Source organism: Globicephala melas, chromosome 1 (assembly GCF_963455315.2).
Source record: "Globicephala melas chromosome 1, mGloMel1.2, whole genome shotgun sequence".
Classification (NCBI taxonomy): Eukaryota; Metazoa; Chordata; class Mammalia; order Artiodactyla; family Delphinidae; genus Globicephala; species Globicephala melas.
The window spans coordinates 91179906-91293647 of record NC_083314.1 but is presented as its reverse complement, the minus strand read 5'-3'; the positions used below and the strand labels follow the sequence as shown (position 1 = coordinate 91293647).

At 50.1% G+C, this 113742-nt stretch overlaps 3 protein-coding genes across 3 annotated transcripts; 2 read left to right on the top strand and 1 right to left on the bottom strand.

Moving 5' to 3' along the window:
* Positions 1–20241: 20241 nt before the first annotated feature.
* PROK1 (prokineticin 1) lies at positions 20242–24656 on the top strand. The gene is made up of 3 exons (XM_030869339.2): positions 20242–20313; positions 22876–23001; positions 24537–24656. The coding sequence occupies exons 1-3, from the start codon at positions 20242–20244 to the stop codon at positions 24654–24656; spliced, it is 318 nt and encodes a 105-aa protein (XP_030725199.1).
* A 27248-nt stretch (positions 24657–51904) lies between these two features.
* Positions 51905–63783, top strand: LOC115859901 (chymosin). Its single transcript, XM_030869310.2, has 9 exons — positions 51905–51966; positions 54367–54517; positions 55344–55461; positions 56463–56581; positions 58902–59101; positions 61199–61312; positions 62077–62221; positions 62807–62905; positions 63646–63783. The coding sequence occupies exons 1-9, from the start codon at positions 51905–51907 to the stop codon at positions 63781–63783; spliced, it is 1146 nt and encodes a 381-aa protein (XP_030725170.2).
* Positions 63784–85877: 22094 nt separating this feature from the next.
* KCNA10 (potassium voltage-gated channel subfamily A member 10) lies at positions 85878–87413 on the bottom strand. The gene has a single exon (XM_030869340.2). The coding sequence runs from the start codon at positions 87411–87413 to the stop codon at positions 85878–85880; it is 1536 nt and encodes a 511-aa protein (XP_030725200.2).
* Between the last annotated feature and the right edge of the window lie 26329 nt (positions 87414–113742).

The following is a 113742-nucleotide window of genomic DNA, read 5'->3' as shown; positions in this document are numbered from 1 at the left end:
AACCTGCCTGATACCACACCCCACCCCACCCCGGCCCCGGCCCACATCCCACTAACAACGGTCTGCGCTCAGTGAGGCCATGTGGATGGCTCTGTTGTGGGGAACTGTCACACTTACCCTGGTGGCCATCTCTCTGAGCACAGGTCAGAGCCTCTAGTCTCGAGCACAGTGCCGGTCACGTGGTAATCCTATTGCACAATAACCAATATCAAGGCTGCAAAGAACAAAGAACTTTATTTGGGGTCTTAAGAATTGCAGTTTGGGAGAAAGATTTGGGTAAAACTGAAAAAGTGTTCTGGGGAAATAAAAACAATCAGGGGCTTATAAAGGCAAAAGCCATGAGGCTGCCTTCTGACACAAGAAAGGAAATATTTGTCCTTCAGGGATAGACCATCACAGGTTGTTTTAGGGTAAGGGTCTGATAAGCATCTTGAGTTTCTGGCAGAAGTTCTGGATGACTTTGTCAGGACACTAAGTGGTCCAAAGGTCAGCTTCCACCCAGGCTGGGACGTGCATAAGTCACACTTCCTCCAAGGCCTCCTGGCTCTGTTTTAGAGAGCTCACTTACCAAAACCGACTGCATTTTGATTTCCTTTTCACAATCCCTAGTAGATGTCCGTCGAGTGGACGCAAGGTCTTGGGGTCATTCCTCAGCCTGAGATCCTGACTCCAACGCCAGGTTGTCTTCTACCTTCTGCTGGAGCCCACTGACCAGTCCCCCAGTTCTCAGAAGCAGATTCTTCAGTGTTTTGACTTAGTCACTCAACCCACGAGGACTGAGTAGGTGTCAGCCTAGTTGGGCTGGGGGGTGGGGACAAAGGTGCTCACACTTTGACTGGAGCCACATGGAAACAGTGACAACAAAATCCAGTGAGAGAGGTTGAGGGATAAGTGCTGAGGAGGCCAGAGGAGGACGCTGCCCACTCTCTGGTTGCTCCTTCCCAGTGTCCTTCCCTGGGCTCCTTCCTCAACCTCCCCCAGGCCCCCAGTCTCTCTGCCCCTACTACACATTCTCTAGGAAATGGCGGCCATGCCAAGGTGTCTAGCTTTCCACCGATGACTCCTAAGTATTCAGGCCCAACCTCTCTGTGAGGATCAGAGAGGTTCAGTGACTTGGCCGAGGCCACACAGTGACGAGCAGCAGAGACGGGGCTTGCTCTCAGGCAGAGTGCTGCCCCCCTCGAATCTGCTCTTTGCTCCTCAGGTCCACTCCCCCACTTCTTTGCCTTGCTTTGCCTCCTGGAGGCTGACCTGGGGAATGGCATCCATGGGCTCCTGTGCTGGCTGGTCTCCAGTTGGCTTTGGCTAGTAGGTCCCTCACACCACTGGAGGAAAGGAAGAAAATGGAACTAGGCATTTATCCCTCTGGCATGCTCCCGGTGAGGTCACCTGGGTTGGCAGTCCCTTGGCCAGAAGGTCGCAGAACCTCTCAAGAGAACTCCTCTACGTGGCTCTCTCCTTCTGGTCTATGCAACGGTCTTCTCCCTTGTCTTCTGGCCTGGAACTCCTCCCCTCTGCCGTTACCAGCCCCAAGTTGCTGCACTAGCCCTTGTCTTTCCCCTACACCAAGCCCACACACACTTTTACGAGAAAATTCTCCCTGCACTGTCCTAATTTGAGTCCCCCCCCATTTCTTGTGGGGACCCTGACCGATGCGTGTTCCTTCTCCTGCACATCCTGAACTGGTGAATCACATCGACTCCTACACATTTCTCCAAACGTCCATCATCTGCTTCTCCTCCTCCCCCTTCACCCTACTCTCACACCCACAAGTTTCTCAAGTCTGTCCCATGGTCCCACCCCACCTCTGCCACCTAAGGCTGGGCTTTCTCCACTCTCACCCCATCTATTGACATAGCCTCCTGGTTGACAGAGCATCTCCACACTTGACTCCGCTCATCCATCTCGTCCTTGCTGAAGATTCCTTCAAATATAATAGTTCTTCATCATCCACAAGAAGAGATCTACCTGTATCAGCATGCCTGACCAGGCTCCAGTCCCATCCCTGCTGCTCGTCACTTCCAATCCGTACCCCTGTGCACTGCCCCCAAATGCACTGGGCTCTGTCTGTCTTTCTGCCTTCATAAACATGACTTGTGCTGGCTGGAGCCTCTTCTCTCCACGTCTGTTGAGTGAACTCCACTCAGCCTCTGGCTCCAGCACCCTCTCCTCCAAGGGGCCTGTTCATTTGGCTGACACTGAACCTAGTGCTTTGATGATAGCCTGTCCATTTCCTGGAATGGATCGTCTGTTTGCTCACCAGCTTCTCCACCTGATGTATGGCAGAGCAGGAGTTGAATCCAAGAGCTGATTCCCAAGCTTACGCCCCTTCCGCCACCCTGTACCCTGCTCCCCACCAGAATAGCTACTTCATGGGGTTATTGGGGATAATGCCTGAAACACAGCAGGAGCTCAATACATACTGTTATGAATGAGAGACCAGGCTGGGAGTCCCCCTATCTCATCTCTTATTTTCTGTGCATCTCCTGGTCCTTCTGGTCTCCTGCCTCCCACACTTAAAGTACGTTTCTGGACAAACTGCTGAGGCTCTAGTCGGAGATGAAGCTCCGTCAGGAAGATTGGATACTGGGCCAGCTGTCAGGAAGCCTGGCTTGTCAGGTCTGAAATTGAAAATGTTAGTGATGGGCAGCACTTCAGATGAGTCTGTGTGTGTGTGTGTGTGTGTGTGTGTGTGTGTGTGTGTGTGTTTGTGTCAACGTGCTGAGGAGGTGCTATCCATCAGGGGCAGGAAGATGGATCTTGCCCCCCAGCAGTCTTGCCTAGCTGCTGGCCTCACTCGACTCTATCTCTAAATTCCTACTTTCTTTGGAAATCCCACATGGGTCCTTCCCAGAACCAGAAAAATTATTTTTCTTTCTTTCTGAAATAGGGCACCTTAATTCCATGACTCTACTTGCCTAGCATTGAGAGACCTCGACCACCTCCCATGTTTTGTTATATGTGGTGGAATTTCATTTTTAGGGGAAACCGCTACAGTTCAGCCTGTAGAAGCTGAGGGAAAGAGCAGATAGCCGGTCATTATGGGGACATAGGGAATTACAGCGCTCCTTCTCCTGCTTAGTGGGGATGTAGTTGATGAAAGGGATAACTGCTATTAACCTCATCTCCTCTCTCCTCCCAAATACCAAGAACAGAGAGGAGCTGCTTCCTGAGCTCAGCCCCGCTGCTCGCACACCAGAGCCCATCCCCTTAGAGACCTGCATTTGCCAGGTGGGCTGTTGGGTGGAGTGAGGGGAGATCGTGCCTTTTTTCTGATGTCCCTCACAAGCATCAGTATCTGAGTGAAACCAGAGAGCCCCTGCCTCAGATGGCTGGGACCTGAGCATCCTTTTCCTCCTTTCCCTCCTCCTGGCCCTAGTAGGAACCTGCAAGTTAGAGGTGGAAACAAGTCAAGGGCTTTGGCGAGCCTGGAATTTTTCTTAGTCCTCTCCATCTTCCCTGCCCTTCCTGTCATGGCACCTGCCGGCAGGAATTTCCCAATAGATTGTTTCTCCTGGATAAAGAAGATGTGGTATACATATACAATGGAATACTACTCAGTCATAAAAAAGAATGAAATAATACCATTTGCAGCAACATGGCTGGACCTAGAGATTATCATACTAGGTAAAGTAAGTCAGAAAGAGAAAGACAAATAGCATATGATACCACTTATAGGTGGAATCTAAAAGATGGTAAGCTGTGACAAAGCGAGAGAGAGGCATGGACATATATACACTACCAAACGTAAAATAGATAGCTAGTGGGAAGTAGCCGCATAGCACGGGGATATCGGCTTGGTGCTTTGTGACCGCCTGGAGGGGTGGGATAGGGAGGGTGGGAGGGAGGGAGATGCAAGAGGGAAGAGATATGGGAACATATGTATATGTATAACTGATTCACTTTGTTATAAAGCAGAAACTAACACACCATTGTAAAGCAATTATACTCCAATAAAGATGTAAAAAACAAAACAAAACAAAACAAATGAACTTATTCACAAAACAGAAATAGAGGCACTGACATAGAAAGCAAATTTATAGTTACTGAAGGGGAAAGAGGGAGAAGGGATAAATTAAGAGTTTGGGATTAGTAACAGACACACACTACTGTATATAAAACAGATACTCACCAAGGACCTACTGCATAGCACAGGGAACTATATTCAATAGCATGCAGTAAACTATAATGGAAAAGAATATGAAAAAAGAGTATGTATGTATGTATCTATCTATCTGTCTGAATCACTTTGTTGTATACCTGAATCTAACACAACATAGTAAATCAACTATACTTCAATAAAAATACATACATACATACATACATACATACATACATACATGAGTAAATAAAAGGATGCTCCTCCTGGCCTCCCAGTTCATGGCACTGTTGGTAGGGGTAGGGGTGTGACGTGGAAGCCTGAGGCGTGGGAGAAAGAGGCCTACTGGAAGAGTCTGGCTTTGTTTGCTGCTACTGACTCAGTCCCAGGCCTTTCCCCGTATTTCCAGTTCATCAGCCTAATGTCCCCAGAGCCAGTCCCCACCCAGGCCTTCCTGGAAATGAAGTCATGTCCACAGACTCACAGGAGTATTTCATGGCTGCCTTTCTCAGGAGGTTATGTACGATGTCAACATGCTCTCTCCCTGCCCTGCTGGCCCCCTGCCCTGCTGCCCTCACAGCCCCTCACTTATCTCTTTTCCCTGCTTCTCCTTTTCCTTTTTGGTGGTAAAATATACATAACATAAAATTTATCATTTTAATTATCTTTTGAATGCACAGTTCAGTGTTAAATACTCTGTTTTATCCTTGCTCTTAGCAGCCTGAACGAGAAACTGTTTCCCGGGTCAAAGGGGAGAGTCAGCTTGGATGTCCGATATCTCCCATGTAAATTAAGAGTTTCCGTTCCGTGTTACAAAGAAACTGAGGCACATTAAAAATTTTCGAGCGTATTTGAACATATATCCATCCGAATCAGGCAGCACAAAACCAAAGGTGGTTAAGAGCACACCACTGACAGGAGCTAGGGGCAAACTTTTTATAGAGAAGATGCTGAAGCAAAATGAAGGAATTACTTGCTTGGCTGTAGCTGTAGCAGTTGCCTGACTTGGGAAAGCTCAGTTGCTGTTTGTGATTGGTTGTCCCTAAGTGTCATTTTCTCAGTTTCGAGTACATTGATTCTGACTTAGGTTTGGGGGTGCTTATGTAGCTACCAAGGCATCAGAACCACCCCAATCTAATGGCCTCCTTGTTTAATTACCCAATAATAGCCCATTTGATAGATGTAAATTTCCTGCTGAGCCTGTCTTTCATCAGCTGAAGGCTAATGGGAGGCCTTTTTATTTTTTCAAATAAAAAATTGAAGTGAGTTGGTCCTGATTTCAGAGTGTGCCAACCTACTCTTCCCAGCATGTATAAGGGAAGACTCAGAGCCTACAACGTCCTGAAGGCCACTGGTTTCTGTAGCGCGGGTACCGCTGGGGGAGAGGGGCACTGGTCCGTGGATGTGGAGGCTTGAGGCCTCAGCTGCTTAGAGTGAGGATGGGTCTTTCGCCAGAAGCTTGAACCTGTTTGGAATGGAGCAAGGTTCCATTTGTGGATGGAGGCCCAAGCCCCCTGACAGGCAGCCCTGGTGTCAGGGTACTTTTGGCCACCAGAAATAGAAAGCACTGACTTAAAGCAACTTAACATGTGGTCAAATCAGGGATCCAGATTCTTTTCATCTTTCCGCTCTGTCATCCTCGGCACTGGATTTTTCCGAAGACTGGTTACCTTGATAGGCCGAATCCTCCAATCCCAATGACGGGAGAAACAGGCACCATGCTCCTGGGTATCATCCGGGAGAAACAAAACACTCTCCAAGCACAGACTTTACGCCCTTCTCTTTAGGCTGATGGGGCCAACTTAAGTCCTGCATCCACCCTGGAGCCACAGTGGTTACTGGGTGAGTGACGTGATGGGCTGATTTGACCTATGTATACCCAGCGCTGGTACGAGGAGTAACCGTCCCTTTCCTGAGTCACAGTTTGTAAGCTCCCTGGGGGTTGTGCTATGTGGAGAAGAGGTACACACTGAACAAAATTTGGTTTCTGTTGGGGGAAAGATGTGGGAAATGGTCTTCTAGAGCAGTGTTTTTCAAACTATGGTTTAACCCATTGGTGGTCATGAAATCAGGTTACATTATGGCCCACAGGCCAAATTCAGCCCACCACCCATTTTTGTAAATAAAGTTTTATTGGAGCACAGCAGGGCCCATTTCTTTCCTGTCATCTATGGCAGCTTTCCCACCACAATGGAAACCTTGAGTAGTTACAGCAGAGATTATATGGTCCTCAAAGCCTTAAACAGTTACTAAGTAGACCTTTACAGAAAAAGTTTACTGATCCCTGACTAAAGAGTTGCAACAAGCATTAAAGGATGAAACAGACTAGAGTATCAGAAAATATCAGAGTGCATTGCATGTGACAAGAATGAGTATTACTGAATGAAAGCTTTCAATTTTATATAAACATACATCCATACTTGTGGGTGCTGGGCTATAATTTATTTCTTAAGGTAGATCATAGTAAAACAGTTTGAAAAACTGCTCTAGAGCACTGATTATTTTCCTTTTTTCTTTCTTTCTTTCTTTCTTCCTTTCTTTCTTGTTTCTGTCTTTGTTTTTTTCTTTCTTTCTTCTTTTTCTCAAGGTATAATTGACATATAACATTATATTAGTTTCAAGTGTACCATGTAATGATTTGATGTTTGTATACATTGTGAAATAAAAGCACCATTCATTTTTCACATAGAAATAGCTTCTTTTTTTTTTTTTTTTTTTTTTTTTGCGGTACGCAGGCCTCTCACTGTTGTGGCCTCTCCCGTTGCAGAGCACAGGCTCCAGATGCGCAGGCTCAGCGGCCATGGCTCACAGGCCCAGCTGCTCCGTGGCATGTGGGATCCTCCCGGACTGGGGCACAAACCCGTGTCCCCTGCATCGGCAGGCGGACTCTCAACCACTGCGCCACCATGGAAGCCCGAAATAGCTTTTTAAGGAGGTCGGTTTGTAATAGTGCTGTCCCTTGGTTTGGGTGTCACCTACCTACCTGAGAGGCTAGGTGATGAGAGGCTAGGGCAGATGCCTTGAGTTAACAAGAGGGGCCATGAAACCAGTTTTTGGTAGTGACCTGGGAGTGCCGGCTGAGCAGGAGTCTGGCAAGAAGAAAGCTGGCCGGCAGAGTCAGACTCAGGAGGGTCCATGCTGGGAGGCGGAGGCCCTCACTGTAGGTTCCACCACAACCCAGCCCAGCAAGTCCCCTGCCTCTTGTCAAAGTGAAGGAAGACCTCTGAGCTGCTGCTATGCTAACAGTCTGTGACTTTCAGAGGGACGTCCACCTCATTCCATGGATGGAAAACCAAGGACCAGAGGAGACCCCCCTCCGAGAACTCAGGGGCAGGATTAGGGGCTCTAGCCGCTCAGGGGCTTTCTACCCACCTTCCTCCTGACCCTGAGTTTCCTTTGGCTCAAGCTCCATCTCTACCTAGGAATTTGCTTGTGTGGACTGGACCAGATGGGAACTGTCTGGGAGTACTGATCGCCGGGCTTTCCTCTCCAGAGGACCCTGCTCTGACCTGCACAAAGGGGAGGAAATCTCTCCAGCTGCCCGGGAAAGGGGGTCTGGCCCACCACAGGTTTCCCTGTTTCTGGGCCTCTGACTGTTAGCAATTGTCTTCCTTGTCCTCCATCTCTGGGCCATCCTCTTGCTGAGCTGGGAGTAATTAGAGTGCAAGCAGGCTGAAGTCGCCCAACTGTCTCCCAGACCTCCCTGCCCTGCTGTTAGCAAGGCAGCACGAGCCTGTTTATGGCTGCTGCCACTTCAAAGACATTGCTAGGCTCCCATAGGCGGGTGGCTTTGACATTTATAGGGGAACCAACCAGTTCATGAAACAGAGAGATTTCTGGTGCCTGGGAGATACTCTTATGGGAAGAAGAAATCCATCCCAGATAGGAATGTTCAGAAATTTGTTGGAAATATCCAGCCAAGGGCACATACTAACCCCATGCTTCTTTTTTTTTTTTTTAACATCTTTATTGGAGTATAATTGCTTTACAATGGTGTGTTAGTTTCTGCTGTATAACAAAGTCAATCAGCTATATGTATACATATACCCCCATATCGCCTCCCTCTTGCATCTCCCTCCCACCCTCCCTATCCCACCCCTCTAGGTGGACACAAAGCACCGAGCTGATCTCCCTGTGCTATGCAGCTGCTTCCCACTAGCTAGCTATTTTACATTTGGTAGTGTATATATGTCCATGTCACTCTCTCACTTCGTCCCAGCTTACCCTTCCCCCTCAAGTTCATTCTCTACGTCTGCATCTTTATTCCTATCCTGCCCCTAGTTCTTCAGAACCTTTTTTTTTTTTTTTAGATTCCATATATATGTGTTAGCATACAGTATTTCTGATGTAACCTCATGGCTAGACAGGCAGAGGGCTCTGAGCATGTCCATGGAGAGGAGGCCTCAGTAATGCCACCCAGATGAGGGGACTCCACCTCAGCAGGTGTCCTGGGGGACTGGGCTCTCCTTTCTAGAACTGCCTCTAGGGCTTTAAGGGAATATTCAAGACCAGTTGCCCAGTGGTCTTTTAACAAGTCAAAGCACAAGTCCTTTGAAAAAGTGAACTGACATGGAACCCCAGGATGTGACAGCTGAGGGTAGCTGCTCTGCGGGACAGAGTAGGGGCCCTTGGCTGGACCTCACTAGCCATGGGAGCTCCCCCTCCCCCAGGAGAGTCCCTGAGGCACAGCGTCTGCAAACGCCTATTTTGTGGAGGATGCAGATGAAGTCTGAAGATGGTGAGTAGCAAGCTGACTTGGGTTTCCCCAGAAGCAGAGGCTGAGACAAACATGTGGTTGCTGGTGGTTTACTTGGGAGGTGATTCTAACAAATAGGAGTGAGGAGTAGGGGAAAGGAGGCAGGGAAGGAGGGAATGCTAATGAAAAATGTGTTCTCTCTGATACAGCCTGGATTCTTCCAGGGTCTTCTAGGTTGGTTGGAGCATTTATCGGCTGGCTCCCATCCTCCTGGTTGAAGGCTTCCTGGGACTGGGTAGAAATTAACTCCCTGTACTTGCAGGCTGAGCTCCTGCAGGCAGAGAAGATGTTGGGGTCTCAGATGGGAAGAAGTGGTCTTCTGGAGACCGACCCTGTCAGCACAGGTAAATCTGAGCTCGTGTGGAACTTTCCATCTCAGCTGACCCTGAAATCAGAGACAAGCCCAGGGGATGTGACATCCGTCATGAGGCCCCAACAGAGCCTGCTATGAGGGACTTGTCCAAGGTCCAGAAAATCAGTGAGCTGGGCCTAGGAGCAGGGCTCACCAAGCAAGAATAACAGGAGGTTTCTGTGTATGTAACTGACTGTGCACCATCGGACACAGACATAAAATCACAGACACATCTCTCTCCCTGTCTCATACACACACTCAGACATTTGACCCTTAGCATTCGCAAGGACTATGGAAATGAACAAAGACCAAAGGAGGAAAGCAGAGACTATTTATTCTGAGCTTACTATTGCAAGGGAGTCAGCCACCAGCCTTGGTTTTCGGCAGGGACACAAAGGCAGGCAGAAGAGTGGGAAAGCTCTATAGTGGAAAAAGAAGGCTTCAGGTGTGCCCTGTTTGGAGACCGCTGGCTGAGGGAAGCTGTAGGTGAGCCGACAGGGGGCATCCTGTGTGATTGGCTAGGGGAGTATATTTGACTTTCTCTGGTTGGTCAAAAATTAGGGAAGCTGTTCGTTATTAATCCAGTCCTGGGCATCTGGAGCTGATTGTTTATGCAGGTTATCGTTGGGCTTCTTGGACTATTGCTAGAGACAGCAAGCACGCTTCCTACAAGCCTGACTTCTAACCGGCTTCCTGGGCCAGTTACTCTAGCTAAGGGGTGAGTTCCTGGGCTGGTGGCTTCAGATATTGGGGGTCAGAGTTCTGTTTTTATATATGGTCTGGCCACTGCCCATTTGTATATTCAGTCTCTTAGGATCTTAAAAGCTACCAAAGGCAAGAATTGTCTCTGCCTCTCTCCCAGACAGTAAGCCGTGTTCCTGTTTTGAACACATCTGGAAACAAGAGGCTCCCTGCCTCTGTGCATCTCATATCTCTACCTGCTGGAATCGTCTTCCTTGTCCTGGGCTCAAACCTTCTCCCAGTAACTTCCACACTGTCATCCTGCTTTTCGCCCTCTGAAGCAACGCAGAGCGAGCTTCAGCCACCTTCCTTCTAGCAGCCTTTCTCCTACGTAAGAGGCCGTGTAGCATGGTGGTCGGGAGTAGGCGTTTAAAGTCAGACTTGGGGTCAGATTCCAGCCCTGTGACTTGCCATCTGTTTGACTTAGATAATTACCAAGCTTCCATTTTCTCAGCTATGAAGTGGGTAATGATACCTCCTCAGGACTGTGGTAAGCATTAAATCAGGTGATACTGTAGACGGCTCAGTAATGGAGTGCTACTGAGGTCGCCTTCCTGCCTGCTTTTCCAGGCTAAGCACCTAAAGCCCCCTCACCTCTCCCTCACTTGGTTGCTTGGTTGCCATTTCAAGACCTCCCCTAAAACAGCCCACATACCCCCTCTGGCTACAAATGGACCTGTGGTGAGATGGGGAGGCAGCGCAGGTTCTGGGACTCTGCCACCTAGGGCTAGAGGGTCTGGAAGCTGAGGGGTGAGGGTGGTGGGAGAAGGGACAACTCATGGGCTGTCTGGGGAGACAGGTGGTCAGGAGATTAGCAGGCAGCACTTCTGGGTGGGACCCAAGGACTGTAAGGCAGGTGGGGTAGGAAACTGTCCTGCCCATCATCTAACCTTCAAACTCAACTCGGATCCCCACAGTTTGGGAACACAGTCTAAGAGACAAGGGCCCCCAGGCATTCTCCCTAAGTCCAGACTGTGGAGCAAGCCTCTGGGCTCAAGGCCCCTTGCTGTCCTGTCCCTCTTGTGCCCCAGAGTCCCTCGAATATGAACCTCCATGGAGCAGGGAAAGGGCTGGACTGGACAGCAATAAACCTGGCTTTGTGGGTGGGTGGGAGAGCCCCAGAGTGGGACAGGGGAGGAGCCATGGGATGGAATAATGTGATGGGGCTGGGAGAAGACAGTGGAGTTTATTGATCTCCTCTGTGTCCCTTCTTCAGTCCTTACTGGCTGATCTGCCAGCCTGGCAGTTCCCAAGTGAGCCCGCATCCTGGGTCTGATGCTGGCCAGGCACTGAGGCGGAACAAGCATGGCTTATGATGGGCGGGCATGGCTGCCTCCTTTCCAGGCTTCTGCCAAACCAACACGGAAGAGTCCCAACCCCAAGACCTGAGAAGATGGTCATGTTACTGTCGTTTTCGACTTTAGACCTAAATGATGGGGGTTCCCTCTGGGCTGAGGACCGATGTCCCACTTCCGGGAAAGACATCACAGTTGGCAAGTGTGTTAGCACGCCCTCTCCCTTTGGGCGTCTGAAAAACACGGGTGGGGAGGCGTGAGGGAATCCTGGCTAACGTAAGTGGCAGAGCCAGGATCCAAAACCAGGCTTCTTCGTTCTATACCTCCTTCTCTTCTTCCTCTGCCATAGCTGGATGGAGAGCTTGGGCTCTGCTGTTGTCTTGTGATGTGGCTTCAGGAGATTCCATAACCTTTCTGAGCTGAGCTCCTTCTCTGTGGAGTGAGGAGGTAGGGAGACACTAGGTTGCCTTGGGACTCAGACTTGAGAGTGAAAATGCCAAGTGGTACCTACAGTGGATGCTGGCGAGAGTGGAATGAAAGGCCTCTCCTTCCCATAGCTGGCTTCTCCTGGACGCCGTCGGCCAGCCCGGGCCTATCGTAACTCTGGGCAGTGACACCAGTGTCCTTACAATGCCTGGGACTTTAAGCTCCTATGTAGACCCTGAGGAATTGTGATGGAGGAGTTTAGTCAAAATAATCAGATGCCACCAGGCCCTCAGATTTCCATGAGGAAAAAAGTGTTCCTTTTTCTTAGAAGAGGTTACGAAATAAACAAACAGGGGCTTCCCTGGTGGCACAGTGGTTAGGAATCCGCCTGCCAATGCAGGGGACACTGGTTTGAGCCCTGGTCTGGGAAGATCCCACATGCCGCGGAGCAGTGAAGCCTGTGCGCCACAACTACTGAGCCTGCGCTCTGGAGCCCGCGAGCCACAACTACTGAAGCCCACATGCAGCAACTACTGAAGCCTATGAGCCTGGAGCCCATGCTCCATAACAAGAGAAGCCACCGCAATGAGAGGGCCGCACACTGCAACAAAGAGTGGCCCCTGCTCACTGCAACTGGAGAAAGCCCGCTTGCAACAGTGAAGACCCAACCCAGCCAAAAATAAATAAATAAGATAAATAAATTTAAAAAAAAGAAAAAGAAATAAACAAACAAACATAAGCTGTAAATTCCTGGGGCGTCTTCAAGAAGCCAAGATAAATGAGAACTAGTCATTCTGCCTGACCCCTGAGCGGTGAAGCTGGTGGACTATCTGTTTATTTCTGGTCCCCTGGGTTCACTTGCTCTGGACCGTCTGAGAAGCCTGTTCACTTCCCGAGGTGAGGGCAGAGCAATGTCTCTATTCAAACGTGCTCTTCAGAGAGGCCATCTCTGTGGCGATTGCTTGTAGAGGATATGGGGTGTTTTGATGTGCTGTCGGGTGGCCAGAACCTGGCCGTGTGGGTCCCCATTCCAGGAGCATCCCTGATGGGACCCCCGCTGGAAGAGATGAGGAACAGAAAGAGATGGATAGCCTTTGCGTGAGTGTCTGTGCTAGTTTCCTACGGCTGCCTAACAAGTTGCCCCAAACCTGATGGCTTAAAACAACAGGAATGTATTCTCTCACAGTTCTGGAGGCCAGAAGTCTGAAATCAAGGTGTTGGCAGGGCCATTTGCCCTCCTAGGCTCTGGGGGAGAATCTTCCCTTGCCTATTCTAGCTGCTGGTAGCTCTTAGCATTCCTTGGCTTGTGATAGCATAACTCCATCTTCACATGGCCTTCTCCTCTTTTCTCCCTAATAAGGACACGTGCCATTGGACTTAGGACTAACTGGGTAACCCAGGATGATCTCATGTCAAGATCCTCTACTTAATTACATTTGCAAAAACCCTTTTTCCAAATAAGGTCACATTCACAGGTTGGAGTGGGATGGGGTCATGTCTTTTGGGGGCCACCTTTCAACCTGCAATAGTGTCTAAGCACTCTGCCAGGTTGTGTCATGTACTTTTCACAATGCACCTGGGAGGAGGGTATCATTCTCATTTTTCAGAAGAGAAAACTGAGGTTCAGAGAGGTGTGATAACTTGTGTAAGTTTATACCCATCAGTAAGTGGCCGGACTGGGATGGAAACCTAGGGCTTATGCACCCAGACAAGAAGGAAGGAGACCAGCATGTGGAAGGTATGGAGGAACCAAGCAGATTGGCTCAAGGAGGAGCTGTGAGGGGTTTTGTGTTGCTGGAAAGGGGAATGTGTGAGGGTGGGGGTGATGGAGATGAAGCTGGAGGGGGAGCAGGGCTGGGCCATTCATACCCTTGGCTGCCGGCCCGAGGAGTTTGGGCTTGATCCTGAGGTTGGTGAGGACTCCTTGGAGAACTTTGAATCTCCGAGAGTGAAGACCAGATCTCTGGGCTGTATGGAAGATGGGTAAGCCTGGAAGGAGGGGGTCAGTCAGGAAGATGTTAGGAGACGCTGGTGGTGAAGACGGAAATGGTGGTAGAGTCTGAGGTCCAGGGGAGGGCTGAGTGACAGGATGACATGACTGATGAAAGCAGGGAAATTCAGGAATCTAGGAAACTCCCAGGTTGGGCCACTGAGTGTGTTGCGGTGTCACTATTGGAGAAGGGAACACAGCAGGAAGGATGGGGTGGCAGGCACCCATGCTTTGTAGCTGTGCGAGAGCTTTGAACATCTTCCCTGTGTTCAGTTATGAGTTGATTACTTCCCAGGGTCCTTGCAGAAGGGCACGTGTGGGACCTGCGCCCTGTAACCAGCCCACGTGTGCCTTCCCTTCTGTAGGAACGAAGCAGCAGGAAGAAAGTGGCTCTGCGTGGGGCCTGGATGTCAGCCGATCTGCCCCGGGGGAGACACTTTCCTTGTTAGCCGATTCTGTGGTGTGGTTCTGGGCACTGTTCCTGGATGTGAAGCTCCATCCTGTTTCTCCAGACCCCAAGCCATTCAGTGAACTACTTACTAATCTTTATTAATTCCCTTTTGCTTAAGCCAGCGGACTGACTCTGTTATTTGCAACTAAGAACCCTGAGCAATATGAGTGGGGTTAGGCGTGAGAGTGATAAAGGATGCTGGAGGAAGGGGCATGTGAAAGTGAGGTGCCCGGCTAGCAGCGTGTGACATCCAATGGGCTGCTGGCTAGACAGGCAGGAGCTGGGGTGGTCGGGGTGGAGAAAAGTCGGGGGTCATCAGAACGCAGGTTGCTGTGAAGCTCCCTTGGGTGCGGGTGGAGGGACAGGGGGCTAGTGGGAGTGCAGCCCCAGGGCATCTCTGGAGGAGATTGAGAAGGGTGGGGGGACCTGGAGAAAACGATGTCATGAAAAGTAAGAGAAGGATTTAAAGAAAGAGTAGGTGCCTGTGTCAACACCTGCAAGTGTGCCAGATGTGGATTGAAAATAGCGCTTTGTATTTGGCATTTTTTTTTTGCTTTTTATTATTTTAATTTAAGTTTTTTTCTTTCTTTTCTTTTTTTTTGGCCGTGTGGTATGCAGGATCTTAGTTCCCTGACCAAGGATCAAACCCGCATCCCCTGGATTGGGAGTGCAGAGTCTTAACCGCTGGACCACTGGTGAAGTCCCTATTTATTTTTTAAAAACAATATTTTATTGAATTAATTAATTTATTTTGTTCGCACCTCATGGCTTGTGGGATCTTAGATCCCCAACCAGGGATTGAACCTGGGCCTTCGGCAGTGAACCTGGAGTCTTAACCACTGGACCACCAGGGAATTCCCTATTTTTTATCTTTTAATTAAAAAATTTTATTGAAGTATAGTTGACTTAACAATATGGTGTTAATTTCCGCTGTGTATTTGGCATTTAGAGGACAAGGGCAGCTTAGAGGAAGTGGTTTCACTGGTGGGGTAGGAAGAGAAGTGGGGCTGGAGAGGGCTGAGGAGGGGAAAGGAGGCGAGGAAGGTGGTCTATCTACCTAGAAGCTCACTGTGTGGGGAAGGAGAGGAACAAGGTGCAAGCTGAAGGAGAGAGCAGGGCCGCGTTCAAGGGTAAGTTCAAGGGCAGCGGCTGTGAGCGAGAGCTTGTGACGTGGAGTGTCAGGGTGACCGCGGGTGACGGGTCCAGGTTGTGGGATGTTTCTTCTTAGGTACTTGATAGTCTCTGATACATTGTAATCATGTCTTCCATTTAACTCCGTCTTCCAGTTGTAGAATAAAGCAGTCTCGTGATCAGTCATTGGAACCTCAGTTAGACAGTCGGGATGGAAGTAACTTGGTGGGGACTCAAGAATCAAGGGCTGATGGGAACCTGGTCCTTGGTTTTAAAAATCCAGCGAGTTCTGAAGATGAGGTAGATGGGGTACAAGTTGTCTGTGGGTTAGGGAGACTCAGGGGCCTAGGATGGAATCTACCTGGATCCGGATCAGGAGCCAGTTCACCTTGTGACCCCTTCTTGTGGGAACAGCCGCTAACAGCATTAGTCCTGTTGTTCTGTGTGACCCTGGGCACTGCACTCTGCCTGCTCTAATTGGCCGCTTCAGCTGCTTCTGCTTCTTTTTGACAACTTTTCCCCCAAATGTGTCCAGCCTAAGGTCCTAGCTAAGTTTGGCTAGCCTGAACTTATGACCCTGTACCTCACTGAACCTAGTCTCTTCTCTAAGTCTCCTCACTCTGCTTCAGGAGTTTTTAGGTATTTTTGTACTATGGGCACCTTGGAAGCCCATGACTCCCACTTAGAATAGTGTTTTAAAATGTATAAAATAAAATATGTAGGATTAGAAAGAATTATATTGAATATATAAATATATTTAAATATATATATATTATATATATTTATATATAAATATATTTATATATATTATATATATTATATATATTTATATATAAATATATTTATATTGAATATATAAATATTTATATTAAAAACAAATTTGTGATGTGGTCATATATGTGCTTCTTTATTAACGTATCAAATAACACAGTCTAGACTAACAGCTACCATGATTTCAATGTCGTGATGGGCAGAGGTATTTTGAGCTATGTGCAACAATAGCCACATGGCATTAAAATATCTGTGATTTCTCTTGGTGACAAGAACACAGGTACTATGAATACTTCTGTGTGTGTGGCCTACGGTTAGAAGAGAAGAAAGTGTTACAACTCAGTTAGCAGTCAGTGATAATAGGATGCAATTATTTTTTCTACCCAAGTTCATGGATCCTCTGAATTCTGTTCATCAACTGCTTGGGGAGCTGTGACCACAGGTTAAGAACTTCTGGCCTGGATGCTCCAGTTTCCATTGTTTGATCGCTTATTTCTTTTTTTGGCCACACTGCGTGGCTTGCGGGATCCTAGTTCCCCAGCCAGGGATGGAACCCGTGCCCCCTGCCGTGGAAGCGTGGAGTCCTAACCACTGGACCACCAGCGAAGTCCCTGATTGCTTCTTTCTTTCTTCAGTGAGTCAGAGTCAGCTCTTATTTAATCATTAACTACTAACGAACCACTGATAAAGTGATCACATGTGTCACTCTCAGGCAGGAGCAGTATGGCCCCTGGACATGTCCTCGCTTTCTAGTTTGCAGAGCCATGGCCTCATGGTAGAGCTGGAAAGGGCCTCGGACCCTCTAGGAGCCAAACTTATCCCATGTAGGAGGGTGAGCAACCTCAGGGACTGTGCCAGGTCAGGGCTACCTGGGCCTGCACCTCCATCCCAGGGCTTTCCTACGCCATAGGCGTTTCCTATGCCCGAGCGAGTGAGTGGCCTTGCTCACCACACACACACACACACACACACACACACGGTTGTATACACAGTCCCGCAAAATGGTGACACTGGCACCACAGCACTAATGCAGAGAAGCAGGGGCCCGGCCCAGACACGAGGCAGCTCTCTCCTACAAATGCCCACCCGCCTCCCTCCCTCTGGCCATGGGGGAGGTGGGAAAGGTTTGCCCAGCACATCTTCTCCCCAGCTTTCCTCTCCCTCAAGGGAGGCAAGTACAGCGTCAACACTTGTCACCATTTCCCCGCTTTCACCACTGTTTTCACCTCTGACCTCCTGCTACGGTCTCCGGTTCCTGCCGGCTTAGCTCAGGGCCCTTCTCTCCTTTCCACTCTCCTTTTCTGCACTACACCTGTCAGCCAAAAAGTAACCCTCATCTGGCTAACACATGTCAAGGATACTGTTGAAATCCACCTGGCAGAGGACAGGAGAGCTCTCAGTTCCAGAGGGAAATTAGACCTGACGGCCGTGAGCTCCTGGCCCTGACTTGTGGAAAGCTCTCTGTGAAAGTCTGCTTACATGAGTTATTGGGCCCAAAACTCCAAAGCTCCCTGGAGTCTCCTCTGGGGTTTCCACCAAGTCACTGCCTATCCCTCGCCTTCCTCTAATTAAACTGGCTTTTCCTCAAGCACCAGTATTCGAGAGAAATAAAGTGCTTTCGATCAATGTTATTGGTTCTGTTTGCAGCGGTATTTCTTGTTACCATTCTTCATGCCATTGTGTGGGATAATTAGATTGGGGGGGTTGTGGGGAGCGAGGGAGGGGGTGAGAATGGGAGGCGAGGGCGGAATGGGGATGCTAGCCTGAGAATCGCTGTCATCTAACGTTGTGTCTTGGGATGTGACCTGTGTGAGGCGGGCAGTCTGTGTGGGGCGTCCCAAGCGTGCAGGGCTGCCTCTGTGCCCCCTCCCAGCGCCCGGCACCATGCCGCCTTCTCCCTCGGTAAGTTGCTGGCAGGTGGTGGTGTCTTGGTTCTCCTGTCGTGTGCCTGGCTCAGTGCCACGGTGTACGGATGGGCTGTAGACACTTGTCATTTTGATTCTCACCTTGCAGGAAAATTTCATATGAAGGCAGACAGGCCCATCTTTTTACAATAGAAATTGGCAATAGTTGAAAATGCTGCTGTGTGCCAAGCGTTGTGCTGAGAACTTCACAAGCACCATCTCGCTTAACTCTCCAAAAGCAGCCAGAGAGATCCTTCAAAGTGTAAATCACATCCTGCCCCTCCTCTGCTTCAGACACTCCAAGGGCACCCGTCACACTTGTTGTCAGGCCCCTACCATGTCCTACAAGGCTGGTATGGCATGACACCTGGCTCCTGCTTCAACAGCATCCCCTCCTCTCCCTTCCCCAGTTCACCACACTCCTTACTGCTCCCGGAACTGGCCAAGAAGGGCCTGCCACAGGGCCTTTGCACCGCTTCTTCCCCCCAGGCTCTGCCCAGCTCACTTCTTCACTTCATCAGTCTTCTCAAGTGTCTCTTTGGAGAGACCCTCACCCCATCTAAAGCACCACCCGTGTCACGCTCTGTCGTCTTCCCTGCCTTCCTTTTTTTTTTTAACATCTTTATTGGAGTATAATTGCTTTACAATGTTGTGTTAGTTTCTGTTATATAACAAAGCCTGCCTTCCTTTTTAATAGCACTCCACAAACCTAGCCATGTTATTACAAATCTATTTGTTTATTTGTCTATTACCTGTCTCCCCCACATGAGGGCAGGGACCTTGTTTTGTTCACTGCTCTATTTCCAGCACCAAGAACGGTGCCTTCAATATAGTAGTTGTGAAGAAATATATAGTCAACGAATAAATAATGGACGAATACTCACAAAACCCCATGATGTAAGTGCTACTCTTAACTCCATGTTATAGATGAGAAAACTGAGGCTTAGAGAGATTCTCGCTATTCTCAGGGTCATAAAACTAATGACCCTGGGATAAGAAGTCAACGCCCCAGTCTGTCTCTGGGGTCTTATCTGAGCTGCTGTGCTGGGTCTTCTCTCTGCACTCATAAATGCCTGTCAGCGTGTCTATGTGGGAGCCCTATTCCCCTGAGACACTCCAAGAAAAAAGCGTTTGGTGGATGAATCTGTTTAGGAAATAACTACAAGTTGCATTTCTCTGCTTGGTTTTTCAAATGCTTGTTAGCATATGAAAGGCTCTGAAAAATCCTTCAGTAAAAAAGCTAGTTGAACTGTGTAATCAGTGTTTCCCAGAGCTTCAACTGTGGAAATCTTACGTTTATGTATTTCTGTGCATAACACCTATTAGCATATTGGGGGACGTAACTTGGGTGCCAATGGCTTTTATCACTGTGGAGAGAAGCGGGGATTGTCTGGTAAAGGGTCCTGGGAGCTCTCTGGGTCGGCTGGCATGGGGAGATCTGGGCTAGGCGCTTCCCCACACAGCAGGAGGGGCCGTGCCCAGAGTCACCTTCCCCAGGACTGGTGTCTGCATCCACGGTGTTTGTTCGCCCTTGGACAAGGCCACTCTCATGCTCAACGCATAAAACAGGAAGGCGCGTGGCTCCTGGTACCTTTTAGCTGCAGCCCAGCCCAAGCACGCTTTTCCACAGGGACCTGTGGCCTGGCTCATCTTCTGCCCTCTGGTTCCTGAGCCTCTCAGAGGGCGATTCCTTGTGAGTTTTTCAGGAACATCAACCCCACAAGCCTGGCCTTGTTTTCTCACTGTCTCGTGTCTCCCCATTGGAATTTTAACCTTCTAGGGGACCATGGACACTGCCTTCCCACTGTGTCCTCTCAGCCCCCAGCTCGTGCTGAGTGGACAGTTAAGTGCCCAGATTGTTCTTGTTGGCTTGCGTGTGAGGGAATGATCCTGAGTGTCTGTCACATGGTTTGGCGCAGGGAAGGGTAAATGGCGATGCTGTAAATCCCTTGATTTATTGCCAAAGCCCTCCCCACCCCGCCCCAAGCAGGATAGAAGGATGTCCCAGAGGCAGAGAGTACTGCGGGGTGCGATGCATGGAGCCGACTGGATCTCTGCGTCCTGAGAGTCAGAGCAACTGTCACTGCCGCCGATGGTTCATTTATTGGTTTTGGTGGTAATTTGATGTCATTAGGGATTCAGGTCTCATCTCCATCTCTGAGATCATCGGAATAACAGTGTGAAGAGGAAGAGAATAGAGGAGACAGGCATCCATGGGCAGCCTGGATCGGACGGTATAAATCTCCGGGGAGAGCCTGGCCTTCCCAGCTGGCGGGCTTGAGGCTGAGCGGGGCCGGCAGTGTTTGCCATCACCCCAAAGTGACCATGAGAGGTACCACGCGAGTCTCAGTCATGCTCCTCCTCGTGACTGTGTCCGACTGTGCCGTGATCACAGGGGTAAGTCGTCCAATATTCTCTACTCCCTGGGTTTTGGGAGGACGTCAGGGTCTGCGTGGGTTGGGAGCCAGGAACCGAACAGGAGGCAAACCAAGGGCGTGGGGAGCCAGCCACCAGACAGCACTTCCGAGAGGCATTTCACAGAACTTTCACGTTAGTTAGACCTCACTCTGCTAAAGGGGATCTGCTTTTGAGAAACTGTGTGTAAATCAAATTCTGCTCTCAGTGCATTAGGAGAGCATTGCAAATTCTGAAGTTTGGAACTTTGGTCAAAAGAAGATTCCTATTGTGTAATAATGAATTCTTTTAGAATGTGGATTAGCACCCCCTAATCTATCTTTTGTGTAAACTTTGGTTTTCATGTATGGTCTAGACCACATGTCAAGTGTAATTTACGTAGCAAGTTGACTTAAAGGCTGTGACCTTATTTAGCTTCTATTGGGTACGTTTAATCTCTGCTTTCTCTACTCTGAAAGAAAGCCTGTCCTGAAACTTTCTTTCCCTTATGGTTTATGTGTTTTCACTCGGTGCCCAGGTCTGATAAGAATAAGGGCGACGCCAACACCGGGCTGAGTGACCCAGAAGCAGGTGTCGGATAACAAGTAGAAATCCGGTCCCACTGTGGGCACACCCGGGCGGGCACATCATAGTATTCGAGACACCCCAACTGTGGTTCTCTCTCAGAAGTTTGGCTTCACCTGGACCTACCCTCACATAGGCACATGTTGTGTGACAGTGGTGGGACAATTCTTACCGAAACAGAAAGTAATGGCTTACCTGAGAGTTTTCCAGATAAAAGCCACCAGAAAAAAAAGAAAAGAGGGACATTCACTTTTGTTTCAACTTCCTCTAACTTTTTACACAGAGAATGGAAATGTAGAGAAAGGCCAAACCATTCCTGGAATTGGATTAATTTTAATGTTCACAGAAAGGGAAATTTCTTTCTTCTCCCTTTTAGAGGAAAAAGACTGAGTTTCAAAGAAGAACAAGTATCAAAGGCAAGCCAAAGCTTTGAAGACCCAGAGCATAAATACAACTGTCAGGGCAGAATTGTACCTAATGAATGTAAACCACCAAAGGCTGTCTTCCTATTGTGTAGCTTGGAGATCAGGAGGGTAAGAGCAGAGGATAGAAGCCGTGGTTACCCCGCCGAGAGGGACGGGTGCAGCGGGTTGACCCTGAGTCTGGCCCGGGATGGGGGAGCGGAGGGGCGTGGGAGGCGGGTCTGAGAGATGAGGAAATATCTTCCTAGTAAAGGCTCCAGTTTGACACTTTGCAAAGCACAGAAGGAGAGGAAGCTGCGGTAAGAGGACACACATGACAGATCCGACCACAGGTAGTTAGAACTGTTCCCTCTGCGCTCCGGGCCTTGCTGCTGCCCTGAGTCTGACCCTCAGGAAGAGGCTGGGTTCTACCATCCCCGCACTCCCCTGCTCCCAGGACTGTGACCATCCCAAATGCAGGCCTGGGGGGTCCCTCTTCCCAGAGGGCGACAGCGATGCCCCACCTCTCTGGTGGAAGAGTCAGGTGGGGTCTACTCAGCCCTAACCCTGAGCTTTCAGGGACCGGCTGGTGTGTGAGAGGTACCCTCACTAGGCTGGAGACCGGAGTGGCGAGGTGACTGCCACCTACACCTCCTCTGCGTGACGAGCAGCCCCGGCATCTCCCACCTTCCTCCTGGGGCCGAGCACATTGCGGGTCTTACAGTTCCTGCCTTGCCCCACAGCAGCCAGAGGGCCCTCCACGGCCTTGTGTTGGTAAATAAGAGCCCAAACCCTGCTCCCAATTTTGGCTCAGAAAAGCTGCAAAGCTTCTCTGGAAGTGGAAAGCCTGGGTGTTTCTCCAGTGTGGCCTCCTGTGAGTCTGGAGCCGTTCCGTTCTGTCTTTCCCAATCCAGGGTTTTGTTTAAAGCGGGCTTGTGTGGCTTTACAGACGGCAGCTTCCAGGTCACTTAGCCCCTGCTCTGGGAGCCCAGCCCAGAGGGGTCCATCCCTCTCTGGGGGCCAGGCAGGCCAGCAGAGAAGTCCCAGGGGAAACACCTGTCAAGGGGTGCTGGACCCTCAGATGAGGCTGGGCTTCTAGTGAGGACCGAGGGGGACACCACGGGCAGGGGAGGCACCAACGCTGAGTGCTGCCAGGTGAGGGCTGGAGAGTCCACATCCACAGAAACTCAGCACTGACCCCCTGGGGTGCAGGCCATTGGGGCCCTCCCCCGCCTAAGGGTTTGAATTAATTCAACCCCACCAGCATCCACGGAGCATCTCCTGGTGCTAGAAAAGCTCCACCTCCTAAGCTCTAGTCCCTCAGAAGAGGACAGCCTCCCTGCCGAGTGACCTCGAAGGAGCTTGGGGGCTCCTCCGATCCAGGTCTGCTGCCCAGCTGAGCCCCGAGCATCCTGCCGAGAGAGGCGCGGGGGCAGCATTGCCCTAGGTGTCCCGGGAGGCCGCGGCCTGGGTGCTGTTCCCAGCACCTCTCTCAAGGGCTTTTGGATGTGCGTTGCCTCTGGTTTCTCTGGGATGGGCCTAATGGGCACTAACGACCCCTTTGTCTTCCACCCCGCAGGCCTGCGAGCGGGACGTCCAGTGCGGGGCGGGCACCTGCTGCGCAGTCAGCCTGTGGCTGCGTGGGCTGCGGGTGTGCACCCCGCTGGGGTGGGAAGGAGAGGAGTGCTACCCCGGCAGCCACAAGGTACTGCTCACACTTGCTCAGGGCACAAGGCCACGAGCCAGAGCCGGCACTGGACCGCAGTGTTCTGACTCTAGTCTAGGAATATCTCACTGCCTCCTTGCTTCAGGGGTGGCCTGGGGTGCAGTGGGGTCCGAATCACACAGCCTGTTAGACCTGGGGGCTGGGACCCCAGCTCCTCATTTGCTGAAGGGTCCTGGGCGTCAGTCACCTCATGCATACAACGAGGGGAGTAGACTGACACGTCTGATGTTTGTTGCTGATCTGATGAATTCCAGCTCTGAGAGGCTCCTGAATGCCCTTTGCTGCACGGCATCCTTCCCTCAAGAACACGACGTGGGAAGACTGTAAAATGGGCTCTCAGCCAGGGCCTGGGGTGGGGGAGGGGCAGCGTGAGGCTGGCCAGGCCCCTGGTGCACACACTTTAAGGAGGTTCACCCTTCTGTGCCCCAGGTGCCCAGCGCCTGCCTTGCTCCCTCAGGAGCTCCCAGCAGAGAGGGCACAGAAAGGCCACAAGGCCTTTGCTTCTGAACGTGAGGTGGATGCAGCAGCAACTGTGGACTTGTACACCCTTCCCGGGGCTTCCTGCGCTCCAGGACGCCCTTCAAGCCCCTCTGGGGAGCACACCTGCACCCAGGGGCATCCCCCAGCTGTTGTCCTCTCTGGCAGGGTCTGCCTGGGAGTGAGGAGGTGGGGGGAGACAGACGGGACAGAGTACAGTCCTCGTGGTCCTGGGGTGTGTCAGGGGGTTCAGCTGCAGATCTATATTCCCAAAGCAGGCAGCAGAGGTAATACAAGCTAATGCGGGGTGCTTGCTATGTGCCACCCTTCGTATTAAGTGCTCTTTGCAAGTTTAAACCTCTTTAGGTGTATAGTGTAAACCCCTTTACAACCATAGGTGGTAGTCTCTATTATTAATCCATTTTACAGACAATAAATTGAGGCACAGAGAAGCTAAATAACTTGTCAGTTGCCACACAGCTGGGAAGTGGCAGACCTAGGACTGGAGCCCAGGCTGCCTGACTACGTATGATCTGAACCTGTCCTATTCATCCCCTTTGAGGAAAGCTCAGTGGTTTCGCCCTCTGGGTGTGAATCACCCGGCAGGGACCACGTCCTGTGTAGCTGCATCCCCGGCACCCGACACGGGATGGAGAGTATAATGGCTGAGCTATAAGTGATATTCAGTTACGGATGTAGGTGTGAGTTTGTGAGTGATTACGTGTGCTGGGTCAGCGAGGGGCCCCAGGCGGGCAGTGTGAGGGCCTGTGGGGTTTTAGGGCTGTGGCTGTTCACAGTGTGTCACAGCCAGATTGCCTGCGTTCAAATCCTGGCTCCTCCACACGTTGGCTGTGTGATTTTGTCAGGTTGCTTAGCCACTCTGTGCCTCAGTTTCCTCCTCTGTAAAACTGATTTTGTTGTGCTGGGGTGGTGGCAGTGAGACATTGGCCAGGGCTGGGCCGGCCAGAGGCTCCTCCTTCACCAAAGGGCCCATCTCCCTTTGGTGAAGGTGCCACCCTCTTCTCTTCTCTCCCCAGGTCCCTTTCTTCAGAAAACGCCAGCACCACACCTGCCCCTGCCTGCCCAGCCTGCTGTGCTCCAGAGGCCGGGATGGCAGGTACCGCTGCTCCACTGACTTGAAGAACATCAACTTGTAGGAGCTTGTCTGGTCTCCGGTCACCCACCGGGCCTCTTCCTGAGCACAGGCTGGGGTGGTCTCTCTTGGACTTTTATTTCTGCCCTGTGGCCCAATCCTGCAACCCACTGCTGTCGCATCCCCACTCCCCACACTGCCTACTTACCCCCCTCCTCCCTAGCGCACACAGGTGCACCCACGAGACACACGCCACAGGGTGACCTGCAGGGTCCAGGCTGGTGGCTGTGGTCCTGGGAGTAGTCTGTGTGCACTGCTCAGGCTGCCTGCGGGGCTGCTAGTAGCAGGAACATATTCCTTCCTCATGTCTCCGTCTGCCTGCCCTGCCTCTCTCCGTCCTGCACGTACTCCTCTGCCTGAGTTGGTGAGCTCGAGGAAGGCGTGGGGAGCCAGGAGGTCAGTCGGCCTCCAGACGGCTTCTACGGGGCCAGCCTGTGGCCTGCCCCCCGGGCCAGAACTGTGGGCCTCCAAGGCCCCTTGTAGCGCAAGTTACGTTACCCAGCGATGCCCCCAGTCCCACCGCCTCCCCATGAAACGCAGACGGTGGTGGTTCAGTCTAAACCAGCTGTTGACATTTTAGGTGGCAATGAGGGAGTTACCTTCGACAGCTCCTTCCAAGGGTCAAGAGCAGTTCTGTGACCTTGAGGAGGCCTCTGGCATCTGGCCAGCTTGGGGAGGGGTCAGGAGCGGGGGTGGGACAGGCTGATCACTGATTTCGGACACAGGAGGCAACTACCATCCAGGACCACAGCCAGGCTGCATGTGCCCCGTATCTAAACAAGTCATCTTCTCTAGAGAGTGAGGTCTGCCTGAAGTTCAAAGCAGTTTGTCTGGGCATTATATCACTGGTCTCCATCTCGTCTGAAACACCAGCCTCACTCAGCACCTCACATCTGGCCTCTGCCCGAGGCTTGCCCAGGTCAGCATGCTGATGCCAGAAGCTGTGCACACTGACCACTAGTTGCAGAATAAAAGCATGAAAAAGGGGCGAGTGGCTATGGTGTTCCTGCTGCACTGGTGTGGGGACGTGGGGAGGGGACAGGACTGGGCTGTGTCCAGGTAGGAGAGAGATGCAATTGGAGTTCCTCCACCCAGCTGGGGCAATTTTTTGGAGAAAGTGGATTCAGGGTCTCCTTTAATGAAGGGCTCAAGGCAGCTCAGTGGGCTCTGGGCTGAGAGGGTGTGGTTCAGATGGATTGGATACAGGTGGGGGCCGTGAGCTGGCATCTGGGTGGGAAGACCATTAGTGAGCTCAGGATGGTGGCAGCTCCCTTTTCTGAAATTTAGTCCCTTTTGTTTAGTGTCAAATACTTGATGCCACTCAGTTCACCGTGTGTGGGTGAGAAAGTCCATATCAAGGATGGGCTGGTAAGGCCCTGAGCCTGTGTCTGAACCAGGAGCTGGGAATATCTCCTAAGTGCCAGGCTACTATCCCCATGGTGCCTTCTCACCTTAATCCCTAGTCTAGGAAAATGCAAAACATAAGATGAAAACACGAATAAAATATCTAGGAATAAACCTACCTAAGGAGACAAAAAACCTGTATGCAGTAAATTATAAGACACTGATGAAAAATATTAAAGATGACACAAATAGATACAGAGATATGCCATGTTCTTGGATTGGAAGAATCAACATTGTGAAAATGACTATACTACCCAAAGCAATCTACAGATTCAATGCAATCCCTATCAAATTACCACTGGCATTTTTCACAGAACTAGAACAAAAAATTTCACAATTTGTATGGAAACACAAAAGATTCCAAATAGCCAAAGCAATCTTCAGAAAGAAAAACAGAGCTGGAGGAATCAGGCTCCCTGACTTCAGACTATACTACAAAACTACAGTAATCAAGAAAGTATGGTACTGGCACAAAAACAGAAATATAGATCAGTGGAACAGGATAGAAAGCCCAGAGATAAACCCATGCACATATGGTCACCTTATCTTTGATAAAGGAGGCAAGAATATAGAGTGGAGAAAAGACAGTCTCTTCAATAAGTGGTGCTGGGAAAACTGGACAGTTACATGTAAAAGTATAAAATTAGAACGCTCCCTAACACCATACACAAAAATAAACTCAAAATGGATTAAAGACCTAAATGTAAGACCAGACACTATCAAACTCTTAGAGGAAAACATAGGCAGAACACTCTATGACATAAATCACAGCAAGATTCTTTTTGACCCACCTCCTAGAGAAATGGAAATAAAACCAAAAATAAACAAATGGGACCTAATGAAACTTAAAAGCTTTTGCACAGCAAAGGAAACCATAAGCAAGATGAAAAGACAGCCCTCAGAATGGGAGAAAATATTTGCAAATGAAGCAACTGACAAAGGATTAATCTCCAAAATTTACAAGCAGCTCATGCAGCTCAATATCCAAAAAACAAACAACCCAATCCAAAAATGGGCAGAAGACCTAAATAGACATTTCTCCAAAGAAGATATACAGACTGCCAACAAACACATGAAAGAATGCTCAACATCATTAATCATTAGAGAAATGCAAATCAAAACTACAATGAGATATCACTCACACTGGTCAGAATGGCCATCACCCAAAAATCTACAAACAGTAAATGCTGGAGAGGGTGTGGAGAAAAGGAAACCCTCTTGCACTGCTGGTGGGAATGTAAATTGATACAGCCACTATGGAGAACTGTATGGAGCTTCCTTAAAAAACTACAAATAGAACTACCATACGACCCAGCAATCCCACTACTGGGAATATACCCTGAGAAAACGATAATTCAAAAAGAGGCATGTACCAAAATGTTCATTGCAGCTCTATTTACAACAGCCAGGACATGGAAGCAACCTAAGTGTCCATCGACAGATGAATGGATAAAGAAGATGTGGCACACATATACAATGAAATATTACTCAGGCATAAAAAGAAATGAAATTGAGTTATTTGTAGTGAGGTGGATGGACCTAGTCTGTCATACAGAGTGAAGTAAGTCAGAAAGAGGAAAACAAATACCGTATGCTAACACATATATATGAAATCTAAGAAAAAAAAAATGGTCATGAAGAACCTAGGGGCAAGACGGGAATAAAGAGACAGACCTACTAGAGAATGGACTTGAGGATATGAGGAGGGGGAAGGGTAAGCTGTGACAAAGTGAGAGAGAGGCATGGACATATATACACTACCAAACGTAAAATAGATAGCTAGTGGGAAGCAGCCCATAGCACAGGGAGATCAGCTCGGTGCTTTGGGACCACCTAGAGGGATGGGATAGGGATGGTGGGAGGGAGGGAGACGTAAGAGGGAAGAGATGTGGGAACATATGTATATGTATAACTGATTCACTTTGTTATAAAGCAGAAACTAACACACCGTTGTAAAGCAATTATACTCCAATAAAGATGTTAAAAAAAAAAAGATGAAAACATGTTGTGTCCTTGTGTTTCTCAGAAGCCTCTGAGAAAACTGGTTTCTGAGGTCTAGGGGCTCCTGGCTTCCCTTATTTGCCCTTGACCCTGTCACAGCTCTGCCCAGGGTGTACTCAGGACAGGCTTTACTGCAGGACCCACCCAGCCCGGGCCTGTGCCCCACACAGGGCGTGTTCTTCAGTTTGGCTCTGTTGACAGATACTGACTCCTGCTCTGCGGACTTGTCCCCTTCTTCCAGCCCGTGAGTCTCCTTGTCCCTGACTTTCAGGCTCAGGTACTGGCTACAGCGTTCCTTTCCACGTCCAGGAATCCATTTTGCCCATCCTGTCCTTTGGATCTCCAGTAACCGCTGGCTGCTGCCAGGTCATGCTGTGTGTGAGACATTTCCCAGTCCTGCCACCCTCTGCAAGCAGAGCCAGCCTGGGTGGGGCACCGCTGCAGGCTTCAGTGCAGGAGTGGAGGGGCGGGGTGGCTGCAGGCACGAGGGGCACCCCTCTCCATCCCCACAGGGAGCTGGCTGATCTGCAGACCCATGGATGGGCCGAACCTTCCCTTTACACTAACTGGACCGATTCTCACTTTCTGTATCAGAATTTCAAGGAATGGATAATTGGTCTCTGCTCCAGTTCCCTGTTATTTTTCCTGAAGACTGGAGAGAACACAGGGGAGGTTTGGGAGGCTAAGAAAAGTATATTTGTGAGAATTCTTTATATTCAAGGATATATTCTTCATAAACATAGTTATAAAAATAATCAAATTATAAGAATAATATATCCATAATAAGAATATATTCTAGATGAATTAAGAGTTAGAATTAGGTGAAGTAAATGGGCAGCCCTTCAAGATGTGGGTCCCTTTAGTGACAGCCTGACTTCCCCTTATTTGCTGGAACCCTTCCTTCCCAACTGGTGGAGTCTTGTGCCATCTATTGGCTAAAGTGGGGATGGCACAGAAGAGCTGAGGTGGGAAAGATGGAAGCATCAGAACGATGAAACCTCTCAAAGCAGATGGGAACCACTCCCCAGACATTCCAAGTGTTAGATTCAATCAGAGGTTTAGAGGGACAACGTTTCCACCTCTGTAAAGAGGGCTTCCACAGTAAGGAACGCATGATAAATGCTTAATTGCCCCTTTGGGTCTGGTCCCACCTTACAAACTTCTTTCCTGGAAGCCCCTGTCATCTTCCTGTAAGACATCTCCTCTCACGGCTTCTCCAGGATTAGGAAAGTGGAGGTGGATGGGGGTCAGAGGAAGATGACTGGATGCCCCACTGGCCTGTCTGTGTGCACTAGGGCACGGCACAGGAAGAGCTGCCTCTCTCCCCAAATCTTCGTTTTCTCTGCTGGTCATGATGGTTAGTGCTTCCACTGCCCCCTAGTATCAAGTCTGAAGCTCAAGAGAAGTCTAGACTTTTCTGTCTCCTACTGTCCCTTCTTCCTGAGCTCCTTGTCAACTGGCCACCAAATTCTGTTTCTATTACCTCTTAAAGGTCTCTCGACCCTGCCCCTTCTCCCTCCAGCCGTTGCTGTGTCTGAGCCCTCATCCTGCCTGGTGTGGTCTGGGGCAACTGCTTCCACCTCTTCTCTCTGCCTCCAGGTTCCCCTTAACTTCCACCCCTGCGTGTCCGCCAGTCATCCTTCTAGGCAGCACATTTCCCTGGTTCTTTCCCCATGAAAAATTCCCCCAGTGGCTTCTCAGCAACAAAGGAGAAAGCCCAGTCTACTCAGGGAGCGAAAAGCCCCTTGTGGTCCAGCCCTGTTACCCTCTCCCTGTCTCTCCCACCCTCCCCACCAGGCTTCCCGGCCTCAGGACTGTCTCAGTTTGTGGAGGATGCCACGTGTGTCTTTGCCCAGGCTGCTCCCTCTGTGGGGAATGCTCTGCTTTCCTCTGATGTCTGGTGACTTCCACGTATCCTGCAGGTCAACTCAAATGCATCCCCCACCTCCACCGCATCCATCAACACGAAGGACACACTGCAGATGGCGAGTTGGCACTCGCTCTTAGAAAGCATCCAGTCTAGGTCAGCCTCCACCGTGGTAGAAGGAAGGGCAGTGTCTGAGTCCTGTTTGTGTCCTCAGGGTTGAACGGTAGAGGCCCCGGGCTGGAGCAGCTGCACAGCCAGAGGACAGAGGCTCCAGACAGCTGATCCTGGGTAGGAATAGGGGTGAAATATGACCCACTCCTTGTTCCAACCCTGGTCGGGGGCCATCCCTAGCCTCAGAAGCTCAAAGCCGTAGAGTCACTGCGGAGAACAACTTTTAGGTGGGCAAAGACTCGGCTTCCTCCTTGGCCCCCTGAGGCCCCTCTCGACCTCTGCAAGTTGCCACTGAAGACTTCCACTCAAAGTTTATAAAGAAAGGGCCCCATGGGAGCCTGCAGCCAGCCATGAGCCTGAGAGAAGAGTGTGTGGGCCTCAGGAGGACCACTGGGCCCAGGCCATAGGAGGTCCTCCATCCAGAAGATTCTTTCTTGTCTCAGCCCCCTACTTGGAAGGCTCCGCTGCCCATGGATCATAGGGACTTTCGTTTCATTTAAATATTAGTGCAACTTGGAGGAAAAACATAGGTGTGGTTCTTAAAAGGGATCAGAGCCCCCGGAGGGCCTTGCTTCATCCTGGGCAGGAAAAAGCTCCCGACTGGTGAGGACAGAGGGGCCTCTATCTGGGGGCTGAAGATCAGTGAGAAGGATTAGTGAGAAGGGCCTAAGCAGAGAGAAACGCTGATGAGTACGAAGGTGCGGGCACAGTTCTGACAAGAGACAAGGCATAGAGGAGCCTGTGAGATTCTGTCACGAAACTAAGTCCCGAGGACCAAGTACACAACTCTGTCAAATGGCAGCTTGACATTTTCTTGTCATTTTGCATTTTGCTCTGTTGGCGAATCTCACAGAATTAGCAGCAGAGTTGCCTTGCTACTGGGGTGACACAGTGGTTAACAGCACAAGACTGTGTGACGTTGAACCCTGGTCAGGCTGCTAATTAGATAGGGACTGTGGGCAATTTACTAAGCTTCCCTGTCTCAGTTTCCCTGTCTGTAAAATGCCAATATACTAATAATAGTGTAACTGAGCAGCACCCTATGGGGCCTTCCCGGGACAAATCTCCCCATGTCCTCCACCTGCTTCTTTTTTTTTTTTTTTTTTTTTTTTTGCGGTACACGGGCCTCTCACTGTTGTGGCCTCTCCTGTTGCGAAGCACAGGCTCCGGACGCGCAGGCTCAGCAGCCATGGCTCACAGGCCCAGCCGCTCCGCGGCATGTGGGATCCTCCCGGACCGGGGCACGAACCCATGTCCCCTGCATCGGCAGGCGGACTCTCAACCACTGCGCCACCAGGGAAGCCCCCGCCTGCTTCTTGTTTGTACAAAAACTTTAGCTTCCTAGGCCTTCCCTGAGTTCCAGAGAATAAATGTAATCAGAGAAGTGAGAAAATGCAGAAAGGAAAACAGTCAAGCAAGACAAAATAATAATAGTTTAGCCATTAAACAAAGTCAAGGACTGGAGATAATAGCCTGAGCCATGTTCTCTGAGCAGTTCTGCAGATACTGAAACCCCCAGCAGGTGGGAGAAGTTAACTGTGTGCTGCCCACAAGCACGTAGACCCCAGACTGGTTGGAACCGGAAGGCTGATGATGCTGACCCCCCTTTACCTCACCACCAACCAATCCGAAGAATGTCCATGAGCTGATCACACACCGCACAACCCTCTCCCTCACTCTGTCTTTAAAAACCTTTCCCTGAAAGCCACTGGGGAGTTTGCATCCTTTGAGTCTTAACTGCCCGGACTCCCTGCAATAAACACTGCACTTTCCTTCACCACAACCTGGTGAAGTAGACTGGTGTCGGTAGACTGGCTTTACTGAGCACAGGCAAGGAGACCCAAGTTTGGTTACGTAACAATACTACCTACCTCTTAGGGGTGCTGTGAGGATTAAATGTCAGTGCACGCAAAGTGCTTAGGATAGCCCTGGCCCTTGGAAGCATTGTGGGAATGTTTTATACATTTTTTTGTTTATTTATGAAGACGTCTCAGACAGTCAGTACTGGGATCTCTCTGCCTGACACACTAAGGCAGTGTTACCTGGGGCATCTCCTCAGTGAGGTAAACTCATAAAACTGCCAGGAAGAAACAAAAACCTGCTCTTGGATGCATTTTCCTTCCCCAGAATTTGAACACGGTAGGAAGAAATCCTGGTTTGTCCGGATCACGCTCCATTATTATTATGTCGTTTAAAAGCACAGGTTTGGGACTTCCCTTGTGGTCTAGTGGGTAAGACCCTGTGCTCCCAGTGCAAGGGGTCCAGGTTCAATCCTGGTCAGGGAACTAGATCCCGCACGCATGTCGCAAATCAGAGTTTGCATGCCGCAGCTCAGGGTTTGCATGCCGCAACTAAAAATGATTCCGCATGCCACAACGAAGATCCCGCGTGATGCAACTAAGACCTGGTGCGGCCAAAATAAATAAATAAATATTAAAAAAATTAAAAAAATAGAAGCACAGGCTTATGTGGGAAAAGCTCAATAACACTCCATTTGGGAACATAGATACACAAATCTTATCTAAGAGCTTCTTAATACCCTGCTTATACACGTGAGTCACTGTTTCCAAGTACAAAGGAATGTTTGCTCAATATGGGCTATGATCTTAATACTGCGTTATTCAATTTTTTTTTTCTAGAAAAAGCATAAGGAGAGTGGGCTCTGAATTTTATTCTGGCTCTTCCCAGATTGTGTTCAAATTAAACCTGCCAAAGCATGTGTGTCCCCTGAGATAGGCATCTCGGTGGCTGGTGGCCCCAGTAACTAGGAAATGTCATTCACTCCACAGACCTGTAGTGTCCAAGCCTCAGTGTACACAGAAGCCCAAAGCATGATGTTAAATGCTGGTTCCTGGGTTACCTCCAGAGACCCAGATTCAGTGGAGCCTTTAACAAGCCCCCTCCAGCTGTGACTGATGCAGGTGGTCCCTGCACCTCCACCCCCCGAGAAACGTTGCCCTACCCTGTCTGTCACCCCGACCTTTGGAGGAAATAAACATATAATGAAAATGCTACTTTTCCCCCCAAGGGACTGAGAGATCACTTTCCATTAGGAAAAGCTCCAGTCAATCTAGAGTGTGGCCTTTATATTAAAACAAGGATGGGCAAGACAGGAGAGAAGACAGGGAGAAGGGGGTAGAGGCTGGGCCTGGGTCTGTGTCCATCCAGAATTAGATTTCAAAGTGGGTGTGACTGTCCCTGGGAAAACCTTAGTCACCCAAGTGGCAAAGGGGGAAGAGGACCACAAAGAGAGGGGACCCCCAAGAGGCTATAATTTTCCATCACTTGAAGGCGGACTGCTGGGGCCCCACCTGTTTGCTAGGAAGACCTGCAGGTGAGGCGGCAGCACTGGTGCCCCAAGGCCCCCGCTAGGAGGCGAACACGTGTCCTACATATGCTCCCAGGCCCCCATCTGGGGCCCAGCTGCAAGAGACCCGCATCTGAGCTGCCAAACGGACGCTCGGTGTCAGCTGGGGGTGTTGGGGAATCAGGGCAGCAGAAAATAAGGTCCAGGCCCCTTGGCTTGGGGTTGTCCTGCCCCAGGAGCCTGCTGGGGACGGGAATCTCCGTAAGGAGCCCCAGGGGCAGAGATAGCCCACAGCTCACTCCCAGGTGAGGCGAGGGGAATCACACATCTGAGAGCGCAGGTCAGGATGCCTTATCTGGCCTCACTAGCCTCCAGGGAGGGACACTGAGAAGGCGCCTGGGGGAGGCCTCATGGGGAGGGGCAGAGGTAGGATCGTCTCAGGGGGTAGGGGATGGGGAGACTACGCTCTTGGGAGGATTTGGCCCCAGCAGGGCACTGAGCCCCAGCTGGGCTCCCTGAAGAGCCTCCGGTGGACAAGATGGCCCCAGGGCCCTAACTGTCAACGGGCAGCTGCGAGGTCACTTAGTGGTGGTCTGTCAGTAGTCTGCTCCCGGGGTATTTGGTCCTTCCTTTCCTTAGGGCCTGTGGGCACCTCTGATCGTGGGAAAGGCCTCCTGTGGCCACCACGCCCCTGGACAGCCTGCACCCTCCTAGGAGCCCTGGACCAGGGGAGACCCATGGAGACTGCAGTCTGTGGGCCAGGAAGGCCTTCACTGGTTGCCCCAGGGATGCCCTGAGCTCCTGGGGAGCTGGGGACAATCAGAAATGGGGCCATATGCTGCCCCCAGCATCTCCCGCCCTCCTTCCCAGACGCTGCTTTCCCCACGTCCTACCTGTCTTCTCCTCTCCACGGGGTGCTCTGTCCCTCCCCTCCCCTTCTGTCTGGTTGTCCAGTCCTTCCTGGTGGCACTGGGACCAAAGGTTCAGATTCTCAACTCAGCTCCCTGAGGGGTCAGGGGTTCTCAGAGTCTGTTTGCACCTCTGCTCCTTGGGGACAGTGACTTCTGCCACCTCACCGGGTTGTAATGAGGTGGACCCCACAGCAATGCTGCCCAACCCTCCTTGGTGGTGGACATCACTTGAGGGTGCTCGTTAGGTTCCCAGAGTCCTGTGCTCTGTCCCAGAGCTGCTGGATCCAAATTCCTGGAAAGGGGGGCCTGGGGTTTTAGCTGCTTGAAAAACAATGGAAAGGGATTAAGCAAGGAGACCCCAGCGACTCCCTCTCCTTGGTCAGATCCTGACTCTGCCCACCACTTGCTACCTGGAGGACCTCAGGGAAGCAGCTAATTTTTAACCTCAGTTTCCTCCTCTGTGAAATGGCATTCCCACTGGGACTTCCCTCGCAGGGTTTTTGTGGGCCCAGAATGAGATGGTACAAACCTTGGGCACAGTGAGCTCATGCACTGACAGTGCTCTGTAGGCCGATAGAGGGATTTTCCTTCTGTTCATATAAAGTGGGTTTTGTGCCCCTTCAATAGAGAATGGTGTCTGTACCAATCAGTTACCAAGAGCAAGTATAGAAACTGGACTGTGAACTTAGTCAAGATGGGATGAGACAGCCTATGTCCCCTCCCTCCTCTGACCCATCATGAAATGGGCCAGGTGGGAGGGAGGCTGACCTCCCACAGGGAGGAAGCAGGTCAGAGCGACTCTAGGACCCTCCCTCCCAGTCTACCATTGCTGTCTTTCTTTTTTTTTTTTTTAACATTTTAAACACCACCTCAAATAGACCCACCCAGGACTTTAGTGCCCAATGTAGTCCCTTCATTCCATAAACCATCACATGGAGTCAGTCTATTCAGTTCAAAATGAAAATTCTAACTCGGGCTATTTATAATTCCCACAATGGAACGGGTGTCAGTTTCAAAGCAGTCATGCCAGGTGTCGACTTGGAAGCTGAAAGGGAGACAAGCATTATTATAAATAAATGTTGCCAGTGATTAATACTTGATATTTTTAACACACATTCATCTCAGAGGAAAAGACCCTCTTTACTTAGTGTGGCCGGATGTTGTGCAGTCCTCCCACTGACGAGGGGTTGCCAGAAATCTTTGTGCGTAGCTTCAGGCAAAGATCTGACTGACGAAGTAAAAAAGTGAGCTCTGAAGTCAGATCCTCTGTAGACCTGCCTCGTCAGGCGGATTCTGTCAGGTTTGGGCATCCTGCACTCCCTTCGCGCAGCTCATCCTTTCTCCTCCGTGCCTCCTGCTTCAGTTCTGGGCTGGTTCGGGCTGGAGAAACCACTGGTTGGTTCCATCATGGCCCAGGAGTCAGAGACCTTTCTTGAGTTTGGGCTCTGCCCGTGAGTGAAGTGGCTCATCGTGGAGACCGACGCTGGCGGCTGCCTGCAGACCTGTCTTATTTTGTCTGCACAGTGTAAAAAATAAATGGTTACCTGTATTTAAAAGTTGGTATATTTCCCCCCAAAGTTGCATTTCCTGTATCTCTTAGAAAATGGGAAGTCTGTGGCATCCCATTGGGTTCCCACAGTGGCACTAACTGGTGGGAGTGGTAGCCAGCTGTCTGTAGTGGTTTATTTTTTAACATCTTTATTGGAGTATAACGGCTTTACAGTGGTGTGTTGGTTTCTGCTGCATAACAAAGTGAATCAGCTATACATATACATATATCCCCATATCTCCTCCCTCTTGCATCTCCCTCCCACCCTCCCTATCCCACCCCTCCAGGCGGTCACAAAGCACAGAGCTGATCTCCCTGTGCTATGCGGCTGCTTCCCACTAGCTATCTATTTTACATTTGGTAGTGTATATATGTCAATGCCACTCTCTTACTTTGTCCCAGCTTACCCTTCCCCCTCCCCGTGTCCTCAAGTCCATTCTCTACATCTGCGTCTTTATTCTTGTCCTGCCCCTAGGTTCTTCAGGACCATTTTTTTTTTTTTTTAGAAAAAATAGATTCCATATATATGTGTTAGCATACAGTATTTGTTTTAGATTCCATATATATGTGTTAGCATATGGTATTTGTTTTTCTCTTTCTGACTTCACTCTGTATGACAGACTCTAGGTCCATCCACCTCATACAAATAACTCAATTTCGTTTCTTTTTATGGCTGAGTAATATTCCATTGTATATATGTGCCACATCTTCTTTATCCATTCATCTCTTGATGGACACTTAGGTTGCTTCCATGTCCTGGCTATTGTAAACAGTGCTGTGATGAACATTGTGGTATATGACTCTTTTTGAATTATGGTTTTCTCAGGGTATATGCCCAGTAGTGGGATTGCTGGGTCGTATGGTAGTTCTCTTTTTAATTTTTTAAGGAATCTCCATACTGTTCTCCATAGTGGCTGTATCAATTTACATTCCCACCAACAGTGCAAGAGGGTTCCCTTTTCTCCACACCCTCTCCAGCATTTATTGTTTGTAGATTTTTTGATGATGGCCATTCTGACAGGTGTGAGATGATAACTCATTGTAGTTTTGATTTGCATTTCTCTAATGATTAATGATGTTGAGCATTCTTTCACGTGTTTGTTGGCAATCTGTATATCTTCTTTGGAGAAATGTCTATTTAGGTCTTCTGCCCATTTTTGGATTGGGTTGTTTGTTTTTTTGATATTGAGCTGCATGAATTGCCTGTATATATTGGAGATTAATCCTTTGTCGGTTGTTTCATTTGCAAATATTTTCTCCCATTCTGCGGGTTGTCTTTTCATCTTGTTTATGGTTTCCTTTGCTGTGCAAAAGCTTTTACGTTTCATTAGGTCCCATTCATTTATTCTTGTTTTTATTTCCACTTCTCTAGGAGGTGGGTCAAAAAGGATCTTGCTGTGATGTATGTCATAGAGTGTTCTGCCTATGTTTTCCTCTAAGAGTTTGATAGTGTCTGGCCTTACATTTAGGTGTTTAATCCATTTTGAGTTTATTTTTGTGTATGGTGTTAGGGAGTGTTCTAATTTCATTCTTTTACATTTAGCTGTCCAGTTTTCCTAGCACCACTTATTGAAGAGGCTGTCTTTTCTCCACTCTATATTCTTGCCTCCTTTATCAAAGATAAGGTGGCCATATCTGTGTGGGTTTATCTCTGGGCTTTCTATCCTGTTCCATTGATCTGTATTTCTGCTTTTGTGCCAGTTGGTAGTGGTTTAAACACACCTGAATCCACCACACACATGTCCGGGTCTCCACCACACCTGCCTCAGGGTGGCCACTGGGTGGCTGGGATTCACATCTGACCTGCAAATAATTTGTTTGGTCCACACAGTGTCGACTGCATCATGCTTAAAATGTTTGGAAGGGAATTAAATTAATTGTGTATTTCTATTTTTTGATATCTACTTTACAAATTAGAATTGGAAACACAATCTCTAGTACCCTATAGACTCATATTATGTTACATGCTTAACCCATAATTTAGTTAAAGCAAAGATTCTTGGTAGAATCTCTGGCAGATGATTTTCCTTACACTGTCTGTCATACTCTCTTGCATTACCTGCCTGGCCCCTGTGGGCTTCTGAGCTCGCTCCTTTTGCCCAGGGTCACTAATCCTCAGGTTTCTCATCCATGAAATGAAGCCCAAGTAGGGTGGAGTAGAAAAATCACAGGTTTTGGAGTCAAACGGGTCCTGGATTGAAATCCTGGCACCACCGTACTCTAATCTCGGAGCTGGGTAAGTGACTTAACTTCGTTAAACTTCATTTTTCTCATTTGTAAAATATGGGTAATGATATCCACTCTGTATGCCTTTGGTGGTGATTAGAAGAGAGGAGAATAGTAAGGGCGTACATTTATTGAATGCCTACTGTCAACCAGGCACCTGACATAGGCTCATTTATCATCACAAAAACCCCACAAGGTAGATGTTTACAGATGAGGATGATGAGGTTTGGAGGAGTGGGGATCACATGACCAAGGGTAAGTCTGGGGCACCTGACACCAAGTGAGCACTCAAGGACTGAGGGCTGTGTCAGTCTCCTCCAGTTCTGGAAACCCCACGACTCAGACTCTGGGTCCTTCCCTTTTTACAATGGTGCTGGTCCCTGGGGAGCCACTCCAGGGAGGGGCTAGTTTTCCAGATGTTCAAAGAGAGGATGTAACATGTGGAGTTGTCCATCTTTTACATTGTGAGTTTTAAAGAGAAGTATATCACATTTTATATTTGGTTCATGAGAGAGTTGTTTTTATTTTGTTTTAATTTTTGAATTTTATTTTATTACTATTTTATACAGCAGGTTCTTATTAGTCATCAGTTTTATACACATCAGTGTATACATGTCAATCCCAATCGCCCAATTCATCACACTACCATCCCGCCGCCCCCCCCCCCATGGCTTTCCCCCCTTGGTGTCCATACATTTGTTCTCTACATCTGTGTCAACTTCTGGCCTGAAAACTGGTTCATCTGTACGATTTTTCTAGGTTCCACGTACATGCATTAATATACGATATTTGTTTTTCTCTTTCTGACTTACTTCATTCTGCATGACAGTCTCTAGATCCATCCACATCTCAACAAATGACTCAATTTCGTTCCTTTTTATGGCTGAGTAATATTCCATTGTATATATGTACCACATCTTCTTTATCCATTCATCACTCGATGGGCATTTAGGTTGCTTCCATGACCTGGCTACTGTAAATAGTGCTGCAATGAACATTGTGGTTCATGTATCTTTTTGAATTATGGTTTTCTCTGGGTATATGCCCAGTAGTGGGATTGCTGGGTGATATGGTAGTTCTATTTGTAGTTTTTTAAGGAACCTCCATACTGTTCTCCATAGTGGCTGTATCAATTTACATTCCCACCAACAGTGCAAGAGGGTTCCCTTTTCTCCACACCCTCTCCAGCATTTGTTTTTTGTAGATCTTCTGATAACGCCCATTCTAACCGGTGTGAGGTGATACCCCATTGTAGTTTTGATTTGCATTTCTCTAATAACTAGTGATGTTGAGCAGCTTTTCATGTGCTTCTTGGCCATCTGTATGTCTTCTTTGGAGAAATGTCTGTTTAGGTCTTCTGCCCATTTTTTGATTGGGATTTGTTTTTAATAATGAGCTGCTTGAGCTGTTTATATATTTTAGAGATTAATCCTTTGTCCATTGATTCATTTGCAAATATTTTCTCCCATTCTGATGGTTGTCTTTTCGTCGTTTGTAGTTTCCTTTTCTTTGCAAAAGCTTTTAAGTTTCATTAGGTCCCATTGGTTTATTTTTGTTTTCATTTCCATTACTCTAGGAGGTGGATCAAAAAAGATCTTGCTGTGATTTATGTCAAAGAGTGTTCTTCCTATGTTTTCCTCTAAGAGTTTTATAATGTCCGTTGTTACATTTAGGTCTCTAATCCATTTTGAGTTTATTTTTGTGTATGGTGTTAGGGAGTGTTCTAATTTTATACTTTTACATGTAGCTGTCGAGTTTTCTCAGCACCACTTATTGAAGAGACTGTCTTTTCTCCATTTATATCCTTGCCTCCTTTGTCATAGATTAGTTGACCATAGGTGCGTGGGTTTATCTCTGGGCTTTCTATCCTGTTCCATTGATCTATATTTCTATTTTTGTGCCAGTACCATATTGTCTTGATTACTGTAGCTTTGTAGTATAGTCTGAAGTCAGGGAGTCTGATTCCTCCAGCTCTGTTTTTTTCCCTCGAGACTGCTTTGGCTATTCGTGGTCTTTTGTGTCTCCATGCAAATTTTAAGATTTTTTTTTTCTAGTTCTGTAAAAAATGCCATTGGTAATTTGATAGGGATTGCATTGAATCTGTAGATTGCTTTGGGTAGTATAGTCATTTTCACAATATTGATTCTTCCGCCAAGAACATGGTATATCTCTCCATCTGTTGGTATCATCTTTAATTTCTTTCATCAGTGTCTTATAATTTTCTGCATACAGGTGTTTTGTCTCCCTAGGTAGGTTTTTTCCTAGGTACCTTATTCTTTTTGTTGCAATGGTAAATGAGAGTGTTTCCTTAATTTCTCTCTCAGATTTTTCATCATTAGTGTATAGGAATGCAAGAGATTTCTGTGCATTAATTTTGTATCCTGCAAATTTACCAGATTCATTGATTAGCTCTAGTAGTTTTCTGGTGGCATCTTTAGGATTCTCTATGTATAGTATCATGTCATCTGCAAACAGTGACAGTTTTACTTCTTCTTTTCCAATTTGTATTCCTTTTAATTCTTTTTCTTCTATGATTGCCATGGCTAGGACTTCCAAAACTATGTTGAATAATAGTGGTGAGAGTGGACATCCTTATCTTGTTCCTGATCTTAGAGGAAATGCTTTCAGTTTTTCAACATTGAGAATGATGTTTACTGTGGGTTTGCAATATGTGGCCTTTATTATGTTGAGGTAGGTTCCCTCTATGCCCACTTTCTGGAGAGTTTTTATCATAAGTGGGTGTTGAATTTTGTCAAAAGCTTTTTCTGCATCTATTGAGATGATCATATGGTTTTTATTCTTCAGTTTGTTAATATGGTGTATCACATGGATTGATTTGCATATATTGAAGAATCCTTGCATCCCTGGGATAAATCCCACTTGATCATGGTGTATGATCCTTTTAATGTGTTGTTGGATTCTATTTGCTAGTATTTTGTTGAGGATTTTTGTATCTATATTCATCAGTGATATTGGTCTGTAATTTTCTTTTTTTTGTAGTATCTTTGTCTGGTTTTGGTATCACGGTGATGGTGGCCTCATAGAATGAGTTTGGGAGTGTGCCTTCCTCTGCAATTGTTTGGAAGAGTTTGAAAAGGATGGGTGGTAGCTCTTCTCTAATTGTTTGATAGAATTCACCTGTGAAGCCATCTGGTCCTGGACTTTTGTTTGTTGGAATTTTTTTTTTTTTTTTTTTTTTTTTGTGGTAGGTGGGCCTCTCACTGTTGTGGCCTCTCCCATTGAGGAGCACAGGCTCCAGATACACAGGCTCAGTGGCCATGGCTCACGGGCCCAGCCGCTCCGCGGCATGTGGGATCTTCCTGGACTGGGGCACGAACCCGTGTCCCCTGCATCGGCAGGCGGACTCTCAACCACTGCGCCACCAGGGAAGCCCTGTTGGAAGATTTTAAATCACAGTTTCAATGTCATTACTTGTGATTGGTCTGTTCATATTTTCTATTGCTTCCTGGTTCAGTCTTGGAAGGTTACACCTTTCTAAGAATTTGTTCATTTCTTCCAGGTTGTCTATTTTGTTGGCATAGAGTTGCTTGTAGTAGTCTCTTAGGGTGCTTTGTATTTCTGCGCTGTCTGTTGTAACTTCTCCTTTTTCATTTCTAATTTTATTGACTTGAGTCCTCTCCCTCTTTTTCTTGATGAGTCTGGCTAATGGTTTATCAATATTGTTTATCTTCTCAAAGAACCAGCTTTTGGTTTTATTGATCTTTGCTATTGTTTTCTTTGTTTCTATTTCATTTATTTCTGCTCTGATCTTTATGATTTCTTTCCTTCTGCTAACTTTGGGTTTTGTTTGTTCTTCTTTCTCTAGTTCTTTTAGGTGTAAGGTTAGATTGTTTATTTGAGATTTTTCTTGTTTCTTGAGGTAGGCTTGTGTAGCTATAAACTTCCCTCTTAGAACTGCTTTTTCTGCCTCCCATAGGTTTTGGCTCATCGTGTTTTCATTGTCATTTGTCTCAAGGTATTTTTTGATTTCCTCTTTGATTTCTTCAGTGATCTCTTGGTTATTTAGTAACGTATTGTTTAGCCTCCATGTGTTTGTGTTTTTTACGTTTTTTTCCTGTAATTCATTTCTAACCTCATAGCGTTGTGGTCAGAAAAGACGCTTGATATGATTTCAATTTTCTTAAATTTACTGAGGCTTGATTTGTGACCCAAGATGTGATCTATCCTGGAGAATGTACCGTGAGCACTTGAGAAGAAAGTGTAATGTGCTGTTCTTGGATGGAATGTCCTATAAATATCAATTAAATCTATCTGGTCTATTGTGTCATATAAAGCTTGTGTTTCCTTATTAATTTGCTGTCTGGATGATCTGTGCATTGGTGTAAGTGAGGTATTAAAGTTCCCCACTATTATTGTGTTACTGTCGATTTCCTCTTTTATAGCTGTTGGCAGTTGCCTTATGTATTTAGGTGCTCCTATGTTGAGTGCATATATATTTATATTTGTTATATCTTCTTCTTGGATTGATCCCTTGATCATTATGTAGTGTCCTTCCTTGTCTCTTGTAACATTCTTTATTTTAAAGTCTGTTTTATCTGATATGAGTATTCCTCCTCCAGCTTTCTTTTGATTTCCATTTGCATGGAATATCTTTTTCCATCCCCTCACTTCCAGTCTGTATGTGTCCCTAGGTCTGAAGTGGGTCTCTTGTAGACAGCATATATATGGGTCTTGTTTCTGTATCCATTCAGCAAGCCTGTGTCTTTTGGTTAGAGCATTCAATCCATTCACGTTTAAGGTAATTATCGATATGTATGTTCCTATGACCATTTTCTTAATTGTTTTGGGTTTGTTTTTGTAGATCTTTTTCTTCTCTTGTGTTTCCCACTTAGAGAAGTTCCTTTAGCATTTGTTGTAGAGCTGGTTTGGTGGTGCTGAATTCTCTTAGCTTTTGCTTGTCTGTAAAGCTTTTGATTTCTCAATCAAATCTGAATGAGATCCTTGCCGGGTAGAGTAATCTTGGTTGTAGGTTATTCCCTTTCAACATTTTAATTATATCACGCCACTCCCTTCTGGCTTGTAGAGTTTGTGTTGAGAAATCAGCTGTTAACCTTATGGGAGTTCCCTTGTATGTTATTTGTCATTTTCCCCTGCTGCTTTCAATAATTTTTCTTTGTCTTTAATTTTTGCCAATTTGATTACTATGTGTCTCGGCATGTTTCTCCTTGGGTTTATCCTGTATGGGACTCGCTGCACTTCCTGGACTTGGGTGGCTATTTCCTTTCCCATGTTAAGGAAGTTTTCAACTATAATCTCTTCAAATATTTTCTCTGTTCCTTTCTCTCTCTCTTCTCCTTCTGGGACCCCTATAATGCGAATGTTGTTGCGTTTAATGTTGTCCCAAAGGGCTCTTTGGCTGTCTTCATTTCTTTTCATTCTTTTTTCTTTATTCTGTTCCATGGCAGTGAATTCCACCTTTCTGTCTTCCAGATCATTTATCCATTCTTCTGCCTCAGTTATTCTGCTATTGATTCCTTCTAGTGTAGTTTTCATTTCAGTTATTGTATTGTTCATCTCTTTTTTTCTTTAATTCTTCTAGATCTTTGTTAAACATTTCTTGCATCTTCTCGATCTTTGTCTCCATTCTTTTTCCGAGGTCCTGGATCATCTTCACTATCATTCTGAATTCTTTTTTGGAAGGTTGCCTATCTCCACTTCACTTAGTTGTTTTTCTGGGATTTTATCTTGTTCCTTCATCTGGTACAAAGCCCTCTGCCTTTTTATCTTGTCTATCTTTCTGTGAATATGGTTTTAGCTCCACAGGCTGCAGCATTGTAGTTCTTCTTGCTTCTGCTGTCTGCCCTCTGGTAGATGAGGCTATCTAAGAGGCTTGTGTAAATTTCCTGATGTGAGGGACTGGTGGTGGGTAGAGCTGACTGTTGCTCTGGTGGGCAGAGCTCAGTAAAACTTTAATCCGCTTGACTGTTGATGGGTGGAGCTGGGTTCCCTCCCTGTTACTTGTTTGGCCTGAGGCAACCCAACACTGGAGCCTTCCTGGGCTCTTTGGTGGGGCTAATGACAGACTCTGGGAGGGCTCACACCAAGGAGTACTTCCCAGAACTTCTGCTGCCAGTGTCCTTGTCCCCACGGTGAGCCACAGCCACCCCCCCCCCCCGCCTCTGCAGGAGACCCTCCAACACTAGCAGGTAGGTCTGGTTCAGTCTCCCCTGGGGTCACTGCTCCTTCCCCTGTGTACCGATGTGCACACTACTTCGTGTGTGCCCTCCAAGAGTGGAGTCTCTGTTTCCTCCAGTCCCGTCAAAGTCCTGCAATCAAATCTCACTATCCTTCAAAGTCTGATTCTCCAGGAATTCCTCCTCCCATTGCCAACCCCCAGGTTGGGAAGCCTGATGTGGGGCTCAGAACCTTCACTCCAGTGGGTGGACTTCTGTGGTATAAGTGTTCTCCAGTCTGTGAGTCACCCACCCAGCAGTAATGGGATTTGATTTTACTGTGATTGCACCCTTCCTACCATCTCATTGTGGCTTCTCCTTTGTCTTTGGATGTGGGGTATCTTTTTTGGTGAGTTCCAGTGTCTTCCTGTTGATGATTGTCCAGCAGCTAGTTGTGATTCTGGTGTTCTTACAAGAGGGAGTGAGAGCACGTCCTTCTACTCTGCCATCTTGGTTCCTCTCCTCGTGTGTTTCTTTTTAGTTACAAGTGAACTTTAATTTTTTAAATTGTGGTAAAATGCACATAACATAAATTTAGCATTTTAACCATTTTTAAGTGTACAATTCAGTAGCATTAAGTACATTCACATTGTCTTGCAGCCATCAACTATCCATCTCCATAACTCTTTTCTTCTTGCAAAACTGAAAAATTTATACCCATTGAACAATAACTCCCCATTTCCTTCCTCCTCCCACATCCTGGTAACCACCATTCTGCTTACTGTCTTTATGAATCTGACTACTCTAAGTGCCCCATATAAGTGGAATTACACAGTATTTGTCCTTTTGAAACTGGCTTATTTCACTTGGCATAATGTCTTCAAGTTTCATACATACTGTAGCATGTGTCAGAATTTCCTTCTTTTTTTTTTGCTTTTTAATAATTTTAGTTTTTCTAATTTTGTGTTAATTTCCCATAGCACCTTGGCAATGTTGAAAATACAAATACAAGGATGTACTCATTTTAACATAATGTGCATGAGCATGTGTCACACCATTGACGGGGGGGGGGGGGGCGGGGAGCAGTTTTGACAACAAGAACAAACCTAAGCAATAGACAAGAGAAGCCAGATAACTGGTTCTGACTCCCAACCCCAAACATTTAAGGGATATCACTCAAGGGACACCTGAATCAGGCAAAAAACAAAATCCAATAATGGTGTGGATTGTTTCTTATACTAATCAGTGTTTTGTAGTGCAAAACTGAAAATAAAACTATTTTATTGTATACATAGCCTGTTAATATCTCACTTGTACTTTCAGGACCATCTACTCAACAAGTTGCAGCTTTTAAAAATAAAATTGAAGCTATTTAATAATCAGGTGGGTTTTAAAAGAGAATACACTCTCAACTTGAAATCAAATTCTCTTTCAGCTTCTTAAAATGTCCTCATTTAATTAACGAGGACTGAAATGTCTATGTATCTTCTTGAAATCTGACTAAATTAGCATACACCAAAAAGCCCAAAGTTAAATTAATGGCCACCAAGTTGTAAGGAATTTCCTTTCTAAGCCTGAATAATCTTCCACTGTATGTATCTACCACATTGTGTTTACCGATTCATCCATCTAACCTTAGGTTGCTTCCACCTTTTGGTTATTGTGAATGATGCTGCTGCTGCTACAAACATGGGTGTACAAATATCTTTTTGAGATTTTACTTTCAATTCTTTTGGTTATATAATTGCTGTATCATATGATAATTCTGTTTAATTTTTTGAGGAACTGCTACACTGATCTCCATAGTGGCTGCACCATTTTACATTCCCACCAACAATATAGAAGTGTTCCAATTTCTCTGTATTTTTGCCAACCTTTGTTATTTTCTGGGGTTTGTCTTATTTATTTATTTGTTTTGATAGCCATCCTAATGGCTGTGAGCTAATATCTCCCTGTGGTTTTATTTTCATTTCCTTAATGATTAGTGATGTTGAGCATCTTTTCATATGTTTCCTGGCCATTTGTACATCTTCTTTGAAAAAATGTCTATTCAAGTCCTTTGCCCATCTTGTACTCGGGTTACTTGTTTTTTTTGCGTGTGTTGTTTAGTTGCAGGAAGTCTTTATGTATTCTGGATGTTAACCCCTTATCAGATATTTGGTTTGTTTGCAAATATTTTCTCCCATTCTGTGGGTTGATTTTCACTCTGTGGATAGTGTCCTTTGATACACAACGTTTTTTGTTTTGTTGTAGTTTATGTTTTGTTGCCTGTGCTTTTGGCATCATATCCAAGAAGTCATCGTCAAATCCAATGTCATGAAGCTTTAGAAGTTGAAAGTTTGGATCAATTCTTCTCCCCAACTATCTAGTGATTCTTTAAAACTGTATTTATAAAGCAAACATTCATGATCTCAAGACGCGTGACACAGATTCTGTTTCGTCGTCCTGCAGTGGCTCGTGTTCTCCCCGTCCACCTTTATTGTCCCCTTTTAGCCCTGCTTTGTCCGGTCATGATTGTGGGCGTCTTGTGAAGCTGGAGGCACAGTTGGGAGGGACCTGATTTCTACCAGAGAATCTTCCCATCCTTTTCTTCCTCTCTTCCACCCCACTTTTCTTCCTCTTTTCAACTCCCTACTGAAAAAACAGTCCCAAATGGGATTTAGGAAGCTGCCAGCCCTGCTTCCCAAAGCCTTAGCTGAATGGCTTTCCCTTGGAGCAGGGCCCTGGGTGCTGAGTAGCTGGTTCTTTTGCTGTTTGGTTTCCATCCTCTTCCTTCTGAATATCCTGGATGTCAAAGTTATAAATAAGGAATTTATTTGGAGACGTCTTTAGATTATCTCAATCTTTAAAAACTTTTTATTTACAAATAATTTCAAATTTACAGAAATATAAAGAATTCCTGAAACCTTCACCCAGATATCCCAAATGTTGATACCTGACCACACCTGCTTTATTCTCTCTCTCTCTGTATATATATGCATATATATATATTTATTTCTGATCTCTTAGAAAGTAAGTTGCAGACACAATGCTCCTTTACTTCAGTATGTCTCCCCAAATCAAGGACATTTCCTTATAAATATTAAAATCAAAATCAGTACAAATATCAAAGCCAGGAAATTGACATCGATACAATAGTATTAGTTTTTGACTAAGTCCTCTTCCCCAACTATTTAGTGATTCTTTAACACTGTATTTATAAAGCAAAACATGATCTCAAGATGCATGAGCCAGTGATCCAGAGACTTGGTTTGCTGGTGGCCCCGAGTTCTGCATCGGAGCTGGGGATTGCCTTGACCCTTCCCTCTCTCCCATCCTCCCCTTTCGGCCTCCCATTCTGAAAGCACAGCTGCCCTTGTGCTCAGCATGGAATGGGCTTCCCTGTTGCTGTTTCCCATAACTCGCAATGTGCTCTCCCGTGTGTGCAGGGCAGGGTCCCTAACCCCACCCTTCTCCCAAGAGGACCTGGCAATTCCATGAGGCATTGGGCAGACATTCTCAGGGCTCAGGTCACTTGATGCAGAACAAACAGAGTTGCGGGTTTGGAGGCTGGGTGCTGGTCTCCCCCCCAAATTTCTGCTGACCATGGCTGGAGGACCGGCCAGTGTATCACTCACAGGGATCACTTGGGGGGCAGGAGGGGAGAAGGGTAGGGACCTACAAATGTGCAGGGCAGTCTTCTGATGTGTCTTCTAGGTTTCTGCCCTTCTGAAGTCTCTCCCAGCTGAGCTGCATTAAAGACCCTAGGACCCCTCCCACCTTCTTCAGCCCCAGGCTTGTTGAGTGTGGATGTGATGTCATGTTCGCTGAACTGCAGGATTTTGGTGCTGGGAGGGTCACGTGGTCAGACTGAAAGACTGCACCGTCAAGAATCAAACCGACCCAAGTTTCAATCCCAGCTCCGTTTATCATTAGCTGAGTGCTATTGAAAATTAGTTAAGCTTTCTAAGCTCCTGTTTGCTCATCTGTGACATGGAGACCTTTGAACAGAGTAAATGCAAGGTGTCTGACACTAACTAAGCCCATGATGCATGGTATAGGCTTTAAGTGTGGCTGAATAATATTTTGAGGTACTGATTTATGACTTTTTAAAAAACTCCTCTCATTTTTCTCCTTTCTCTTTTCTTCAGGAAAGGAAAAGCCAGCTTCCCTCAGGGAAGATGTGGCAGGGCAGAAAGCAGAAGGGACCTGCAGGGTTTCCAGGTCAAGATGTGTTTCTCCTGAAGTCCTGGGGGAATTTGGGGCTCCTCAGAGGGTGTAGAAGGCAGAGGCAGGGGAGTCAGGCAGATTCTGAGTGGCGGGGACCTGGACCCTGCTTCCTGTCAGTGGCGCAGGTAGGTGGCAAGATCAGGGTGGAGTGGCCGCGTGGCCTGTCTTGGGGAGGATGACCATGGAAGCTTCCAGAAGGCTGGGGGCTCAGGTGAGACACGGAGGCAACAGGGACCCAGGCAGGGACAAGGAAAGACCACAGGGCACTGCTGCCCACCCACGCCCCCGTAAACTTGGTGGGCTGGAGAGTCACGTGTGCCAAAGCACATCTGTGGGGCACTGTGCAAAAATGGCTAAGGTTAATTTGCCCCTCAGTCTGGAGGGCTCCGGGCACAGGGCAGAAATTCAAATGATTTATAGAGCACAAAAAGAACTGCTGCTGTGGACACATCTGAGATTCAGACCAGTTCCATGAGCTTGTAAATCCCACATTTCACAGATGAGGAACCGAGGCCGGGGAACGATTGAAATGTTCAAGGTCACACAACCGCAGTCGCTATGCCTCCTACTTGTAGAAGGCCTAACAAACAGCAGCCCTGGACTCTCTTATCTTTGACCCTCACATGACCCTCTCAGTGTCATTGTCTCTACCCTACAGAAGAGGAAACTGAGGCACACAGAAGTAAAGGGATTCGCTCAAGGTCACAACACCATGTGGCAGACCCAGAGTTCAAGCCCAGGGTAATTACACATGGAGACCCAGGATTCAAGTCCAGGATCATTCCACGTGTACTTTACAGAAACCACGCTCCCCTGCCAACGAGCCCCTGCAGAGGAGGTGTCTGGCCCTTTGGATCACAACAGGGTCACATACCAGGGCCAATTTGTCCCCCACCCGACTGTGGCTCCCTGGGGGTGGAGATGACACCAGCTCCACGCCTCTGTCCAGTGTGAGCTCTTAGGAGATTCTCAGGATGTGTTGAGTTGGTGTTGTTGCCACTCACGTCTGAGTGGAGGTCACAAGGTTGGGTACCCAGGAAAGGCTGTCCCTGGGCCCTGATTTTGTTTGAGCCACTTTTGTGGGTCAGTTCCCAGACTCGAGGAATCTAGACCAAGGAGAGTTGCTCCCACCTGGCTCTGGGTACCCAGTGATGAAATCTTATCGTGGCTTTTCTAAAAGCTTTTTGCAGTTTTTGGCCTGCTTCCCGGGGATATACAGTCCTAACATCCTGTGCAGTCTGGGGCAGCCTTCCTGATAGCGTGCACTTGAATGCTGTTAGAATGATCCCAATCTTGTGAATAAACACGGAGAAACCAGTGCTTTGGTTCTTGGCTTTGAGGGTCACCTTGCTGACGGAGAGGGGGCTGAGCCTGACTTCCAAGACTCATTGTTCAGTAGTGTTTGCTGCTGGGTCAGGCTGGGCCACTGGTGACATGGAGCGGGGTGGTATAGCACTCTTGCCTGATGTGCTGACCCCTGTGGGTCCCAGCCCCAGATGCTACCAATGGCCCCATTGCTCATAAGTATGGCTGTCCCAAGGAATGTCCAGAAGTTGAGAGGAGTGAGCTAGAAGAAGTGCTGCCCCAGACTCGACATTGTAAACTCATGAACTTCTCACAGCCTGTTGGGCCCTGTGGTATAGTGTATGTAGAGCATCAGACCAAGAGTCTTGTGGCAGTTCAAGCTCTTCTTCCTTACGGGCAAGCCCTTTAACCTCTCTGAGCCTGCATGTCTTCCTCTGCAGGATACAATAAAGATGCAGCCTGCTAGTTATTCCTCAAGAGTGGCGGCAAGACCATTCATTCATTCATTTGCTTAACCAAGCATTTAATTGAGCATCTACTATGTGGCATGCTGGGTGCTGACGTGTGGAGGAAACAGCAGTCGGATGCAGGGCCACTGGGACAGGACACGCAGGCCCTGCCTGGCCTGGTAGGGCGGCGTTCTCAGGGAAGGAAATGGGAAACAAGCTGTACCGTCAGGTGGCGTTTTTTTCTCTCCGCTTCCCTGGTTTTGGAAAGAGAGGGTGCCTTGATGATGTCGTGAGGGTGCTTTTGGAAAGTTGGATGTGCCCATGGCTGCTTCCTGGGGCCTGAGAAGCAGCAGCATCCTGGGTTACTGGGAAAGGATATGAGGGTGGGCATTGCCATGGCCAGGGTGGGGTCTGCCTGTCCTCCTCAGGCCTGTCATAAAACACTCAGATTCCCTGTCGACTGGCCTCCTGAGGCCCTTACAAGTCAAATACAGGAGCTTCTGGATCTGCCCCTCCCAGACCACCCCCTGCCCATGTCTGGGGCCCACCATAGGCCCACCACATGCTCACCTCTTCAGCTGCCCAACCTGCCCTCTCTGTTCCAGGCCCATGCTTCCCTCTTCCACACCACCAGGCCTCCCTCACTTTGCAGACATCTGTCCTACAGGGTGTGGATGGCTGGCACTCTAGCCTCCCTCACACCTGTGGTCCCAAAGCCCCTGCCTTATTCTAACTTGAGCCTGAGCTTCCAGTTCATAGCCTCCCCTCACTCCTGGAATGTGACTTCCACTTTGGTGGCTAAGTCTTTGTTTTCCTTTTTGCCCTAATTCTCTCCCAGGCTACAGGCCTGAGAGCATATCTGGCCAATCTGGCCTGGACCCTGGGACCCTCTCCTCATCACAAGCGCCTGCATGTGTGCCTCCAAGAAGCTCTTCTGCGTCCTCTGTGTGTGGCTTCGATGCGCTTAACCTGTTCCCCAAACCTGACCATCACGTCATAGCTTCCTCCTTCCCCTCCATGTGTGGCACATGCTTGCCCTCCCCGTTTACCCTCCTCAGGCCTCCCAACTGTTCATGGGATCTGGTGTCTGCTCCCTCCCCTTCCCAATGCCCTTCCAACATGGAACAAAGGGCCACACCCTGGGGGAGCTGGAATCTTGGATCTGTGGCTCTCTTAGATGGAGATGACAGGCTGAACAGGCACTCTCGGCCTCAGATGCCACTTGGGGAGTAGACTGAGTGGACCCTGGAAACCTGGCCTGGGAGGACTGGGCAGGGAGACTCCAGGATAGGGCCGGCTGGGGCTCCCGTGAAGTCAGGCCCAGGGACGGGAGGCAGCTAGGGCAGGAAGGGGCTCACTGGGAACAGGCCTCTTTACAGACCATAAGGTGGGACATGAGATAGGACTCTGGCAGTGGCTCCACCTGTGTTAGCCCAAGAAGTCCTGTTTGAAAGGGGAAATCAGATCAGGAAGGTGTGAGTGACATTTCCTGGCCTGAAGATCAGGCATGTGTACCCTTCAGCTTTGAAGTCCCCGGAGTGGCCCTTATCAGAGCAGGTGTTGTGTAGTCTGGGTGCTATCTTAATGTGTTTGTGGAGTGGCCTGAATTTAGGGGCTATCTCTGCAGCCTGGGCTCCCAGCCAGAGGGAACCCCGCATTCTCCATAAAGGCTGTTGGGAGTGGGCACTGGCTGGAGTTGTGGCCAGACCCAGGTCCAGGATGAGGTGTCTCGTGGTGCTACTTTCAGTCCTCGCTCTCTCCCAGGGCACTGGGATCACCAGGTGGGTATCAGGCCCCAGGGGAGGGGATGGGCATCGCACGCATCGGCTCTGTGTGGGTCTCTAAACGGTCTTCCAGCCATTGTTCCCCCAGGAGTCCTCAAGGAAATGCTGCAGTTTCCCAAGATAGTCGCTCCCGGTCAGTCTTGCCTTCCTGTTTTGGGCCTTTCCCTCTAAGGCATTCCGTTACTCTCTTCAGGGCGTGATGAACGAGAACAGGGGGTCAGATGGGCTGCCTGGGGGATTAAGGGCATGGTTTCTGGAGTTAAACTGCCTGCGATTTGATCCCCAGCTCCATCACTAACGTAACTCTCTAACACCACTTAACATAAATTTGTGAAATTAGGGTGACAGAAGTATCCATCTTATGGGGTTATCATGAGGGGTATATGAGTTAGTATTTGTCAAATGCTCTGAACAGTGCCTGGCACATTGTAAGAGCTATGTGTACGTCTGTTAAACAAAATAAAGTTCTCGTTATTTTGTCCAAATCCTTTGTGGGTGAAGTTCCCAGGTTCTCCTCCCAAAATAATAACTGGTACTTACGGAGTTGCTTGCTACTAGGTGCCAGACCCTTAACTAGGTCTTTACCTATACTAAGCCTCAGGGATTAGGTAGATATATTATTTGCATTTTACAGATGAGGAAACTGTTGTTCAGGGAGGGTCCGTGAGCTGCCCAAGGCCACATGATTAAAAATGGAGGAGGCGGGACTTGGTCCCAGGTGGTCCCAGTCTTGGTCCCAGACTCTTGCCAAAGACCGTCACACTACCTCTGGTTCCCAGGTTCAAGCCCTGTCAAGGTCCGAGCCCAGGGAAACCCGAATCCATCCCTGGGAAGCAGGATCCCTAAAAAGAGGTCCAGTGTCTTTGACCAGTGGGGGCTGCTTGTGGTGGTCCTGAAAGTGGAGTTCTTCCAAGTGCCAGGCATCTGGTGGCCTCAGCACAGGCCTGGAGGCAGGAGTGGGTGGAAGTTTCACGGTGGCTGGAGCCTGTGTTCAGGGCCGCCATAGTGGGGCGGTGGACTGCCTTTGATGCTCGCTTGCCCTGAGGGAGGCTCTCTGGGTCTTGTGTTGTGATGGGACAGCTCAGCAGAGTTGCAGTTGCTAGTGTGGGAGTCGCCAGGCACTCAGCCAGTGGATCTCGTAGCCAGTGAGAACCGGAGCTGGAGAAAGCAGAAAGCACTGGGGGCTTGGACATGGGAAAGGGCAGCTATGGGCTTGCTCCCAGGAGCTCAGTCCAGCCTCCTTCCTTTTGGGCTGAAGTTCTTTTCTATCATCAGAGACAAAGGCTGAGAAATGTCTTGAGAACCTTTCATTTATAGGTCAGGTCCCCGCTGATGTCACACCTGAGGGCTGGGGGTGGGAAGGCGCCAGACGAGAGACCATAACTCACATACGAGGTTGTTCCATGTGGGATCCATTTGGGACATGAACAACATGAGAAAACCCATTTTCTTTATGGGTCTTAAAGCTGCTGCCATTTTATTACTCTCAGAGCACTTTCACACCTGTAGTCTCCAGTTGTCCTTAAAATAGGCCTTAAAATAGGAGGAGGACCATGTGATTCTTAGAGCTGGGAGGGACATTGGGAACCACCACGCTCCAGTCTTTCAATCTGCAGGAGAGGAAACTAAGAGCCGGAGAGGTTAAGCCACTCAGCTGGTCCACAGCAGGGCCCCGAGACGGCTGGAAAGGAAGAGAGAACGCATTTCGCGGAGAAGAAGCTGGAGCTCTGCGGGCTTTGGGGAGACCAGGTCTTGACCCAGCTTCTGCCGTCTTCCTTCTTGATTCTCTTCCTGCTGATCTGCCTCCATCACCCAACATCTAAATTCTAACCAAGTTCCCTGGGGACCACACTCTGTGCTGAAACCCTTTGAAGAATTTCCACCCACGTTAGGCTGCCCAGAGAGCAGAGAACAGGGCTTGGCAAAGGGTAGGAGCATTGTCATAGCGTTTTCCAGAGTGTGGGGGACACCATTTTTCTCTCCAGACAGTATGCTTCCGGAGGGTAAGACAGTACCCTTTTCCCCATTGTGTCCCCTGTGCCCCATATGGTGCCCGGCACATAGTAGGTCTACAGTAAGAACTGGAGACTAAATGAGAATACGCTTAGTGTCTTTCAAACCTTGGAGTTGCAAAACTCATTAGCGGGTTATAAAATACATCGATTGAGTCTCCACCAGCATTAAAAAAGAGAAAGGAGTAGGAAATGTCAGAGTGCATTGCATTTTGTAAGGGCTGGTGTGGATTTGTGAACTGTCGTAGAATGCGATTTTCACTTCGGGTTATGGTACAAGACTGGGGGGCTGGCTTATGGAGCCCAGAGCCTCTGGGCACTTCTCTGAGGCTGGGCAGCCCTGTGGAGATGCCCACCTCACCACTAATTCTTCCCCTTTCCTCAGGATCCCTCTGCACAAAGGCAAACCCCTGAGAAAGGCACTAAAAGAGCATGGGCTCCTGGAGGACTTCCTGCAGAAACACCAGTCTGCCGTCAGCAGCAAGTACTCCAGCTTCGGGGAGGTGGCCAGTGAGCCCCTGACCAGCTACCTGGATGTGAGTGGCTCTGCCTGCCTTCCCGTGATGATTCCCACACAGTGTGTTGGCTGCCCCCTGCCTCTTTCCTTCTTTCAGGAGTCATGGCACCCCGGGGGATGTGGGGCCGTCTCCCACCCCTCAGTATCTCCCAGGGGCCAGCAGGCCCTGTAAAACCAATCCCTGCACCTCAGACGACCTTCCTGTGGACAGCATCCCTCGGGGGTACGTGGTCTGCTCCCAGATCCAACCTCATGCCTGCATTTCTGGGCCCAGGGAACCCATGTCTTGGGCTGGGCTTGGCACGGAGGGGGCAGCTGCCTGGGACATGGCAGGAGTGCCCCCTGTGCCCTCTTCCTTTTTGGAGACTGTCTCTCTCATCTGTCACTCTTGGCAGTAAACAACCTGCTGTTTTTCTCTTCTGTGCCCTCGTTTCCTTATCTAGGTCGTCCCCATCCCCGCCCCGGCCCCAGTACTGACCCGTGAGGAGAGCGAGAAAGGAGGGGCGGCCAGGACAGCTTGGGTCTGGGGTCTGTACCTAGCTGGTGCCCCATCACTATGTCCCTGCCCCTGGCAGGGTGGCCCAGGCTCCCTACCAGACAGGACTTACCTTTTGGTCCAGTGTATACTTTGCGGGCTGATTCCAGCAGTGGATGTAGGGCTTGCGGGAGGGGCAAGACACACATGGCTGGGATCGGAGCTCAGCGTGGGGACTGGGGATGAAGAACCCCCCAGGGATCCTCCTTCTGTTTCTTCCCTAGGTCTGTGGGCAGAAAGCACGGGGCCTACAGAGCTGAACAGGCTCCGTGCCGAGCGTCAACCCTCACCCAGTGCTGTCTGTCCTCAGAGTCAGTACTTTGGGAAGATCTACATTGGGACCCCGCCCCAGGAGTTCACTGTGGTGTTTGACACTGGCTCCTCCGACCTCTGGGTGCCCTCTGTCTACTGCAAGAGCGACGCCTGCCGTGAGTGACCCCCACCCCCTGCCCTGCCCACGCCTCTGCTCTGCCAGCCACGGTCAGGGTGGCTGGGGGTAAACATAGGGGGAAGGAGAGCTTGCTTGGACATGCCCAGCCTTGCTCAACCCTTCCAAATGGCCAGAGACTGGGAAGGTGTGCAAATCACAGGCTGATGGATAAAGCACCAGCGAGAAATGAGGGGACTTTTTGCCTTTTTTTTTGGCTCTATTAGGACCCAAGGCAGACTCCTTACCCTCGCGGGTCCTCTGTTTTTCTTTCTGTAAAATGGGTCTACAACATGCCAGTGGGTCCTGGGAGAATGAAGTGAGAGGTGCTGAGTAAACTTTTTTGTTGTTGTTGTTGTTTTTTGGCTGAGTGTTTTGGGTCTTCGTTGCTGTGAGCGGGCTTTCTCTAGTTGTGGTGTGTGGGCTTCTCATGGCGGTGGCTTCTCTTGTTGCGGAGCACGGGCTCTAGTTGCACGGGCTTCAGTAGCTGTGGCATGTAGGCCTAGTTGCTCAGAGGCATGTGGGATCTTCCCGGACCAGGGTGCGAACCCATGTCCCCTGAACTGGCAGGCGGACTCCTAACCACGGCTCCACCAGGGAAGCCCCTGAGTAAACATTTAATATATGTAAATAGTTTATTTCTCCCACAATCCTGGGAGGTTGGTGCTCTTTTTGTCCCCACTTACCAGGTGAGGAAACCAATGTTTAGTGAAGCAAAAAGAGTTGCGGGAAATTACGAAGCTGGTAGAAGCCGGTCCCGGGAAACCACAGGGATGGTTTTCTTCTTCCTTTTTTTTTGTTTGGGAGCTACGAAGGTAGCACTGGGGGTCAGAGAGTTGGGTTGAGCAGCAAGGAATAATTTTCTTGCTTATTTTCAGTAGAGAGAATCGTTAGTATTTAGACGATATCCTTACAAGACCTGGTGAAGATTCAGCTCCCACTGGCATTGTCGAGCAGTGAGAAGATGCTACAAGCCCCACTAACCCTGAGTCTGTGTTCCAGAAAATCACCAGCGCTTCGACCCAAGCATGTCGTCCACCTTCCAGAACCTGGGCAAGCCCCTGTCCATCCAGTATGGCACGGGCAGCATGCAGGGCTTCCTGGGCTACGACACCGTCACTGTGAGTGGGGCTTGGGGCCAGCCAGCCCTCGCCTTTCCCTCGCACCAGCCACTCTCCCACCCAGAACCCCGGGCTCTGGGCTGTGCCACAGCTGGTGCCAAGAGGCCCTTTGGGTCCTGGCCCTGTTGGTGGCGCTGTGGGGGAGGACTCTGAGAGGGATTTTAGCCAGCAGCAGCTGTGGGGTGTCCCTCCCTCCCTTCCCCGTTTCCTTCCCATGTCAGTCCCCAGAGCCCCACCCGACGCGCTTCTCTGGGTCCGGTTTCCATCCTCCTAACCCTTTTCTCACTTGACCTGGCCATAGTGAGTCCTGAATCCTGAGTCTTCGCCAGTTCTGAGCTCTTCAGCGTCACCTGTGTGATCTCATTTTAAATTTAGTTCTTTCAACAGCCCTTTGAGGAAGGTATTCTCACCTCCATTGTTCAGATGAGGGACCCGAGGCTCAGATGAGCTGATAACTTGCCTGAAATCGCACAGCTGGGGGACAATGGGAGCTGAGTGTCAGACCCACGTCTCCGACTCTCTGGGCTTGACCTCATTCTTGATCAGTCACAGAGCAGCATCTTCTTTCATGTCAGAGAGCATCTGTGCCCTCTGGGCAAGGGCTCCCCTTGCTCCTGTTCCTTTTTGGCTTCTGAAGTACTTAATACAGTGGCCAGCACATAGTAAGTGCCCAATACACGTTAACATCTTTCTTTTCGTCCTCATCCACCATCTAAGATTGAAACTCAAGCAGCATCCCTTGGTGCTCTTCCCCTTGATCTTCCTTTAGTTCTTCCCGGAGTCTGGCTGAAGTCTTTTCTACTTCAAGTCCAAAAGGACACAGCCCTTCTCTGCTGACAGCCCTCTCCTCAGCTGAGGAGTTGCCCTCCCAGCTCAGGCCTCCCCAGGAGTCAGCACCAGAGCCACTGGCTGAGGGGGCCCAGCAGACAGACGTCTGGAAGGCCGATTCCCCTGCCGAGGTTTTGCTATTTTCTGCTATTTTGCGTTCTGGGGGGAAATCCTGCATCTTCACGGAAGAGCTGGCCCTTGCTGTGGGCCTGAGCCGTGGTGCACCTTGCTGTCTTCGCTCACCCACCTTGGGCAGGGGGTGGGAGAGAGAGGCTCAGGGATCAGGACCTCCCTCCCCCCTGCCACCCACAGAAGTCTCACATGAAGTGAGAATGAGTGGGGCACCCAAGGAAGAGAAAGATCAGTGTGGGTGGAGCAGGGTGAGCTAAGGGACCAGAGCATGAGGGGACTCTAGGACACGGGTTTCATCCTGAATACCTTCAGGAGCCTGTGGAGTAAGGGGTGACCTGAGGACGTCCACTCTCCATTTCGCTTTGGCTACCTGTGTGGAGGATGGGTTATAAGGGGACAGAGTAGAAGCAGGAGGCCTGGTGGGCCACTGTGGGAGCTCAGAATAGGCTAGTGGACGCGTCAGCCTTCCAGGGAAGCGGGCAGGTTGATAGGACACTTTGGGGTTAGCACTTCTTCGCAGAGTGCCGATAAAGGTTCACTGATCATACATTTCGTAAGTGCGCGATAAATGTTCAGCGTTCATATTCTTTAGTCTAAGCACTGCCTTGAGATGCAGGTGTTATTATTCCCTGTAACAGATGCAGAGGTTGAGGCTCAGAGAGGTACTGGTCCAACGTCACACAGCACACGACAGAGCAAGGATGCACAGCGGGATCTTTTACTCTTCTTTTTTTTTTTTTGCGGTACGCGGGCCTCTCACTGCTGTGGCCTCTCCCGTTGCGGAGCACAGGCTCCGGACGCGCAGGCTCAGCGGCCACAGCTCACGGGCCCAGCTGCTCCGCGGCACGCAGGATCCTCCCGGACCGGGACACAAACCCGTGTCCCCCGCATCGGCAGGCGGACTCTCAACCACTGCGCCACCAGGGAAGCCCCAGCGGGATCTTTTTCGATGCAAACTGCGTGCGTGTTCTTTCTGTCCATCATGCTGCTCCCACGGCTCTTCCCTGGGAGATGCCCTGGTGCAGCAGCTGATGGCAGGGCTTCAGGCTGGCAGAGGGCCTTGGAGCGTCCCTTGTTTTATGCCCTTCTTTGGGCTCACCCCCAACCTCTGCACCATGAGCACTGCTGTCCGTACCCCCAGCCATGCTCTCTCTTCCCCTGCCACCCTGTCCCCTGCCTCATCAGACCAGTTCCCTCAAAACCACAGCACAGAGCTGGGAAAGGAGGCTTTTCTCTCTTAAGCTCACATAACTACGCTGCCTAAAAGAGGGAGGGCGGGCTGGCAGAGCCTGACCCTCGACCTTTCTGGGTCCTCTGCCTGCAGGGCCCCCTGGTGGAGGTCACTCTGCCTTTCTTGCAGGTCTCCGACATTGTGGACCCCCAGCAGACCGTGGGCCTGAGCACCCAGGAACCTGGTGACGTCTTCACCTACTCCGAGTTCGATGGGATCCTGGGGCTGGCCTACCCCTCCCTTGCCTCTGAGTACTCGGTCCCCGTGTTTGACAACATGATGAACAGGCACCTGGTGGCCCAAGACCTGTTCTCGGTTTACATGGACAGGTAGGAGCTGCACCCGGCGTGGGCTGGACTTCCACATCCTGGCAGGGGCTGTCGGCTGAGGAGTGTCCACCCCTTGGGGACGCTGAAACACAAGGGTAGTCACCAGCATCCAAGCAAACCTCTCCTTGCTTCCAGAAACATCCAACCTCCTGCCTAAAGGTCCCCAGCATGGTCACTGATTCAGCCAGAGTCCACTGGGCCAGCATTTGACTTTCATTTCTGGCATTTAAAAAAGGGAGACTGGGGCTTCCCTGGTGGCGCAGTGGTTAAGAGTCCGCCTGCCGATGCAGGGGACGCAGGTTCGTGCCCCGGTCTGGGAAGATCCCACATGCTGCGGAGCGGCTGGGCCCGTGAGCCATGACCGCTGAGGCTGCGCGTCCGGAGCCTGTGCTCTGCAATGGGAGAGGCCATAACAGTGAGAGACCCGCGTACTGCAAAAAAAAATAATAAATAAATAAAAAAAAGGAAGCCTGAATCCATCTCTGCATACGGGCTTTTTATCTCTTTTCTTCCAAAGCGGCAGGCCTCAGTAATCATTTATTGATGTCCCTGAGACTCACAGATGTTTACAGCAGGCTCTAAAGGAGTCCAGCCTTCTCTTTTCAATATGCAGGGAACTGAGGCTTGGGCGGGATGGTCACCCTCAAACTGGTGGATGAGCCATGTCTGGGGCCCAGGGATCCTGACTCCCAGTCCAGTGTTCCCCACTCTACCCGCCTGATGGGGCAACTCTGCTAGACAGAGGGGTGGGTGGCAGGACTGGCAGAAGGGAACCACACCCAGGAGAAGGAGCTGGGTAACCCAGGCAGGGGGAAGTTAGGTGCAGTCATTCATTCATTTACTCAGTAGATATTTATGGGTCCTTACTGTGTGCAGGGGCTGTGCCAGGAGACGGGGATACATCAGCAAACAGGACAAACTGGGAGTCAACTTTTTAGCAGGGGACACGGACAACACACACATCATAATTACGTATACAATTATGATGACAGTTGTGATAAGAGCACTCCCTGCAGGGGAGATCTGCATGTACTGAAGGCTTAATAGTAACAGGCAGCCCAGTCTGACAAGATATGTGTGTGGAGAGTGGCCAGGGGAAGCTTCGCTGAGGCCTGAGTGGGTGGTATGCAGGTGAGGCAAAGGGATGGCACATTTTAATCAGTGGGGTGACATGTGTCAGAGCCCGGAGGTGGGACAGAGCTTGATGAGGCCAAGGAACAAGAGCTGCAGAGTGAGAAGCAGGTAACCCACAGTGTGCCGGTGTTTCCTGGCCATGAGACAGAGTCCCAGGAGGAGCAGAGAGGGTTTGGGCTGGGGTGGCAGTTTTTTTTTTTTTTTTTTTAGAAGATGTTGGGGGTAGGAGTTTATTAATTAATTAATTAATTTTGGCTGTGTCGGGTCTTCGTTTCTGTGCGAGGGCTTTCTCTAGTTGTGGCAAGCGGGGGACCCTCTTCATCGCGGTGCACGGGCCTCTCACTGTCGTGGCCTCTCTTGCTGCGGAGCACAGGCTCCAGATGTGCAGGCTCAGTAGTTGTGGCTCATGGGCCCAGTTGTTCCGCGGCATGTGGGATCCTCCCAGACCAGGGCTCGAACCCGTGTCCCCTGCATTAGCAGGCAGATTCTCAACCACTGCGCCACCAGGGAAGCCCTGGGGTGGCAGTTTTCATGCAGAGCATGTGGGACCTCATTGAAGATCCATTCTCCTGCTCGAGGCCAAAGGGCTGGGGGCCGAAAGCCTTGAGTGGTGGGGGGCAGGGACACAGTGGCCTGAGCAGAGCCTGACGGGCACGTGACCTCCTACTTCCTGACCTCCCCTCCCACAGTAATGACCATGCTCTGGGCTCTAGTGCTGCCTCAGCCTGGGTGGGTGCTGCAGAGTTCAGAGAGAAAGGATGCTGCAGCTGCTATCAAAGAAAAGCCCGGAGTACCGGGAAGGTGGGAGAGCTCATCTGAAGCCTTTGGGGTGGAGGTGGGTGTTGGGGGCAGGGAGGACAGTGCGGCAGGGTCTGCATCGCATCTAACCCTGCGTGGGGCTGGGCTACCTCCTCACAGAGCCAGGGTGTCGGAGTCCCACATCATGACTTTCCTTGGTTTCAGGAATGGCCAGGAGAGCATGCTCACACTGGGGGCCATTGACCTGTCCTACTACACAGGATCCCTGCACTGGGTGCCTGTGACCTTGCAGAAGTACTGGCAGTTCACCGTGGACAGGTGGGTGAGCGGCGCCTGTGGCCCCGCCAGAGGCTGTCTCCAGGTGCGGGGATGTGAGGGTCTGGGTGTCAGCCGGGTAGCTCGTAAGACCGTCACATTAACGTATGAATCAGATGCTCTAAGGCCAAGTGTCTTTGTCAGTGAGAATGCTGAACGTTCACTTACACTTTATTAATAAGACTAGCTGTGCTTATCCAGCACCACTACCTGCCAGGCGTTGTGCTGGGTGAGAATATGACTGCCTGGTTTAGTCCTCACTAGAGCCCTGTGGGGGTGGCGCTGTGATGATCCTCATTTTGTAATTTACTAACATCGACTTTGAACCTCACGACCATCCCTTGAGGAAATCAAGAACAGGGTGGTTAATGTACCCATTTTGTAGATAAGAAGCCTGAGTGTAAGAAGACTGGGGAATTTGCAGCAAATAAATGGCAGGAGAAAGCTTGAAACCAGATCTTTGGGCAACCAGGGTGGTACTCATTCCACCCCTTAATGCCTGTGACTTTGTTGTTTCATTGAAGTTTCTGTCCCACAGAAGGTCAGGTGGCCTCCACTGAGCCCCTGGGTTGGGAGAAAATGGTTTCGGGTCTTTTCTCTCAGTTCAGGAAGTTATGGGGGCTCCAGGAAGGAGCCCAAAGAAAAGGATCTGGGGTGGCTGGACTTCCTTCCTGCCAAGGATCCTGGCAGGGGAGGCTAGGAGGGACCCAGGGAGGGAGAGGTGGATGCCGGATGCGCTGCGAGGCCATCCTATTTCCCCTCTGCAGTGTCACCATCGGCGGTGTGGTGGTGGCCTGTGATGGTGGCTGTCAGGCCATCCTGGACACGGGCACCTCCATGCTGGTCGGGCCCAGCAGTGACATCCTTAACATCCAGATGGCCATCGGAGCCACACAGAACCAGTACGGTGAGGTGAGGCCAGACCCTTATCCCCACCTCCCCAGACCCCCCTGAAGAGGGAACCCCTTTGCACATGGAAGAAATGACAAAGGGAAATGGTGAGGGGCTTGGGATTCCTGCAGGGGTTGGGAGGCATTCAAGATGGCCTAGCTTTTCTAGCTTTGGCTCACTTGCTGTTGGAGGTCCCATGTCTCGTGCAGTGGCTGCAATCTGACTTCCTGTCCGCAGGGAGGGTCATACATCCCCGACTCACTGAGCTCTGCTGCGCCCTCTTGTCCCCCTCCACCCATGGGTCTCCCCTCTTCCTCGCTGACAGCTAAGTGCTCTCAGTGTCCTTGGGAGCTCTAGCTGGGCTTGGAGGGGAAATGTCGAGGCAAACAACTCCTTGTCTCGAGCTGGTGTCTGTCCCTGGGCTGGTCCCCATCGGTGTGACTCCTCTGAGGTCTAAGGACCTCCCTGGGGGTCCTCTGAGTAGCAGGTCCCTCCCCACTTCTCGGCTGCCGTGCAGAGGCAGAGGACCCACCTGGGACTTTCTCTGCTACTGGCAGTCAGATCACACCCACGGCCCTTCTAAGAGGACCTCCCTCTGGTCTTTAGTTTGACATCGACTGCGGCAGCCTGAGCAGCATGCCTACGGTGGTCTTTGAGATCAACAGCAGAATGTACCCACTGACCCCCTCCGCCTACACCAACCAGGTATGAGTCTCCGGAGAGGAAGCCTGGGCTCACCCAGCTCCCCTCCTGCCTCCTGGCAACTCAGCACATTGGTGATAAGTGGCATGGGCTAGATGGAGAGAGCAGGACGTGCGTTTAGACCACCTGGCCTTTCGGAGTGGGGTCTGTGGTCCTTGGGCCTCATTTGTGGCTGCGGCAGCCTCATCCTGGGAGAAATGGTGCAGACAGGAAGGACCGAGCCCAGCGGCCTGAGGGAGGGTGGGATGGGCGGGACCACAGCCACCCATAGGAACCTCCATCCACTGGCTAGCTTCTAAGCCCTGGGGCCTAGGGCTTTGTCTGGGATTTTTCTTGATAACCTGGGCTTTGTGGGGACCCAACCCTCATCCCTACTGCCCTGCTGGCTTCAGCTTTGACCTAATCCTGAGCACCCCAAACTGCCACGGTCTTGGGTCCCCAGGCCTGTTCTGGCTGGTCACCAGGGCCGTAGGTGCTAAGAGCAGGAGGACGGGGGCGTGGGGAGGGCCAGTGAGGGGGAACGGGGAGGGGACCCACCAGGTGATCTTGGATCTGACACTTCATTTCTGAATGTCAATTTTTTCGTCTGTTGAGTAGATGAATCTGACACTTGTTTGCTTAGCTCAGAAGGTGATTTCAAGGGTGAGAGGAAATAATAGATGAGAGAGTGATTGGGGGTGGGGTCTGGAGAGGCACAGCAACTGGGGTTGGGACCAGCTTCATGTCAGCCTTCCCTTTCCCAGGACCAGGGCTTCTGCACCAGTGGCTTCCAGGGTGAAAATAATTCCCAGCAGTGGATCCTGGGGGATGTCTTCATCCGGGAGTATTACAGCGTCTTTGACAGGGCCAACAACCGCGTGGGGCTGGCCAAGGCCGTCTGATTGCACCTCTGACCAAGAGTCTCACTGTCCCCAAACACACGCACATACACACATGCACCCGCACGCATGCACACACACAGGTGAGGTTTTTAAGCAGACGGTTCTCAATAAATACTACATCTCTGCAAAGCCTGGCTTCCTTTGGGGCTGAATCCCTGCACCGCTCTGGGGGTGGGATGTGACAGTCACGTGGTGTGTTCGGCAGAACGGGGGCCACATGGGTAGGGGAGCACAGGGGACACTGTGGATGGATGGAGACTTTCACAAGGGAATTGGCCATTTCAAGTTCAGGTCAGGTTTTTAAAAGCAAGACCAGTCTTGCCTTCCTGTTTTCTTACTCCCCGTCTTTCTGGGGAAAGAGTGCAGTAAGGGAGACCTTTGCAGGATGAGACTTGTGCCCGGGGAACAAGGGCTTGAGGTCAGGCCGAGTAGAGAATATTGGCCTAGGGAGAGAATGGCTCTAGTTCTATTAAGACAAGGCCTTGACTGCCATTTGGAGAAGACATTAGTGGAACAGGCAGAGGGCTTCTGGGAAGATCTGAGGGTCCTGAGGTTGCTGTGGGGAAGAATCACAGCCCAGAGTCCCATCCTCAGTCTTAGAGGCTCCACACCTGACTTGCCAGGGCCTGAAAAGCAGCTCCAGCGCCGGAGTGGCCCATGTCCACTGGCTCACAGAGGCAGACATGTCAAAGGTCAGCAAAGGCCACAGCTGTCAGTGAACAGACCACGCATGCTCACAGGTCCCTGCAGTCTTCTGAGGAGGGGAGAGGCCGCCGAAGAAATACAAATATCAGGGGGTCAGAACAAGGGCCTCTAGGCAAAGGTAAGAGGCTTTTCTCAGTCATGCTACTTTGAGGTGCTGTGAGGGGCAGCTGACCAACCTCCTGGGGAGATTCCAGTGCTCGGTCACTTGGCAGGAGCTGTGCACGTTTGCTCCCTCGACCCTCCTTCCCTTCTCTGCACCCCTTCTTTTTTTTTTTTTTTTTTTTTGTGGTACGCGGGCCTCTCACTGCTGTGGCCTCTCCCGTTGTGGAGCACAGGCTCCTGACGCGCAGGCTCAGTGGCCATGGCTCACGGGCCCAGCCGCTCCGCGGCATGTGGGATTCTCCCGGACCAGGGCACGAACCTGTGTCCCCTGCATCGGCAGGCGGACTCTCACCCACTGCGCCACCAGGGAAGCCCTGCACCCCTTCTTTGGACAGTCATTTCCCTAAAGGGGACGGTACCATTGATCAGGCTTCACTTTTCTAAATCACAGACAATCTTGCCCCCAGGACAGTCACTGGGCTTTAAGTCACACCTTTATAGCAGCTGAACTCTCAGAAGGCCTTGGAAAGAGGTCTGGGACTGCATTATTATCTAGTCCCTGCCCTCACTGTATCCTGACCACACGTGCCCTGCAAACAGAAGGGGCAGGTGAGTCACGTCGCATGTCTCAGAGCGCCTGAAGCTACAGGCGTGGCTGTGACACTTCACAAAGGAGGCTGTCCTTTAGGAAGGGGGCAGGGGGCTCCCACAGGAGCTGCGGATGGGGTCCTGCTGACGGGACCCTCTGGGGGCATCTCCTGGGGTCTTTCCCAGCTGTACCCGAGGACACACAAGATGGGACCCAGGGTGGTGGAGATGCTGTGTCAGTGGCTTTCTCGTCTGTGGCTGAGCAGCCGGTGCTGGCCGTGGAGGGAACTGGGGACCTCTGGTAGGGAAGAAGCAGGGCTGCACCGTGGTGGGTGACGTTGGGGAGGAAGGGCTCAGGCGGCAGCCCTGGGGAGCTGAGGGGCCTGGGGTGGGTTTGGGCAGAGGACACAGGAGGATGTTCTGGGACTTCAAGGGCAGAGGGCAGCGTTGGTGCTTCAGCCTGACGGGGTCGGGGAGGCGAGTGCGGTGCTGAGTAAGGTCTGGCATCAGGCACTTCTTAAAATCTAAGACCAATTCTGCCTATTCGCCAAGAAGGAGACAGAACTGGGCCACTTTCATTATTTTTAGGCTTCCTGTAGATTAAAAAAAAGCCAAACAGGCTCACAAAAATTGTGTTATATTTCAGTGGTTTTCCCTTAACAAATTGTATCTTAAACATCCAGGCCTCAGTTGGAGGTAATGTAGAAAGTCGTCGTATTTATGTGATGACTTTCCTAAGTGGGTAGCTTGGACCCAATGGTCCCCCACCGCACCCGCTGCCCACCTGGCCTGGGTGGAGACCCTTGTCCCGAGGGGGCAGCGCCCTCTGGGTCTCATGGGCCACGGCAGCCTCACAGTCTGCTCCTGGAATTTCTCCTGGCTGCAGAGAAAGGCCTGCTTGGAATGTTCTCCACAGTCCTACGCTTTGTCCAACGTTTAAGTGTCCTTCAAATCTCCCTTCAGTCCAGACCTCTTTAGGATCTCCTGACTAGGCCCGGTTTGGTGCCCTCCTGTGGCCCTGCCGGGCCCAGCCCTTTCCCTGGGGTACACTTGGTATTTTTATTTTCTTGTCTGTCTCCCTCACGGACAGTGGGCTCCCTGAGGACAGACACTGTGTACCTCTCTTTGATATCTTGGAGGCCTAACTCATGGAATGCCCCTATCAGGTATTGTTGCATGAATGAGTGAATGAATGGACAAATGATTCACTCGTCCTGACCAGTCATACTGCTCACTGCTGGTCTCCTCTTTCCTCCCCATCTTCACAACCGCCCGCCCTCACTGCACATTCAGGCCTGCTCTCTACCTTTTCCCTCCCATTGTGAGCCTGGGGAACGGCTCAGCACGTGCTGGGAGGACACTGAAGGGGAGAGAAGGGGCCAAGCTGTCTGCAGGGTTTTAAGTTTCTGCCAAGGGGCCCACACCAGGCTCTGAAGCAGGCCCAGATCACTGGGGTATCTGCATGGGGATAAAGGAGCCTTGGAAGGGGGCACATCTACCATTTCCTGGTGAAGATGCCAAACTGGACGCCAGTGAGGAGCTGTGATGCTGGGAGAGACCTGGCTGACTCACTACCAGGTCTCCTACCTGCGCTGTCTGCTGGCGAGAACCAGGGCCTGGCGGGGCAGCTGAGGAAGTCTCAGCGGCCATTCACGTCCACCCTCTATGTAGTAGCTGCCATCTGTCTGCTACCGTGGCCACACCCAGTACCCTGCAGGGCTGGCCCCTGGGCCTTTGCTCATGCCGCTCCCTTTGCCTGTTTTCTCCTTTCCACTCTCTCTGACCTGTGAGCTGTTCCTCACCCTTCAAGACCAGCTTTCAGTGTCCTCTGAGGTGACACCCACCCTGCACCAGAATGCTGCCTCCCAGCTTCCTAACTGCTCGGCAGGGATCTTTAAAACAGCGTTTATCTCGCCTTTGTTATTCACTGACATGTTGGTCTCTCTGCTAGAGTCCCCGATGGACAGCACAGCATTTTTACTCTCTGAATCTTCAGTGCCCAGGGAACTTCCTGGCACCCTGTGGAGGCTGAGAAAGAGCCCAAGGGTGGCTTATGCCTTGTGATATGAGTGGGCAAGTCTCTGACCCTGTGGCATGAATCATAAGTGTTGAAAAACAGGGGCTGTCTCTCTCTCTCTCTCTCTCTCTGACACACACACACACACACACACACACACACACACACACACACACACACACACACACACACACACACACACACACACGAGTCTCCAGGTCTCCTACCAGTCCCTGCCCTGGCCCTGGCCCTGAGTACACACAGGCAGAGGCCTCAGGCCTAGAGCCCTATTTTCAGTTCCTCTCCCTCCTTGTCACTCATTTTCCTGCCAGTTCTTCTCTTGCTAATGAGAGGAAGCTTTGGCCAGAGAGAAGCTTTGGAAAGGAAGGAAAGTCTTTGAAATGGAAATGTTATGACAAAATGATGGATTGTTTTCTGGGCTGTGCAGTTTGTTTCTTGCTTGCAGCAGCAGAAGGGGAGAATATCTCTGCACCGGGAATGGTGGAGGTTGCCCACGCCAGGAAGCCCTTGACAGCAGGAAATGCAAGTGAAACACACACTAAAAGCAGGAAGCCGGTGATGGGAAGGTAGGGCGAGGGAAAGCCCCAGGCAGGCAGAGGAACATGGCCTGGATGCTGCCCAGTAGCTCTGGTTGGAGCTGCGGCCCCCGATGGGCCAGGGTGGGCAGCAGCTTCCTGCTGAGGCCAGAAGAAACATCTGGTGTAGCCTTCGGCCATGGCCACACCTACCAGCCTGCGGGGCTGGCCTCTGGGCCTTTGCTCGAGCTGTCCCCTCCATGTGATGTCCCTTTCCACTTTCTCTGACCTGTGAGCTGCTCTTCATCCTTTAAGACCAGCTTAAATGTGCCCTCCTCTGAGAAGCCCCCTTACTGCCCATGATGCCCGCCTCACCCAGACCCTCCAAATGGCAGGAATGCTCGCTGGCTGACCCCTGGCCACTCGGTTTACTTGAGGTTAATTAGAATTGTCACCTGTCTTGTTTATTAAAAAATATGTTTTGAGTACCTACTGGGTGTGAAGCTCTGCTCTATTCACCGTGTCCCTCAGTGAACACAGCACATGGAACCTCCACCCTCATGGAACTCTGTGGGGGGCACAGACTGTGGAAACAAGAAGTGTGTAAACTGCATAGCAGGTTGGACGGCTTTGAAACCGATAGGTGTCGTTTCAGGGGGCTCCAGGAGCACCGTCCTTTATGTCTCAGGGCAGAAAGAATTGAGTGAGAGGCAAAGTGATAGATACGTGATTTATTAGGATAGGACGCTTGTGAGGCTTACAGGCGGGCAGGCGAGCGTTGTGCTACCCTGAGTGCTTAGTGGGTTCCATTTTTATAATCAGAAGAAGACAGGGGAAGGGGAGAAGACCTTCTTTGTCTTTCTTGAGTAGATGTCACGTTTCCATAAATGATTGTTTTTTGTGTGTGTGCCCACCACGGGGCAGGTTGTAGGACTTATTCTCCACTATTGTTTTATTGTTTTTAAGGCATTGTGCAAAGAGCATGTCCTAGGGGTCAAAGAGCATGTTTGGGGGGTCATTAACTTATTGAGCTCACTGGGCGGGATATAGGTCTCATGCTACCGTTGTTTTGTTGTTCTATTGTTTTGGAGCATGTCTCGTGCCTCTGTTGCATGATTTTGTGTTAATCAAGTTAGCTTGATTTTGTTGTTAAGCGAGCCAATCTGGCTCTGGTGTTAAGTGACCAGTTCTATTTTATGAGTCAAGCAAGCCCACATCGTTTCAGGATTTTCCCATGACTTTCTGGAGTGACCATTCATCTTGTGGTCTCCCAAAGCCCCTTAAAGTTGCCTCTCTATCTACAATTCCCTAATGGGGTCTCTAAGCTGACTATTTGATTATCCTACTCAATCCCTATCAGTTTGAAGCTCCAGGGGAGGAAGTAGAGCCGGGTGAGATGATGCAGTGCTGCGGGGAACACGCTTGCTCTAAAGTGAGGTGAGAAGGGTAGGCTCCATGAGAAAGTGATGTTTGAGCAAAGACATGCAAGAGGTGGGAAGGCATGTGGATATGAGAGAGGCACGAGCATTATAGGTAGAAGGAACAGTGTGTGAAGATTAATCAGCCCTTAACCAATAGAAGTTGCTGGTAGATAAATAAGGATACATTATTTTTTGCTCATGCCTCTTATGTTTCTAAAGAGATGACCCTGTCTTTGAGGGCAATAATCATGTCTCAATCCTTTTGTATCCTTCATAGCACTTAGTGTGTTTGGCACAGAGCAATTGTTCAGAAGATGTTTGTTGAAAAAATAAACACACTCCAAACTGTCCTCTAAACGCTTAAGAGCATGAGGCAGCTAAGCACTTGTCCTGGAGCGCCCTCTAGTGACCGAATCTCAAAAGCCAACTTTGTATACATTCTTTTGTATCTGGCAAGATTCTTCATCACCCCAGGCCAACCAAACAATAGAATTCACTCAGTGCCTACTATGTACAGGGCACGATGCCAGCTTCTGCAGGAGGCACTGACTCACAGGAGGTGTGGTCCCTGCCCTCAAACCCCTCGCTCACAGGACCTCTCGCTGGTTAGCCTTTCCCTTCTCAGTCTTTGTTTTTTGGGGATCCTCCGTCTCCATCTTTCTGGATCATCTGTCATACCAGAATTACATTTTGAGCTACAGCTGGCAGGTGAGGATGTGCCGAGTGTGTGCCTGAGGGGCTTGGGGGCGGTGTTAGTCCTTCCAGGTCGGCCGAACAGCCCTCCACCCCAAGGAGTTCCAGCTCCAGGGAGCTTGGTGAGCAGTGGGGACCTGCTGCACGAGATACTCCCTGGAGTCGGGCTGGGGCTGGTAAGATGCAGACCAAAGTTGTCTCCCCATTCTGGCTTGTGGAGTTGTGCCTCCTTTTTGGAGACTGCTCCCTTCGCACCTCGTCTGGGCGAAAATAAAGTTCCCTCGGAGGTGCTGGGCCTCCCCCGTTTCATCCTTGTCTACCCCTATGGCTCGGACCACAAAACCTAAGAGTCTCTTTCTTTCCCAGGGCCCCCTCTAGCATTGAGACCAGAATAGCTGTGTCCTTGAAGCTTTATTTTTAGGGCCCGTGAGAGGCATCAAGGAGCTTCCTGGGTAGGGGCAGCCACACCTCCTGCAGCTTTGGACTGTGACCTGGGAAGTCCTGTAAGCCAGGCCCTCCCGTGGGAGCACCAGATCTCAGCCAAGTTTCCCAAATCAACTCCCTGGGGGGCATTTCTCATCAAGAGAGTCATGCATAAGCAGTGGAGTGGACTGTAGGCAAACTGGCTGTCTGATACCTAGGCTTGTGACCCTGGGGCTCCCAGGGTCACCCTGGTGGCCAGTTTCTTGACCTCAGCTCCTAAGACAAAGAGGCAGGCAGGCCTAAGCTGGAGGGATGCTGGGGCCAGAGCTCTCGTGCCTGCACCTGCGGCCCTGGAGGGTTTGGAAAATATGCAAAGAATAGAGAATCTCGAAGCACTTTCCTGAGTCCATTTCCAGGGAGTCCCAGACACAGACCAGTTAGGGAGAGAAGCTGGGATCTGAGAAGCTTCAGGACTGAGAGACCTATTGACAGGCTAGGGTAGAAGGTGACATATGGATATTCTAGTCATTGATGGGCTATGGATTTGGACTGTATTTGAAGGATTTATTTAGACACAAGAGGAAGAGGAAGGGCTTTCTGCCACCCACAGGGTGCTCCCTTGCAAAGTTCACTGGGCACTTGTGCATGTGTCTCCCAGGCCTCTTTGTCTCCTCTGACCACTCAGACCTCTGCGCCTTCTTTGCCTTGAGAAGTGTCTTAATCCGGTAGGACTGCCATAACAAAATACCACAGACTGGGTGGTTTAAACAACAGAAATTTATTTCTCTTGGTTCTGGAGGCTGGAAGTCCAAGATCAACTTGTCAGCAGGGTGGGTTTCTCCTGGGTCCCCTGTCCTTGACTTGCAGATGAGATGGCCACCTTCTTGCTATGTCCTCACACAGCCTTTCCTCTGTGCCTGCACATTCCTGGGTATTTCTTCCTCTTCGTATAAGGACACCAGTCATATTTGATTAGGACCCCACTCTTAGGACCTCATTTAACCTTAATTGCCTCTTTAAAGGCCCTGTCTCCAAATACAGTCACAATGAGGGTTAGGGCTTCAACATATAGATTTTGGAGCGACACAGTTCAGTCCATAACAGGTGGCATCCTGAAGGGGTGTCCTCCCTTCCCCACTGTGTCTGTCAGCCCGGCATCACCCAGCTGCTCATCTGCCCTTCCCCATCCAGCCTTGAAAAGTAAATACCAACCCCCTTCCTGGGCAGCGGGGAGGCTAAAGCTGCCTTGTCTACTTGGAAACACAGCAGCTCCTTCTGGGACGGGTCAGGCCTCGAGGGGGTACAAGTACTAGGTGGGATTCAGCATGTCTCCCCGAACAGGGGCAGAAGGACACTGAAAAATCCCTTGCCCCACTGGAGGTTCCTGAGCTAGGGAGGTGAAAGAGGGTGACACAGGGGACTGTGGCCTTTCCCACGCAGCTGGCGGCCCTGGCCTGAGGTCTGGGACAAATATTCTGGGAATTTGCCTGGGCCTTGTCAAAGTGAACGCTCTCTTACTCTCTCATTAAATATTTAGGTAACATACCTAGTCCTAGGTGCTAAAGCCACGGTGGTGAGCAGAACACAACCTTCACCCTCTTAGAGCTTTGTAGGGGCGCCAATTATCAGGAACTTTACCATGGTGAGATTGATTGGGAGAGACTGCGTTTTAGAATTTAAATACTCTGTCCCATTGTTCTTTCAATTGATTGCAGTGTCCTAAAAAACCTGGTAATTCCAAAATCAAACTCCATCTGCCAGACTGTTTCTTAGGCCAATGAGTGTCCCAGTTTTTAGTCTAGAAGGTATGGTCCCCATTCAGCCTGTGCTTCAGAGCCCCTGAGGTGGAGCATGTCTTTGCATGGAGGAAAGGGGAGCAGGCCTGGCACCTTGAAACCTCACCCACTCAGCTGCTCTTGCAGCATGCCCTACGCTGGCTCATGGAAGCCCTTCCCTCCCTGGGGCAGCCTATGACCAGCTCCCTCCGCTCTGCTACTCCTGGTGGGCCACCTGGACTTCACCAGCCTCTGGAAAGGGCCCCAGATGAGATGTCATTTTTATAGTCCCAACAGGTTTCGAGAGAGGATCTGAGAGCTAAAGCCAGAGGGCAGCCGAGAGCTATGACGTGATGGGGACATCTGGGAAGGGGGAGTTGCTGCAGGCTGCTCCCGCAGAGGCTCCGCAGGGCTCGGGGGCCCAAACTGGGCCTGGCAGGCTGGGGAAGAGGCACCGCCTCTAGGATTTGCCTTGAAGCTTTCGGCAGCTTTGACTATCTCTGGAGCAGATGACTCTCACGTCAGGCCTCCTGGCACTGCAGAGGATGTCTGGTGGGGGGGGTGGGGGGGGTGCCCTAAAGGCTGTGACTTCAGTCTTTTTTTTTTTTTTTTTTTTTTGTGATACGCGGGCCTCTCACTGTTGTGGCCTCTCCCGTTGCGGAGCACAGGCTCCGGACGCACAGGCTCAGTGGCCATGGCTCACGGGTCCAGCCGCTCCGTGGCATGTGGGATCTTCCCGGACCGGGGCACGAACCCGTGTCCCCTGCATTGGCAGGCGGACTCTCAACCACTGTGCCACCAGGGAAGCCCAGTGACTTCAGTCTTTGATGAAATAAGACCTGATCCTCCAGGGTGGGCCTGGTTCAGAGGCTCTCTCACTGGAGAGCAGAGGCTGGACCTTGCTGGCAAGTCACCTCTTCTTCGGGGGTCTCTGATCATCACTGCTGCCATCACCACGTGTTCCCCAGTTAAAGGTGCTGCTCCCTTTAACTCTCTGGCTCAGGTAGGGGTACACGGCTCTAGTGCACAGGCTCTGGATGACACAAAGTGGAGTAAACAAGAGTGACATATCCCCAGGTGGTCGGGTTTGAGAGCTGTGTGTTGACCCACTCTATCTCCTGGCTGATTTCTTTGTAACAGATACCAACTGCGTTAGTTGTCTATTGCTGTTGCTACAAATTAGCACAAATTTAGTGGCTTGAAACAATATAAATGTATTATCTCATAGTTCTGGAGGTTGGAAATCCAAAATTGGTCTCAGTGGGCTACAATTAAGGTGTCAGGAGAGCTGCCTTCTTTCAGGGAGCTCTAGGGAGAATTGATTTCCTCACCTTTTCCAGTTACTAGGCTGCCTGAATTCCTTGGCTCATGGCCTCGTCACTTCGACCTCTGCTTCTGTTGGCACATCTCCTGAATCTGACCTCCTGCCTTCCTCTTATAAGGACTCTTGTGGGTCCCACCTAACCCAGGATCACCTCCCCCACCCCAAGATCCTTAACTTAGTCACATCTGCAAACCCCCATTGCCATGTTTTGTTTTGTTTTTTAATTTTATTTATTTTTGGCTGCGTTGGGTCTTTGTTGCTGCACGTGGGCTTTCTCTAGTTGTGGCGAGCGGGGGTCACTCTTCGTTGCAGTGCATGGGCTTCTCATTGTGGTGGCTTCTCTTGTTGTGGAGCACGGGTTCTAGGCACGCAGGTTCAGTAGTTGTGGCTCACAGGCTCAGCAGTTGTGGCACACGGGCGTAGTTGCTCCACGGCATATGGGATCTTCCCGGACCAGGGTTCGAACCCACGTCCCCTGCATTGGCTGGCGGATTCTTAACCACTGTGCCACCAGGGAAGTCACCCTATTGCCATGTTAAAGTAACATATTCAAAGGTTTCAGGAAATAAGATGCGGACATCTTTGGGGACCATTATTCTGCCTCCATGTTATCTTATTGCCGTCTGCCCTGAAGCTCATGTCCAGATAGTTTCCCTCCTCGAGGTCTAGATATAAGAAAGGGAGGTTGTAGTAGAGGCAGGGGCACCCTCCACCTGCCCAAGACCCTCCTCCTTGGAAGACTGACAACGAGAATCCAGTTCCTTCAGAGAATACCTTGTCTCGTCCGTACTGGGTGACCTTTCTCTATGGCTGCTGCAGGACCAGTTCATTAGAATACCATCAAGTACTCCCAACATCAGCACCCCTGCCCCCCAAATCATAGCAGGATAATCTCCTTACAAAAACTCAGAGAGCCAAGGACTGAAGCTAAGACATCGCAGCTGGACACTTGTTCCTCAAAATCCCATGCCCCATCCACCAAGCCTGCTGTTTTCTTTACTAAGAATTGTTTCTATGAAAGGAAGGAGAATATTGGCATATGGATATCTAAGTTGGGGAGAGGGTACCACTGTAGGGGAAGGGAAGAAACTACCTCCAGAACCTCGAACTGCCAATGCCATTGTGTCCTCCTGAGGTCCCAGGGCTGGTACCTGAGTCCAGCTGGGGCTTAGACTTGATTCCAAGTCCTCGGGGAGTATCTGTTCACCAAAGTCAAGAGACTGGAGAAGATGGAACTGCCCTGACACTAAGTTTTAGAGAAATAAATAGAAATGCTTTCTTCTCACTGTACATTGTAATTGTATGGAACTTCTTTCACTTGAAGTGGTACTGTCTTGATAGAGAAACAAGTTTTTAAAAGTTTAGATAAAATTGAGGATGTCAGACTGGGTTCAGCTCCAACCTTGCCATTCATTAGGCCATGTGATCATGACATTTCTGGGCCTCAGTTTTCTCAGCTGTAAAATGGGAACACATAAGAACTACTCACTGAGGGGCTTCCCTGGTGGCACAGTGGTTATGAATCTGCCTGCCAATGCAGTGGACATGGCTTTGAGCCCTTGTCCAGGAAGATCCCACATGCTGCAGAGCAAATAAGCCTGCAAGCCACAACTACTGAGCCCATGTGCCACAACTATGGAAGCCTGAGCACCTAGAGCCTGTGCTCCGTAACAAGAGAAGCCACTGCAGTGAGAAGCCCGCACGCAGCAACGAAGTGTAGCCCCCCGCTCACCACAACTAAAGAAAGCCCGTGCTCAGCGACGAAGACCCAAACGCAGCCAAAGGAAAAAAAAAATTAATTAATTAAAAAAAGAAAGAACTACCCACCAAGGACAGTAATAAGGAAAAAGTAAGATAGTGAATGTGAAAGTGCCTTGTACAAAGGGATATGCCATGAAGAATGTTATTATTAAAGGAATGTAAGCATGCTGGAAAGCATTTAACACCTGGGAGTTTGGGGGCCAGGAGGACAGTTATACCTTTAGACAGCCAGTACCTTGGTGGCAGAGTACTGGGCTGACTGGCCCAAGAGTCATCTGGATGTGGGAGACCTTATATTTTCATGTGGCTTCTATTCCCTTATGCTCCTCTCATTCTAATCATCCCTCCCCTGGTCTAGCTCCACTTTGGCAAATGAGAAAATATCCTATGAAATGCTTTACCCTGTGTGATTGACAGCCTTCCAAAATCGTCTCCAATAAACCCTGCTTCCATGTATTCACACTCTTGTGTAATCCCTCCTCTTGAGTGTGGGCTGGATTTAGTGGATTGCTTGTAACAAACACCTGAAAGTGATGGGGTATCAGTTCCGAGGCAGAATTGCAGACGGTGAATCACGCCGTGCTTGCGCCCTCTCCTGCCTCTCACCTGCTCGCTCTGAGGAAGCAGATTGCCTTTTTGTCAGTTGCCCTATGAAGAGGTGCACAAGTGAAGGAACTGAGGGCGACCTGCGGCCAACAGCCGGAGAGGAATTGTCCCCCTCGGTCCAGCAGTCCTGGAGAAACCAAGTCTTGACGACGAGCACACGAGTGAGCTTGGAAGCAGATCCCTTCCCCCATTTGAGCTTTAAGGTGACTGCTGCCACATTGGCTGACACCTGGTTGCAGCCTCATGAGAGACCCTGAGGCAGTGGGCCCAGCTAAGCTGCGCCTGGGTTCCTGACCCACAGAAACCATGAAATAATAAATGCATATTGTTTTAAACTGCTAAATTTTGGGGTAATTTGTTATGTGGCAATAGATAACCATGTAAAGTGTCATTCAACACTAAAGAATAAGTGTCATTACACTTCTAGTTTAGTAAATACAACCGAACATTGTATTTCGGTTGGCATTGTATTCCTGTGCCAGGAACATAGTACTGGGGCTTCTCAGGCTATGGAGATGAGCCAGGCAACAGCCCGCTCCCCAGGAGCTCACAGCAGAGGAGTCAGTAGGCATGGAATGGGCAAGGAGGGGGTGGGGGCGAGGCAGAGGAGACATCAGAACAAGCTGCCTGGAGGGAGGGGTGTTTGGAGTGGCCTGAAATGATAGAAGGTAAAGCTAGACCCAGAGAGGGTGAGTGGCCCCAAGTCGCACAGCTAATCCACACAGATCCGCTGGGCTGCACAGGCAGCACAGAGCATGGGTCTCCCCACATTTTCTGGGCAAATGGAACACAACCCAGACAAAGGAATAAGGTGCTGCTGAAGAAAAAAATAACTGCTCTTGCAGAGTTTTGTTTCCTGGGGGAGTGGGGCAGAATTACAGGGTATGGCTGTGGGAAGAATGGGACGTTGACAGAGCTTGGGTCCCCCACTCCAGGTGCGACAACAGAGGCAGAGCAAGGGTGTGTAAGTCTTCCCGCCAGAAACGTCTTTTATGTCAGGCTGCCCCGCGTTGCCTTCATCTCTGTCCTGTGCCCTTTCCAGGGCCCCCGGGGTGTTCCTGCCTCCCTCCTCCTTCCCTCCCCCCAGCCCAGGATGCTTCTCATTCCCTGGAAAAGGGCTCAGGGATATTGTGTCGGAGGCAGAGTCAGGCCTGCAGGGTGTGTGCGTGTGTGCGTGTGCGTGTGCGTGTGTGTGTGTGTGAGTGTGCGTGTGTGGAAGTAATTCTTGATCTCAGGGGTCCTGCGAGGCAGGAACCAAGCCATTGAGAAACTCCAAAACATGACTCAAGTAGTTTAGGAAAAAGCTTCATTTTACAAGTCACTAGTGGGAGCTGTTTCCAGAACCTACTCAGGCACTCTGCTGATTGCAAATCTACTGGCTTGAGGAACTCGGGACGGGGTAGGCGCTCACCCTCAGGGGACCCGCCAAGCGCTCCCAGCACCCCTCGCCTGACTGCCTTCCGCCGCTCTTCTTCCCACCCACTCCTCACCTGTCCCACCTTCACTGCTCCTGACCCCCACTGCTCAGCCTGAGGAGGCAGCGGCAGGGACGGAGGGGAAAGTCAAGGTTGCTGTCTGGGAAGGTTTCTCCTACTCTTCACTTTAATCCCTGACACAGTGTGAGGGGCAGCTCTGCAGTGGGGTGGTCTCTGTTCCCATGGCAGGTAGTGGGCTCCACGGAGGGAGGGCGCATGGTGTTGTAGGGCCCACACAGACTCTGGTATCAGGGTTAGCGGCTGCTGCTTTTCCTCGCTGTGTGACTTTGGGCATGTGACTTAACCTCTCTGAACCAGTTTCCTCATTTGTAAAGGAAACTGGGAAGGGAGATCAAAATTATTATGGGGTATTGTGCCCCCCCTCCCAAAGGATATGTTGGAGTCCTAACCCCCAGGGTCTCAGAATGTGACCTTATTTGGAGATAGCTCTTTACAGAGGTCATCAAGTTAAAACGGGTCATTAGGTGGGCCCTAATCTAGCCTCCAGTACTGCGAGACCATAAGTTTCTAATGTGTAAGCCACCCAGTTTGTGGTACTTTGTTATGGCAGCCCTAGTAAACTGATACAGTCATACTCACCAGAAGACACAGAACAAACATCTGGCCTACAGGAAAGACTAATCCCCACTGGGGTAGAAGGAAGGGGCTCCTTCTCCTTTCCTGCCCCCATTTTCTTCCAGAGCAAACGTTCCTTGTCTGACAAGCCGTGCTCTGTGAGACCCTGCTCGGGGGGAGGCAGCTGTGGTGTCAGGTGTCAGGAGGAGGCCACAGGCTCAGGTCCCCACCCACCAAAGAGTAGACTGTGACACCTTGGACAAGTCATTGAACTTTTCGGAATCTCAGTTTTATCAACTCTAAAGTGAGGCAAATACCCAAACCTCCTCGACTACTTTGAAGGGTTATTGTGAGGTTCAAGTGAGATAATCATGTGTATGGAATCATTTTCTAACCCCCCTCAGCATTAATTACTACTGTGGTTATTCCTGGCATAAGAAGGAATTCTGAAGACACAGCAAGGTGTCATAGGGGAGCATGGAAGGAGGCGTCCCTGCTTTGTGGGAAAATGCGATACTGTCCAAGGATCCCACAGAGGCAGAAGCCAGAGGCTTGCTCAGGAGTGTTCCGAGTACAGCGCCACCCTGAGTTCAGGTATGCTGTCACCAAGTGGCAACAGGAATCCTGCCTATGTTTTGAAACATGTTTTGAGATCTCATGGAGGGGAGGGGTGTGGGGCAGAAATCTACTAATTATTTAGTGCCAGTTCTATGAAGGGGGCTTTGTAGTCGACATCTCACTTAATTCTCTTGAAGAATTACCCCTAATAACCCCAACTTATAGTTGAAAGGATTGAGTCTCAGGGAGTTTGAGCAACCTGGACTTGTAATGTAAGGACTGTCAAGCCTGGGCTCCTTACACATCCTGACTTTCCAGATGCAACACGGCCATTTCTGCTTGTGGTTCCCTAGCAAGTAAAGTGCTCCAAGACTACTTAACTTAAAAAAAGCACCCATCTGTCATTAAACATGTGAACTTGAGCATTTCATTTACAGATGATGTTTTTGAGAAAATTATAACAAACCTCAAGATATCTGAACACCTTTTTCCTTTACAAGGAATTATTTTTAGTCTTAGCTTTTCCCCTCTTTTTTTGCCCCTTTATCCAGTTTCAAAGAGTTGCAGCTCTTTGTTCTTTCTACTCACTTATTTAAGCTTTTTAAAAAATGCCTCTTCCATTATCAACATGCTAGACTTCCGGCCCCGGCCAAAAACCTTCCCTTCCCCTCAGTGCCTCTCTGTCACCCCAAAGAAGAGAAAGAGAGACACACGCCTGGCCTCTCTCTCCACCTCCTGCAGTGAGGTCCTCACTCTCTCTAAGACAAGGCCAGATGAGCCTCTTTTGGAAAACGCAAAACGCTGTTTTCCCCTCTCTCCACTCAAAGGGAAGCATCTTGGTACTTGATCCTTCAGAACTGGAAGGGAACATCACTCTCCTTTTGCTCTCTCTGGCAAGAGAATTCTCCAGGACTAGAATTTGTGTCAGTGCTGGCAGGACTGCCCTCCTGGGCTTCAGATTCTTTCCCACTTGAATGTGCCGACACTTCTAATGGAGTGGAACGCCTTGGGGGAGACTGAGCTATGGTTTTAGGCTCTCCTTTGTAGGCTCCATCCCAGGACTGGTTAGGGGGTGGGCTCATGCGGGCTTGGTGTCCCTTGAGTCTGAAGGGGCCAGGGACTGAGAGGGGTGGCTGGCTTTTCACTCACAGGGAGAGCTCAGAAAGATGATGTTTTATCAGGAGGCACAGGCTTCAGACCCATCCTCAGGGAGGGTGTGGATTTCTGGCTCTTCTGAGAAGGCTGTTTCCATCCCCTGAGGGCAGAGACCCCTCTCAGTCTCTGTAACCCCAGAGCCTTTTTTGGTGTCTGGTTCATAGCAGGGATGGAGTGAATGCTGGGGGAGAGAGAGAGCATGCTGTCTACATGCCTAAGAAAGTGAACTGGGCACATGGTGGGTGTTCATTTTCTTCTCCTGCTTGGAATCTCAGAAAACAGAGAATTCAGGGCCTGAACAGAAGATTCTGTGTCAAGAAATTACTTCAACCCAAACTCTCCAGGTAAAGGGGTCATGATGATTATCATTTGGGGGAATCAGGGGCCTCTCAGTCCGCCCTCCTGTGGCCTCAGTTCTGCCTTGGATGCTCCTTTCTTTCTCTTCCTCCTTTCCTCCCTTGATTTATTGAGCATCTATTATGCACCAGGGACTGTGTTGGGATGTTAACATTGAAAAGGCACAGGCCCTTGAAGGGTTTACCACCTGCGGGGGAGTTTTGATCTTAGGCTTCAGCCATCTCCTCCTACTTTGTAGCGTGTTTTACCTTTTGGTAAGGAATTTCATATATTATCTTATTTAATTCTCACAATAGCCTTGGGAGTTTTGTATTATTTATCTTTCTGCTATATTTATCTTTTCCTGTTGTATTTATTCTTCCTGTTGACAATAGAACAATAGGGTCAGGTGGGAAGGAGGGGGCTCGGAAGAGCAGAAGATCCACCCAGAGTCCCTAAGGAGGATGGCTGTTATCCCTCTGCGTGCATCTGACTGACACCTCAGCGCTCGAGTGAAATAGCATTCATTATCCGGTGACATTTCTCAAGCAGCTTCTCACCTCTGCTTCCCCTGAGATGCAATAACAAAGATTCGTCTGATCTTCCTTTCCTCCATCTCCCTGGCTCCCTGCACCCCCAGTTCCTTTTCATCCCTGCGTCTGAGGGCAAACGTTCTCCTGTCTCTAGGATGTGCCGGCCGGGCAGACTCAGTGGTCTCCGGGGAGACTGGGTGGCTTCCTTCCTCTCACTTCAAAGGGACTTTGGAGCGCTGCACTCCGCGGGGTGAACGCATTTTATTTTTTAGGGGGCTGGAATCAGCTTCTGGGCAGGAACACTTTGGGTGTCTCTTTCCTTTCCATCCCAGGACCTGAAGGGTGGGGCTGGCGAGAGGGCTGTTGGGTGCCTTGGCACCAGTGGGAAGTGCGCTCCTTCCCCAGAAGCTGCTGTGGAGGTGGGCCTGGAGGACTCCATGGGAGGAGGGCCTGCTGAGGGGGGCGAGGGCTGGGCAGCCAGGGCGTGATGACGAGCAGTTCAAACCGACTGGGGAGGCTGGACATCCGGGATGCTTGAGCCGAGCAAACTTCTGAAGGCTCAGCTGTTCCACTGGGAATCTTGTGAAGGGATCCGAGACAGGGAGACCTGCAGAGTGGGGCTTTTTGCCATCCTCTCTCCTGTCCACCAGGCCGAGCAGCCCCAGAGGGAGGGGACAGGAAGATTTCCCTAAAGATGGCTGGAGCATGCTCTAGGCCAGGTCTCCCCTGGGCCCCTCCCTGGGTACACCCAGGCCCCAGAGCCCACCCCCATAATGTCTCCAAGGGGCACCTGCCCATCATACTCTACATTATGGAATATCTGGCTTCAGCCTGAAGGTCTGGGATTTGGGGGAGAGTGGGAGTAGAACAAAATCTTAACAGGCCCAGAGTGGCTTGGTTTGGTATCTTTAGGGTAATTGGGAGGGAGAGCTTAAAGGGACAATTCATTAATTCAGAAAAGCACTTATTGAACACGTGCTCTGTGCTGAGATAGGCCCTGGGACTATAGCGGTGGACCAGACAGACAAAAATGCCTATCATTTTTTTTTTTTTTTGCGGTATGCGGGCCTCTCACTGTTGTGGCCTCTCCCATTGCGGATCACAGGCTCCGGACGCGCAGGCTCAGCGGCCAAGGCTCACGGGCCCAGCCGCTCCGCGGCATGTGGGATCATCCCGGACCGGGGCATGAACCCGTGTCCCCTGCATCGGCAGGCGGACTCTCAACCACTGCGCCACCAGGGAAGCCCAAAAATGCCTATCTTTTTGATCTAACATGTGAGGACTTAAAGATAGTAATTAGATACAAAGATGATTATACATATTTATGTATTTTTGGTTAGATGGTGATAAGGCTGGGGCCTGGGGACTGCCATGCTCCCTCCCCATGGAGAATGCTTGCTTGTCCAAGAGAGACCAGCAGACAAGGGCGATGGACAGAAGTGACGAGAGCTCCGAAGGCGGCGTGTGAGTCTCCAGGCCCAGTGGGCCTACCATCAGCTCTCCTGCATTTCTCAGTCACGTGAGCCAATAAAGCCCTCTCTTTTGGTTCCATTTGATTGGGTTTCTGCCACCTGCAACCGGAAGCATCCTGCCCATCGCATTCCTGCAGCAGCTTGTGTCCCATCAGGGAGTGCTGAGCAAGTCGCGGGGAAGTTCTTCCCAGCAGCCTGGTGAGGCAGGTGTAACGCTGTCTTTTTTTTTTAGATTTGGAAGTAAGTTCAAAGAGGTTGAGTACAAGTATAAGAATGAGAGAAGTAAGAAGTCACAAAAGGACATGTCTCAAACAGAGGGCAGGTCCTAAGCAGCCACTTTGGCCACCTGCAGAGGTCCTGAGGAGCCTGGTTGGCCAGTTTGGGTGGGAGAGGGATGCTGGGAGGACCCTGAGACTACTCCCTGCTGTGGAGGGAGGGGGGAAACTGCCCCGTTTGCTGTGAGGTTGGCCTTTTATTCGTCTCCATTTTCCATGTAAGGAAACTGAGGCTCATTGAGGCCAAAGTCATACAATTGTTAAAAATTCAGCCAGGTCCTTCGATTTCAAGTCTAGGGAGCTTTCTACTCAAAAAATCCTTAAATTTTGCAAACTCTTTGTGGTTTATAAAGCACTTTTCAAAGAGAATGATGAATATACACAACTGTTAGTCCTGACTTGCACAGTTCTTCCCAAAGATAGCTGGCATGATATGGTAGAAGAGAAAACACAAGATTTGGAAGCCTTCTGCAAATTGTAGCACTCTCTGAAAATGTTTCTGTTGTTTCTCTTACATTATTTGCATATTTTTACTGTGGAAATTTAAGGGGACACTTTCGTTCTTTCTGTGTCCTTATTCAGTGGCTATAAATTGTCTGCCACACAGTAGGAGCTCAATAAATATTAAGTGGCTGACTGAAGCCTCAGACCTTGCTCTGCCCTCCTTAAGACAGGCTGCTCTGAGCCCAGCTGCTGACCAGTCCTTCCCTCCTTGATGAGAGTGGGAATATCCTTCCTTCTGTGTTTCGCACTTGACCCCCTCGGCAGCCCTGTCCTGTCTGCCCTTCCTCTCTCCTTTCCCTCTGTCAGTGAGTCACCTTGGGTGCTCCATTGTGGACCACATATCTCATTGCAAACAGGAGGCTGGACAGATGGATGGTGAAAGGGACTCCCATAGCCCATCTCCCTGGGTTGCTGGGGAAGAAATAAATGACTCAGGGCTGGCCCACAGGACTGTGACACTAGCCCTACTGGCAGCAGCGGCATGGGGAGTGGAGGGCTTGCTTCTGCAGCCCTGCTCCCTGACTCAAGCCTGAAGGCCTGGACCTGCTTTCTGGGCCTCAGAAGCCTCTGATCAGACCTCCTAACCTTGTGGGGTAACTGGATTAGCTGGAGAAAAAGAGTGGCTCCCTTTGTCCTGCTAGACTGGACTCTTCCTGCAGGATCCCAGGAAGAAAATGGCTGGGGCTGCAGGCTCCAGGGCTCTATCTTGTCCTCTGGGGGCACTGGTCCAGTCTGCTCTGGGGTCTCATTATCTTACCCTGTTTGCAGTATGTGACGGTGTAAGGCCAGCCTGTGGCTCAGCCACTGAACATGGAATCAGAGAGAATAAGAAAGCAGGGGCCTTAGGAGAAGAGCCTCCCTGCTCCCAGGAATGCACCAAGCCTGTCTGCATGACGCAGCTCCACTTCCTTGCCCCAGCAGAAGCCGTTCTCCGGGTTAGGGTGCTCTGGGCAGGCAGCCTGGTGGGATACACTTTGGCATCAAAGAGACCTAAATTCACATCCCTCTGTACTGCTTCCTGGCCATGTGTCCTTGAACCTCTCTGAACCAGTTTCCTCACGTTGCAAAATTGGAGAGCTGACGTGTGAGGGCAAAGGGTTTCTCTGTGGGGAGAAGTTTTGGTGTAAAAGATCATGATGACGTGGCTCCCAGAAGGCAGAATGCGGGCATGTGGGCTCTTCTGTCAAATACGCTTTGGATTCTGGGCAAATGGTTTTTGTAAGGTCCTGGTGTATATAAAAATTTACATCACCCCAAATAAGAATGCAATCACCATCCTGGCATCTGAGTTTGTGTGATCCTGTAAAAGAAATGCCACAAAAGACAGTGGGAGCAATCTGTTCACTAGACCACCATCTTGGCACTGGAAGCTGGCACAGGGGTTCAGGGCAATCCCACAGGTGGAAGTCCAAGACATCTGGTCAACCCCACATGCTTGGAAGTGAAGTGTGGGTAAAGAATTGGAGAATGACCTGAAGAGGAAGAATTGAAAGGGACCTTAGAAAATTGTGAGGAAGACATTCCAAAGCCCAGAACTCTGAGGCTCAGGCCTGGGACAGGAGTCCAGCTTGCCCAGGTCCAAGGGCAAGATCTAGCCAAGGCTAGATCTTTTCATGACTCAGTGCTAAATTACATCTTGGATTTAAAATGCAAGAAGGAGATTGAGACTTTTAGAGCAGGAGGGGGACTTAAAATGGCTAAGTCCAGCTTCCTAGGGCCCAGACTAAGGACATAGGAAAGGAAAGAAGCAGCTTTCTCCCACACCAGTTCATCTGTTCGACTGTCCTGAAGTGGAAGCTGTGTGATGGTACCTGGGGCTGCAGTTGTGTGGATCTGGGCGTGTTCCAGGGCTGTGTGCTGTGGGTGTGCAGTGGAGCTGTGCAGTGGCCTGCAGCCCAGGGGCATTATTCTGGTGTTGACTCGCCTTTGAGGCATGGCCAGACATTGAGTATTGGGTCGGAGGAAGGCACAGGCCTCCTTACTTGAGGGGTGAGGAGGGAGGGACAGAGGGGAGACTTCCTTTCCTGCCTTTTGGGGAATCCCAACTCCATTCCCCAATCCTGGGAGCTTGACGGACTGAGGAAGATCCTCTCCCAAGAGGGCAGTTCCTGTGACAATAGCCCTCCTTGGTGGGGGGTGTGGCTGGCCTCTGCACACATGTCTTAGGGTCCTGCTGTTCCTGCCCCAGCTGCCCCACAGGCTACTGGTCAATTCCTGATGACTCAGTGGGAGCTGAACCCCAAGGCAGGTGGAATTTCCTGGAGCAGCTCCCCGAGGCCCTGGTATATATACTTCCCAAACTCAGGATCCCAGTCTTTGCACAAATTCATGGAGATGGGCCAAGAGAAAAACATCTGGGAACGTTTCTACTTGTCCACTGTCCAAGGGAGGGACTGAGGAGCAAGGGGACCAGGCCGGCATTGCCTCCCAGGCTGCATGGAGAAGGGGGACCCCGCGGGAAGAGTGTGCTTGCCCAGAAGTTTGCCTCCTGGATCCTCTGAAAGACCGACCCCTCAAGTTCCTCTCCTCCTGCACCCAATTCTCTCACATTCTCTTCATTAGTAGAAAGAGCACCAGACCAGTAGGTAGGAGACTCAGGCTCCAGCGCTGACTGTATCACTGTTTCCGGGTGATCTTAGGTAAGTTGCTGTCTCCTGGTTTGTTTATCTGCAAAGGGGAAATAATCATCAAATCTGTTCTACTGGTTATTTTTAGATGCAGTGAGATGATGTAGGTGAAAGAGCTTTGGAAAATGTATGCAATGCTACACAACTGTATGGTATTATTATCAAACAACTCTGAGCACTTACTCATTGCTCATAGCCATCCCTGGCCGTTTAATGTGCTTCCTCTTAGGGACACCAGAGCCAGGGCTTCTTCCTCTTTAATGTGACAATGAATCACCTGGGATTTTGTAAAAATGCAGGTTCTGATTCAGCAGGTCTGAGGTGGCCTTTGATTCTGTATTTCCTTGCTTCCAGATGACGCTGATACTGATGGTCTTGGGGACCACAGGTGAGTAGCAAGGACCTGAACTACCCCCTCATAGGAAAGGACCTTTCTACAGTCGATTGAAAAGACACAGCTCAGAAAATAGAGCAGAAGTATCAGTTTATTAAAATAACTTCCAATCAAAGATGGCCTGTTGGTCACAAATGATACATTTTGGTTTCTGAAAAGACAGAGAGCAAGAGGTGGGTGGGGGAGAGAGACACAGAGAGACCCGGGAGACTCAGGGGGCCAAGAAGCCCTGGACACATCACTTCCTAGACTTCTCTGAGGAGCAGCCATTGTTGGTCTTACTAAGAGAGTCTGTGCTGCCCATTCTTGAGCCCACACTGTTGAGGAGTTTGTCAATTTTTCCTGGGATGTTCTGCTTCTCCTCATTCTCAGTCTCCCGGTGGTAAAAGTAGTTAAAGTTGGAGACAATGACAGGCACAGGGAGGGCAACGGTGAGGACCCCTGCAATGGCACACAGAGTACCCACAATTTTCCCTCCTGGGGTGGTTGGGCACATGTCCCCATAGCCCACAGTTGTCATGGTGACCACCGCCCACCAGAAGCCATCAGGAATGCTAGAGAAATGGGACTCTGGCTCGTCCACCTCAGCAAAGTAGACTGCACTGGAGAAAAGGATGACCCCAATAAAAAGGAAAAAGATGAGCAGCCCCAGCTCCCGCATGGAAGCCTTCAGCGTCTGCCCCAGGATCTGCAGCCCCTTGGAGTGGCGGGAGAGCTTGAAGATGCGGAAGACCCTCACCAGGCGGATGACCCTCAGGATGGCCAGGGACATGTTCTGCTGGGTGCTCGGCTCTGTCTCCTGGACCAGCTCCGTGATGAGGGTTGCAAAGTAGGGGATGATGGAGATGATATCGATGATGTTTATGATGTTCCTGAAGAAGTCGGTCTTGTTGGGGCAGACCACAAAGCGGAGCACCAGCTCGAAGGTGAACCACACGATGCAGGTGGACTCCACCACGAAGAAAGGGTCGGTGAACATGGTGTGGGAGAGGACGGTCTTGCTCTTGTTGAGGCTGGAGTCTCTCACCACCTTCAGTTCCCTGTCTTCTTGGAACTCGGGAAGTGTCTCGAGGCAGAAGACGGTGATGGAGATGACCACGACCAAGACAGAGACCATGGCCACACCACGGGCGGCGCTGGAGCTCTCAGGGTACTCGAAGAGGAGCCAGAACTGCCGGTGGATATCGTTGGTGGGGAGCAATGTTTCAGGATCTTTGATGAAGCCTTCATCCTCTCGGAACTGGTCCATGGCCTCACTGCCCAGTTCATAGAAGGAGATCTCATCAGCAAAGACGTCGATAGGGACACTGGCTGGGCGCCGGATTTTCCCACCAGACTGGTAATAATATAGGATTCCATCAAAACTGGGCCGGTTCCTGTCAAAGAAATACTCATTTCTCATGGAGTCAAAGAACTGCATCCTTTTCTCCCAGTCTCCCAGGAGGGTCTCTGGGAACTGATTGAGTGTTCTGAGCTGGGTCTCGAACCTTAGCCCAGCAATGTTGATGATCACCCGCTGGTTTCCTTCATTCAAGACCTCTGCCTCAGGCCCTGGGGGATCGATGTAGTCTTCTGGGAGCTTGGAGAAGGCCGTCTCATGGTTGGTGCTGTCGTTGTTGAAGATATTCCAGTTGGAGAAGGAGCTGCTCCCAGTCTGGCCTTTCGGGGTGGTTAGGTCAAAGTCTGTGGCATAGCCTGGCTCTTCCTGGATTTCATCTGAGTTATCAAAATTGACCAGGGCAACCTCCATTTCTTTCCAGCCACACGCATCCATCCTAGGGGAGTCAGGGAAGCAGCCTGAAGACCCTCAGTCTTCCCTGCCTGCTGTGAGCTGTGGAGAGGAAGAAGGGCATCATGGAGGAGCTAGGACAGGGTACAGCTGGCTCTGGATTATTGAGGTAAGTTTTCCAACGGATTAAAAAATGGTTTATTTTTAACTTGGGATGGAACCTTCTGCCTATTTTGGCAACATTCTTCTTGAAATCTATTTGCTCCCTCTGAGTCTGCGCACACTAATAATTAGAAGAAATTGCAATGACGGAGCCTGGCTGAGAGGGGAAAACTTCCTCCAGCCAAAAAGGGTCTCTGTACACCATGGCGGAGAGAGGCCATAATGGAGAAGTTCACGTTTCTTAATAAAATGTATAATTTCGTACTTGTAGGAAGTCCTCCAGTTTACCCAACACTTTTCATGCCCAATCTCATCCTTAACTTTTTTCTTTTTCTCACACTTAACGGCCAGTCCCTCACATTTTCTGTTGGGTGTTATATCTTCAAAATATATCTAGAGTTCAACCACTTCTTAACACCTCCACCACTACCTCTGGGAGCCAGCTGGGATTCTGTGGGGAAGGGAGAACAAGAAGATGGAGGCTAGGTGGGCAACCGCTGTCCTCCCCAGCAATAAGCCATCTGTGCCTTAACCCTTCCTCTGTAAGTAACTCCTAGGGTTGTTTTGAGGGTACATTAACTGAGAGAGCATATGTAAAATGCCTGGTGGAAAGATCACTAAATTTATAGCCATTGTTTTTGTGAACTTCCCCACGTAACAGGGACTTTCGAAGACAATAGCCACTGGTATTTTTATGGCCTAAGTCCAAGGTGCTTATGGGGAATGGTTTCATTAAAAATCATTCAGGCAGTGGGAAGTAAGTAATTGTGTGTGTGTGTGTGTGTGTGTGTGTGTGTTGGAGGTGGGGTTAAGGAGAGCATGCCCAGTGAGCTTGGATATCCACAAACCTAGACTAAAAGTCCTTCCTTAGGTCCATTCAACCTTTGATTTCAACATAAGAACACTGAAGCCAGGCACACTGGGGGTCAGGGTGGGAAAGGTAAAATCTATAGTGGTCATAGCCTTGAAGTAGTTTCATTTACAGATGACAAGGGTATCCTGTACGGTACAGTGTTGTAGTCTTTTCAAAGTGATTCCACATTCACTTAAATGACAATAATCATGTGAGGTTGGAAAATGTTATTTCCATTTTACAGATGGGGGAACTGAGTCACAGGAGCCAAGTGACCTTCCCAAGGTCACACAACTAGTGGCACAGAGACCCAACATGAACCTGCCTCCCGGCCTGGGAGACCCACTAGGCCATGGGTGCCCTGCGTGGAAGCTGAGGCCTCGTGGGGAGATGCAGGCCAGGGCCTCAGAAGTGTGGGAGCTCAGAGCTCTTTCGGTCCCACACCCTCCTTTCTCAGTTCAGGGCAATGTGTGGGGTGAAGAGCTCAGGTTAGGGTGGCCTGTCCTGCCTCTTGGGAGTGTGCAACCTTTGCAAGCTGCCTAATTTCACTGAGCTGCAGCTTCCTGGGCTGTGGAATAGGGAGGATGTGCCCACTGCTGAGCATGTCAGGTATCACGTGAGGAATAGTGGGGTTGGAAGGCAGGATGGAGCAGCAGTTAATAATGCTGAGACCCAAGCCAGTTGCTGTGAGCTGGAATCCTGGCTCTGCACACAGTAAGCCCTGGAGAAATATTTGCTATTCCTTCACAGTGATCCATATGATAATTTACAGGGTCCCATCCTGGGCCACTTGGCTGCCGGGCAGAGGTGGGACCAGGACTCCAGCTCTGTGTCCACCTTGTGACTTCAGAGCTGCACATTCTTCTTTGGAATTCTGGCGCTGGGTGAAGCTTTGGGGTACTTCCTTCTTGGGGTGAATCCCACCCCATTGTATCCAGACTGAGTGGAAGAGGCACATCTGGGGGCTCTGGGGCAGGGACTGGGAACCACTTCCAAGTGGCTAGAGTGGGCCCGTATCAGGAGCCTTCTCCTTTTTATCACGGGGTAGAAGGCATGTGGGGATGAAGGAGAGCTCCTTTGGCCAAAGTAACTTCCTCTCCTGGGAGCCAGGCCACTTCTCTTCCCCACTCCCCCTCTCCTCTTTGCTGTTTCCACCTCCAGCTCAAAGTGACAGATACGGGGGTGGCTGAAGATGGTCAGGTGGTGTAGGAGGGGGTGGAACAGTGCCAAGTTCAAACAGCATATTCTGCAGTCTACAGAGGTGTGCTGTACAGTTGCTCCACATGTTACATTTAGATTAGCAAATGTTGGTCATTATAGACAGAGGAAAGAGAGAACTGGTCTTGGGAACAAGAGACCCGGCTTGAGGCTCTGCCCCAGCACTTAGGAGTTGTATATATTTGAGCAAATCACTGGATTTTTATGAGCCTCAGTTTTCTGATCTGCAAAATGGGGAAAATAATGATAATTCCCATCTCAAAGATCGTACTGAGGACTAAATGAGGTAATGACACTGAGAACACTTAGTAAGTTATTGCAAAAATGAAAGGAATTACCCTGCCTAGTCCCCTCCCCTCTGTTCCATACATAAAGGCAATACAACATATTTGTGGGAAGAAAACACATTCTATGTGACCTCAAATGGCCCCAGGAGGAATTCTCAGCTCACTGTCCTCTGATCCGCTCTCCCTATCCTGCCTCCTTGACTTTGTGCCTGTTTTGCTTCTGCCTGGCATCCACGTTCCCTTCCTCTGTCTCTCCTCTTCCTCCCTGCCCATCTGGGGACTGTTCGGGTCCTGCTTGTCTGACGAGCCTGGCCTGGCCAGTCCCGCTTGGAGAGTCCTCTGCCTGCTCTGAGTCCCCGCCTCCCTGCCCAGATCGCTCACATTTGCACTCAGTTTGGATCCCCCGTGTCCACAGGGTCAGCCTCAGCGCTTCTGCTCTCTTGTGAGCTTTGAGAGTGCAGGAGTATCTTATGGTTTTTCCTTCTGCCCTGCACGGTCTTGGGGGACAAGATTCACCTCTGGTGATCCCCACCTGCGTCAGCCCAGTGCCCAGCTCAACGTGGCTGATGACGGTCAGGGTGGTGTAGGAGGTGGTGGGCAGTGCCAAGTTCAAACGGTTTTCTGTGGATGCGCAGCGAATACCTGTTAAGCAGGTGAATGCATCAGTGAAAAGAGAAGTGAGAAGTTCATGCTCACAGGAACAGGGATCATATCTGTTTCGCGCACCCTTATGATTCCAGAACCTAGCCCAGGGCTGAGCCCAATTAACCTCTGGTGAATGAATGAATGAGGGAGGAATGAACGAAGTGAGGCAGATAGCATCCTGGACTTGCAATACTTCCCCTGCTTTGTGATCCCTGACAACTTGTATTTCCTCATCAAGACTCCATTTTAAAAATCTGTAATAAGAAAATACACTGAGTCAAAGAAGGCAGATAAAAAAGGGTACATATAGAGCAGTTCCATTTACACAAAATTCTAGAAACAGCAAACTAACCTAGAGTGACGAAAAGCAGATCAGCAGTTGCCTGGGGATGGGGGTGGGGAGGGAGAAGAAGGGATTACCAAGGGGCCGAGGGAACTCTTTTAGGGATGACGGTTATGTTTATCTTGATGGTGGTGATGGTTTCACAGAAGTATACATGTGTCTAAACTCGTCAAGTTGCACGCTTTAAATGTAGTATGCATCATTTTATCTCAGTACAGCTGTAAAAAAAAAACAAAACAAAAAGGCAAACAGCAAACAAAAACAGGGAATAAAAGTGTATCGTCCGCTGATGAGTCTTCAAAGTTTTGTAAGGACTAAAGGGGATACGGGGATGCTTTGTAAACTGCATAGGTCACATGGAAGGAGGGGGTCACTCTAACGTAGAACTCACCTCAATGCCAGTGCCACGCCCTCATGCTGCAAGGGCTCAGCCTATAATTTAGAAAGTGAACGCATCCTGGAGCCAGGGCTGAGTGAGGCTCCCAGGGACACCCAGCAGGCTGCACTTCTGCAGAGCGGGCAGTGGGAAGTGTGCACACGAAGGCAGCCCCTGGCCCCGGCAGGCCGGCACCCCTTCAGCTTAGTGCTTGGCATTTCGTCTGTTTGGTGGCAGGAGACAAGCCACTGTCTGCGCCGGGAAATATCCACTCCTCCGGAGAAGTTTCATTCTACCTTAAATAGGCCTTTGCAATTACCATTCAGGGGAGCCAAGATGGAAGTTGGTTTTGACCTTGGGTCACCCTCCTCCCCCCATACTGGCCCCCTGGGAGGAGATGGACACTCTGGGTGGGGTGGGGCACCCCAGGGAGGGCTGGGATTCTTGGGGGCCAGCTCCCATTGTGCCAGGCAGCATCCCGGAGCCTCCTCTGCTTGCCGTTCTCGATAGCTTTCCCTGAGTCTCGCATCTTTTCATCTGCCCAGCATTCTAGGGCTTCGATAGAATTACCAGTACTCAAGGCTGAACCGTCACCCACAGCTGAAGTGATCGTAGTATTCAAGAGTCTTCTACGACGTCTGATTCCATTCGTAATCTCTGCCTTGCCTGGCACAGTGCTGAGACAACGTGGTGGGTTGAAACAACCTCTTTTCCCCTCTGAACATACTTGTGTTTTCCTCCCTCCAGGCCACTATTTGTGCAGGTCCTGCCATTTGCATCCCTTCCTTCTGACTTGACCTGAAGATACAGCTTTCCCTAAGGAGTCAGGTAGAGGTACTCTCGCTCTCCTGATAATCCCTGCACAACGGTTTGGCACATTATTTGAACCACGTCTTATCTCCCCAGCGCCCTGTCATCTTCTGGTCCCTTGGCATCTTTGTACAGGGGGGAAAGCTGGTCCACTCACTGTCCCCAGTGCATCTTACACCTCCCCCTCTTCTGACCTTTGCTCCTTTCCCTCCCCCAGAGCCAGATGGGCTTGGGTTTGAATCTTAGCTGTGCGCTCAGTAGGTACATGGCCTCGGGCAAATCACCACCTCGATAAACAACGCTTTCTTCCTCTGCAAATGGGTCTAATCATAGCTTCCCTCAGGGTTCTTGGGGGAAGAAGGGATAACGTATGCTGTGAATAGCACGCAGGACACTTAGCAGGCATCCCTATTGCTTACACCCCGTCTGTCCTGGGAAGCCTTCGAGGCTGCCTGGTGTGGACCACAGTGACTCCAGCTGCCTCCCCGCCCTCTGTAGCACGTCACTTTTGCACCCAGTCTGCGGATGTGGCTTTGGTGCTCTGGTGATCTCTTCCTGGACTAGACTGGGCACTTCCTGCAGGCAGGGCCTTGTGCGGGGCCGGCCCCGTGCCTCTCCCAGAGAGATGTTCCACAGATGTCTGTGGGTCTGGCCGTCAGGTTTGCCGAGTGGTATGGAGCAGTCAGTTGCCCTGGGTTGCCTAGCTACCCCAACACTTCCTCTACTTTCTGGTGAGGCAGCAGCCATCCCTGAGTCAGAGAACGGCTGAAAGAAGTCATCGTGCCAACACCTGTGAGCACCGCAACACAGGGCCCCGAGAGCCCCAGGGACGGGGGATGCAGAACGGAGTAGAAGGCAAGCTCAGATGTCACAGGGCTGGCAGCAGATGGGGGACGAGGCAATGGGCAGGTGGGCCTGGCACAGGGTGGGTTTCCACCGCCGGTTGTCCAGTGAACGAGGGGAAGGAGTGGCCGGGAGACAGACGCTGGCGCTGCTTGTGTCCAGACAGAAGAGGGCGCTGTTGTTCTGCTGGAAGCAATCCTTGGTCCACTCAGCATAGATGACTCCACAGTGCCCCTTCCTTCCATCTGTGAGCTGCTTCTCTTCCTCTCGCGGCTCCAGCCAGGCCTCCGGTCAGCTGACTGTCTCTCCAGGTGGCTCTCACGCTGCCTTTTCCCCGTCTCAGCCCCGCCCTCGGTCCAAGCCCCATCTCTTCCTCTCATCCTGAACCACTGGCCCGGCCTCAGGAGCCTGAAGAGCATAGGCTCTGGTCCTCTCTGCCTCCTAGCGGTCAGGATTGTTAACCCACCTTCCAAGGGCCTCAGTTTCCCCACGTGGGGAATAGTAAAATGGAGTCTTGGGTAAGACTTGCTGGCTCAGCTGCCCTCCCAAGCCCTCCTGTCCCTGTGAGGAGGTAACCCAAGCCCTCCGCTCTCCTAGCCGTCCTAGCAGAAGGCAGCAGGTGGAAATGGGAGCCTGGGAGGCATCAGAGGGGTAGAGCTTGAAGCTGAGACCAGCATCCTGCCGGGAGACCTGAACCCAGTGGGGTAGGTGGAGGCAGTCAGCAGGCTGGGGTGGGGGTCTGCAATGGGGTCAGCTCCCGGGGGAGTGAGAGGCAGCCTCCCCATCCTAGTTAAGAACTCAGGCTCTGGGGAAGACGGGACAGCCCCCTCTCAAGCCTGGCTTGACCATTTCCTGTCTGTGTGATGGAGGACAAGTGGCCTCACCAGCACCTGCCTCGTAAGTGTGTGATGAGGAAGTGATGCCGCATAGAAAGCACACCGCGTGTGACAGGTGCTCAGTGGTAGCTTGGGTCAGTGGGACCACGGGTCAGGGGTGGGGGTGGGATGACCCTTCTCTGTTCCCTCTTGGGCACTATTAAAATGTGTGGGTCACAGCCCCACTGCTGCAGCAGCTGGGCCCTTTAGGAGGCTGTCCATGCTCAGGCGGAGTCTGCAGGCACAAGCGTGCTCATCGGGGAGCGGGCGGCCTGGGGGCAGACATCTCTGGGGCCATCCAAGGCGGATGACAGGACTTGTATGGCCCGTATTGTAAGCCTCTCACCCGAGGTGAAGCTGCTTATTCCTGTCCACTCCCGTCACCTACACTCCTGCTGGCCAAGCGTTTCCACACAGGATTTGAGCACCACAATGGCCCCTAAGGCAGGTAGGGACTATCATTCCCATTTAACAAATAGAAAAGCGGATGACTGCACAAAGGTCATTTGGTCAGTAAGTTATGGAGTTGTGACTCAAACTCAAGTTTTTTAGCTCCAAAGCCAACATTCTTCCCTCTATCCTATAGTCCCACAAGAGCAGATCCACTACTGTATGTGACCTAGTCTCATTCTGCCAGGGACGGTGCCCAAGACGCAGGCACACAGAGACATGGATATACACACAGCCACACGTGCACAGTCACACACGGTCACACACAGCCACAGACCCACGTAGACACACTCAGACACACACATTAATATGGCTGTGTGTGACTTCTCATCCTAATAGTCACAGACACACACTTGCTACACAGAAAATTACCAAGACACCTGTGCACATAGATAGACATGTGCTCATGTACAGATACGCAGAGACACACAAGTGGGCTTCCACGTACAAACTTGCGGCCGCAGAAACCACCTACGTTCACAAGACGTTGCTGTCCCGGGTGTGCCCTGACGCCCCCTCCCCTATCTAGTCTGTCTGCCTCTTAGAACAGAAGGATGTTCTGTTACTTGGAGCCATCGAAAGAAGACAGGAGGGCTGGAAGGGCTCAGGGAGCCGTCATGTGGCTCTCTTCCTTGCTAGGGCAGGGAGGGCCCTGCGTGGGCAGAGAGCATGTCTCTCCCTGCAGGGACTGCTCAAGGACAGAGCTGTCTTCTGAAAGAGACAGAACGATCTGGGCAAGAGCTCTTTCACTGGAAACCTGAGCAGCAGCAGCGATGCTGAAGGGAATGACCACAGGATAATTCCTTCCAGCAGGAACATAAGGGCTTACAAGGTAACTGCTGTTGACCATGAGACTGGAACAGCTCCCCCCGACATTGGGGGAAATACTTTTGCAGCCTTATTCAAGGTTAAGGATGCACTGATTTTCTTCCCTGATTTTCTCAATAACATGTTACGATTCATCATTATAAATTTACTTAAAACTGCCTCATCCCCTTCCGCATCATCCCAGAAGGCAGCTTGCAGAGTGGTTACAAGCATGGACTCTGGAGCCAGCAGGACTAGGTTTCCAACTGTGACCAACTAGCCCTACACAAGTCACTTAGTCTCTGTGCCTCAGTTTCTTCATCTGTAAAATGGAGAGACCATCTATATCTTAGGGCTGTCAAACTGATTAAAGGAGTGAATGTTTGTAAAACACTTAGAACAGCACTGGCCACGTGCTGAATGCTACGTAAAGCTTGCTCACACTGTGTTTAGGAGCCTGGGCCTGGCTGCCCCACGAAAGAGCTGCCTTGCCTGGCCTGGTTTTGAGAGCATAACTGGGACCTTCCTTCCGCGCCTCTATCATCGTCTGAGCTCACATTGGTTTCTCCTTCCCCCAGGCTGTGCCCCAGTCTGGTTCTCTGTTCAGGTAAAGGCTTCTTTCTCCCTGACCTTCACACGCCATCAGCTTCCAAACCCTGTGGATCTGCCTCCTGAGGCCCCATCCCCCCATCGCCACATCCCCGTCAGCCTGTTCAGACCTCATCTCCCGCCTGATTGCTACCATGTTCTCCCCATGTGGTTTCTTCACAGCCAGATGGACCCAGTCACCCCTGTCCAAGGGCTCCAGTGGATTCCTCCACCCCCAGATCAAAGCCTCCACCTTCCTCAGCCTGGCACGAATCCTGGGCCTTTTTTCTCCCACGCTGTGGTGGAACCCCGCCCTCCTCTAGTCTCTGAAGCCAATTCCGGGGTCTGTGGACACATGTGGTACCCTCCAGGGAACTGAAGGGGAGGGACCAGCTTGGCCCCGCTCCACCTGGCAGTCACTCAACACCCCTTCTTCTTCTCACCTTCCTCTCCCTGTCCGGGTTGCCCAGGGCCAGGGAAGTAGGTCCTGGGGCTAAGAGTTGACACTGAACAACAAAATGCCAAATGCCAGCCTCTCCTTTTTGCAAGAACCCTCAACCTTGAGTTATTTTCTTGGGATCACCTCCCTAAAGAACCACCCCATAGCTGTGTTCCAGGATGTATTAAGCTGTGTGACCTTGGGCAAGTTACTTAACATCTCTGTGCCTTAATTGCCTTATCTATAAAGCAGGGATAATAATAACACACATTATTGTTATTAGAGAGATCTGGGGGGAGGATTCATATCCTTGGGTCACCCCAGTACCTAGTATGTTGCCTTGCACATAGAAGAACCTCTGTAAATCTTTGTTGAATAATTCATTGATTGGTACACAAAGGCGTGAGCCAGTGGAGCGCAGCGCTTATGGCGGAATTGCAGCCATCTGCCTGTGTGGGGTGGAGCGGGCAGTGGAAGCTGCCTATGTGCCTGACAAAACACCACAGAGGCCATTGTCTATTCTCCTGACTAAAGTTCTTCTGCTTCTGGCTTCTGGGCCTGTTCTTCTATAGGCTCTTATGTGGGACACTGGGCAGTGGGGCTCTGGGGCCTCCTTAAGCCCCAAGAAAGTTCTGGAATTTCTGGAGCAGAAATGGTGGGGATCCCAGGACAGCTATGCTTTCTTCCGGTGCAAAGACAAGGCTCAGTTTTAGGTGAGGGATTGAAACTGGTGTTCTTGGAAGGCTCTGAGCTAGATGACCTAGGAATGTGGACCATCAGGATGATGCGTCTCGCTAAGAGCAGGCTGGGAAACGAGCCCATCTGGGTAGCTCATGCTTGCTGCCCTGCATGCAGCTGAATTTCCCCGGAAAGCTTCAGGAACTCTAGGAGAAAGACACTTGGGGCCCTTTGATAGGGCGGGTAAGATCTAGGTGCAGAAATTGAAGTGTGGGTCAAAGGAAAACATGTGGCCAAGAACTCACCAGCAGGAGCAGTGAATGAGAAGGTGCTTCGGGTTCAGCCTGTGTGAGCCTCGGATGCCCCCCTAGCTCAGCTCTCCGTGGCCAAAGGGACCTGCTGGTCTCAGGGCAGACGGGCAGAGTGGCAGCAGGAGCTTGCCCAGCTGATGCCTGGGATTCAGAAATCCTATCCTATGAAACAGGATCGCGCTGGCTGTCTCTGTCTCTGGAGGAAGCTTGAGAGAGAGACGATCCAGTGAGGGGCAGTGGGCAGGGTGTGAAGTGCAGGGCCCCAGAGGCAAACCTGGCAAAATGAACTCAGGAAAGGCTGGCCCTCCACGTTCAGGGCTGATGGTGCACAGATCAGATACTGATCCAGAGGCTGAATTAGTATGATCCAATTTTTTTTTTTTTTTTTTTTTTTTTTTTGTGGTACGCGGGCCTCTCACTGTTGTGGCCTCTCCCGTTGCGGAGCACAGGCTCCGGACGCGCAGGCTCAGCGGCCATGGCTCACGGGCCCAGCCGCTCCGCGGCATGTGGGATCCTCCCGGACCGGGACACGAACCCGCGTTCCCTGCATCGGCAGGCGGACTCTCAACCACCGCGCCACCAGGGAAGCCCAGGAGTGAGTCATCTGACGGGAGCAGGAGATGGAGGCGGGCTCAGGGATAGTGGGTTGAGGTATCCTCAGCTCTCAGTTCTGCTTAGTAGTTAATATAGATCAGATTAATCATCCTTAAGCTATGAGTGTTGTTAAACGTCTTCACAGATGTGACTAAGCCAGGACCAGGAGAAAAGGTTTCTCCTGGTCCAAATGAGTCAAATAGGCCAACATTTATTTATTCATTTTAAGTCCAGCAACATTTGTTGTGCCCCTATGTGTCTGGCACTGTGCTGGGGGCTGGGATATGGGTGGAGCCCCTTGGCATGGCTGAGGCTATGCCCTGGACAGAACTTTGCACCAGGTGACCTCCCACGTGTTTTTTTTTAATAGCTTTATTTTGATTTAATGGACATACAATGAATTGCACATATTAAAAGTGCAAAATTTGATAACTTCGGACACAAGCATATACCCATGAAACCATCACAAACAATCAAGATAGTGAACATCTCCATCATCCCCAAATTTTCCTTGAGTTCCTTTGTAATTCTTCCTTCCTGCCCGCACCCCTCTCCTGCCAGTTCTCAATGAACTGCAGGTCTGTCTTCTGTCACTATAGATTAGTTGGCATTTTCTAGAATTTTATATAAATGGAATAATACAGTATGCATTCTTTTTTTGTCTGGTTCTTTTCACTCAGCAGAATTATTTTAAGATTCTTCCATGTTGTTACATGCATCAATAGCTCATTCCTTTTTTATTATTGTAGAGTATTCCACTGTGTGGATGTGAGACACAATGGTCATCCCTTCACTTGTTGGTAGACATTTGAGTTGTTTCTAATTTTTTGGCTTTTACAAATAAAGCTGTTATGAGCATTCAGACCCTAGTCTCTGTATGAACTTACACTTTCATTTCCTTTGGGCCGATATATAGGAGCTCCTACCAGTTTGATAGATTTAAATGCCCAGTGTCTGCAAGCAATCCCAGATTGGCTGAATCTTCCATCATCTTTTCCTTAAAGAGAAAGAAGGTAAATATGCACAGGTACCTTGAGGACAAATGGAAGAAGCTGGGGGCAGAGGGGAAGCTTTCTAAGTGATCACAGCTAAAAAGCATTTTCCTTTGAGGCAGCAGGACATGGTCCTTTACAGTGTCACTACCAGGGCTTAGCAGCTAGTCATCAGCTTTGTCCTTGAGGCTGCCATCCTGGGCACAGCTGTGGCCAGAGGAGAGGCCTGGTTCAGCCTCCTAGGCACCAAGTGGCTTACATGGACCTGGGAGAGATGCTAAGCAATGGCTCTAGAAGCCAGGGCAGTTGAGGGATGGTGGGCCCTGGTGTCAGCTCTGGGCTGTTTCCTCCTTGCCCCTCTAATGCAGACCTCACACCACACTTTGCGTGTAATTCCATTTGGTTTCAAGTAACCTTTCCTTTGTCTCAGTTCTGAGTCTGCTCAGAAGCAGCTTGCCTGGGGGTACTGGGATACCCCTTCCATCTGGGTAGCTGGGCTCCATCTGGCTGGGGCTCAGCACCCCTTACCCTGAGGGCTCTGAGAAGCGGCTTCCAGGCACCCGAATCCTGTCTTAGAGGGATGGGGAGCTGGGGTGGGGGCACAGCTTCTCCGTACCTCCAGTGACTTATCAATTGGTTACATTGTTCGTTTACTCAACAACCAGTTACTGGGCACAGAAACTGTGCTGGGTGCTTGGGTTACAGGAGAACAAATGCGAACACCTTCTAAGGTCCAGAGGGTAGCCCAATGGGACGGCGACAACAGCTTCACTCCAAGCAGAAGAGAGCTACTTTGCAGACAAGCTCCAGGCCGTGGGGGACCTAACCATCCCTGAGGGTCTGAATCCTCTGAGCAGTGGGAGGGATCTTGACAGGGGAAGAGGGGGTGTGCACGTGTCAGGACCCAGTGAGTGTATGAGTCAAGGATGGCCTTTCCACCCCCGGCAGCCCTGCATCCTGCTGTGTGTGGGCAGATGGCCACTGCGCAGTGTGCTCACCACCTCTCCACCTGCCAGGCCAACAAAGAGGTTAGGCCCCAGTGGGGGCGATGGGGGTCACAGCTAAAGAATACAATGCCATAAACGTTGGGTAAGAAGCAGGATTTTCTACGGGCAGAAAAAAGGAGACTCTCCTGATTGCTATAAAACTATTTAAAAAATCACCTTCCTCATTTCTTTTCTCTTCCTGACATTGCCTCTCTGCTCTATTCTCATTGGCATGAGAACCTGTCATTCTTGTCAAAAGAGTTACTTGAAAGGAAAACTCAAATGCATTTCAGCTGCGTGTGCAAAGATCACAGTGGGGAGAAGGTGCAGGACACGGAGCTTGGAATAGCTCACAAAAATGCACTGGACAATGAGAATATTTACAGCAATTACCATTTACTGAGCACGTACTCTGTGCCAGGTACAGGGCCTAGTGTTTAGGTATATTATCTCATTTGAACACCCCTCCTCCAACCCCCAGCAATAGCAGCAGGTACCATTAAATATTATCTCTAGGGAAACTCAGCTCACATAGCTCCTGAGATGGCAGAGCGGAAGTGTGGACCTACATGTCCCGACGACCTCGGGGCGGAAGGTTGTGTATGACGTGTGGCGCAGCAGGTGGAGGTAGGGTGCCTGGGACTAACTCTGCCTGAGGAAGTCAGTGAGGGCTCCTGGTTGGCGGCGGGGTGGCATCTGAGCTAAAGGAAATGTGCTCCAGGCCGAGAAGAGACATGCAGCTGATGACGTCATCGCGTGGAGAGGGGACCTGGCGGTGCGATGGCGGGAAGGTCCAGGAGAGTGATGATCTGAAGACTGGCATGTGGGTGCTCAGAAAGGTAGTGACCACATTAGGCAGTGTCTACACGGGCCACCCAGGCTGTACAGTGATGGTCTTCACCAACTGGGGCACCTGCTGGTAGTGTCCACATCCTGCTGAGCCTGAGACTGGGTGACAGGGAGGAAGAAAGAGCTGAGGACCAAGACCCGGGGCATTTGCCATCCAGAGCAGGGTGAGACATCCTTCGCATTGCCATCACAGCACAACCCTTTCTTTCTTCCAAGGAAATTCTGTGTGCAAGTCCGATATAGAAAACAGATAAAGAGAAGCTTCTCTGCTTGAGCTAGAGATGGGGTGGGGTCCCGAACCTTGCCTGCTGGGCCCCTTTCTACCCTGGTCCTTGGAACCTCTCCAGCTCCCTGGAACACAATTTGACACCCACGGGCTAAAGTCCTTACTGTTTCCGATGCTGCCCAGTTGAGGTCTGACCTCCTCAGTCACCCTGGCCCCCTCACCTGGATGTGTCCTGTGACCCCCCGTCTCCCCAGCATGCAGGCCCAGTGACACAGTCCAGTTTGTTCTTTGCCCAAGAACCTGATCTTCCTGCCCTCCACTCTGACCTCTGGCTCTATGACCACCACTTGCCGGGGGCAAGGCCAGGGGCCCGGGCCCCGGCCCCCTCATCTGACCAATTGGACACCGAGCCATGAAAAACGAACCCCCCTATCAGATCCTGAGGGCCTCTCAGGCTTCAGTCTGCACCCGCACTTCTGACCTAAACCCCTGTGCTCCAGTTTCTGGGGAAAAAGGATGAGCAGGGCTGCACACAGCTCAAGGGAGCCTCCGTCACCCAACTCTGTACTCGGGGAGTAGACTTGGAGGGGAGAGAAAGAGGCAGCCTGGGCAGGAGGAGAGGGAGTCAAGGCTGCAAGTGAAAAAGGAGCTGTTTTCTACAGGTCAGAGAACAAACAACCATGACGTCTGAATGGCTCAGGCTCACGGTTCCATAGCGCAGACCTGCTCCATCTCAGCCCCTGAAGATGTTAGTGGTGCAAGTAGGTTCTTGTCATCGGAGCACAGGGTTGCTCAGCACCTAATGCACACCCTGGCTCTGTGCTCAGTGTTGGAGACAGCGACGTGGTGGCGGGAAGCGCACAAAGGTGCAAGTCTATGACTGTAAAATGGAACTAGCAAGAGCTGCTTCACAGGATGCAGAGAGGACTGGCTGCACGCTGCATGAGCCAGCACCCAGCTCTGAGCCTGCTGCCTGGGGAAATAAAACGGGAGTCCTTGCTAGGGGATCACAGACGAGGGAGCATTTAGGTTGGGGTGGAAGAGGGAGACAAGCAAAGGGAGGAGGGGAAGCTCTCATCTCTCAGGAGCAGCTTGATCTGAGTCTTGTAAACTCAGTGGAATCTCCCAAAGCAGAGAAGAGGTTTGGTGTGTGGAGTGGAAGGAGGGACAGGGAGAAGGGCATTCCACTCAAGTGCGATATAGCATGTGCAGAGGAAGGCTCTGATGCGTGCGAAGGCCTGGTTTACCTGGCAAACTCCAAGCTCGGGAATGTCCTGCCTACATGACGTCAGGGTCCCTCCCATGCAGCGCTGGGTGGTGGAGAGCTGCTCTGGACTCAGACACACCTGGGTTCAAGCTCTTGGGCTGTGGCCTTGGGGCATTTCTTAACCTTTCTGAGTCTCAGTTCTTCAACTGTAAAAGGGAGTCTGCGGTTTATTTTGCTAGGCTGTTGTGATGCAAGGGTGAAATGAAAACATGCAGTCACAGGACACGGTCCATGGGATTTTGTACCTTTTCTACGAGATGCAGAAACTGACACTTGGAATTCTGTAGTCGGGAGGTGTCGGGAGTGGTCTGCTCTAGCCTCTTCTCAATGCGGGAAGCCCGTCTACAGCAGCACTGTCGACAAGACGGCATGACACTTCTGGGCTTGTGCAAAGGTCACTGGCCCAGCACAACTCTGGCTGTAGCCATTTATTGTGATCCCCTAGAGCATCTCACGCTGACCCTGTCCTAGAGGAGAGGTAAAAAGGAGAAGAGAGCGGTTAGGAGTAGTGAGCACTGGTTCCTAGATGCAGAGACGTAGAGGGCACCTTGGAAGTCACTGATCGCAACTTCTGAGTTATCCAGACACAGAAGCCTGTGACTTACTCATGGTCCCCCAGCGAGTTAGCCACAGGTCTCCCAGGTTCCCTGGGCAGAGCTGTTCTACAGCAGGCTTTGGCTGGGCCGGCTCCAGCCTAGTGATATCACAGAGAATGGACCCACCCCTGCATGCTCTGCCCCTGGGATCTAGAGGGTCCCACACTGAGGGTCACTTGCATCACTTTACTGCCTTGGAACCCTGGAGGTGTGGGATGGACCAGGCAGGACTGAAAGCTGTGACTGGGGCCTTGTCCCTGCATGGTCAGGGACACTGGGGAGAAGGGGCAGGCTGGTGGGACTGAACCCACTGCCTGGGGTGGGATAGGCTGGCAGCAGCGTTAGGATGTCACGCTGAGGATCCCAAGGGCGTGCAACTCCAGCTTAGAAGTTGGTGTTGGAGGCTGGGCACAGGGGGCTATGAATCCCCACAGGGCAGAGCCCAGAGACCCCATGGCATCCTGGCATAGGTGGAGCCACCAGGTGGGAGTAGGCATTAGGTTATCTCTCATTCCCCATCCTGAGGGGACAAGAAGAGGCAAGAGCCCCAGCTCTGGGAAGCGGCCACTGGCGAGGTTCCTGGACGTGGGCTCAGGTCCTGGGAACCAGGCAAGCGTTAGTCGTGGCCTGGCTGAGGTTGCTGGTGGGGTCAGGGGGCCCAGCTGTGGGGAGGGAAGCTGTGTAAACTGGAACTGTGCAGACCATGGGCAGGCGAGGACAGGAAGGCAGATCCTCTAGATCACAGCTCACAGTGGTATCAGATTAGAGGTGTGGCTGGAGGACTGGCGGGCAAACTGGACCAGCTCTGCTACTCAACGTGCTGGGTGATCTTGGGCAACCCCTTTAGCTGCCCCTGAACTTCGGTTTTTCATCTGCAAACTGGGGATGGTAAGCCCTGTGATGCCCGCCTCACTGGACTGAAGTGACGAGCTGCCTCCCGTCTCATCATTGAGGTCCTTCCATCTGTGAGCCCCTCAGTGCATCCGCCGTGCCTCTGGCTTCCTCTGCATCCCTCAGCGTCCAGGACAGGGCCGTGGCCCGCTGTGCAGAGCGGGTGGGCCACAGCTGGGGCCAGCCTGCGGGGCCCTGGCAGTGAGCAAGGCGGCGAGGAGGGAATAGCTTGGTGATGGACGATGTTGCCAGGCCTTGCCCATCTGGCAGCCTGAGCGACTGGCATAAAAACAAAGACAGCTCCAGTGGCATGAAATATTGATGCCCTGAGACTTTCCAGAGTGGCATTTCCGACTCGCTCAGACAAGGCCCAGCTCCTGGCCCCCGTGGTAGCGGCGCCTCCTGCCTGTTGAGGTTGGTTCCAAGGGGCTGCAGGGAGGAGAGTGCCCGGCAGAGAGGGCTACCTGTGAGGTCATCCATTAGGCTAGGGTTTCAGGTGACCACGGCTGTAATCAAACTGGGTTGGAAAAAAACACGTTGGATCAGGTTCTGAGCGGCTCAGTTTCTAGTCTGGTGAAGGCAGATGGGAGCTCAGTCCCCTCAGCAGGCTCCGGCCTCCCTCTCTGACCCTCACAAAACAACCCTACTCACCAACTGGCTCTCTTTCAAGATTGACAGGGTGGGGAGGGCGGGGTGCCCCAGCTCTGAGGAAGCTAGAGGACGCCGAGGTGAAATTGAGGGGATGCATTCTCACCAGCGTCCTGTAGGGGGCGCATTAATGAAGAAAAATGCCCACACAGTCCAACTAAGGTCTTGCAGGGCAGCCCCGGCGCCCATAATTCACAAGTCCCTCTCCTAACAATTGAGTAGTGAGCAAGCCTGGAGGCCGCCTCCCCACCTCACCCTGAATTCTAAGGTGGAAAGGGGAGGGTGCTTTAGGCACAGGCACAGCATTTTGGGTCTCTGTCCTCGAGGCGGGGCCAGGGCTCTGTTTATTTCTAGTTTGGCTTCTCCCAGAAGGTGGGGGTGGTAACAGAAAATCTGAGCTCCCTTCTCAGCTCTGTCTCCGCAGGCACTGCCTTCTGGTCCAGACCCCTCCATCGCCATCTGCCAAAGGAGCGCGAACATTCAGCTCCAGCCAGATTCCGACCGCCAGAGCAGGCCAGCCTAATAGGTCTCTCCGTGTGAGCGCCTCCAGGCTGTGGGCCAAGGCTTAGTCATCTTTGCGTCCTCAGCTGCTGGCACACAGGAGGCACCTGAAAAATGTTTGACGAAATTAAGAGTCTCTGAGTGGGGCGGGGCAAGGCCCAGGGCTGACCAATAGGATGAAAGGAACATCCACAGGCCAATAGCAAAGTCAGTTAGCTCCTGGACTGAGAGGTTTACTGGGGAGAGGGGTGTTCCCCTCCGTGATGGCTGACAAGAATCAGTAAGCTTCCTCTTTGGCTAGGGGTCCCACCTTTCATCAGAGCTACAGCAGGCCAGCATTTTGGGGTGTGTGTGTGTGTGTGTGTGTGTGTGTGTGTGTGTGTGTGTGTGTGTGTGTGTGTGTGTGTGTGTGTGTGTGTGTGTGTGTGTGTGTGTGTGTGCACGCGTGTGTTTTAAATTTTATTTTCCTCCTCTTTAGAAATACACATTCACCATAGAAAAGAAAATAGAAGAGTACAAAGAAAAAAGCTACGATGTTCTCAACTAGTTGTCATTTCTTAAAGAACATTGTAACTCTAAATATGGTTCACTTGGCTGAGGTAGGGGCTGGGAAGCGCATCCCGTCTCCAATTCTGTGAGCCCGAGCTCACAGACTCTGCACCTGCCTGCCCATCCCTTGGCTCACAGAGCAAACCCCTTGGCCAGGTATTTCCCACTACTCTGATTTAAAATTGGAGCTGCTTGCCTCTTCTGGGTGGGCTCAGCAAGGTCTTTGTAAACGGGCTGAAGAACCCAGGTCCCCTTGGGTCATTCTCTTTCCCTTTGTTTGGCGACCCAGCACTGTCAGTGTCCTACCTATTCAGGGCCACGATGCTGACGGTTCTTCACTCAACCCGGAGTGTGGAGGAGAGGAGTGGAAGAGAGGGGAAACCTGGCTACCTAGAAGGTCATTCTTCCTGCCCTGTAAGAAAGACTGTTAACCTAGGGCCTTTTCTGAGATCAGAGGATTAATGATCACTTTCTGAGTGCTTACTGTGTGCTTGACACTATTCTAAGCACTTTACAAATGTTAATTTATTTAATCCCACATAACAACTCTTCCTTTTTTAAAATTTAACTATTGAACAAATATTTATTGAGGATTACTATTGTCTTAAGTTAGACACTTGGGGTCTTCTTGACTCCCTCCCATGTCCCATTCTCTATTCTAAGTAATCACCCGCTCCACTCCCATCATTTCCGCCTCCCTGGCATCTCTCCTTTCTGCCCCGCCTCCTTGTCTGCCTGGCCGTGGATGCTTTGAAGTGGTCTTTGTACAGGTTCCTCTGCCTTTTCCCTTTCAGTCTTTTCTCCACACAGCATCCTGAGTGGTTTTTCCAGGAGGCAAATCAGATCTATCACTCCCCTCCTCAAAATTCTTCAATGATTCACCACCTGCCGTGGTGCAAAATTGAAACTCCTTTCATAACGTATGTGGCTTGTTGTCCCTGAATGTTGGTACTCTCTTCTTGCTTAGTATCATCATTTTTGGCTGGGTGAGAGGTTGCAGGAACAAAGACCACTTTTCCCAAGCTTCCTTGTAGCTGGGTGTGGTCAAGTGACCGAGGAGGGAGTAAGTGAGGTGTTAGCTGGTAGCTTCTTAGGAGCCCTGTTCTAAGAGTCAGTACTCACACGCTCTGCTCTCCTTTCTTAAGGAATGGAATAAGATGCCCCTTCTTGACTCTGAGGTCAAGTCTATGCACAGGGAAGCAACAAGATAGAAGGAGCCTGGCTCCCTGCTGGTAGAATCCAAACCAGTCCTGGACCACATAGCTGGCCTTTATGTAAGAGAGAGATAATATTCTATTTTGTTTAAGCCTATTTTGTTTTGGTTCCTTTCAGTCCAACCTAACCCACAAGACCAGCCCCACCTCATCTTGCTCCTGCGTGGGTCCTTCAACAGTGCCAGGACGACATGCACCCTGGACTCTGCCCATGATGTCCCCTTGGTCTGGGATGTTTCCCTCAACCCATTCCCCTGAAGCCTGTGCACTTGGCAAACTCTTGTGTATCTTTCAAGTCCTGGCTGGAGCATCACCTTCTTTTCAGAGCTGTCTCCATTTCATACATACAAGCTCGCTCAGGCCCTCCTTCCTCTGTGCTCCTATAGCACCAGGTACATTCCTCTACACAGCAGTGGTCATGTTGTAATTCCTTGTGTCCCCTCTTCCTGTGTCCAAGGACAGTATCTAATTTGTCTTTGCATTATTGCTGACTAGCACAGTGTTTGGCAAACAGTAAGTACCCAATCAATTCTTGTTGAATAAATGACTACAGGTTTCAGGAAAGATCCAAACACAGTTGGTAGGATCCTAGGAAAGGCACAAGTTCCTATTGCCTGACAACTCTTCTCCTTGAGTTTGAGTTACATCCTTGCAACCTCTGAAAGTGCAACCTGAGATGCCGGTTCTAAATTCTCTGCGTTTTAGGAAAGTCTCAGCAGTCCCAGCTCACACGGGGCCACTCAGTCTGTGGTCTGCAGGCCAAGCCCCTTCAACTCTGGCTGCTCTTAGACAAAGCAGGAACAAGAGGGGTGGAGCAGAGAGCCCCACAGCCCAGGACATCCGCCTCCCACGGGGATGGTGAATTGAGGCAGGGAGAATGCTTCTCCCCCCAGATCAAGAATGAGTGCTGGCTGCTGGCCGTGGGTGGAGGAACAGGTGGAGAGGGTGGGGGAGATGCCAGACAAGGACCTCAAAGAGTCAGTCAGGGGGTTGTTGACTCAGAACTGGGGCAGGCAGGGATCTGGGGTCTGGCACATGAGGACCAGCCACAGGGTCCAAGAGGCACAGAGGACGCCTGATTCTGCATCAAGGCTCTGCCGGGGCAGGAGGAAGCAGAGCAGAAGTGGGGGAAGAGCGTGCATCTGGAGACAGGGGAATTGGAATCGATTTTCCAAAATCCTTCAGAGCTTCAGTTTCCTTGTTTGTGAAGTGGGGGAGACCACACCAAGTCCAAATTTATGAAGTTTCTTTGTAGTTCTTCCTAGCCCTTGACTTTGCGTTCAACCAAGTGCCTTTTCCGCCAGTAGAGGGAGGTGAAAGTGACAGTGTGCCAATTCCAAGCCTGGGCCTCAGGAGGTCATGTGGGGTTCTGCCTCATTTCATGCAGCAGTCATTGCCTTCAGAAGGCATGCCTCAGCTACACTGCTAGTCCAAGGAGGGTGAGAGCCATGAAGACCAGAGCTGCCTCAGATGAGCACCGTTCAGGTCAGATGATTCCCAGCAGACCCCCAGATATAGGAGCTGGTCTGGTCAAGATCCACTCACCCACAGATGCATGAAAAATCATAAACGATTGTAGTTTTAAGCCACTGAGTTTGAGGGTAGTCTGTGATCTTACAATATCTAACTGAGACAGAGTCCCTCCTCTAATTCCTGAACTTGCCAAACAAGTAATAGTCAAGCACATGACCAATATATAGTAGATCAGAGCAGAGATACAAAATAACCTTAAAAAGAGAGAATGCCAGTGAGACCAAAAGGACTCGATAGTAAATGAATTTACACACACAGTGCCAGGACGAAAGAGAAACTAGAAACTGAAGCGGAAGGAAGGTGACTCAATCAGGTAAAAGCAGCAAAGTCCATCTAACGAACTGCAGCTGTTGGGAAGAGCTTATCTGCTATCAGGTGGACCCCAATTATAGAGATGGGTGTGGCAGGATAGGAGAGCCTGATGCCATTAAACAATCAAACAACTTAGTTAACTTATCTTGGCCAGTTCCTCAATGTTTCTATGATTTGACTCTCACAGAGAGACTGTGGTCAGCTTGAGTAAGTTTCCAATCCACCTGACAGTTATATTTCTCATTGTGATTTAATTGGCATTCTAGTCTTATTCATTGGTCTTCATGTCAGGCTTGTCAGTGTATATCAGTATCCCCAAATCAGATCAAATTTGATTTGGGGTCCTGATAGAGTTTGAGCTTGTCAGTCTGTAAGGATGAGGGCTGGAATCTTGTCGGCAGAGAGCTCATCAGAATAAAAGCTGCCTCTGTTGTCCAACCAGCTGGCTTCATGTAATCTCTGCATTAATATCCACCTTTCTTTCCAATTCTATGGCTAATGTTGTTATCTTGGCATTTACAAGTCTAGGGTGAGATCAGGGGAGTGATTGCTCCTGGCTGGTAAGGAAAGTTGGGGGAGGGAGGCATTGAGCTTAACCTACAGATTCAAAGACCCACTACCTAATGGTACCTTCCCGGTCCCATATATCTTGCTTAGAAAGACAATCATGGGATGGCGATTCAGGGAACGTGCTTCCAGACCATCTAGTCTAAACTTTCACTCTATAGAAATGGATACTCAGGCTCAGAGAGTTAGTATAAGTTGTCCAAATTTACACAGCCCCCTGCATCCTCCCCATGGGAGGATCCACATTTGGGAGAGCCATGGATTTGTTCTCGCTGTGATATGGCTGGTTCCACAGGCATCTGGCATGCCCGCCTGAGCGCATCGCTGAGTGCAGGAGCCATGCCTGTGTTTGACTCCAAGAACCTGGGGTTGTGTACGTCTGTTGGGGGTCTCAACATGTGCTGCTGATTGGCTGACATTTGGGGTTGGGAAATGGTCTCTAAACCCTGTTCCTCAGTGCTGGGTTTGGCTGGCTGGGGCTGCCCGTCTGCCATCCACTCTTTCAAGCTGTGATCTTGGCAGGAGCAATCCACTTACTTGTGCTTCATTACCTGTATTCCCTCTCCAACTGTTCACACTTCCAGAGGTAATAAGAAAAGCTTTCCCTGTTGAGGAGTCATGGAGATTTCTCTTTCCTTTGTATTTTCTACCTTTCTCTCTCACCCCAAATATTCACTCTTGGCACTAATGTTAACTGAGCACTGACAGGTCAGGTAAGCTTTCCATAGAGGAGCATGGGAATGACCTGGATGTGATTCCAGTTCTCAGTACGGTGCAGGGAAAGGACACAGGGATGGGAGTTAGAAGGCCCTGGCTTTAGGACGTTAAGCGGGTCATTTGATTTCTTTGGAACCCAGATTCTTCATCTGTCAAATGAAAATGCTGAGCTGCTTAATTGCCTCTAGCACTAATATTCTGTGGTTTCATCTTGAACTCACAAAAATTTCTTGTCTGCGAGTTGAGAAACTGAGCATTACTCCCTGATATAAGTGAGCTCTGTCCTTGGTGCTGAGATCTGGGGCACTGCATCGTTGGCTAGCTTTAGGAAAGAAAAATCGGCTTCACAGAATGGAGGCACTGTTGAAATTTTTGAAAACTTTTAGGATTTGGATCCTAAAATATTGCTTCAATTAGCAGGCTGTAGACCTGGGGCTCAAAGATTTTTTCATAAATCGATTGTTACAGAATTTGATTTGTATTGTCCAGGCCTGCAGAATGCTTTGGCAGAATATGTTCAATGAACAGCCTGTATTTTGATGGTATGACAATATATATCCTGGGTTTTCTGGTACTGTCCCAATTTTCAAATATGCTATCACATTGTTTTCATAAATCATTGCAATGTCCCTGAAATTCTAATATTTTGCCATCTAGACAACATCTCCAGTGTGTCTCTTGGTTTTGGAAGTTGTTTAATAATCTTTTGTCCAAAATGTAAAATAGATAGCTAGTGGGAAGCAGCCGCATAGCACAGGGAGATCAGCTCGGTGCTTTGTGACCACCTGGAGGGGTGGGATAGGGAGGGTGGGAGGGAGGGAGACGCAAGAGGGAAGAGATATGGGAACATATGTATATGTATAACTGATTCACTTTGTTATAAAGCAGAAACTAACACACCATTGTAAAGCAGTTATACTCCAATAAAGATGTAAAAAAAATAATCTTTTGTCCAATAATGTGTCTAGGTTTCTGGTTGGTAGGAAAAGTTAGGAGAGGGAGACACTGAGTCTGACCTACAGATTCAGAGATGCACTAGCTAAGGTGTCTTTCCAGTCTCCTGGGTCTCACTTAGAAAGACAATCCTGGGATGGTGACTCAGGAAGTGTGCTTCCAGACCATCTCGTCCCGCCTTCTCACTTTATCTCTTCTGTTGCGATTATAAAGCCTCTGGATGAGAAATTGCCAGAATTGTTCTTTTTCATTAAAAGAATCTTTTGTGATTAGAGGGCATGCCTAGGTTATGATATGAGCTTCCATTCTGTGGACAAAAAGGCAAAGGAATAAGCATTTCTGTGCGGGCCATGCCTACTAAATATTGCATAGGCGTTAACAAGGATAAAACATAAGACAAGTGATATTTAGGTGTCTACACAGCACTAGAGGGCCTGAGTGGTCCTCCTCTGCCCCCACTTACATGACCAGTTTCTTTGACACTGTGTTGACACAATAGTGGTGACAGAATGGGGATTGTCTCTCAGTGAATGAATCAGTCATCAGTCTCCGGATGATGGTGGAGAAGCTGGATAATGGCAGGAGGCCAGTGATGGCCCAAGAGCAATCTATGGGCCTATGCGGAGGGTTTCTCAAAGCCACATGGAAAAGGGTCCCACCTCGGCTTGAGTCTACATTCATCAAAGGCTTTGTTTCTCTGCCTCCCTTGGGACTGACTTTCTTCACTCTGCACGCTGGAGAACCCAATTCAAAGTTGATACCAGATATTTAATTCAGGAAGTATTTATTGAGCACTTAACATGTGCTTATCATTGTGTCTGACCATGAAGTAGGTGCAAGCTGAGGGCTTGCTGGCAGTGAAGACTGTGGGGGCCAGGAGTGCCCATCAAGAAAGTGGTCCAGGAGGGCTGGGAGGCAAGAGGAAGGTGAGTTTCTGGCAACCTCGGGAAGGGAGGCAGTGGTATGGGATTATGAGCCTGGACTCTAGAGCCAGCCAGCCTCAGGTTCAAGGCCCAACTTATCTGCTTAATAGCTGTGTGACCTTGGAAAGGTCAATTGACTCCTAAGCCTAAAGCCAATAATTTGTTAGAGGAGAGGGGGCAGTAAAAATAGCACCCCTACCTCACAGGGTTGTTGTTGGAATTAAATAGGATAATTTATGTAAAGGGTTTAGTTCCGTGCCCATGATAGCATGATAGCCTAATAAAAGGCAGCCCTCTTTATTATATACATGTGATGTACATATGACATGTGGATTGCTTGGGAACAATAACCAAATAACTTCAGATCCATGCTGTCATCTCGCTCCTGCCTCCTTGGACTATGAAGGTGCTGAATTTGGTCTTGTACTTTCTGCTTTTCCTCAAGGATACACTAGCAGTCTTGTCACATCTTGTCGTCTTCCAGGTGGTTGCCCATGAACTGTTTGGATATTTGTTCCACATCTTGCCTGGTACAGACTGAGTTGTTGGTTTTGTACCTGGAGGGTTACCTGGGCTCTCAGTCTTACAGCTATCTCCATATCCACCCCATCGTGGTCCTTATGGATGTCTCCCATCCTCTGTGAACCTGAACAACCCCTACTGCTTTGGCCAAACATTCATAATTTCCTAAGTGTCTTTGGGATGTAAGTCAAAGGGGTCAGCTAGTTATGAAACAGCGTCTAAGAGCCGTATTTCCTGTCCTAATCAAGCATGAATTTTCATCCTTCCATCAAACAAGGCATCTTAATTATATGATTATAGCTGATCTTTTAAAATAAAGATAGCAGTTAAAAAATGCTTCTGTCTTCTCATTGTCTCCTGTTATTCTGTCGTTCTGATGGGTGGAAGGGGGCAGCTGCAGGGGGTGGGAGTGGTGTGGCTTCCTCCTTTTTCCTCCTTTTTTCCCTTTTATACATGGGGGATGTTTTCCTGTTTCTATCTTTCCCTGGCAAGATCTTTCCTCGTCCTTGCACCAGCTTTTATCACTACACAACTGAGTATGTGTTTCTTTGTCCTGCTCTTTTGTTCTGATGAAAAATTAATCTGGCAGCATTTCTAATTTGCAGATCCTTCAGATACCCTCTGTCAGCCTTAGATAGCATCACCCTGACCTGAGGATTGGTGCTGCAGTGATGCAGCTAACAACAACCAAGAATGACAACAATAAACACTAACAGTTACAAATACTGAATTGTGGTAACTATGCTAGCTACTCCTCACTCTGCTTTGCTGGTTGCTCCCAGGCTCCCTGAGATCTTAATATGGGAGTGACCCAGGCCTCAGCCCTTGATCTCTTTCTATATACCTTTGTTGCCTTGGTGATCTCATCCAGTCTCACGCTTTAAGTATCTTCTACATGCTGATGGCTCCAAAACTATCTCCAGCCTAGCTTCTTTCCTGAACTCCAAGCTTGTGTATCTAACTGTTTACCCTGTATCTCCACTTGGATGGCTAATAGGCATTTTAAAACAAACATGTCCAAAATGAATCTTATATTTCCCATCAAACCAGCTTCTCTTGGCCTCTTTCCAAGCTCAGTAAATGGCAACTACATTTTCCAGTTGCCCAGACCAAAACCTTGGTGCTTTCTTTGATTCTTCATTCTCTCACTTTCTACATCTAATCTATAGCAAGTCATATTGCTCTACTGATAAGATATATCCAGAACCTGACCTCATCTCACCACCTCCACTGTTCCACCTTAGTTCAGGCCATTATCATCTCTCACTTGGATTATTCCAGTAGCTTCCTAACTGGCCTCTTTACATTTGCTTTCCATTCCCCGTAGTACAGTCTCCAAACAGCAGCCAAAGTGATCCTGTAAAAACATAACTCATGTCTCCTCTTCCCAAAACCTTCCAGTGGCTCCCATGACAGTGTACAGGTCAAAGTCCTTTCAATGGCTGTGGAGCCTTATGGAATCCGTTATTTCTCTTCTTCAGGGCTCTCTCTCTTGCTCGCTCTTCTCCTTATCAGCCTACTTGCCGTTCCTTAGACGTGACATGCATTCACCTCAAAGCCTTTGCATTGGCTGTTCTGTCTTTTGGCATGCTTGTCCTCCAGATGTCTGCGTGGCCACTTTATCAGGCCATCCCTGGTTACCTCTCCAAAACTGCAGCCCCCATCCCCGCCCTACCCCTCTCCTCCTGTTCTTTTTATCTCCTTAGCACTTAACACTATTGCATTTATCTTCTCATCAGCCATTTCCTCCATTCCATCAGGGCAGGAATATTTTTGTTTTGCCTGCTAGACCCCCAGTGCCTGACACAGAGTAGGCATTCGGTAAATATTTATTGATTGAACTGCTCT

What these genes read in the sequence shown, in the direction of transcription:
- LOC115859901 (XM_030869310.2), top strand. Translation starts at nt 51,905, where the DNA reads ATGAGGTGTCTCGTGGTGCTACTTTCAGTCCTCGCTCTCTCCCAGGGC. An exon ending in CAGGGCACTGGGATCACCAG is followed by an intron (nt 51,967 to 54,366) that starts GTGGGTATCAGG and finishes CCCTTTCCTCAG; the next exon opens with GATCCCTCTGCACAAAGGCA. An exon ending in CCTCCGCCTACACCAACCAG is followed by an intron (nt 62,906 to 63,645) that starts GTATGAGTCTCC and finishes TCCCTTTCCCAG; the next exon opens with GACCAGGGCTTCTGCACCAG.
- PROK1 (XM_030869339.2), top strand. Translation starts at nt 20,242, where the DNA reads ATGAGAGGTACCACGCGAGTCTCAGTCATGCTCCTCCTCGTGACTGTG. An exon ending in ACTGTGCCGTGATCACAGGG is followed by an intron (nt 20,314 to 22,875) that starts GTAAGTCGTCCA and finishes TCCACCCCGCAG; the next exon opens with GCCTGCGAGCGGGACGTCCA. An exon ending in GCTACCCCGGCAGCCACAAG is followed by an intron (nt 23,002 to 24,536) that starts GTACTGCTCACA and finishes TTCTCTCCCCAG; the next exon opens with GTCCCTTTCTTCAGAAAACG.
- KCNA10 (XM_030869340.2), bottom strand. Translation starts at nt 87,413, where the DNA reads ATGGATGCGTGTGGCTGGAAAGAAATGGAGGTTGCCCTGGTCAATTTT.